Genomic DNA, 138,297 nt, shown 5'->3' on the forward strand with positions numbered 1-138,297 from the left:
ATCATGACACATTAGTATGATTCAAAGACACAATCATACAACTTCAGTTATTGCAAATATTCCAAAAGGAAATAGCTTTGCTTTACATTCTTTTGCCTTGCTTGACTAATTGCCAGTTTTGTAGCAGCTAGTAACTGCTGTCCAAATCATCACAAGATACAACAGTTTCTTTTACTCTGTTGGCAGATCTGACAACTGTCTATAGTATAGATGGAAAGCACCTGAAGAAGGCTCCACAGCAGAAACGCTGTGTTTCATTCCTTCTCTTTTCAGCATGGAATAAACCTATTACTTGTTCCTTTGCAGCCTATGCATGCTGACGCAGCTACCTACTTGAACTACTTCATATTAGATAGTTTGCCAATGGAAAGAACTTCAAACAAAGATGTCTATTATAAATGTAAAACATTATACCCTTGTCATTAGAGGAATTGCATTCTATTTTCATCATCACTTGATATTACTGTACAGTATGTATAAGATAATGTGAGAGGGTAGTGGAGTACCCAAAAGGAAGAACAAAGACAGAGATGAAAGCTGCACTGCTTTACATACAGTTGACTGGTAGGCCTGGGTACATTGTTAACACATCAGTACAATTCTGAGGTTGACAAACTGGTAATCAAATTTGCAGTTTCAGATTTTACAATGCACACATTGCTAACATTTATTCCTCATCGCATCTGTCCTGGCACAGAGAGATCATGCCTAATTTTTCAGCAGTTGATATTGCTAATATTTTAATAGTTAGGATGGGAGACTGCTTGAATTCTTTTAGGCAGGAAAATCAAAGACCTACAGTAAAGAGAAAAAATGATGAGCTATGAAATTCAAGGTCCCGAGTTATTTACAGCTAGATGTCAGTTTCATGTGATTTCCTTTGTTGTTAAGATGAATATATTCTTACAATTAGGAAATTCAAAACATTCAAGTCATTATTAGTGTTTCAATGTGTATCAGACTGACAGGCATCAGACACTGCATTCGCAGCACTGTGTGAAATTACTGTCCCATCACTTTTACAGTCCCCAGACTATTTATAGTCCACATATTAAGTATTCAAGACAGTATTCACATCCTCCTCCACACACAGCACACATACACACAGTGTTCTGTCCCTGACCTAATTCAGGAAGTCTGATTTCCCTAAACTGTATGTTGATCACCTAATCAAGAGGTTATACGTGTCATTTTAATGAAGTTTTTGTATATAAAATGTGCAGGGACAACTGATTAGACGTCACAGGATTGCTAATGTGCTATAGGTCATTCTACAGGAGCTGCTGCTGCTCTACAAATCATGACATTAGCCTTTACGTTTAGATGCAATACAAAAATGTGAACAATAATGCAGTTGGGTTGTTTTATTTATTTTATTTGCTCTTTGATTTCATGTTCTATTTATAAATGTTTTCTCAATAACTTCAAAGCAAAAAGCTTTGTAACAGATTGACAGAAAATGAATAGAATCTGAATAACCTGACAAAGACTGGCCCCTTAATAATGATTGATTGCATGGTAATTAACTCATGTCAGATCACTCTAATATCTACATTTCTGTTAATGGTTATGTCGGTGTTACTGCATTTTAGAATGCATGATGCAAGTGAAAGAGCACAAGTGCATTCAGGAATGCAAGTGAAATAGCCCAGGTACAATCAGAACTAGAATGCTCATGGACAATGTGGTACTCTCAATCCGTGCAGTTCTTGCACATTGACATTTGAATTTGACACATTAAGTGCAAGTTTTTTTTTAAATAGGTATGCCAGTGAGTGGCCCAAGGCTTTGTAATATTTAGGATATATGTATGGGACTGGCAACTGTCTGTCTCGGTATCATTTCCTGCCATAAGTGAGGAAGATGAATTGCCACCATTTTGTAAAATGACCCTTTTGAAACACAAAGGTGCAGTAAATAGCACTTCTAACATTATAGCTGCAGTTTCTTTGTTCTTGTGTATATTCTCAGATTGGAAAATTGCCTTTGAATAATGTCAAAAATATTAGATTCTATAGTACATAGTGCAAATTTCAAGAGCGTAAGCAAAATAGCTTGAAGCATGAGCCAGTTACTGTACATCCACTCTGGACTCTTACATGTGACTGGTACCTCTGACACATTCCTCAGAGGCCAGAAAGGAAAAAGAACACAACAACATGGACTCTTAATGTACCGAGAAATGTTTTTATGTAAGGTCATTTAAAATTAACAATGACATTTACAATTTTGTGAAAACGCACATTCAAGAACTTTACCATGGTTGCTGTCCAAAATCCAGACCATGAAACCCTTTTTGTTCTTTTGTCACTGTAATTGTAAACAGGTCAATCGAGTCAGGAAGTACACGTCTGTCATTCCTTGCCTTACACAGTTTTACCTCAATAAACAGAATACAATAAAGCAGTGACAAACCAGAACAATTCTTAGGCTAAATGGATCCATAGTTGTTTTCACATGTTCCCAAAGGGCTTTGCATTTTGGAGGGGACCCACTTTATCCCCCAATGAAGTTCACCTCTCACCTACACCACAGATCACATTAAGAACATTAGCTTTTGAACAATATAAATACATATTAGTAGTAGTAGCAGTAGTATTACTATTAGTATTATTATCTAACTTAGACACATTGTAGTATACGCTTACTGTAGTTACTTTTCTAACAGGTTGCTTATCTCTTACATTTACACCAAGTTATTGCTCTTAATAGCATCAATATTCCATTATATTTCATTTGCATGTAGAACTGTCAATGTTTTCTGCAAATTAAAGTGATATACAAGAGTTGAAGTATTCGTGTTATTCTACTATAGTACGAAAACCTTTATTAGGTACTGTACATCAGAGCCATGTATTTTGGTGAGGAGTGGAGTGGCTAAAAGATGTGTAAAAAATAGGTTTGGGAGACAAACAGTTGTTCCAACCTAATAGAAGACACTTGCGAAGGGTTAATCCTTGGAGATTTAAAATGCTGAAGAAACTGACGTCATGGAAACCACTGAGCAGAATGATAGAATTTTCAAATGCTATTCCATTGATTGAACCAACACATTCTTGTAAGACAGCATGTTATTGTCAAGGCCATGTTGCAGAAATTGGTGTGAGCCGTTCTTGTGCCTAATGGACCGAGGAAAATAAAGTAATGAGTTCTTTTTTTCAGACATATGACCACATGACCAATATTCTCCAGCAGTTTATGAGCTCCAAGTAATTCCTTATTGTGGGAAACACACTCATCCAGCTGCTTGTCCCTGAAGGAGCTTTTTATTCCTTTCAAAAAATAGAACCGGAACTGTGAGAGCTGGAATGCTGCTGAAAAATTAATGCACCAGATTTCTTGACTAATTTATTATTGTTGTATGATATCTTCAGCAGAGATCAAAGGGACCAATGACTAAAATCCTGCCAGATCTCAATTGGTACTCTTTTTGAAAAACTTCCTGGGATTTTTAAGGACCACAGGGAAGCAAGATCTCTGTTTTATGTCTTATCCGAAGGATGATGCCTTTTTTACAGTATAGTTGCCCCATCACTATACTGGGACATTAGGAGCCACACAGGGCCCCCTACCAGTCCCACTATTACCTCTTCCAGTAGCAACCTTAGCTTTCCCAGGAGGACTCCCATCCAGGTACTGGCCAGGCTCACATCTGCTGAGCTTCAGTGGGTTGCCAGTTGTGATATAGCTGCTGCCGTAAGTTGGATAGCTAGTATAAGTTAGATAACTAGAATCCTGTAACTTTTAATATTTTAAAATATTTAAGCAGCATGTTATCAAAATCAAGGCAATACCGATAAAGCAACTCATTCAGTTTTATCAGTTTATACGGTATAATCGTGTTGTCATTGACTTTGTTATTTTCCCTGTTATTAACAATAAATGACCAAAAAAGTTAACAAAAGTATTAAGAGATGGTGAGTGGTTTTGGATGGCACACAAAAAGCCTTGCAGTCGATGAAGGTTAGCTGACTGTGTATAAAGTCTAAACCTCAACATGCCGTCCTCAGCGTCGAAAAAGAGCTTGGTTCCTGGACATCCAAAAAGAGAGCAGCTTGATTTAGATGCCAAGTCATGCACCTTAAAAAAAATTGCAAGCTTGCTTGAAAAGCCAAAGCTTTCTTTGTCTGTTGGGGTGAAGTATTGTTTGTCAGCTTTGCCACTGTCCTATCTTAGGCTTACGGTTATTTTAAGGCAATACCACTTTGGATGTGTGTAAGCAATGAAGTCATCTTTCCAGAATTTACTGCATCTCCTTTATATAAAAATAAAAACGTCAAGCATCCATTACAGAGATCGGAAAAGGAATCTGCAATGATTGGTTCAAAAATACATGGCACCATGGTCTGGAGAGCCTTTGTGACACAAACACTTTGCCAGGATAAAGTGAGCTGCTATGACAGAGAAGGTGGCAACCGCTGTACCAGATAGACTTTAGCAGCTTGATTGGCAGCACTCTCCATAACACTCTAACACTCGCCTTGCAAATAAAATCAAGTCTTGCTATCTAGACTTAGACACCACATTGAACAGTACAATTCCACATTCATAAAAGCTATTCAGGACCAGAGAATGGAGCAGTTAAAGATAAGAGCCAGTGAACAAAACCCAAGCTGCAAAACATGATACCATTGTCAGCTGAACCCTTGGTATGGTTAAGCCAAAAATACATAACCAGTCCATTGTTAGTCTTTTTTTCTCATGCAGTGGTAGACTTTGCCTGTTCACGGGTGAAAACATTTTTGATTTGCTGCTGTGAAACCAACCCCTTTAAATATTACTGTATTGACATAACACCGGAGTTCTTACCTGAAGTTCATGAAGGACAATAATAGACAAAGCCAATTTCATTACAGACTTTCGCTATACTTTATGTACTGTATACAGTATATATATATATCTTTCACACACCTCTTCTTGCATTTGTGTTGTATTTGTCACATCTCCATCTTTGCAACCACCCCTTGGTTAACTCCTCTCTCTGAATGGGTTCAAGGCCCCCCTTAATCATGCAAGTTAAGTCAAAACTTACTATAATTACAGTCGGTACTTAATAAGCATTCACAACACATCTGATTCTTGGATGTTGATATTTCTCATGAAATACATTTGGATTTCATTCTGCAAATGCATTGTTCATCTTTATATAAGACACCTGTTTAGGAAGTAATGTTTCTCATTAACGCTATTGTTTTTCTTCATAAAACACAGTTTTAAGGCCCACAAACTGTAGTTGGTGTTTTGGCACAGACACATGTGCATTTCTTTTGAATTGAACTCAAATTGTGCCACTCTTTTCGCTGTTAGATACCACCACAAGTAACACCATACATCACATGACACCAGTGAAGCATCTTTGTAAGGCCTTGGCTTAAAAACCAAGTGCCAAACAGACCAGCAGTTTTCTGACAATAACTGCCATGCTTTTACATACTATCCTAACATTCAAGGAGAAACTTGTACAAATACAGAGGGCATCTGTACCAACCTTTTATTTGTTTTGCTTGCTGTGCAAAGCGATGTGCAAAACAGCATATTTTTCATGTCAATATTAATCCAAAATAAGAACTGTAGCCTCCCATAATCCAGTCAACTTTTGTTAGCATCTGTTTATTGTTTTTTTTAAATATTCAGTAATTTCCCATGACATTCCTGTAACACATACAGTATAAGACACGGACATCTCTCAACATGTCTTTTGGTGACATTTTTTTCTGTTGGGTAAAATGGAAATAAGCAAAAAAACAAATTCCTGGTATATGGGAATTAGGGTTTAATGTTATTAACCTTTTGGATAAAGTACTTTTTTTAAACTGAAAGGCCCTTTCTTCCTGTTATTGTTTATAGAGCTCCTGCTATGGATGTCCTGCAGTTCCTCGAGATAAATGATTTGAGAGTATTTTGTAAATGTCTCCTCAAAGCTACTGCATCTCAGCATTTTTAAATTATTGCTTTTCTGTACTAGGATTTGGATTCCTAAATTATTCCAATTTTAAACACATACATTTTTTCAGTCTGTGAGGTCACCCTGGACTAACCAGAGCAATAATTTCCCAAACAAGAGAAAGGAACATTCTGTTTATTGCTTTTCATTATTACATTTCTGCACATTCGCTTTTCAGCAGATAGTGTGTAATCACGGCTCTGATGTTATTCAGACGTCACAGAAACGTTCACCATGCACAGGTGTGATTCTATTTTATGATCAGCTCTACAGGTCAGACAATGGATGCAATCTGGGTGGGAAATGTAAAAACAAGAATGAGAAAAGATTTCAAATTTAGTCTCAAAGCTTTGTGGAAAAGAAAGGTGATCAAGTCTGTAAAGTGTCAGTACTAGCATTTCACTCGTAGCTTGTGATATCATCAGTGCTGTGCACAGACTACCATTTCGGCTAATCTTTGTTCAACGTGTTGTTCATTTTTCTAACACTTCCCATTAATCACCTATTTACTAAGTTTGTTGACAGTTTGTTTTCATTCTAGATACTAGTACATAAAACAACCAAAAAACTGAATTGTGTCAGTCTTATATTAGGGGTCTAATTAAGGCCTGTGGAGAAAATTAGTTTTTATTATATAATGCACATGATTACATCTTGTCTTCTTAAGTTTTTCCATTCACCCTTCCTTTCTGCCATGTTTTATACTATAGAGAAATTGAGGCTTTACTGTAGTCATTTCATAAAGCTACACGAAGCTGGTACTTACTGGAAATGGAATGTAAGTGTACATGTTGCATAAGTAAAATGAAACAGAGCTATTACAGAGTATGATATATTATAATTGAGAGCTATAATGTATTGGTTTGCGATTTTTTGTGAAGCATGAAGAGAAGCAAATTGTTTCTGTTGAAGAATTTAGGTGGATGACTAACAGAAAAAATATTTTGATAGGTCAGCGATAGAAGAAAATACACTTTTCTATGCTGTGTAATTAACTCATTAATTTCACCCATAACAGTGGGCATTTTTATTGTTGTTTTGTTATTTCTTATCTTCAATTCTGTTGATTGGATCACTCCATATCAGCTAAAGCCACATTTTGGAGCACTCAGCACTGTGTGAGAATGCTAATTGCATAGCCAAATGTGTTCAACCAAAAAATGTGGAAAGAAAAATGACCGTTCTGTTGCTGGAGTGACATTTGCTTTTGAAGTTGTTATCAATTTCTAAGTTTTTGAACTTTTCTTTTCTGAAATTACACTTCTAATATTGAAATCACTTCCTAAAAGACAAAAATTCCAACTTCCTCAACTTGATATCTACTGTACGAAACAACTTCCTTTTTTTAACATGTTCTACAGAATGAAGTAAACTCTCTCCTTTTAGAAAAACAGCATGCTTAGCGAGCTTTGCCATTAAATTCAGTGAATGTAGCCTATTACAAAATCAGTACTGGCACTGCCTTTAGGCAATAGGATTGTTTTTATGTTTCTACAACAAAGAAAGTATAACAAGACCCCTAAGCGTACACATACAAGTTAAAAAATGCTTTGCATATGAATGAAATTCTGAAGAATATGCCATCACCCCAGACAGCCAGTGAGTTGTCTGGCAGTGAAAAGTAGAAATACAAATCCTTGCAGTATTTTTTATTAATGAAAGTAAGTTGTTTGCCAGTTAATTAATAACTTTAAAAAGTCACTCTATCAGAAATACGATTTAATCTGTGTTCATGTCAAGGGAGTCTAATGCTATTTCTGTCACTTATGGATTAAACAGGCTGATCTAAATTCTCCAATCTGTTCCTAAACAGCTCCTTTCAGAAGCTCTGTTCAATCTGGAAGAAGAGACAGTGTGTTTAATCAGAGATACTGTTTACCATAAATAGATAACTGAGGAAAACAATATTTATATGCACATTATTTTAGTGTTTGTAAGACCCAAGGGACATGATGTGACCATATTTCAAGTATTTTAATTAATTTAATCCGAGCCAACACAGCTGATAAAAAGGAGAACACCTGGAAACTTTCACAGCTCCACTACAAGACAAGAAAAGTAACTTAAATGACAGCTGTTGCTGTCAGAAGGACAACTACAAAACAGAACAACAGCCTGAGTTATTAGTACCATGACCACACACTCAATTGACTCAGGTTCTGTATATCATCTTCTGAATTTTCAAGCTTCTTTGATGCTTTGTTTGAAAAAAAAAAGAAAATCTGTTTCCATTATAGTTCCTGTGATCAAGTTGAAAGAAATGAAACAGTACATGAACTCCTTTGTTCCAATAATCTCACAGTACAGCAAGGCTAGGTCCATAATTTACACACCCACCATGTGCCAAGAGTGTCTTAACGATATTTTTTTTAAATGAAAAAGAAACACATTAATCCTTTCAAAAGGGGAGAAGAAAGGTGGATGAGTGATATTTAAATACTTAAGTGCACTTCAAAACAAGAAACACAGTATAAATGAATCTGAATGACTTTAAACATGGAGGTTAGAGTGCTGTCTTTTTTTATTTCTTGGAGTTCTTTTAGAGGTTTGAGTACGAAAAGTAGATCAGAATGAAACACAAGTTACTTCAACCCATTTTGCAAAAGCAGTGATACACAGTGATCTTGGTCATTTCATGACATACAAAAACAGAGGTGCTTTTCTGGTCTTGTTCTGCTGTAAAAACCATAACAGGAGCAGTTTTTAACTGTTGACTTAATTTTGTTATGTGAGAAGAAGCCATTGGAATTTTCTATAAGTCAGAACTTAAGAACATAAGAGAGTTTGCAAATAAGCAGAGGCTATTAGCCCATCCATCTCATTTGATTTTGAGTAGCTATTTGAAAGAAGCCAGTGTATCAGCTTCAACAACACGGCTACGTAGCTTGTTCCAAACTCCCACTACCTTTTGTGTTAATTAGTCCCCCTTATACCTAATTTTAAATGCACTTCCCCTTAGTTTCTATTTTGTTCTTTGGTTTGTGTTTCACTGTTGATTCTGGTGGGGGGATTAGAGAGTTAACTTTGCAAGTCTTTGAGGACTATTCTCTGAACTTCAGTTCAGTTTATTCAATTCATTTAGCCTGTCAGAGTACCAGTTGCTCTTCTCTGTGCTTTTAACTACAGTATACTGTATATCCTCACATTGTCTAGATACAAGATGAAAGTGCTGTGTCAATAAAGGCAAATATTTTCATAAATAGGTTCTTAAAAATGAAGCATCTCTAAGAGAAGACAAATAGTTCCTTGTGATACATTTACACTTGCAACAAACACAAAGGATTCAGGGTTTTATGATTCAGTGTCCATGCTTTCTTCATTCACATCTTCAGCCCTATTATTATTACTGAAGCAAGTGTGCTACCTGCACAGTAATCAAATTTGTTGAATGTTTTTTTTAGTGATTCTTCATCATAATGAGCCATTGTCAGTAAAGAGTGCAGGCTTATAGTAAATAACATATCATTTACAGTACAGTATGTCTTCTAGACCACTGGTTCTCAAAGTTCTATGGTCCGCGGACCACTTACACCAAGTCACAGATGCGGTGGACCACCTGTGCCTACTGTGTGTCCACCCTGTTCTTACCCTGTAAAAATCATCACCTATTAAAGTACTAAAATTAATATTGAATTTAATATACTAATATTTGTATGAACAAAATGCCTTATTTTGCAAATGCTTTTATTAATTAAAAAGTTAATGTGAAGAATGAAGCTGCTTAGACTTGCTTTAAGAGAGATGACTAGGACAGTACGCGGACCACCTGGCACACGCTTGCGGACCACCAGTGGCTCGTGGACCACACTGCTTTAGACAACATGGGGAAGCAAAAAAAAAGGCAAACAAAATGTCAGGATATACGATTAGAAGTGGAAAAGTTAAATTGAGGGATCTTATGTTACTGAACCTTTTTAGTCTTGAACAGGGAAAATTACAAAGGAACCTGATACATATATACAATATATACATCGTATATATGTGTGATATAATTGATATAGCTTTTTTGGTTGTGATTTAATGCGAGCCTGTTTTTCCTGTGATCTAGTCAAATCTTTTTTATCCTTGTTGAAAATATAGCTCCGGTGTACTTCACTTGATACTTCGTCTGGTCAAATCTTAGATGAACATTTATCAAACCCAAATGTTTAGTGCTAAAAACAACAGGAGAGAAATGGGTGATGTTGGCTACAGTGTGGATTTGCAACTCCTTAAGAAAAAGAGGGTAGTATTTGTATAAAAGTTCTCTGTGAAATGCTTAGATGTATCCTTATGATTTATTTTCCCACACATGTCTTCAAAGTAATGAGCTTCAGGTATTTTGACTGAACGCTTGGCAGAACTCAGGAAGCACAGTTTCATTGCCACTTTATTTCAAAGCTGAAAGTTAACAGATATTTAATTTCTCTGTCAACTATTGACCTTCACTTCCTCCACATATTTTGTGATGATTTCGTCCCATTAATATTTTCTGTATTTTCATTATGGGGTCCTGTTGTTTTTACACTTTCACTTAACTATGAATTTTCAGCTTATATTATAGAGTTAAAATGCGGCTTGCTCACCCAGACTTCGGGAGATTATAGCTGACATGTTGGATGGTCTTGAGAATATTCTGCATTAGTCATCTCTATGATCTGTTTCCAAGGCCTTGATTCACACCCACGTACCTAATGTAAGCTGGCCAATGGGTGCCTTCAGACATGCTTTAGGTTATACTCCAGGATCCATCAGGATGATTTATTTATACTGGAAGTTTAATGTGGAAATGCACATCCTGTAAAAAGAGACAAGAGCATATACCCCACAAGCTAAAAGTACTCACAAAAACAGTGGTCTATTTGCAGCATATTAGCATAGAAACTCCTAAGCATGCAAAGCATTGCATTTACAGTATGCACTATATAATGACATATTCATGAATTTAAAATGCATATACCAAACAATGTGGGTTTTAGGAAAAGGTGATTTTTTTATGTGTGCAGTAAACACAGCATCTGTGGTAGAGCAGCATAGAAATGCATCATAAAAAACAGAATTTCACTTCTCCTTCCTGCAACGAACATCCACAGGTCTCTTTAAAACAAAAATGACAATTCTGAAATTTATCTGACAATATTCTTGCCAGCTGACACTTTACCATGAAAAATCCGATCATTCAGTTCAATGCAAAAGCCCTGCCACATTGCTACTGCTAGCAACAGTCTTAGAAATAATAATTAGAAAATCTATTTTTTAAGAAAAGGCTAGGCTGCACACAACATTGCGTCAAATGGAAAGAGAGACGTGATACTTTCTATTAATGGCACATCAAATATGTTTGCAAATGTTTGCGTCTCAAAAAATACTGGGAATATTTGAAAGTTTCAGCTTCCTGTTGTACTTTAACATGACTATCTCAATTCCCTTGCAAATCAGTGTGTTAAAATTGTGTTATTTTTACATTATTTGTCATTGAAATGCGTAATTTAAATTGATGAGACCTTTTGCGTCCCACAATCAAGCCTCCCACAAGAGAAACTGATTAATATAGCATTCAAATTTGAATTCAGCATCACACACTGAAAGGAATGTAGATTACACTGTATTCTTTATTGTACAGCAGCATCCCACAATAAAAAATGCCACTCAGAATGAAAGGATAATATTACCAATTTTTTTGTGAATGCATCTGAAGAATTGGAGTTTAAAAAGTGGCTTATGAAACAAAAAATCTTTAATGATAATCAACTGCAGTAAGATTTTGAGTGTTAGTCCATGGTGCTTCTTAATCAATGGAAGAGGATGGAGTGTAATGTTGCAACATAGATCAACACTACATGTAACATCAAGTAGTTCTTGCTGGTACTCACAAGACTAAGAGGAATAACAGGCCAATCTCATTAAATTCCCTACCTCTCTGGTACACTTTAAGAACTCCAGTTCAAAGATGACTGTTTAATGTCCACCAGTACTGCATTTTCACTTTATAAATGTTTTATTAATGTTTTTAATGTTTTAAATCCTTTATTGAATGACCTTTTGTATAAAAATATATACAGATTTATTTCTTACATGTCCTTTTTTGTGGGAGTTTAATATTAAATAGAAGACTCTGTAATGTAAGGAAAAAGAAGAGATATTTGTAGCCTGCAGTTGCTCACAATGAAGTGTAGACACAGAGGGCTGATAAACATTTGTAACAGTTGCTACACTTTTTTTGCTACACTGTGGCCTTGACGTTCCACATTGTCAGGGAGAGCAGAGGGAGAATTAAGGAAAATAAGGACATCTTAATGTAGCAGTAAAGTATATGTCTTCAATTCATAGTCACAACATTCTGACTTAATCGGTATTATAGTCAACTATAATACAGCACTTGCTGTACTTGTAAGTTTAAAATAAATAAAGAAGATGACTCTTTACAGAATGCTAACAGCAATTTAAAGTTCTGGTGTGGTTCAAAAGGACACAAAACACTCAATTGGAAGATTAGGAAACATTTAATTACAGGTACAACCTGAGGATAATCCAGGCAAGTGCAATACCTTAACATTATATAAAAATTGAACAGATAATTTCTTTCCTTTCTCAGGAAATGAACATGTGCATTTGGTCAAGCATGTCAGAAACATAATCTGCAAGACTGCGCAACATATCCCATTAGCATACTTCTGGGTTTTTTTTCTTTGTTTTGCTTAACGTTTTTGGTAAAAACATATTACATTCATTCCATACAAAATACATTCAATGAAATACCCCCCAGTATAGTACCAAGCCAAGATCAGTGGTAGCATGACACATTCAAAAGTAGCCCATGTCAAAAAAATAAGTTACAACTCTGAAAATCCCCATTTATTTTGGTTCTATAAATCTTTTTAAATCCTTTATTGAATGATCCGTAAAAAAATATATACAGATTTATTTTTTATTTTATATGTCCTTTTTTGTTGGAGTGTAATATTAAATGGAAGGCTCTGTAATGTAAGGACGAAGAAGACATATTTGTAGCCTGCAGTTGCTCACAATGAAATGCCTTCTGTGACATAAGTGCAGACACAGAGGGCTGATCAACATTCGCAACAGTTGCTAAACGTATAGTATACGGGAAAGCCTCATCCAACTTCATTTATGCATCTGAAGGTAATTTGGGGGGTTTCTGTTCTCACTGAATTTCGATAATCCCATATAGATTGGATTATGCAAACATAGTTGTCAACGCAGTGTATTGTGTAACCCACAGATAGAAGGATATGAGAAGAGAAATGGTGACCACATCCGTGATCACAAAATGTGACACATGACATGTCACTTCATTCTATTTAAGCAAGCAGGGTGCATGTACAACCAAGCCATATCTAAAGAATCTCAAATTGTGAAAATATCAGAGTCGATTATTAGGGAAGCTTGTGTTTAATGATAGGGAGGTATTTTATGCAAATATAAAACCAGTTTCATCAAAACTGCAAGAGAAGAGTTGTTTTTTTCTGTTACCATAGCTGTGGTATCTGAAGTGAGGGATACAGATGTTCCTTTCTAAGATTCATAAACATAATAAAATTGCAATGCATGGATCGATTTATCTTTTTTAGTGTTATACTTTACTGAGAGAAGCTGACTTACTGCAATAAACCAATGAGAGATACAGGTAGATGTAGGTAGAGACTCAAAATACAGATTTTAGAATATGCTGCATCCTTCTCACTGCGGTCATTTAAGCGGGTATTTTTGATTTAACAGGAAATTTGTAAAGAAAAAGTACCGTAATTTCACTTTGTTTTTATATAATCAAGAATTAATAGTTTAAACATTGAGCTGCCATATTACATCTGACAGAAACCCTGGCTAGTCTTGAAAAACGGTAGTAAAGAACATGCAAGTAAGAACATAAACATTAATATAGTAGCTCAAACAGCTTGTTTGGGTTTTAGTAGCGAGTTGATGAGAGAAGCTCACACTTCATGAAATAAGCCAGGCTATTGGTTTCAACAGCATGGCTGGTTTGCTGCTTCCACCCAACCCCACAAAAGGTTTGAATATACAGTACAGTGCATTCTCAGCACCGTAGTGCATAGAGCCAAAAAAAAAAGAAAGAATATCAGATGCCAATTTTGTCCAAGCCCTCAAACATTTTGAGAATAACAGGATCTGTTGTTGGTAACAAAAGCTAATTTTAACTAAAGCGACATAAAAAACCAACATAACCTGTTATATGAGTCAGGACTACTGAAAGGAACACAATTCTTCAAGTAAAGAAACTGTCCAGACAATAGTGACAAACTGTATCAGCTCAACATACTGTATGAATAGTCCCAACAGTGTGTGTTTATTTGAGTTTTTTTGTCACTATTTTCAGTATAAAAGATTACCCGAGAGGTTACTCAGCTCCGGTCATGAGGATGGAGAGCAATTTGTCACCATTACTGTCTTTGTGGATGTATGAGGCTAAGCAAGTACATCCCTGTAAAAAAAAACCCATCTCTTAGCAACTGTGACCTCTGCAGAGCTGGTTGTTAAAATTCAATATTAACAAATTAGCAACTCTCCACCAGTTATTTTTAATTCCACTTACTTTACCTCAGAAAGAAATATGAGTAAAGCACAAAGAATAGGGAATGTTGCTAGACCTTCAGTGACGCCCTCAAATTCTACACCAGATGAATTACTCTTTGATTTGTATCATGCCAGAAATACCTAAGGTCTAATTCAAAATCCAGAACCTTCTTTTTCTGTAGGCTCACAAGACTCATTGCTCAGAGGGGAATCAACCAGAGATTTATTTTCTCCCTTTGGGAGTTTTTCTCTTTCTCGTTTCCATGCCCACTGGCCTACTTTACCTGTACCTGTGTTGCAACTTGTCGCAAAAGCACCTACTTTACATGCTATTAGAAAGAGATTGATACAGCAGAAGTATTATCCAGTGTCTCCTTGAGTCACAGGTTCTTTTCTGGTTTTCTGGTTAGAAGGGTATAAATATTGGAGCAAAGGCTACATGGATCGAGTTTTTATGTTGAATAACATTTTAGGAGTGACACGAACTGAAGCACTTTCAGAAGCAAAAACAAAACACGGGTATTTTTTTTTTCTGTGTGGAAAAGGGAATCTCTTGAAAGCACTACTGGGAATTGTATCTCCTTATCTAGTAAAATGGATTCTCAATTCAAGTGCTATGAGCTGTGCTAGGGTAACCGCTGGGACTGCTGGTGTGCATTTTACTGCTGTTGTACCTAAACTGTTTTATCACGTACTGCAGGTCAGCTCACAACACGTCTCACCACAGTGAGGTTTTGGCAGATTTCTATAAAGGCCATCTAAAATAAACTGGGGTTCAGCTGTGAGATCCTGGGTCGTGTTTTTGTACTTTTAATCTTTTACAATTCTTCTATATTTTTTTTTCAATTAAAAAAATGAAATCTTACACAACTCAAGTTCAAGAAGGTACCAAAAAGGAAGCCATAAGGGAAACACTTTGTATTTTGTTTTTAGTTCGACTGCTGGAGTGTGCTGGGCTGCATTGTAATAATGAAATGTTGAGCTCATCCAATGTTACCCCCTCTTATTCAGCTTCGCCAGTTTTCAGTTTAAGATTAAACTCAGGTCAAAGTATCATTTTTTAACATGATTGTTTTATCTGATTCTCTCTATTCCTCCTGGCAGTACCTGAATACATGGCTATTTAAATTTCTTACAAACATAAAATAACTTCAAATTAGAGTTTTGGTACTAATGGAAAGTACCTAAAATATATTCTGCACGAGGCACTAAAATTTGCAGAAACATGAACCTAATGACAAATTGCTATTTAATTCTAGAGACAAAGAGGTCTAAAATTGTGAAAATATCTGCATAATTGCTGGGTAATTGCACAATCAATTCAACATACACTCTGCAAGTCAATACAGTTGGCAAGCTGGGGCCTTAATTACTCTGTCAGATGTTAAGGAAACTGTCTGAAGAAGATTAGATAAATCAATAAAATGATACTTATGTAACACAAACCAAAACATAATTTTAGTTTTCAAATGTCATCACAACAACGTGTTTTCTTTTTGTTGCAGTATCACATTGATTGAATTTTTTATGTTAAAACTATCTAAACCAGCCCAAGAATACTCCGTCTGACAATGACATTCATTACTATAAGAATAATAATTTCTTGCATTTATGTAGCACCTTTTGTCCTAAAAAATTTCAATTCACTTTGGCATGTGCCAGTCAAGTGGAAAAGTATCTACTTCAAAAATTGGGTTTTCAGCAGCTGGATTGGATCCTAATGAACACAAGACAAGAGGGCATTTAGGCAACTCACCTAGCTGAGGGAATTGCTACTGTAGCCACAATCTCCCCCTCACTGTTGCAAAACTGATCTAGGGAGCAGCTACTAGGCTGCAGATGGTGTAGTGTGAGATGTGTGAAGGGAAGTCTCGTGTGTAAGATAAATACATATATGTAGAAGAGAGGAAGTTGACAAAAATTAGGATCGAACCTTCAAACCAAACTTCTGTTATGAATTCTATATGGGAAAATTTGAGGAAAGCCAGATTGTATAAGCCTGGAGTAGAATTCAACCAGGACACACCTGTTAACACTTCTGCTCTTAGGTCTTATCCAAGGGACAGCTACTAAGGACAGCACAAAATATATGTGCAAAAATGAAGGGGTATTGTGCAATTACAGGGGCTTAGGGGAATGGGAGGAGTGGTGGCTCTGTGGCTAAGGATCTGTGTCTACGGCTGGAAGGTTGCCGGTTCAAATCCCGCAGCCGGCAGAGGAATCCTACTCCGTTGGGCTCCTGAGCAAGGCCCTTAACCCCAACTGCTCCAGGGGTGGTGTACAATGGATGACCCTGCGCTCTGACCCCAAGCTTCTCTCTCCCTGTCTGTGTGTCTCATGGAGAGCAAGCTGGGGTATGCGAAAAGACAAATTCTTAATGCAAGAAATTGTAAAGGGTTAATAAAGTGATGTTATAATTGTGGGGGACTAAATATACAGGTTCAAGTGGATTCCTATAGGTGAGAAAAGGATCTGTCCCCTCTGATGTCCTCATTAGTCACTCTGCAAGCACCTCAAAGGAGAGTTGGCAACAACTGGAGGGGTGATGCATCTCTCACTGTTGTCACTGCAACCCTGCAGGTTCCCAACAAGTTGCAGGAATAGCCATTGTATCGAGAACTACGTAAGTGGAACCTGACCAACTTGGCTAAACTCATGTCCATTGAAGCACAGTTGGAATTCCAGTCACAGTATGCTAGTGACGTGACTCAGGCTCAGGCTAGCTACGTTTGAGCCATAGGGCTTGAACTGTCATCTGTACAAGTACTATTACTAATTGAGCCAATCTGGAGCCCCATTCACTTTTTTTTCCTCCTGCAGTTCCACTGCAATGCTCATACTTGTGAATACAAAGTAAAATTCCGCAGTGCAGACATAGAGGCAACACAGTAATTTGTAGTGTGGAAGAAGAATGCAGTACAAAGGTTTTCTAGTTTTCAGTTCCTCATTTTTGTTCCGGCGTTCATATGGGACTTGCCGTATTGCACTCCACAGGAAATTGCTTTTTGCGTTGTCCCCAGTTTTTGGAATTTACTAGTTTTCAATGAAATAAGCAATATCAAGGTTATGGGGTCTTGTGTCAGTGAGGGAGTCCTGAGACTTGCCAGGTACTGAGCTTAAAGTGATGTCAGTGGGAACTGCATCTCACTCACAACTGGGGCAGCTCAATAGTGGGCACATCACATGACAGTGTGCAGACAATATACAATAGATGTTTATCAACTGGAAATTTACCATCACTAATAAATATGGATCTATCTGGCCAAAGCTTTTAAGCAAAAAACTCACAGAAGTATCTATTATATCTGTTATTAGTCATCTAAGATATCTAATTTTCCCCTCAGTCAACCACTAATCACTGCTCTGAGCTGCCCACCATTGGGTGGGGATAAAACAATAATAATAAAATTATATATTTTTAAAAACATACATGAGTATGATCTAAACCCATGAAAAAGCTGGCATTTAAAATATTGCTTTATGAAAAACAAGAAGTTTCCTGCTGGAGAGTAAAAATGAATATTAAGAATTAATGTGCAGCTCCATCCTGTGGGTTTTAATTTATGAAATAAAAAACGTAACACATAAGTGCTGTTGTAAGATCAGCCCTTCAGATTACATTACCACACCACAAAAGTCAGGGAAAAGTGACCTAAGGAAGCCTTTGGTTGAAAACTGAGCATCTTCCACTACAATATTAACAAGGAAACATAACCTGACAACACATAATGCCCCAGAAGAATTCAGAAATCAATAATCTTTTCTATTGCAGCAGGATAGTGACATCCAGATTATAAATTTCTAACAGGGAATTAGAAAGATAAGGAATTAAGAATGGAAGAAGAGGAACTAAGAACAGAATGCCTGTAGAAACCTACAGAAGTTCTAATAAAGTGGATACATTGGTATAAAAATGGTGATGAGAGAGTGGGATGTATTGTGATGTAATCACTGTTATAGAAGTAAAAGCAATAGTGGAAAAAGTATTTTTTCTTAGCGAACTGTTTGCTGATCTTACTGTTCTTTGAAAGAGAAGGAAGCAGAGCAGAAATGTGTCACTATGTGTCAGCTGAGTCACCCACTCAGCTGTCCAGAAAAAGTCTTGCTTCATACCTTTCTCTTAGTCATAGTCTGTACCTTAGTCACAGACTGGTAATGGGTCTAATTGAAAGTGAGCTACTGATACTGAAAGAAACATACAAGAAGTATATTTGGGAAAGTACCATTTTTACCATGAATTTGACCAAATTTAACAGTGTATCATTGCCTGATCTATTTCATAAGACATGTACAGTATGTTGAATTTTGCCATCGGAAAGCGTAGAGTAAATGGTCTGTGTACATACTTTAGTTTGTATTCAGAATATTTTAAATATATATTTAGAAAAGAGCAAATATGTTCTATGTATGGGTTATAGCAGCACAGAAACATATATATATATATTCAAATAACTTTTTTTCTATTTTCCACCCACTGAGCGGAAAAAAAACTTCAGCTGGAATTAAATCAGCCATAAATTGTTATGTGGACATACTTCCGAATACTGATACTTTAATAACATTAGAGTAGTTACAGATTTCTAATACTTAAGGCATGATCTTAACACAACCTGACACTCTGAGGAGGAGTTAAATGTTGACGTTACATCCTTTGTGCAACATTGTGAGATCATTTAACTGATGGGTATGGAGTCCTTTAAGGACACGGCTGCACAGTGGGATATAGGAAGCTTTAATCAATGCTATAATCGATATCAATATATCAATGCTACAGTAAGGGATTAAAATAAATTGTTTGATTGGGATTCTTGGATCATTAGATCCAGGTGCTAGACTTGTCAAAAACCAGTTCTTCTCATTTTTTTTCTTCTATATATTTTTGTATCCAAAATTATAACAGTCAGTGTGCTGGAATTATGCGTCATAGTGTAACACTGTTACACTGGGCAACAACATGACAATTTTGAGAAACACCATCACATGACAATATTGAAAAATGCTATTCCAGAGAAATAGTCATTTCATCCCACCTATCTCTACCTACAGCACTTCTCTATCTTGAGCCCAAGTGACCATTGTATTTATGATCTTCATTTTCGAATGTACTCAATAATTCAAAATGTTGTTTAGTTTTTTATTTATCCTCTGCACTGCTTATCAATTCTAAATTGTTACGTGGAGTAGGCTGGGTGTCTGCTCTTGACAAAAAGCACTGAGAAGTAGTTTGAAAGGGAAATATAAGCAGAATATGGTCGCAAGGCCTAAAGCATGCAAGCAGCTTGTCCTGTGCTATAAGTGAGCCTCAAGGACCTAACATGAGAAAAAGTGCATCCTGTTCTTAACCATCATTTCCCCTTCATAGAGCATGGTGTTAGCTGCATGTTACTGGTATTGCAAACTTGTAACAACAGTTCATTATTAGCGTATCAGTATTTTGAAGTGTGTCCACCTATTAAGCTTTCTTCGTGAAGAAGTCGGGTGGAGAGCGATAAACGGAGCTGTATCATCTCGGGCGGTATTCCTCCGGCACTCCGGGCAGCCGCCTCTCCTTCAGGGCCGCATCGACAGTCTTGATGAAACCGTTGATCAGGTTCTTCATCTCTGGGGTGTAGGGGTCGTACTCCAGCTTGCGTAGCCCCGAGCGCTTGAAGTTGCCATCTTTCTGTCCTTCCACACATAGCAGCCGGTCCTCAGACACCTCCAGTCCCAGGAAAGTCACCATCCCCTTCAGCTGGTTGAAGAGGGCCTTCTTGAGGTCTTCAAAGTGGACCACGTGCACGTTTTTCCCATACTTCAACCAATCCAAAGTGTGGGAAGCCCACCATGGGGCATAATTTTTCACAAATTCTGGCCACTCTAGGGAAAAACAAACAAAAAATATATACTGAGTTGAACATGGCACTGTACATGATATTTTAGATATCTTCTGTATACTGTAGGTACAGTTGATTGTACATGCATCTGAGAGAGTTACAGTAGTGATTGTTATATTTGGAAGGCAGTGATCTGTCAGTCCCCCTGTGTGCCGTGACGCAGTATCCCCACATTAGCATGACAGTGTCGCATGAACGCTAACCCTGGGTGCCAGCATAACAGTGATTCCACCCTCACGTGAAATCTAGACTGTGTAAAACTCTGCCCCGGCAGAGGATGATCTTTCAAAGTGGGGGAGTGCCTTCTCGGAGACTACTGGAGTCCATGATCGGGTCTGGGGCAGGGGCAGAGGAGAGCTGTAGATGTCAGTGCATTGTCAGTAGATACCTTGCTTGGGCAAAAAATCTAAAGATGAACACCACTAAAGAATAAAATTAACATACCTGTATATTTCATATTCTGATCTTTCCTGTTAATCCTTTGATGTATCATATCTTTGAGAAATATTTCACTTATAAGTGGCTCATATAATGTACAATATTGTTTTTAATTCATGCATTTCTTGTATGTCATATTCTTTTTCACCTGTGCCATAGAGTACAGTAAATATTGAATTTATGTGTTTTCCTTTTGGTGTGCTGCAGGCTGACAAATGTAACCAGTCAGGCCCCATTTGGCATCACTGAGGGAACAATACTTTATCCAGGTTGAATTTCACAGATCCTTTGTTTGAATATTATTGAAAAGACTACATTCCCAAAACAGTTCTAGGTAGCATGTTCTGAACTCCCACAGCCCCCTTCTTAAAGTTCACCGGGAATGCCAACGCCCAAGATCGAAGCGTAATGAACTATTATGGAGAGGATATTTGGCTTAACCTGCTTGGCTGAGGGCCAACCTCCTTGCCATAGGACGAGGAGGCCAGGACCCCCACACAGGGTAACCAAGGGGTAGCTGCAGAGCTGAAGTTGGGGTGGAGGTGGGATGCAAAAGTCGCACACGAGGGAGAGAGAGATCACATTTGGTATTTATAGTGTTTGATGGAGGAAGGATTAAAGGAGTGATTGCTTATTACTGACGGCTGGGAACGATTGAGCGTGGTTGTTGTCATCCCTCCCGAACTTCCGTTATATAAACTCCATGAGTGGACGTTTTAAATGCACTTTCACATAGTAGAAGCAAGCAGCTGCTGTCTTTGAAATACTACGTGGCCATTTTCCTGAAATTCGAGCATTTGCCAAAAAATAGAACTTTGTCCTATGACCTTCAACTTAAAACATACTATTTTCAAAACTTTCCAAAAGTAAAGTCACTGAGATCCGTGAAGTGCAGCAAGCAGGAAACAATTACTGCAGACCACATATCTTCTCCTGGCAAACAAACTATTATGCTATGCACAGCTGGCAAATTTTGAAACCTAAACTGACTCTGTAAACAACAAAGTGCTCATTCAGATATTAGAATTTCAATCAATTTTGTGATTATATTGCTCCTTGCCTAAAAGAGGCTCCATTTATTTGTTCATCTCTAGCATCTCAGTAATGGTAACAGCTCTGGCTCTAACTACAGTAGGTGATCACAAGCAGAAAACAGTTTGAAGACACTTTTACACATCAGACACTTTAGTAAAAAAAAAGGCATCTGTTATTACCAATTTGAAGGAGAAAATAAATAATAAATACAGTTAAAAAAAAACAGAAGAGAACACGAGACCTGCTGTTTGCTGCAGTCTGACTAATATCAATCCTACCTGACTTCCTCATCAGGTCTCTGTGTGGTGGCCCGATCACCGGGTCATGTGTAAAACTAGTCAAATCCCCGAAGAATCATCAAGCACTGAATTTATTTCGTTAAACAGATACTACACAAATCACCTAATGTAATCACAGCACATAAAGCTTAACTTTGAAACGGCCCAACAGAGATTAAATTAATGACGTGGAACAAAGTATTTTTTAAGAGATACCTTAAGCATGAATTAACACAAAATTTATTGCAGGGGACCGGGATAGTTCGAGGGTCTCTAGGCTTTTTTATCCCTTTGATTTTGCACTTATTAAGATGCTGAGTACATGAAGATAAATAATCATTTCAATTTTTTTTAGTTACGGGACCATTGATATACAGGTATGCCCTGTAACATGCATATGTGTAGGATTCTGTTAAGGTTAGAAAGGTTACAGTTAAAAAGAAAAAATTAAACTTAAAGAGAAATTGCTGCCGGTATGTTCACACTGGTTAATGCACATATTTGCATGTGGTAGATGCTTCAAATTGGTTGAAGGAGGCTCACATTTGGAATCGTCCAGTTAACGTTAATTTCTTGGCTAGTGTTTCCGGTAAGTTTATAGTTAAGATCAGTCTCTCTGTTGCAAGCTATTTTAGATGGGTAGGTTTTGACTTAGAAAGATTTCAAATTCCCTTAGGAACCAGTGAAGCTGAAGGCTGGGAATCCAGTCCTGGAGCAGCAAAGGCCCAGAAAAATCCAGTTGCAAGTCGGCTACAAAAAGACATTTTCAAACTTGCGTAGCTACAAAACATCAAGTTTTGTGTTGTGAGTCACAGATAGAAGGTGGCCATGGCTCTCACAGTGGTAACAAGTGGAGACTGTTAAACTACCACATTACTTCTTCTCAATGGTAAATCCTCCAGGGAACAATCATTCTTGATGGAAACCACAACATTCTGCCCTGCAACACTTGATTCTGGTGACCACCCCTGATGAAAAGTCCTCACCACAACAATTCGTCACTGGGGTGAACACCACACGCTGATAAACTAGAGACCGATATCTTTTTAAGTGTTTCACAAATACTTAACTTCTCTTCTAGCCCCTAATAAACTGCAATGGATAACTTGCCTGCTTTTGTTGGCATGTAAAATAGCATGTGTTCAGATGTTGGAGCCCACAGTAAAAGGTTTGTCAACTCGTGAAGTTTGTTTAATTCCATGCATTATTAATTTTGTTTACTCAGTGTTAATTTAATGTATACATGTGCTATACAGGGCTACTGTATATAGGGCTGGCAGCACTGTGAGGATTATGTTTTTTGACGTCTCCAGTGCTTTTAGCACTTTTAACACTATCCAGCCCTTATTGCTAGGAAGGAAGCTGGAAGAGACACAAGTGGGTGCCTCCATGATCCCACGGATCACTGACTATCTGACGGGCAGACCACAGTTTGTGAGACTGCAGAACTGTTTGTCTGAACAGGTGGTGAGTGATACAGGGGCTCCTCAGGGGACGGTTCTACTCCGTTCCTCTTCACCCTCTATACTTTGTATTTTAAGTTCAACTCGAAGTCGTGCCACCTGCAGAAGTTCTTAAATGACTCTGCGACTGTGGGATGTATTGAGGGTGGGCAGGAGGCAGAATACTGTACAGAGGACTAGGTAACAGCTTTGTGGAGTGGTGTGAAGAGAACCACCTGCAAATTAACGTGGCAAAGACCAAGGAAATGGTGGTGGTCATCAGGAGGAAGAGGGTCAAACCTACTCCTGTCTGTATACATGGGAGTACCTGGGCGTTCACATACAGTAGATGATAGATTGGAATGGACTAACAATACTGAGGCCATCTACTGTACATGAAGGGACAGAGCCAACTATTTCTTGAGGAGGCTCAGGTTTTTTTTAATGTGTGTTTTCAGGCTTTGCTGCAGTTGCAAAGAAGCATCAGATAAGTGCAAAAGTATAGAAAATGGAATACTTGTTATTTCTAATTTTATCTCTATCAGAAAACCCATGCCTCCCACCACAACACCTGTAAGAATAAATAAAATGTGCAGTCATAATAACAAATTCTAGTTGAAAAGAGCTCAACAATATCATTTAATTAACTCTACTATATATATAGACTTTAATCATAACTGATAAAATACCATTACACAAACAGTTAATATTAGTAGTCATAAAATCTGTACAGTAGCTTGCATTTCACATCTTATTTCACTATTTACAGCCTGGAAATAAAAGGGTACAAACTGAGATGCTTGTCTACATTGTGATTAAAACAGCTGGTAACACAGAGGATCAAATAGAATTTTCTAAATTACTCCAATGCATTAAGTTCTTGGTTAATTGTAAGTATTAATCAATCCTGGAACACAGCATAGAAAGACAGTGGACGGGATAGGAGATGGGATAGGAAGTGAAAGAAGACAGGCGCAACAGGAAGACATATAGAAACAGACCAAAGAGACACTTTCACCTGTCTCTTGCTCCGAGTTTGCGCCAGGTGAGAGAACTTTTGTCTGGTCAGTCTTGGAGAACACTTACTGTTTAAGTTATTTGAACCTTCTGTATAGAGCTCATTGTCTTTTCATTTAAGGAAATTCTGATTTCCATTAAGGTGGAATCCTCTAGGCTAAAAACTTTCTCTCCTATTTTAGGATAGGGGGATACATTCCCATTCACTCTTGGCCATTCAGCATCCAGGTTATAGGAATGGAGATTTAGCACTGGGTTATATTCCTTTATTTAGGACACAAGGATTTGTTCTCTTGTTGACCTATCAAGCCTTTGTATATTGTTTCACGTTATAGAGTTAACATTCTGGGTTTTCTGGGTCTGTATGATGGACAATGTCCCCTTTTTCTGCTTTTTGGGATGATTCTATCATCATGAGTACTTTTGACATGTTCTGGTAATTTTGTTAAGAATGAAGTTACAATAATACCTCTTATTGCAACTTCATTACACTATTGTAGAACTTTAAGAAAACCCATTGTGGGGCCTCATTGTTCATTGGGAACTTTGAAATAAAAAAGTTCCAAGGTGTGAATGCATATGTGCTACAAATCAACAGTTTCGCAAGCTTCTTTTTCAAGATATCAGTTCAGCATTGAAGAACTGGCCTCTATTAGGTGGGGAACATTTAAGATGAGTCTGCTGTCATAGCTACTAAAAGATAAGCCAGTTTATGAAGAAAAGAAATACAAAAATAAACATGGTTTATCATCTGTAGCTAATAATGTAATGCCTGTCTACTGTTTAGTATATGTTAAATAAAATGATTCAAAATGCTTACTTATTTTGTAAATATTGCAAGAGGAAAGCATTCGTTTTAAAGCACCTTCATGCATAGAAGCTTAAACCTCAGAATCAATACCTGCAGTACTGTAAGTTGTTGTCCCAGTGTTGCTATATTTACCACCCAGACATTAGTGCTGTTCAATTACTGTACTGTATGTAGCATATTAGGTGAAAGATAAGCCACTCAGGATATGTGCTTATTATTTACTTAACCAACTTGTTTAGCATTCACTAGAAAAAGATATACTGTTGAAAGGGAATAACATACAAAGCTAAGAAGAAAAAAAATAAAAATGGCATTAAATCCTCATTAGGCAGGCTGCTCTAATGATCGGACCAGATGTGACAAGTGTTTAAGTAAGACCCTGAGCAAACAAATTCAAGTTTTCAACAAGACACCCATAAGCCTTAGTCACAATGCATCAGCTACAGTCCTGTGAGCGTGCATATGTGTGTGCTTGCAGCACTAGTGTGCGTGCTTTACATTAGTTTCTGTATCAATCAGATTTCTACTTTCCAATTCATCAGATTTAAAAAAGTGGACACATATGGCAGGCACAACCACATCCCAGAGCAATGCTCATGTAGGTCCTTTTCCCTGGAGGTTTTGCACAGCTTTGCAAAACAAGACAAAAACTGTGCACGGCACAGTGCATTATAGTGTCCTATAAAATTGACATGAAAAAGCAAAGTATTCCCAGTGCGTTAGTGTGTGGGTGATCTGACAAAATCGGCTCTTGGATCCTGTTTCTGAGTCACAAAACCGATAGCTGAAAAACATCTGGTGCAGCAACGTGTTGTGCATTCCACAAGGGCATCTACCCGATTGATGGATTTTTTTTTATCATAATACTCTTGAACGCCTTCCAAAGGCATAGATCACAGACATTCTGCTGATTGTTTGACAAATCACAAACTGGCACTCGCAAACACGAGTTTTCACCTTATAACCCCTGGGCCACTCGCTCGGAGTTGATTTGCGTTGGGAGAGCAGTAGACTGTATATTCACAAGCACGCGAGCATAGTGAATCAAGAAAACATTTTAATTGATCGTTCTAAACTAGCACTGCGAAGGGGATCTTCAGAATGAATCAGAATGAAGGGTAAAAAGATATGACGTACTGTATAAGACAGCCCTGTACTGTAAATTCATTGAAATCAAAGATGGAAGAAGCATGTCTAAAACAGTGTGTATGCCTCAGTCATCCATGTGTTTTGTTTCCATGTCTTGGTCTCAAACAATCACACAGGAGACACAAGCAGAGATCAGAAAGTCAGTATCTTGCACAGATCACATTGACCACATTATTAACATTAACGTAAAACCAAGAGGCACCTGCACTTCAAAGATGATATCACAATACTGTGTACTATTTGTTGTAGCTGCGTAAGATGGTTAGGATAAGTCAGAGGTGTGTGACTATAACCTACAGTATATGTCCTGCTGTGTAATCATTACATATGGACAGCACAGAACAAGCCAAATTACTGATGTTGTGATTGGCATTTTAAGTCCTCAGAAATGCACTGATGTTGTTTCTATGACAGCAGATGCAGTTTGCAACGGTTTGTTGCAGCAGTCCACTTCAAACTATACTGTATATCAATATTATCTGAACATTTTTTTCATGACTTATACTGTATGGCCCTATACAGTGCATTGTCCTGAAGGGGAATTTTGTCTAATTTGCCCTAAAATCAAAAGTTTGGAAGAAATTGATGACACTAATCAGAGCTCTAGCATTTTGTATCAAATGTACAGGTATTGTTTAGAAATGAAACCATAATTTATTAGGTATTCCTGCCTTTTACCATAGCTAAACCTGATACCAGGCTCAGTGAGAACACCATTCAACACAAAAGTTCCGATTAACAGTATACTTGTCCATAAACAAAATTCTGCCATTTTTGATATGTTCTCTTCAGTTTGGCTTGGATGCTTGGTCACTTTAGGTTTATGTTTTCATGCAGTGAAGTATATTTTGTGCTTAAATGAGTGGAAGACTGTGGATCCTCTCAAGAACGTTTGAACCCTAACCCTAACTCAAATCCTCAGCTAGGGTTAGGGTTAGGAATCCACAAAACATAGATTGTTTTTGATGGTATTGCTGTGCTTTAGGACAGTAATGATATTTAGGAATGGTGTTATATCAATGTTATCTGAACATTTTCCTGACATATACTGTATGGCCCTATACAGTGCATTGTCCTGAAGGGAAATTTTGTCTAATTTGCCCTAAAATCAAAAGTTTGGAAGAAATTGATGACACTAATCAGAGCTCTAGCATTTTGTATTAAATGTACAGGTATTTTTTAGAAATTAAACCATAATTTATTAGGTATTCCTGCCTTTTACCGTAGCTAAACCTGATACCAGGCTCAGTGAGAACACCATTCAACACAAAAGTTCCGATTAACAGTACAGTATCTGAAACTTGATTATTTCATCACTGGGCAATCAAACTGTCCCATACAAAGCGCTTTCTTGAATATTTTGTTGTTCAACTTGTACAAAAATACAAAAACTGAATAATGTGTTCATCACAAATCAGCTAAATGTTTTCTGGCTGCTTTTTGGTGCAGAATATAAGCTATCTGACTCTTGATATTTTAAAGCAAATGAAGCAAAGTTTTATGTGAACTCTTGCAGTCTCTATCTTTCAAAATCATGCATGCTTAGTAAACTCTGTATTAAAAAACCTCAGCTTCCTTTTGTGATAGTGTTTTTACACAGCTAGACCAAACCCATGTGTTTTATAGCTGATTGGTACTTTCAACCACAAACTTCAACATTACCTCTTGCAGAGAAAAGCCAAGCTAGTGCACAGTATGCTGGTAAAAGCAGCTCTAGCATGAAAAATATCCGACCAAAAAACAGCTTATCTGACCACCAGGTTCTAGTACAATATTATGTAACTGGTGAGGTTAAATCCGACAGCACAGTAATTACAATGTGATGTACACATATCCTGAGAGACATTAGAAATGCAACAAAAATTGCATTTCAAGGTGGTTCTGAATCTCATCTGTTGTGTTTCATTGCCTCTCAGTACATGATACAAGCGGCAAAAACCAGTTGTGAAGGATTCCTCTGCACTGGCTTTGAAAACATGACTTGACCAAATATCCCCACGTTTGTAAAAACAAAACAAGCAAGTAAATAAATAATTAGCTATTATAAAAGCTCAGTGGCATACCAAGCGCAGACAGGTATGGTTGAGCATGAAACAAACCAAAGAAAAACATCACAGAAGCTGTGGGCAACTTACTGTAATTATTCTACTTTCACAGTCACCAACTTATCACAGGCTCAATAAATAACAAACGCCCTTATATCATTATAGTAGCTTTAATCTGCTTTTACTGGAAAAGGTCCAGTCAGAATGATCAAATTAAATTTCACTTTTATATATAGATAAAGTACATGTGTGGTATTGAATAAAGTGCTATTGAATTTACATCCATGTATCAATAAGAACCCTTACATAATCATGCAGACCAAGTAAGAAGTAAGGATGCTGTGGCACAAAGGCCAAGTGTCTTCTCTTTTTTGTTCCAACCTCAGTAGTCAATTAAACAATTAACCTAATTGTTTTCTAAATCTAAATTCTTTTTTTATTCTTAGCTGTTTAATACATAACACATTCACTTTATTAAAGATGCAGTACCCTATCGATCATCCCAGAGCCTGGTTAGACCTATTACAATTATGCAGCTAATTAAATAATTACACCAAGTATGTGTAATCACATCACTAATATGATGGCACAGCAGACTCAGACCAGATGGCAGCCCTTGTCTGCGGTCCATTCCCCAGAAAGCTCCATGGTCATCTGACCAGTTACTGAAAGACAATTGGTCAGGTGACCATTTAAAATGCAGCAAGTCAGTGTTTGTTTTTTTTGGCCTGTTGGGTAACTGATGTTAGGAGGACAAAGGGCAGAGTCTTTGCAGTGCCAAAAAACAAAATCAGTAGAGAACTGGGAGTAGGAAGTGACTGAGTGAGGGACAAAGAAATTTTTGAGAGAAACTAGCCTTTTGAGAAGAGTAAGCAGCCAGCTGCATGGCAATATTGGCAGAGAGGGACTTTCTGAAGAAGTCAAGGTAGCAGCTCATAAAAGAGCTAGGCTTTTTTTTTTGGTTTGTATTTTTCTGCACTGAATGTTATTTTTTTTGTACCTTATGGTTGTTTTTGTCCATTTCCTGAGCTCATCTAAGTAAAAGATTGGTTTACTATATGGCAAGCCAACCCCTAGTGTGTTTCACAAGTTATAAATGGAAAACGGGCAAAGACCAGCAATCGCCCTTTCACATCCTTCTTAATCCAGGTTCCTGTGACCCCACTGTCTGCTGATTTTTGTTTTTTTTGCTGATTTTTTTTGTCTAGGTGAAATGTATCAGTATTGAGTTAAAGCCCTGATTTAATTAACTTACCAAGTAGATCAAATTAGTTGTTTTCAGTCCTTGGACTGTCAGCCTACAAAAACCATAACTTGAGAGCTTCATTTTCTCTAGTGAAGTGGAAAAGAATGAAAAAAGTCTCAATTTGATCTAATTAAGAACACAAGGGCATAATAAATTTCCCTGATGGGAGGGGTCCATCTAGCTCAGGGGTCTCCAACCTTGGTCCTGAAAAGGCCTAATCCTGCAGGTTTTATTGGTCATCATTAAATCTTCAATTTCTACAAATCTTTAACAATTCTATTACAGTCATATAAAGAGGTGATTTGTTCAATTAAGTAACACTGGACTAAAATCTAAGTACCCTTCAGCCCTCAAGAACCAGACTTCTCTTCTGCTCTCTGAACAGATTATTGCTTGATTCATCAATAACACACAGGAGTCACCAATCTTTAAAAACGGGTGACCTATAAGACTAAAGAGACTGGGGCTTTGGGGTTTTCCAGGAGTAGGGTCGGAGACCCCTAATCTCATCTAACTCATTTGGTTTTTGGTAGCTAATTGAAGATATCCCCAAACCCTATTTTGAAAATAAGAATAGTGATCAACAGCATTGGTAGTGTAGTAGCTTGTTCCATACTCCCATAATTCTTTGCATTATCTAGCACCTCCTGTTCTCTGTTTAAAGGTACTTTGCCTCCATTTCTATTTGTGTCCCCTTGTTGGTGTCTCACTGTTGATTAAAGTTCATGGCGCATGTACTGTAGCTCCCATTCATTAAATTAAGGGTTCTGTTATATACAGTAGTTGGACTGAAAACCAGATAACTTTGGGATCACCAGGATTAGGAAGCTTCACAGCTCCCTATCAGAAGCATCAACAGCTATGTGTAGGGAGGGCAGGGGTTTCTATAGACTGCCATTTCACAAAGCAGGCACTCAATCTGTATATATTGTACCTAATAAAATATGTGCGTTTTGCACATATTTTATTGTTTTACAGTGACTATGAGCATATTTTGCACACCTAACTCTATATATTTATTTTGTATTGCTGTACTTATTTTGATATTTTGTCTATTCTAATGTCTGTTTTTGCTTGTCTTGGGCTGGGCTGCTGTAACACCTCAATTTCCCTTTAGGATCAGTAAAGTCTGATCTACTGTATATTGTCACATCCATCTGAAGCAATTGGAGCAGTACTGTCCAGCTGAGATTCATTCTTAAAAGAAAAAACTGCAAGGTGTGCTACCAGTACGTTCTTAAGCGAACAACACCTCTGAGGTTTCCCGATGTTTGTTCCCAACTCCGAGAGAGCTGGAAAAGAGAGATCTTGACTTGCTCGTACCTTTCCCTTTCCAGTGGGCCTGGGAGGCAAATCCAATATGGCCGCCATATTTCCGGTTGAACTCCGCCATCAGCGCTTTGTAAGGGTTGCGTATCATCAGGATGCTGGAGTCAAAGGCTTCGATTTCCTTCTGGCCACTCTCATGGGTTTTAATGCAGATCGTCCTTCCACTCCTCCAGTGATCTCGTTCCCCCTTAAAACCTAGTTTTCAAAAAGGAACAATGCATCTGAAGGAGCTGACAAGTGTAAGAGCAAACGGGCAGTTCACTTGAATTCTTTAATTTGCCAGGATTGTAAAGGCTGATGGTTGTGGACACCTGGTGTTCCTTCACTACATTCCTACAGCTCTGACTATATATTATTTACATATTTACTCTGGATGGAAGTTATTTTGTTTTAAGCCACATTGATTAAAGAATTTAAAGAGTTTTGCTGCCATCCATTATTATTATCTGACTTCAAACAGCAGGCCGGAAAACAGTCTTCATTAAATTAATCACTGAGGTTCACTTTGGATAACAATCACAGAAAAATGTGTGTATTTGGAAATACAATAAGTGTGTATTTTTAATGCAAAAGAATATGAGGTAATGCATCCCACAGAAATAATATGAAAAGCACTCTAAGTCAGGGTGAATTCATGGATTCATCTGTTTTTGTGCAATCTTAATGACTTAATCATGAACAGATGCTTATCCTGATTGATACTGTATAGCTAGCAAAAATATGTTGATGTAAGTCTCACTGTCACAGAAATATGACCAAATTCTGATATAAAAAACTGCATATGAATATGAATTCCTATATTTTATTTGTCAATAACATCATTACTGTACTGTACATCAAAGACCCAAGAGTCAGAAACTGAAGATAATGAATTGAGTTTTTTAAACTGTAGTGACTAAAAAGTGAGACAGTTCCAAAACATGAATTCTCACATCTTGCAACTAGTTCTATACTGTACAGTATATGTAGAATGCGGAAGTTTCAGCATACAAGAGTTTCACATGTTGCATTTTACTTTAGTTTACATCACTCTTTCTTTATCTGCAAGACATGAGGTACAATTGTACCAATCAGGAGAGATGCCCATTATGCATTACATTGTACATTCCTGGCAAGAAAACAGAAACCCAAATTTTCACAGGTCTCTTTGAAAATGGAGAGTAAAAAAATAAAATTGAACGTATTTACCTATAAATAAACAACTTCAAGATGATAGTAACATTTTGCTGTGTGATCATACCAAATATAACAGCAGTACTGAAGTTTTCTTGTTTCTAAATAATCTTAGCTCAGTGGCAAAAAACCACAATGACCTCAGAATGTTCCACATACCCTACCTTGTTCTTTCCCACATTCATAAGCTGTGTTTCCAGCCTGTCATTTAACTGGAAACATAACATTGAGACTCTAGTTCATTAACTTGGTAATGCATTTTACCACCTTTTCTGATGAAGTGCTGAACAGTTTTGTGCCACATAAACAGCAGCTACATTATACATGAACGATTTGCATATTTTTGAGACTCTGTTAATATAAGCTTTAATGTGTGGCACTTAATAACCTGTGAATCACAACAATACCTCTCTAACGTAAAGTTTAGGAAGGTTAATAGAATGTAAACAAGAATCAACCATACATATTGAAAAAGACTTAATGTCTCAAAATGTTTACAGCCTTTAACAGCTTAGTCCACTCCACCCGAAGTCATCAGTGAATCTCTGCAAGGCTGTGACGCTTATAGGTCCTGTTGTTAACAAAAGGTTAGGGTTAGGGTCAGTTAAACTCTTCTGCCAGAACCGTCCCTAGTGAGGAGTGAGGAAGTTGTGTAGAGTTGATCTGGGATTTAGCTCGTCTCTGAACTGTGTGAGAAAGACCTTCTCACCTTTGTTGTAGAGGGACCCATCAAAGTAGTAGCTCCCAGTGTAGAAACCAGTGGCCAGCTCTATCAGGTGTCTGGCCCAGGTGTTGCCTGCTCCAGGGAAACTAGCCAGAGCGATGAGCTGCTTGGATCGGGTGGGCAGGAAGCGTCTGTCCATGCACCGGTTATCTAGACAGGAGAGGGGAATGTTAGAGAAAGTAAATCAAGCAGGACCCAGTGTCTGCAAGCTCATTTTTATTCATGAGCAAAGACCCCTAGACTTCGGTTTTCAACCCCTCAATTAAAGCGGCTGATTTCCAATCTCACCAGGGGCTCTCCGAATTTAAATAATAATGAGCGATAACCTGTCACTTACACTGACATCTTTGTAGTCATCAACAAATGACAAGTACGACAAGAGCTTTCATCTTTTTAATAAAACGACTGTAGTTGCATCTCGAAAACCCAGAGAATGAAAAAAGCATTGTTAAACAGCTGTTTTTGTTAATATCGGGTAAGAGGTGAAGTTTTCCGATTTATCATGTTAAGAACACATGAGCATTGGAAGGTTGCAAGAAACTGTAGGAATAGAAATATGACCAAAAATGTGAAGTGCACTCACACTCATTCACTCACACTAGGGTCAATTTTCCCAGAAGCCAATTAATCTACCAGTATGTCTTTGGACTGTTGGAGGAAACCCATACAAACTTGAGGAGAACATACAAGCCCCATGCAGATAGCAGATAGTCCAGGGCCTCAGCACTCAAGGCAGCTGTACTAATCACTCCGCTGCCTTTCCAAAAACATACATGCAGAGATGGAGTGATGAGTTTCTCTTGATGCTTAATATTGCGGGTTTTTTTTCAAATCACAATGTTTTTAAAGTGATCATATAGCTTTTTAAAGAATTCTTACTGGGAACGTGTAATGTGTATTCAGTACTCCACATGTGCTCTGCACAGAAGCCACCCCATTTCCAAAAAAATACAATATCAAAATGCCATTTTATTGTGTGGGAGAGGATATTTATTTAATTGAACCGAAGCTTTTTGTACAGTTTCATGTTAAAAAGAAGAATTTAAAGAACCTTACTGCAGTAAATCCAGCCATTAACAGAGCAGAAAACAGCTATAAATCTTTTAGAAAGGTAGGTCTAGCGACAAGCTGCAACACTTGCACAGGTTAATCCACTCTAGCAAGGACAGATTCAAATCTGGCTCTGTAAGCACTCCATGTAATGCTAAAAAGGGAGAAAAACGTAGGGAAGTTAATGAGTAAGTCTGATTAATGGCAACTTGAACATGTGGTGGCCCCTTGTGATCTGCTTCTGAATTGCATTTTAGGAAGTGAAAGGACTGAGTCAATTCACTTAGAGGCTCTAGTAAAGATTGCTTTTCACAGGCTGTCTGAAGGACCCACTGCTTCCTAGTTACAAGAGCTTTTGATTGCTTATGTAAATACAAAGAGACTGCAGAGCAATGTTGACACTTTAATGATTGGCTTCCTTCATCCCAGTTAGAAACAGAAGGTACTATTCAAGACAGGCCTTTGACCAAAATGGAGAAAGCAGCAGCATACCAGAACATAAAAAAAACACCTGGTAAGTACAGTAGGTTTAAACCTTTAGAAATGATCTATCCCGGAGAATTATATTTATTCTTTTTTAGATTACTCAAATTGGAATATCTATTTATTCCAGCACCACTACTGCAGCATTATACTGTTTATAAAGAGAGCAAACTAACGTCCTTTAGGAAATTAGATTGCTCTTCTTATCCTCCATCCTGGACAGCCACAATACATCAAGGTTTATAGCTCACTTCTAATTGTCAATGGACAAAAAGACTTGGGTTCAATAAATTATTTTACTTGTTTGGGTAATTTAATAAAATTAGATTTGGCCAGCTCTTGGGCAGCTGCAGAGTGCTGGTGATTTTCTGGCAAAGTGAAATCATTCCATGTCGATAAATTACAGACTTAGAGATGATTATAAAATCTACTAAATTATGACTCTCTAGAAAACATGTACTAAATTGTGACTCTCTAATGTATCACCAAGCTTTCCACTTTTATACTCTGATCCTAGAACATGGCTTCACTGCTTTAATGGAAAACACAGAAAAGACATTGCTCTTCCTGATAGCATTCAGTGCTGTAGGTACACAGCCAGCACCACCATGATGGTGTGTGCTAGGTCAAGATTCAAAAAAAGCATTTTTTTTGTAAAATAGTCTAAAATCTTAATTTAAACTAATATTCTGGGTTTCACCATTATTTCCTCTTCCTGTTTCATTTAATAAGATCTGAAAGGAGTGCCACAGTGTTAAAAAAGCCACTCATGCTGCACAGCAGCTATTTGTACGAAGATTCGCAGGACATTACCTCTCCTCTTCATCTCTGCAAATGTGCATGAAATTCAGGTGGACCTCATACTGTAGCTCGAAAGTTTTTTTTATGAATACTGTGTGCGTGTCGTCTCGATCTTTGTTTGAATATATTAGAATGTCTTTAGCATATTCAACATGGAATACAGAATATCATTATGTGCCCCTAATCTTTGGCTTATACACTTTTTTGCGAACGAGGTCCTAAGCGTCTAAATTAAGTGTTTGAGGTTACAGTGAAGAGGCATGTGTAGGATTGGTCTTACAAGTCTTACAAGAACAAGTTTTGGAGGAAGCACGACAAATGTTAAAACCTCTCCAGGGCATGTCAACGTGCAGACGGAAGGCGTACATCAGAAGCCGCCGTGATTTTGGCTTCTGTCAAGGTTTTGTTATGTAAAAATACATTTGCACTAAAAAGTGACTTTGAATAGAAAAATTAGACGTGTTACAGTGCTTGGCTGGAAGCAGTCACAGAAGACTGATCTGTCTGAAGGGGCAGAGGAAGCAGGATCGATAATGATGAAGAGACGCAGATGTATGCTTAGATAATACACCGGATTGGAGAATGGAGAATGGTGATGACTGCCAAGTTGGACATCAGGAGGGGGTGTGAAGCACCGAGTATAACAATCCTACGTCTTGTGGAGCGCGAATGAGCTCTCGGACGGCTTACCTTGGGCCTGCGTCTGATACACCACGAAATAGTCCTCGGTGCCACAGCCCTCGAACTCCTCCCCCGCGCAGCGGCGCAGGCAGAGCTCCTCGTCCTCGCGCTCGTGGAGCGAGAAGAGAGGCGTGGGGAAGCCGCAGCGGCAGCTCTGGCCCGCCAGCACCGCCAGCGAGTACTCCTGAGGACGAGAGGGGAGGGGGGAGGAGAGGTGCTTCAGCACGCGGGGAGCTGTCTCCTCAAGGGCCGGCCCTCGACGAGAGCTCCTCCAACCTGCACCCACTTACAGATCATCTCTTGCACAAGTGCTCCCAAAGCTTTGATGCTCTTCATCCTGCTTCACCCTGAATTTGCCCACAGTAATTACTAGCCGTTCCACAAACGCTCACACATGTTAATTAAGGATGACGGCTCCAATTTCTTGGAGGTTGAGGTGGATTCAAGCTTTCATTTCACCTCAGATCTTAATTACTCCACTGGATTAATTATTTAAATTACACAGTTAAATTAATCAGTTTTTGCTCATATTAAGCAGCTCATAATTGAAATATACCTAGAAAACCAACAGGAGTACAGGTTCTGAGGTCTGGATGTCCAGATAAGAGAGAGGCCTTTTGCAATAGAAAGATACAGGGAAAGAGAACAAAAAGGCAATACTGCAGTAAGGGTATGACACAATGTACTAGATTGTACTATTTACCAGGTTTTCAAGAAACACATGTTTAACTGAGATATATTTCTTCTTAATAACGGAAAAATAACAAAATACAAGTTATTCATCATTTGAAAAGAAATGGTGTCAAATATATTGAGTATCTCCTTCAAAATGTAGCACAAAACCAGATTCTGAGAGAGTCAGAGGTCTGAAGTGAAATGTGGATCTCTGAAGACTGCCAAGGACATTTGCAGCTAATGATATTTCTTGAAAAAAAATCAGCACAAACATCTTCTATTCAATGAGAATTAAACCCCCAAAGGTTGATTTGTTAAACTGATATCCAGCATTTCAAAAGCTTCTGTGCACTGCATCTCAAATGTATAGTCTAAGAAAAAGATCAATAGAGTCCAAGGGCAGTATTGACATAGAAGCTGCTATTTTAACAACTAGACTAAAACATACTGTAAACAGCATATACTGCATTTTTGAGTCTTGAGCATGTTTTTCCTGAATACGTGAAGTGTAGATTTTGCCCACTGTTGTCACCATGTCTGCACATTCACTCTACTTTACTACCAACCCACCTGTCAGCTTTAACAAGAGTGAGTGTGTTTCTGCAGTTCTCAAAGGTCTGAATGGGGCAAAAAGAGTGTTTCTGGTTAGGGTTTTAAAAGCTGAGAAAAACTGGTGATTCTAAATATCAATTGAAAAGAAAAACAGGCTGAAAGCATTTCTCACCTTTTCGGTACAGAAGTCCACACATTTATCCACTGACATGTTCAGTATGACTGCATGGACTGGTAAGGCGAAGGAGACGTTTTCTGGTTTCCTGAAACACCCCTTAAAGATTGCACTTCCATCTGAAGAACAAACATACAACACAGGAAAAAAAAAAGTGGAGTTCTTGAACAGTGTTCATTGCTCATTGCAATGAAGTTGAGCAGACGTATTGGATCTACAAGACACACGGAGCCAAGCTTTGTTAATAAATAAGAATTTCAAAGGCATCTTTGTGCCATGAGCCAAAATTCTGTGGCAGCCTCTTAGAACTTTCATGCAGGAGATGTACTAGGAATAGGGAAGAGCCAGCCCTACAAAAGGAAGATATGAATGAAGAGAATACTCATCTAATTGCACACTCATCCTAATGCTAATTAGAATCTAAGTACAGATGGCACGGTTGAAAAGTGGATGGAATTAGTCATCATGAGTGGGCTGGCGGTGATGCCTTTGGAAGTGACAGAAACAGCCATTAGATGGTCTATTTATACAGTATCAGACGGAACTTGGAAAAAAACCTCCTTTGGTAGTGCTCACCCCACAACCCTTCACATTGATAGCGTGCTCTCTTGACAATGAAATTCTTTGTCACAGCACGCTCTTCTTGTGCCTCCCTGGGTTTCTCACTTTGTAATCTGGCCACCATGGTTCCCTTCCCCTGAGTGAATGTGCTTTTAAGTCTATTCATTCTATCGCATGTCTAGCTCACACACACACACAAACCATTTATGTGATTCGGTCAGAAAAGTGCATTTGTACTTTTCTGAAAAATAACAGCCAGGACTGAAAAGCAGTGCCTATAAGCTGAGTGAGTCAGCAAATGTTACTCTTCCCCTAGGATGTAACCAGCTTTTAATAGGTCACAAATGTCAGGCAAAAGCAAAGGCTAGACATGTCTATCCCTTTTCTCTTCCTGGTGTAATGACCATTGACCAGACATGCACTTAGAGAATTGCCACTGGTCAACCCCTGAACATTTTTTTTTTAAATGACCAGTAACACTAAATGAGACGATACCTGACCATAGCGCGCCAGTTGCTAGATAAAATTTATGTGCTTTTGCTTTGCAGTCTTTGAGGTGTTTTGAGTACTGCTCTAGAGTCTGGGAACAGTCACATTTTCAGTAATTTACATGCTGATCATCAGCTTGTGTGTTTTGACCTGTGTCTGCTAACATTGCTTGAACTACAAATATCTATTCTAAATATATCAGAAGTTAATTATACCAATCAATGAACATGATTACAAATCAAGTGTCGGCTACCACGAGATAAAACTGCATATTAATTCCTTTTATTATAAGCTGCTTGCTTGATCCAGACCTTGCATATTGGGTACGCCACCTATAAAAGCGTTTAGCCAGCTTTATAAATTCATGAAGAAGGTCTATGCATTGGAATTTCAAAAAACACATTTCACAAAATCAGTTATCAGGCTGCTGCTGCTGAAATAAGTACTGTACATGCACTGAAATGAAAGGTAAGGAAGTGAATCTTGCTTCTCAGTTGGTGCCCTATTGCCAAAGTCTTTTTAAGTTTAAAGTTTTTTTGAGAGTTACCAGTCAGTTTCAGAGGTGTTTAAAGGCTTGACATGTGGTCAATGCCTACTAAAAGCAGATGCCAGCTGTGATTTATCCAGGAAACAATAGTTTTTAGAAATGTGCAGATGATACCAGGAAGTCCTGCAAAGTCCAGGTGATATCTCTCTAACATTGCTATGTTATACTCATATTGCATAGCCCTATACCATATGGGAAAAAAAATATAATACAAAGGGTCTGATGTAGGTGTGCACCTTGTAATTTGTAAAGTCATGTGAAAGGTCCTGAATTCTGTTTAATTGCAGGTTTTTAAAGTGCACATCATTACATTTTGGCAGTAAATTCATGACTCAAAACTCTTTCTAAAAATTATTAATTGTGCTGGAAGACAGGTTTGTAATTATAGTTCTTGGGCAAAGTTCAGCAATCTAAGTGCTTCCTTGTTACTTTGAAACACTTAATTCATCAAATTCCTACGTGAATCCAGTCGATCCTTTAACAATTAAGTAATGACAGTCCTGGTAGGCATAAAAGACTGAATCGAAAGACACAAATTTGCCACTCTCTAGTGGAATGTCACAAGGAATTAGCAATGATCCTACAAGAATCTAGTGGAATTAACTGCAAGTCTCCAGTCACCAGTAACAAACACCCTGGGATATGCAGACAGATTAAGATGTACAGTATGAGGAATACCAATATTTCTCACTGTCATTCACATCACGTGTAAAAATATGTTTTTAGCTAGAGTTTATCCTCTAAATTTCAAGGCCTGCTACTTTACGGCACACTTTCATTAGGATCTAATTCTGGACATGTATCATAAGAACATAAGAAAGGTTCCAAACAAGAGATGACTATTTGGTCCATCTATCCTGTTTGGTAGTTAGTAGTTAATTGATCCAAGGATCTCATCTAGCTATTTCTTGAAAGAAACCAGGCTATCAACCTCAACAAAATTGCTAGCATGTCAACTATTTTGTGAGAACAAAATAAAATTCCTCCTTCTCTAGAACTCAGGAGGAGATAGGAGACAGCAGAAAGAGATTCCTTAATCAGAGCACAGCCTAGACCCTGGAGTTTATCGTATCTAATTTATCTCACAGGAGACAATGAGGGATTGGACCCTAAGCACAGACATCATTAGCTGTTAATGGGCTGGCTGCACAGTTGTGGCACCAAGGACAATGGGGAACGCAATTAGTAGAGCTGCATGTCTGAAACCCTTAAAGTCATTGGTGCTGACTGAGATTCACAGCAGTCAATCACACCAGCAATTAATTTCCCTCTAAATATGGGTCAAAAGCACCATAAATATTGATTGGCACACTTTTCTGCAAAGACTAGGGACTGTGTTTGTTTTGTCACTAATTTCATTTAGACAGAAAAAAACGACCTCTGGAAGCCAAATGAGAAGAAGCCAAAAGCAGAATATCAATCCATGAAACTAAATGAGCTCATTATTTCAGCGCTAAATTAATTGTCTTAATTTCCCTGTTCGGTTTAAACATACAAAAACAAAAACAGAGCCTTGGTTTCAATAATGGTCTTTTTGGTTGGATTTTCTGCTAAATAAATCTGCAGTGATGCTGTGTTGGGGGTTACATTTCAAAGAACTTGTTGCAGACAACAAAATGGCAAAACCACGAAACAAACAACCTATTAATGGTACCACAACTTAAAAAGTTTGTAATTAGTGTTTCTATAATCCAAAAAACAAAAGTGTGATATCTCCCTCAGCTGACCTGGTTTTCAGACAAGGGCATATTGCTTGCACCCACCATATTCACTTTGGGTGTGACAATCCAACTTAGAAAACATAGTCCACAGCTACAGGTAGGTAAAGTGATGCTTATACTGTACACGTCTGTGTACTTTTAATATAAAAACCCATTTCAAACATGCATAAATGGGTCATTATGCAGTATAATGCATCCTGTGGGCTGCTCTGCTCACAAATGTAGTCTCCAACAGCTGAGACAGATGGAGAGGGCCTGAGCTCAGCCTTGTGGGCACAATGTGCAACTGTAACCTCATGATTCAGGAGCAAGAGTGTAACATCTTCAGCCTCCATCACAGCGTGTTGTCAGTTTTGAAGCTTTACAGACAGAAGCTCCATTTTACACTGAAAAGACATTTGTGTTTAGACATGCAATTTCATTTTAAAAATGCATTCTTTTGTGATAAGGCACTTGCAGGCAAAAAGGGCAAAATGTCCCTTCTTGAGTTCTAATATGGAAGCAGATCTATAATCGAAGTCGCAAATTGAGAATGACTAACCTTGCTTTCTTAGCTTTTATTTTCATTTTCTTTTTCTCACTTTCAGTTTTCCAGCTAGCTAGTGCCTTGGGTTTCAGTTGAACTCCCATTAGGGTTTTGTATCTGAACCAGCCATTGTAAACAGCAGCTCAATAATTTATGGCTAATTTGCGTCACAAGTTAATGCACCTTACAAAGGTTGCATTGTTCACCTCAACACAGATATTACTTCATTGGCGAAGCAATATTTAAGGCCAGCTGACAACATTTTAAGGATTTTTCTCTTTATAATAGTCCTGCATTTCAAACAAGAGACACTGTATGTTATAGAAACATTAATTATACTGTAGATAAGATGTTTATACAGTATTATTTTGGGCATAATTTAAGCTAACCTACAGTGTCTAAAATGGAATAAAACCTTAAGAATAAATGTTTTTCTATCTTTGATTTCTAGACACCATATTTTTTAATTTTCTTTCTAACAAAAGGGCCTGCGTTTTCATACAGTACTTATTTTTAGCAGTTAGATTTTCATATAACAAAGGCGAGACCGTCATAGCAGAAGAGAATACACCATTCTAGTAGGATGACCTCCCACAACACAGCTGCTCTGTGCATGTCTTTAAAAAATTTTCTTGTCAATTTAACTCGTTAACTTCCACACTAGAGTAATCAGGGTACTTAATCATAACCAAGTACCAGTGTTCTTGCTTTGATGATTTAGGGCTCTGTTTGGGTAAAAAATGGTCAGACTTGGTAATTTCCTACACCTTAGGAACAAATCAGAAGGTTTCAAATGTAAATTAATGAAAATTTAATTTTACCTTAAGAAAAGGATTTTCAAATAACAAGAATTTTAAGGATTTAATTTTTACATAGAAAGATGGGTGTATTTTAACAAAAAAATAGCACCTTAACTTAGGTACAAAAAAAGCAGCATTATTTATTTTTTTACTTAAAAGCTGATCTTGTCAACATTAGCCAACAAGTGCGAATGTACTCACACCGCCGGGCCGACTCCTGGCTCAGCTCCAGCCTGTAGATGGAGAGACGGTTCGCCCCTCCACAGGTGTTGGTCTTCTCGCCCTTACACTCCATGTTACAATCGCTTTCGCTGGCGTTGGGCGCCTGGATCTTGTGCCCACAATAACACTCGGCCCCAAACTCCAACCCAGCGTACATGTAGCCTCTGTTACGGGGCATGAAGGGGAGACAACAACAGCGGAAGAGAAACAATCTGGTGATTGCGGCTACCACATGCATGCGGTAATTTCATATTCTGCACACATTCTGTACAAGTACATTGTGTTTCTTTTTGCGGCCCCGGACTTATCCTTGAGAGTCTAGCAACAGAGGTTGCGCACCATCTCTCAAACTGTGTGCTGAAATGCTGAGACACATGTGCCTCTCCTCACTCCCATTCCCCCAGATAACAGAACTTGTTTTGGAAAAAGCAGCCTATCTGCTGAAAAAAGCTCTGCCTTGGAACGTCATAATTCCGATGTCAGCATTTCCCAAGCTGACAAATGTTACCACCCTCGCGATTAATTTTATCGGAGCTTTCTAAAACCTGTTTTTGCTTCCTCTGGTGGCAAGCCATACAGGACCAGAAGGCAGCCTTTTCCTGGTCGGTTTCACCCATAGCCTGTCCCAGATGTTTAGGAAGCAAGGCACGACTACAGCCTCGATGCCACAGTGAGACCATTTAAGGACACATTCAAAGAGACAAGGACAATTTAGGGAAATCGCTAGTCTGCAGTTCTTTGGAAGGTTTGAGGAAAACTCACAGCTCCTGCAGAAAACCAGAACAAACTCAGAGATACAAAATCCATGGAGAAGGCATTGCAATCCAGAATCAAATCCAGCATCCATGAAATGTGAGATAGCAGCGCTTAGCACCATGACACCACCTCCCCCCATGGTGTTGCCTGATGTTAAAGAAGAATCACCCAGACATACCCACGGGCTGCTTTTGAATTTTGCATTTCACAGAGGATACAACAAAGCTAATATGTAAGTGTTACAGAAGAGGGAACAAGCGAGTGCTCAAAGGTATTATACTTTTACTACTTTGTAATAAAATCGGGCTTTAAAAAGGTTTAAGGGCTCCCATATGGCTCGTGTGCACAGTTTTTTACCTCTGCTTTCCAGACATTGGCAATTCAGGCCTTAACTGCTGTATGTCAATAGGTGACTGTAACTGGAGCCCTGGTCTGTAGGGCAGAATTGGTAGGATGGATAGGCTTGAGCTGGCCAGGTCATCCTGGACTTTGCCCACAGTAATGAGCCCGGTGACTCGCCGGGTGCCTGCAGTTTGCAGTGCTTTCAATGAGAGTGGATTCAGTGGATGCTAACTCTCCTGCTGGCACTGTGGTTCTCAGAACATGGTGAGGTGGAGGTGAAGTCAGAGGAATGCATCATCCTCATCACACTGATAGGAGGTACATTCCTAGCAGATGCCCTAAAAGACAATTGGCAGTTCCAATTTGGGGATGGAGAAGCATTTAACAAGAAAACAATTGGTGATCCCAAATTGAAAAACTCAAGAATCACATAATATGGTTGAATTTCTTGGGTTTTTTTTCACAATCCAGACGTGAGTGTAAGCTTAGAAAGCTGAGATAAGCCTAGAAAAAGCTTTGGAAAAATGAAGGCATACGTGTTAAAAAATGTAGAGAGCAAAATTCTCTATTGTACATTGTCAATTGATTTCACTGATATTATTTTGCCTCTACAAGGTATAAAACATCCTGCACAGGAACAAAAATACTACATGGATAGTCTGAAAGTAGGAGAGGGGGTTTGCTTACATATATGGCTTATTTGGCTGGAGAAAGCTCCAGGATGCTGCAGTCTAAGAAAGAAGAAATAACAAGAATGTTGTGGATCTTTTCTTTTTGTTTTAGTAGTCTTTCATTGTTATCCTTGTGTAGATGCAGCAGTATAAGCAATGGAGCGAGAGGGAAAACCAAAAAATGTGTTCAATGTCTGAGAATAGGTTTACTAGCTACACAAACATAAAGCAGGCAATTCATATTCCACGTGCTGTTCTATAATGAGGTATGGTCACAGTCTCCGAATTACTGCAGGAGGCCACTTAACAAATGCCTTTGTCATTGTTACAGAAAACTAAAATCACGGTTTTAAATGCAGCCTCGAATTATTATGTTACTAGTCAACTGAGGAAACTGTACCTTTGTACTACTGTGAAAACCAAGAAAAACATGCTGATAACTAGTGATGGTTACACTTTACATTTCAAAATGAGAAATGTTACTTTTACTTCTGACTTTTTCATTTTTACTGGCATGATCCTGACAAACAGAAATGGCTGTGTGTCAGTTTTTCTGCTTTTGCAACAGAAAATGTAAAATCTCTTTAGGGTAGTTTCTGAAGTCACTCGTTTCCAAAACAAGCCAGCTAACCTCAAGCAGTAGCAGTATTTTAAAGTAATTGTGAAAAAATAACAGTAAATAGTAAACACTTTAAATTAAGTCTTCAGAGGCCTACCTTTCAGCACAGTTGTCCTGGCAACGAAAAACCGTCATTTTCCTGTAGTCAAAAAAAGAAGCTCCCCTGAGTGCTCTCTTCTGCGTATCATCAGTATAACAGCCAATATATTTTGCTGTGGAAACACAAAAACAAGAATTTAGTATGTACAATTGTAAGAATGCCTGAGTGCTTTCACCATACTTGCTTGGAGCTGAGTGAAGTCACAGCCATAGCTAGTTCACAGATTATAAGACTGCACAATTTGCAACGGACACTTTTATAGGCTTACTAGTCAGTTTATTGATTATGGGCTGTACAAAATTCCCAACATAAAACAAAAATGTCAGTTCATCAGGTATGAAATTCCTCATTTTAGAAATTTTTAGAAATTTCAGTTAAAAAAAATGACACAGCATCATATTATTTGATAAAGTAAGAGTATTTATACAGTAATTCAGGAGAGATGCAATAAAACATTCGATTACTTCCAAAATCATTGTTCTCATCCAAACACATTGAGAAAGAATTTATATTAAAAAGCATTTATCTCAGCACCGCAAATGTATTAGCACCTACCCAAGACGCTCTTAAAATAAAAAAAGTTCACTACTCATACTGCAGAAAATGTGTTTCTTTCAACTGAGTGCAAATATTTTCAGAAGTAAGATGAAAATTAGATTGTGAAGATGCCTAAATGTACAGCAGCTCTAGAGGGCTTTGTGTGTTGTGGCATTCTAAGTAATCGTTTATAAAATATCTATGCAGTGTTAAATTGAAAGCCAGTTTGTTCTACAAACAATAGGATGGTTTTTCTATTTAGAATAACACTCACACAGTGTGCTGCTGTTATTGCTGATACAGCTTTAGTGCCATATCTACAGTGCAGACACACACCAGCACAGAACAACTCTGGACCTGGTGGCTGAATACTGTAGCCTTGAAGGATTCGCCAGCCAAATGCTCATTGTCTTCTTAAGTGGTGGGTCAGCAACCTTGAACGAAAGCACTGTGCGTGCTGATCATCTCTTTTTGTAGATGGTTTTCTGAACACAAGCTGACAATTACCAAGAACTATAGTGCAAGTGCTTCAGTTACTAAGCTGATGGTGACTGATTCCCTGGTCAATGTCATGGGGTGGGAATTCATATAACAACACAACCAGAATGCAGTGTGCCAGCATATTTGATATGAAAAGTAAATATTTTTTCTTGCACTGTTAAGACACAAAATATCATTGTCTAGGCTAACAGTAGGGGGCTTACAAAATACATTTCATGTTTACTTCATTGCTCTGGACCCTTTTTTTGTAATATGTAAATGAACCTGTCCAGGAAAAACATTATTGCAGAGTATTGCAGTAAGCAAAGCTGATGCGACAATTTTAGAGCGACTCTGAAATTTGCAGTACAAATTTGATCAATTTGAAATATTACTTTGAAAACAGTTTTCTACAGTTACAGCTGGAACGCTATTTTGTAGCAGCACAATTACTTTAGACAATTAAAAATTGCCAGACTTTAGTGTTTCCCAGATGGCAAAATAAAGTTCATGTGATAACGTATTATTAACAAATATTTTTCTCTCTTATTTTATTAATACATGTACTAAACATTGTTTTAACATATTCAAATGAGATCTACTGTACAGTTCACACTGTATGCGGGTATAAACAGACCTACAGAACACAGTAGTTAAGAGTGCAAAAGACATGGTCTGTTAAGCCACATTTTAAAGCAGAACTAGTCAACTCAAAGTATTGTAGAACACATGGTATAGAGTACAGCATATGAAACAGATAAAAAAATAAAGAAAATAGAACAGAATAGAACAAGCATACAGTAAATGTCTCCTATCATTTAAGTTCAATTCAATGTAATAAACTTGTCAAAAGTACTCAGCAGATGTGATTTTACAGTTTTCAGTTCTTTTGCTAATTCTAAAGCAGCCTGTAAACAAGTTCATACTACCTTCTGGTGGTCTTGTGTTGTAACAGCAGTTTTTTTTCTTTAGTTTCATAAAGTAAATGGCAACAAATAGTCTCCAAGCTGGCCACTTAGTTGATTAATTTCATCCATTTTAATCAATCTTCCCATGTTGTCTGGTCCATATTATACCTTAAACTTTCTTTGCGACTGACCTTCATGTAATCAATACATCACATATTGTGCTTCAATGTTTTCATTAAAATCTTGTAGAGACCTTTATTTCAAAATGTGGTTAAAACTATAGTTACGTAGTAAGTGTTCACCACTACACAAGCCTGAGGTGACTTTTATTCAGAGACATTTAACTTGCTTTGCCAGAAAGTAGGGTGCAGATTTAAAAAGGTTTAGCTCTAACACAAAGGATTCTTCAGGTTTTCCAGAACTCCCTGCTGCTTTCAGAACCTCAGACTGATAAACTGCGAGATTACCCTGGATCTCTTCCTTTCTCTCGCCCCAAAAAATGCCAGCAATGACAAAAGAAAAATCAAAGCCCATATTCTCTCTTGCCAGAGCTTTTTCCTTTAAGCAGAATCCCTGAAGAACACTTGGAATATTATAAAATAACTTCAGAGGTGTGATATTACTGTACATCGTGGCTGTACTGGAGGTAATGTGCTAGCAATGTCAACAAAAGTGTTTTGATCAAGACTTCTCACATGATAAATAATCCTTAGCTCTGCATATTTCTTACAGTGACTGTAATCTTTCAAATGTTTAGTGGTCCTAAAGACTCAGACCATCCCTGTTTGCCAGAAGATCCCATGTACAGTACCATTTGATGGCTTAAGGCCTCCTAATCTTTCTGTCTCACATTTGTTTTGCAAGAGTGAAAAAGACAGCATTGCTTTATTTTTTACATAGTAGAATCTGCTGCACTCAGACTAACCCCTGTTATATTTCACAACAACATAACTCCATTCGTATTAAATTCTCATGATTTGCAATATCAAGCAAACTTAGTTATTTTTTATTCCATTTTTGGTCAATACAGAAAGAAAACAGGCTCAGCTCAGCTGAATGAACTGAACAAAACCATAGAATTGGAAACTATGACAAATGATCATTAAGTAAAACAGCATAATGTACATCAAAATAAACATCAATATGATTGCAAAAGTACTGCAAACAAGCCGGATAATAAAAGCAAGGGGGCACTGATATTCAAAGTTTTGAAAAGAAAAGAGTGCCAAGAATTGCAGTCAAGGATCTCAGCAGCTGTCTGGAAGGTCTGGAAAAGTCAAGTGCAGTAGCTAAGCCTGCTGCTTTCTATAAACCTCCAGAGTCTTAATCCTGCTCAGTCTTGCATACACCAATACAGAGGGCAAAACATATGATGAGGGTTCATTACAGATGCTTCGCTCTGCGCAATGTTTCAGCACAATCTACTACTCATTGTTCAAAGTCACAGAAAATCTCTTCTAAATGGATTATTACAAGACTCAAGACTGTGCTCTTCAGATTTTTGGCTGTCACCGGAACTCTTCATTGAGTAACCTCAAAGCTGCTAAAATACTGCAGACTTCCAATCCCCCCCCCCCTTAAGAAATATCCTGGCTTCATCATACAATTGATTCACTCTCCTTCTCTGTCACTCTCTCAGAAAGGGAAAGATCCCTTGTAGTGTTGACTGTATTACTTTGTGTGTTGTTAGATATTGCATGCTTTTGTATCAATCTGCACCAAGAAAGATTAAGCAGGAGTGAACAGGTTTTCTACAGTGTATGTATGTATGTACTATATATGATTAGCCAGCTGTGAATTTGCTATCTGGATTTTGAATCACCAGTTCTGTGGTTTTATGTTTCTGGTTACAGCTATGAACTTCACCGCACGTGAGGGAGAAAGAGGAAGCCTGGACAGACTTTCTGATCCAGCCAGCTTTCAGTCACTGTATTTTCCAACATGCCACAGCCAACAGAACTCCATATGGGAGGTTCACTGCTGACTGCAAAAGAGGCACATTCCTCACTGACAGCAATGTAAACCTGCAGATGAGTAAGGAGCTACTGTACAGTGGTCACTGTATTGCTTGGAGCCAAGAGAGCCCTGGCTGACTACCCAACAGAAGTCTTCGCAGTGCACCATCACAGCTGATATGATGTGGTGGCATGATCCAGGCTCGAACCTGTGATGTCAGGTTCATAGAGCTCAACCTTGACTCAGACAGGCATCTTGACTGGTCAAGACAATTAGAATGCCCCTCTAATTTCCTAATAAATGCATTATATTTTAACAAAGACACAAATGCCTTCAGTCCCAGATTTAAAAGCTTCTCTTCGTCTCCCACTAGTTGCAAGACGGGGAGTGATCACGGAACCACAAGCACTATAAAAGAAATTATCACTTCTGTACGTGCCACATATTCTCCACAACCCCTGGGCATAATCTCATGGGTATGCATTTGACAGAGTGTAAAATGTGAGAGAAACATTATCGAGTACATAGCGACTCAGAAAGCTGATGGTCCAAGTGCAAAATCCCCGCTGGGTGGGAAGCACGTGCTCACTCTCTTGTTACAAAGAGCAGATGACGATGCGAAAAGGCTGTAGGTCCCAAGGTGCCCCACAAAGGCTCCTGTCGAAGACTATGGAAGACCCCTGTTTTTGATGAGAAGACGATTCAACACATGAATAGAGCAACACTTCCAGCAAAGGAGAGAGCGCGGGTTCCGAAGTCTAAATTTCTGCACATCCCGTCGTCTGCCAGAGTGGCAAGAGACCAACCGGGGGAGAGGCAGATAGAAAGAACGAAACCCCAGCATGAGAAGTTCAAGAGCATCAGCGCTTGGCATCACTGCCAGGGGAGCTGAAGGCAAATCTGAAAATGAATGCGCTGATAAAGCTCTGGAACACCGCGCAATCAAGTACGAAACGCTCCTACCAGATATGAGCCTTGTGATTTACCATCTTATCAAATACAGGTTGTGTTAACATGTTTACACAGCAATGCACTCGGGAAGCAGCTGCAGTTTCTCCGATGCTCCAGTTACACCCTCGACTTGCAAAACATTCCCCACAGATCTGACATTTTTAGACCTATCATTTTAGCATTAACACTTCATAAACGTCCGCTGATCTGCCTGTAATCTACCTGTGTACAATAGCTGTGTTTGCAGCTGTGCCTAAATGCAGAATGTAAAGAAAAGAGATCTGCATGCCAAATAGTACTACTTGCAGGAAACAACAGTCTGAGTGAACAGGGACTGAAGTGAACTTACAGTAGCTGACCCTATTATGATTCAAACGAATCAGACTGTCAGGTAAAAAGCGATGCTCTAAATGGACTCAATCTGAAAGGTCAAATTTCAAGACATTTAAAAAAAAAAGAAAAAAAAACAAACTGAAAAATCAGACACACTCATACAAATACAACAAGGATTTTAAAATGTGTACCTGGATCTGGACTCTAGTGCAGATGTACAAACTAGCCTTCTTGGATTATGAGTGATGAGTAGCAATAATGTTGAAGGTTACGAGTTGATGGTCTGGATTATGGCATGTGAATTATTTTATGGGCGGCACATTTATGGCACAGTGGTTAGCACTGCTGCCTTGCAGAGCTGGGACGCTGGGTTCAATTCCTGACCTGGGGTGCTATGTGGGTGGAGTTTATACGTTCTCCCCGTGTTCACGTGAGTTTCCTCTGGAAGCTCTGCTTTCCTCCCACAGGCCAAAAACATACTAGTTGGTTAGTTGACTTCTGGGAAAATTGGCCCTGGCGTGAGTGTGTATATGTCTGTGTTTGTCTGTATGTGCCCTGTGAGATAGACTGGTGTCCGGGCCAGGGTGTACCCCACCTTGAGCCTGTCACTTGCCCCTTGTGACCCTGAATTAGATGAAGTGGTTAGAAAATGGATGGACGTTTTCTCAATATGTGCAATGAAGTGATTTCAGACCTATGTACCAGTACAAATGACTGACCATGACATACCAGTACTAACTACTATAAATAATATATTTAATGACTTCTCTTTCCTATTTGCCTAGTTTATTTTTAAACTGTTGGATCATTCCTAAATGATTAAAATGATTTTTTCCAAGGTCCTAAGAATCAGTGTTATCTTTAATGCATTTTTGCCAGATAATAGAAATAAATTCCCCTCAAACAATCACCCATGACTTTCAACATGTTCACTGGAAATATATGTCATAAATGGTTGGTTTCAAAGATATAGTAAACTAATCTGATTTTCCTTGAGGCAGAGCTAGACATAAATATAGTTTTTGTCTCTGACTTCCCAGTTAGATTTTATTTTATATAGGAAATATAATTATGTTCTGGGGACGAAGCATCAGACAGTACAGTGCAGAGACAGGCTACTTAGTAACTGTAGTTTTACTGTGGGACTTTGACCTATCAAGTACTCTACCTTAACACGTCCTTAATTACAGTACATAATTGACTATGCCACTGAGGATTAGTAAAATAATTAAGGTAGAGCTGGGACAAAGGCTTGCAATGGAGCTGAATTTAAGTAGCAAGATTGCTTTTCTCTGATCTAGAGTATCCCTCCAATCAGAAGACAAACATTCCAGCTAACATCTTTACCTGCTGTAGGTTAATGTACTGTAATCCTTGCCACAGCATCTCCTGAGGGTATCATTGTACTAGCAAGGGTTTGTACTAGAGCTCTATCTGTCTTTTCAGTCTTTGAAAAGACCTTAAGGTTTTTCTCTGGTTCCATTGCACCAGGGTGGACTATGTGAATGAGTTTGATTGAGACTCCCAAGGGCTTTAACACTAAAAAAATGAGTTTTGGGACTAGCTGGTTCTTCAGGAACAATAATGCCTGGATAATCTCCCAATGACAAAATTAATTTCTGTCACTTAGAGGACGAAGCTGTTTTGTCAGAGGTTAATTGCTCTGGACACATTACATGTAGACCAGAAAAGAGGTGCTGTGTGGTTTTACAGTGACTCGAAATTTACACTTCGAAACCATCTGCTAGGAGTTCTTAAAATGTCAGTTCTGATTAGCCTAATGAACAGAGAGTGATAGAATCTTCAAATTCCTTTTTTTTTCTATTAATGGGTCCTTCCTTTATTTGCCAGACAGCACTGAATATGAAGGCCCTGTACGTGATTATGAGTGGACTGCAAGCCAGGTATTCACAGAGGTTATTAAAACACTCCCAATATCTTAAATGGAAAAAATTGAACATGGGGATTACCAGAATTTAAGCACAGTAAAGGCAACACAATGCTGTAGAATGTGGTCCTGAGTTATAGTTTAAAACCAGGTTACATCAAAATCTAGACACAACAATCAGTCGCATCTCACAAACCCAGTGCTTGATGCTTGATGCAGCACTCCTGCTTGTGACGAACTTGGTTTTACCCATTGGAACCTCACCATTATGTAACTGACTTGTATTCTGAGATTACTTGAGTATTAAATGTAACAAATGCTGTTATCAACAAAATGTGGCACCTGTGTGATAAGCCTTACAGTACTGAAAAAATGATAACCAAATGTTTGATATATGATCTAGGCGGTGACATATACACCAAGTTGGTACAATATAACACATCCACTTATTACATACAGTACTGTGCACAGTATGCACAGCTCAAATGTGCTGTTACAGCAATATAATGCAGAACCATTGCAGTGACTCATACAGCAACTGTGATGTGCATATTTGATAATGCAAAAAGTTTGAGGAATATTAGGGAGTGTATTTCAAACAAAAGTGAAAAAAGAAACTCGTGCACAACAATAGTTGAGGCGCTGTCCAATACACCTCAGTAAAGACAGCCAATTAAGCCTGCACACTTTCTCTTTTTTTATTAGAACTCATCGATGTTTTGGTACAGTATACCGCACACAAACCTTCATCAGGACACACGTTTCCAGTGTGTGAAAGCTTATCTCACCGTCAGCAGGGAGAGGATTCAGCAAGAGTACAACATTCTTATGGATAAGTGATTTGAGGTTTAGAGAGGTATGTTTAAAAAAATGTGAATTTGCTTAATGCCCAGGAAGCTGGGGGGCTTCTACTAGTCCAGCAGTAATGAGATCTGAATAGAAAAGGGCAAATGACACTAATGCAATAAAAGAAAAAAAAACGAAAACCTGACAAACTGCAAAGGACAATTACTGCAGTTTGAAGCCAAAACCTGTTGTGTGAGAACCTCTGTGCTCTTTTCTTATTCAAAGTTATTCAAAGGTTTGGTAAAGTGTAGCCGAGCAAATACAGTATGCTAGACCTTACACAATACTGCCATTAGATAAATGATAATACAGCAGCAATTTCCCTAAATACCAATGCCATCCATTATGCTGCTGTCACAAATTCAATGTACTATATCAGTATGTGACTGTACTGTGCCTCTTGTCACTGACCCACTTTATTAATGACAACAAATTGCAACCACATGCATGGTCCCATGAGGAAAGAAGAGAACAAGCTGTTTCAAAGAGCTGTGAACTGTGGCAATCTGCTCACTATATTCTTATAATGCATATTGATTCACATCAAAAACGTCTGCCTTCAATGATGATAAATAGCTCTGGAAGCAGCCTGATGTTTACCTGGGATCTGGGAATAATTTTGAGGTCCAGCCTTTCCAATGAGAGATAGTAACAAAATCTGAGATTGCTGCTACTACTAGCCAGTGAAGTGACAGTAAAAAAACATTGAGTTCATGCATCGCAGGTAAAGGATATAGTAAAGGCATTTGCCTCTATAAGAAAAGGAGCTTTTAAAATGCATCCAATGAAGAATTATGTCCGTTTCGCCACTATGAGAACCAGTTATTGCTTATAAATTTAAATATTCCTGTAATTCACAGGAAAGTCATTGAGTGTGCTTACTGACTCTCCGGTTAGCTCCAAAAGCTTTTAAAATACATGCAGGCAATAGGTTTATGTAGGTTTAGGAGAGATGTTGTAATCTCTTATCAGTGACTTCTCCTGACTGTTACCTTGATTTACACTAACACAGAGTCACTAAGAACAGAAAATGTACAGTATTAGGATCCCTGTATTTCCAGCACAGGCTGCACTGTGGCACAATGTTAAGCATTGCTGCCTTGCAGATTTGGCTTCAGGGTTAATTTCCAGGCCGGAGGTGCTACCTGTGTGTTTTTGTGTTCTAGTGTTCACGTGGGTTTCCTCGGGGTGCTCTGGGAAAATGGCCCTAAGTGTGAGTGGGTGCACGTTTGTGTCTGTGTGCCCTGCAAAGGACTGGTATCCCACCCAGGGGGTACCCTGCCCTTTCCCCATTGTTTGCTGGGTTAGACTCTGGCTCCCCCGCGACCCCCACTCCCTGGCAACCCTAAAGTGAAAGAAGGAGTTAGAAAATGGATGGATGGATATCTCCGATATATTGCAGAAGAAGAGACGTTGTCAGACATCAATGCAAACTCAACTACTCGGGTGAACTTAATTCTCTCACACAGTTTTTAAGTTCATCCCTACACATTGCAGTTCAGTTTGAACGGGGGATACACTTGATAAACTTCATAAGTTTTTTTTTTTTTAGTTTGGAAGAATGCTGGCGTCGTCTCAGCTGTTACCGAAAGGTGGATAACCTGCATCGAGTGACAAACTAAACGACTCCACCTGTGTGAAGTACTCCTCATTAGCACTCAGTAGTTCGCTTGAATTTGTGGGCACTGCTGAAGGGGAAAATGGTCAAAACTGATAAAGCCTCCTGTAGCACCACAGACAGCGACGTCGTAATAACGTTCCTGATTTTCTCCTCATAGGCTCTGGCTGCCAATGCTTTCATTCTTATCTTCACGGACACCTTTAGCTCATACAATAAAAAAGCTGAAGTTAATGTTTCAGTGCTGTGCAGTGTGGCTTTATCTTTTAAAAATGTCATTAGATCCTTTTGTTCCATTTCTTTTTTTATTTTGCAAGGGGTATGGGCTGGAGAATTCCCAGTAGACTAAAAGTTACTCCAAAGGGACTTTCTGATAAAAGTGTTGTTTGCCTGATAAATAAAAAACATCAGGGAATGGTTTGAAAAGTCAAGGTGTTACTTACCTCTGCTTTCCTCCAGATCCTTCGTATTCCTTCCTTTGAGTGCCCGATTCCACCTGTTGGCATAGTCCCCTCCTCTCCCTCTTTCTGGAGCATCCAGGGAAGCTGGCTTCAACCAGGGTGGGCTATACCGCCTTGGCGGCCTCTGGGTCTCCTTGAAGACCCTACCAATGAGGCCCAGGTTCTGTGCATCAGGTCCGTTTGCTGTCTCTCCAGCCGCTGGCCCCTTACTGGCCTCGGCAGTCTCCCCAGCAAAGCCAGAGTGCAGGAACACGAGGCTGCCCGCCGTCAAGTACAGAATGATGAAGGAGAAGAAGCGTACCGGCTTCCTTCGGAAGTAGCGCTGGAGCTTCAGCAGTAACCTAGCCATCCTTTGCCCCTCTGCCCCTCAAACTCTGGACGCTGGGACCAAACATAAAGCAGTCAGTCTAGTAAAAAGGTACTTGTCGCCCAGTTAAAAGGATAGTCCCCACAAAACAAACAAACAAAAGAAGGTAAAACTCAAAGAGCTCGGCGGAAACTCTGTGCACTTGATATTCCGCTTTAGGAGAAAAAAAAAAGAAAATTCTGTTGACATCAAAAGATGACCACTTTCTCCTGTGTTGTTCTGCGGTTTGCATAGTATCTGTTTCCCATGGTTAAATGTATCCTGTGTCGCTCCGTCTGAAAACCACCCCCCCTATTTAAGTTCCTGCAGAAAGCCCAGGAGACAGGGCTGATGGAGGGTTCATGTCGTGAAAATTGAGCGCTCGCCGGTGGTTTGAAAGATGATCAGTTGATGCAGCTCCTGCTCTGTTATCAAGGCAGGGACACAGCTTCTTTGGAGCATTTTTTCCCTCCTTCTAATGAGAATGGCTTTGTCTGCACTCCTCTGCCAGCGCACCCGGATGCTGATTCCCATGTACAAAGTGCTGACTGATATCCTTTAGTTTTAATAAGACGCCATTCAGGATGCCTCAGCCAGGGGGGATGAGTTCAGCATCTGCAGGCAAAATCAGATCTGTCAGTTTGTTTTGTCCCCCATGTGATTGCTTTACTTTACCTGATCTGTGTTCCTCTCTGGATCTGGGGGAAAAGATCTTATTCAGAAGCCACAACAAAAAAGTAAACAAAAGATGTTAAGGAATGACACTGACACCTTTGTTTTGCCTACAGTTTTCAAGAGAGTCCATTCTTGGTTGAATGGTATTATGATTCGATCACCCTAACAAATCTTTATTTGTGGAAGGGAAGAGGTGTCATGCGATACATGAGCTTTGAAAGATATAAAATATCCAGATAGCAATACTGACCACACAGAGGCATTTTGTTGATCTTGCTTTAATTGTCTTCGGCTGTAATTAATGAAGTCAAAGTAGAGTGTAATTAACAAAAACACTTTGTCTGAGTGTAACATAAAAAAACAAGTTAAGTGATTCACTTATACTGGTAGTTTGTCTTAAGTACAGTACCAAACTCTGAATTTTGAGTTTGAAAAACTTCAAATAAGCTTCCCTGGCTGTCACATTCTAGCACATGAAGGTACATTTTATTCTTGATTTTTAAATATGAGATTTCCACAGCACAGAACACAAACAGATTTTAAAGCAGAATTTTTCCTTTTGACTGAAAACCACAGGCTGTTCTCCCTTGCTATAACACAAACATCCTCCAGACCTTCACTGGTCGGAAATTTGGTACAACACACCTTCACCACCATAAAGACTACTAAACTATATTTCAGACTGCTAAGGCCCCTCATCTTCAGCTTTATTGCGTAATATACGCTATATAAATCCAATTGCTCAAATTAGTTATGAGAAAAGTGAGAATGTAAGGCTTCAGAAACTCTAGCAACAAATGAAATGAAGCCGCTAAGCTCCTGACTGTTTACCTGACTCCTAGTGCATAAATTATTCTCGAACTTAAGGTCAGAGTTTGGGGGTTAAGTTTAGGGCTTTGGATGTTCTAATGTTTTAAGTGCTTTTTGGGCTAGTACGTCCTCTGATCATAAAACATTTTTCCTACTAAATTTGGACTTTGAATAATAGGGTTTACTGTAAAAAGACATTTGCATTATTTCTCAGTGAGACTGTCCAGGTTGACATCTGCCTGGGTGTAAAGTCAAGTCTGCACCTTCACTTGAAAGTGATTTTCAGTTTTATTATCTTATGAATAGCAGACATGCTAAAAATAGCATGTCACTGAGCCCTTTTAACTATTAAAATACCTTCAATTTTCTTTACTATATTGTACATTTACATCAGAATATGTAACTTTTTAAGAGCACATCAGAATAAATCCACTGAAACACAATGTCATGTCAAGAGGACCTACAGTACACAACATTATGTTTTTACAAGAACTGTACTGTATCTCAAAGCCATTCAAGAATACATACTGTATAAATTATTTTTTTTAAGACTGATAATTGTTGTTGAATTGTAGCACACACCTTCAGAGTTCCCTATTTTTTATCCTTTCTGCAAGGGACAGAATGATGGTTGCTAGCCAACATACCACTGAGCCATGCCATAATTTGTCTGTCCTCTGCACTGTATACCATCTGTTTCAGGTGCTTTTTAACATGGCCAGCTTTTAATGCATTTTTGATGGCTGTTGTGTGATGGGTTTATTACAAGACGATTTGGATGTGATGTGCATCATCTTCTAATGAATGGCTTTCACAACAAAACTTGGAAGAAATTAGGACGTGTAACAGTCTAATAGACTTTACCTTGAAGCCCCAGATAATCTTGTCTCATTTTTGGTCTCGACACTAGAGCTCAATTGCTATAAAAAAAGCAGAGTGGTTTTGCTTTAGCCAACTCTATCTTGCTGCTCATCACATTCCAAACACTGTTGGCAGCTCACTGGGAAAGTCACACAGCCTTCTCCTCCTAAACATGATTTAAAATTTTGAAGTGGTGTTGTCAGGGTGAGAGTTCCCACAGGAATGGAACTTTCCAATTGGCTCATCAACACTGGCTGCTATTGCACACTGTTTGCTCCAGCACACCCAGCAGAGCACCTGTATTACCTGATACTATACTCCCCCAGTCTCATTGCCATGACTGCAAGGGAACCAAAAAGTCAGAACTCCTAGGGCTAGCATGTAACCTTTGAAGCGTTCAACCTTTGAAGATACGAGGTTGGTGTATGGATACCAGAACCCAGCTTTGATCTCTGGAGCCCATCACTGATGCCTGACACAGGCTTGAAAAGTTGAGTGAGTCTGGTGATCTTTGAAAGAAACATTAGAATCCTGAGCCATTATTACACAACCTACTGTAAGTGCTTTTTTTATAACAAACCCACACGTTTTTCTCAGATATTTTTCATTCCTACTGTCTTTTGTTCTTTCATTCATTTTTATAGTCTATCTTTGACATTGACATGCCACAGACGGTATGCAATTTGATTGCATGTTCATCCACACCACCGTTTTTCTGTATCAGGGTTGACCAACCCTGGTCACTGAGGGCTCCCGTGCCTGGTTTTAAAACAGCAGAGCTGCGAGAGATGGTTAAATTAGTCCAATTCAGCCAATTAGTGAGTTGATTGAGGTCATTAAGAGCTGAGCTGGAATGGAATGAATATCTGGAGACACATATCATCTCTCATGGATGAGGACTGCATAGCCCTTCTCTCTCAGTGTAGCAGCTTCTTTCAAAGGAAATTTCAAAAATAGCCCTCGTCCAACTCTTCTGAGAAACAACAGACATGTCTGTCAGGCTAGACATACCGTGTTATTATTATGTGATCAATTAGGAAATCATCCTATCAGTGAGAGCTTAAATAAATGTCATTCTTTTTTTTTCTGAATGTGTACGAAGTTATATAAATAATTTGCTTATCTTGTCATTATTTGTTTCCACACAAATCAAACCTACATCACTGGCAACGAAAGAAAGAGAAGCAAAATAGGTTGTTCAAGTTGAAATGATAAAAATCTTTTCATGAACATGACACATATTAGGGAAACATAACACCTTTGAGTCACAAATGAAACAAGTCAGCTTTATTTTCAACTCCGAGTTAGCCTGAATTGCCAATTCACAATGCTTCCAATGATGTGCTTGTAACAGTCCAAAATCCTTAACTATTGCAAGAAAGAAAGCCATTTAATTACTGGCAATCAAAACTGTGACAAAATTATTTGAATTGCACACCTGTTTCCTGTAAATATTATAGCATTCCAATTTCTAAAGGAAAGATTAAGAGACAGGAAGAATACCGTACACTATCAAAACTGCATCACAAGTAATAAAAGGTACCTTTTTAAAAAGTTATTAGGTGTAACTAATTAATTTTTCATACTTTAGATTTCATTAAAATTCACTACTGTGAGTTTTATATTTGATGCCAATCTTATTTCCTCCCATAAAAAAACATTGATCTAAGGCTTCCTGCTCAAAACAGCAAATGAACGTCCTGATTAACGTCCGGGAGTCAGGAGTCCTGTCATTGCTTTCCACCCAGCCACAGCTCTGTCTCAGGGAATCTTATCTTTGACAGATCAAACCATCCACAACCTCAATCACACGAAATGATAAAAAGTTGTGGCTGTCTAGGTGCAGTCTTTTAATCATCTCTCTGCTGACAAAACTCCTGTTCTGCCTCCCTCCCAGTGTTGACGGCATTTTTTATCTCGCCGGGGAAATTAAGTGGGACCATGGACTCACACCCCACACTCAAGATCAGAGAGTGCTTGTTGATGGAAGACATGTCAATATCCCAACATATTCCCAACAAAACTTCCTGCAGTATCCTGCAATAACACTATCATATTCTAGCAAAAGAGCACAAAGTTCCAAAAACCATGCATATGTGCAATATACTATATAAGGTTCATTTTTGTTCTTATATTCTTATCCTTTTGTTTTTATGTGAACACAACAGGAAGAATAAGACAGATGAGAACTATAAAATCATTTACTATCTAATAGAAGTAATGATAATAATAATAACTGCTTACACTTACATGCGCTTTTCTGGACACTCCACACAAAGTTCTTTACAGGTAATGGGGATCCCCTCCTCCACCACCAATGTGCAGCCCTAATCTAATAGAAGCATAGCCATTACAATCTTCACAAGCCTAGGACAGGGGGTGGGTGCTACAGTACGATGTTCAGACATCATATAGTTATTTTCCACTGATGATGGGATAGATATTAGCGCAGAAGGGGGCTGTAGAAATTCCCTGTTGATGGTAAAGCATTTTGGAGAGAGTAAGGGGGGGATAAACCAACTCACTGGTGTGTACATGAATGAAAATACATTCCAGAATTTGTTCTGGAAGAAGAAAAGACTTTACTGCTTGGGATCATCATTTTCAGAGCCGTTCTGTTAACAAGTAGTAGTGTTTTTATTTCTTGAAAAAAAATCCAGCAGGATTTATTCGTTGCAGACCTTTGTATCTGGATTGCTTTCATACAGTGCATTACCACATTCAGGGTTCAAGTTTAATAAAAAGAAGACATAAAAACACAAAAAGTGATTATTCTGCATAGCCTGTTCTAGATTATTTTTTCTTGCCCGTGCTACTAACACATTTTTGTCTTTCCATGCAGACAAAATACAATATTTTCTTATTACCTGACAAGTCTATGTCGCCTTCAGGCATGCACTTCTTACAGACGCTCAATAAGATTTAAGTCCAAAGGCCATTAAGGCAGTGTTGGAGGTTGTTTTGAGGCTGTGCAGACATCTCGCATGATGGATAGGAGTCTTGTCACCTCTGAAAATTGCCATCTCACATCCATAGGCAGTGTAGCACGATGAACAAGGAGCAGAGCTTTTATTCTCTAGTGTGAAACATTACATAAACAGTACACATACTGTATTGTCCAGTTTGTACTGCATGTGTGCATAAGTTTCACTATCCACTGAGCTTAGAAAAAGACAGACATAGAATCTCCAAGGGTGTGCAATGTGCTTTAAATCTATTTTTCGAATTCACTGATTTCATTGGCAGATGGTACAGTACATGACCTGTAGAAAACTATTTACATTCTGGACAAGATATCAAAAACCTTAGGATGCTTTCTAGGCACAGTATTCTGCCTGCCTGGCTCACTCACTGACAAACATGGCAATGCCACTTTTACAAGAGTGTTTAGACATACAAGTAGATCAAAGGAATGAAGGGGCATTGTTTAACACGCTCACAGTAAAAAAATCAATTCTGTAATATAGCTACTGTGTTAATACAAAAACACTTTCACGCCAATTAAATAAAATTAATTGAATGCTAGCTGGTGCTCTGATATGAACAAGCGTTTTCGTACGTGTGCGTGTCTTATGTTTGAAACCTAAAAGAGATTTCAAACTAACCCAATGGCCACCTTTTGAAATTGACAATATTCTCTCTCACAGCTGAATTAATGTGTGCATGTAAAAAAAAAAACTGTTTTACCTGCTCCTCCTGCTGGAGCTCCATGACTTCACAGCTCGAATGTATTTTTTGGGAAACAAGTGGAAAACACCAACATGACAGAAACACCTACAGTAGGGATTAGAGAGTTGTGAAAATGCTAGCCATTCCTAAAAATGCTGTACTTCTGTGAAATGCCTGGAACAGACCTGATGAGCATTTAAAAACCTTGATTTTAATTTTGGTTTGAAAACAACGTCCTTTTGAATTTATATTTGAGCTGCAAGACCTCTTTCAAACATCTCTGGATTCCTAGACTGATGTACAGTAGGAAGAAACCACAAAAAAGATGCTTCTGATTTGTTTATTGCTCAAATTCTATTTACCAGCTGCACAGTTAGTCATAAATGACTCAAACCTGGCTTGTTAAGAAGCCTATAGTACCATAAACTGCCTCTTAATAAAAAAACAGTTGAACTCTGAGCTTGTTGTACCCCTTGAGTGAGAATTTAAAGCTCTTCAAAAACATTAAAAACAAGTTTGAAAGTAAAGAAGGTGAAAGGATTTTAGCAGCCAAGTCACGGCAAAGCCATCAGTCTACAACCACAGGCAGAAACCTCCGATTGGTCATTAATTCAGATTCATAATAAATGAGCCAGCAAATATTTAATCAAAGTGGATTTTCGGGAGAAAATGTCAGAGTTAATCATCGCACACAGTCCGTGAGATCGTGCGCAAAATGAAGACAGGAACTCTATAAATATACTTTTATCTGTCACAAGGCACTTGAGTTTAGTGACAATCCACTCTCCACAGAAAAACAAAACTGGAAGTTTTTTTTTACTCTTCCTTCAAGACAAATCGAATTAATCAAGACTCTTGAAAAACCATCAGCTGTACGAAATCTAGCATGCCTCTCTTTTTCCATCTGAAGTTAGTCGAAGCAAAATGTATTTAGGTGGCAATACATCAGGGTTGGTGGTGAGTTCACATCATCAAAATGAATACAGCTCTGTGTGCACTTGTGCGTTTTCCAAAAAGCAAAACTTGAAACCACGATCATTTGTCACAAAGAACATATAGCCAGAATGCTTGCACATAGCAGTGATTTCTAAGCCTTCCCAAAGGCAGAATCAGATTATGATTCAGGGATATAAACTTCAAGATTAAACTTCCTGGACTGCTTCTTTTATTGTTTCTTTTCACAAAATCAGCTCTCCTCCTCACAGTGTCCACAGGGCTGTTCTCATGGCTGGCTGAGATATGACTGATCACTAATGTTAACAGCAGGAGATTCAAGATGAAAAATGTTAGAAAGGTTTAAGTAGTTTCAAAAGATGTTCCGCTCTTTTGGTTAATATTTTTTTGAAAATTGAGTTTTATATTGTATCTAATTATGGATATTCTCTTTGTTTCTTAATTTACCTTTCTCTTATATTATTCTACCTCATTCGATGCCCAATAACAATATACAATTATATGCTTACAATGTCCTATAAGCATGTGATTAGCTTTGTATCAAGAAAGAGGTGATAAAATAAGCGAATGTTTGAGACAAAAGCTACTTATTGAATGGTTAAGCACTGAGAAATGTGACCAAACCACCCCACCTCTTACAAAAACAATGTCTTGCTGGTAATGAAACCCAGCAAGGACTTTAATTAGGAAGCTCACAATAGGTCTACAAAGGAAACCCAACTGAGTTCATGTTCAGTGCAGGATTTGCCTTACTGTTTTGTTCTTTACTTATTTTCAAAAATCCTTCCTGCTTTGGATCCCTGCTAACAAGAGCAAGAGGTGTTCAGCCTGAAGAAAGGCACAGAGTTTTTAAAAAGGTCTTCTAGTGAGGTAAAAAATGAAATTATAGTAGCATGTTGTTTGGGAAGCATGAGGCTAAAGAGCAGCCTCAGAGAAAGGGTTATAGGTTTCACATTTCTTTCAAATGGCCCTACTGGGTCCCATTCTTCACATTACATGAAAAGGGCATATTAAGAGTTCAAGAGGGAGATTGTGGGGAAGACTTGAGGTGGGTAACTTATAAGAGAATATGCATTTCACCATTGAGGGCTGCGATTTCAATGAACCTATCATTCATGGGGTTTAACGCTTAAGACTATGAGATATTCACAAAATAGATATAGTGCCATGAACTCTGTGCTGTATATACAGTATATGTGAATTTATGTGTATATGATGATTTTAGCTCACTTCTTAGGTTTCTACCATAAATCAATTAAAAAGTTCGGTTTTGTGTGATTCCAACCACATGAATTATTTATGACTACACTATTTAATCCATGAGTTTTTAATTGTATTTCTTCTGAGTCTGCTTAATCCATGAATTGCATTGATTGCAGAATATTGCAGAATATAGAGTACAGCATTCATTATATTACAAAATGTTTCCATGTCAGGTGAGAATGGCATAAGTCTGTATGAGATTATACCCAAGACAAGGTTTCAGACTGGTATATTTGACGCAAAATTTTCCAGCCTCCCAGGACATCTAACCCTCAAGTTTAATGCTGATGGTTGAGACAACTTGTGACCTTGCAGAAAACTGACCATTCTCAGGCAAATTAACAAAACAGCTATGCTGAAGAAAAAGGGAACTTTGTCCCCTGATTTCCTTGATGTTAATCTTTTTCCCCAACAAACAAGCATATGTAAGTTGTATAAGCCTCAGTCCCTGGCTGAGTAACCAAATCTGAACTATCCAGGTGGAGACAAGTGGCTATTCTAGAGACCAACATGGGCCAGGTGTAGTTTGAGTAGATCACTTACACAGGCTAACATAATTTAAGAAGCTTCACAATATACTGTAGGTCAATCAGCTTTTGGAAAAGTTAGTACAGATCAGGAACTTAATAAGTAAGTTTGGGTACTGACTATGACAGTATTCCCATTAAACACTGTGGTATTAGCCAACCTGTATACACACAGCCTTAAAGATTAATGATAGGGCTTCAAATGCCTGTCAAAGAACAGACACTTTTATTCTTTACCTATTAGCCCTTTAGCGTAGGTCGGTTTATCTTGAGTGACCTTCAAATGCCACAGAGTGACTTATAATAGGATGTTGGCATTACATCTTATTCAAAAACCAAAGATCGTTTTTTTGCTAATATTCATAGTAAAATAAATCACATGACACAGACAATCTATATAGCTAATCTGTTTCTAAAGGAATGTATACAGTACGTTATCATTAGATACAATGCTTTGTTAAAGATATCCAAGACAATGTTCTCAGAATGCACCTAAGTGGGATCAGTTCATAAAAATGTAAAATGTCCCGCATTACAGACAAAAAGCAATAAAGAAGAAAAGTCTTGTAGAGCCCAGTAACAACATTAAGCAATACCTGCTCCACAACAGACATTATGAAAGCAAACAATTGGATTTTACCATTGTAACCCATCTCAATCGGATGTCAGCACTTTTTCTGCCAGAAGCACACCCTGACTTTCAATAATGGTTTGCTTTCTGCTTGAGGAGACCTCTTTGACCTAATGTAGTATTTAAATTACAGGTTTGCTGCCACTTTTGTAACCATCACGTCAAATTACTGCATTTAAAAAGATTTCAGCTCGCACTGATCTGAATGATGATATGTTTACATTACCACGCTGCAAGTTACAGTAATTGTCACCCTCGAGCCCTTTCCCCATTGCACAATTGCTCCTTTAAATCACATGAAGCATGTTCAACATATTTATTCTCAGGGAGATCCCACCAGCAGTTAAGAGACAAAGCTCTTGGAGACTGTGTCATGAAATAATGGCCTACTTTAAAGTATAGTCTTCCATTGAGCCTGGCGCCCATCCACAACACATCATGATTACAATGAGATCATTTGTTTCCTGTGCAAGAGAGGTAACATATGCAAAAAAAGCACATTGTACTGTAAGTGCAGGCAATAAAGACCCACAGAAGATGAGAACAGATTGGCATTATCAGCCCAACAGAATAGCATTGCACCATTTCATTCTGCCAAAGTATACAGTATTTTATTAATAGCAGCCTTTCCCACCTGTTGGCATCCCTCATGCCGAAAACCCCCTGAAGGCTTTTCGTCTACTTACTCATTAAGCTTCAACAACAAAAATGTTTCAGATCCATTCTGGCAGAATAATCTGCATTTCAGCCATACTGGATCCTCAAATACATGTGGATTCTCATATTCCTCACACAGCCTTTCTCTCTATTATGTTACAACCAGATTGAATCAGACTTATAACTTGAAAACAGAGATGATCCTGGGAATTGAATCTGTATTTTCCTTAATTTCCTGTAATAAGCAGTGAGCAAGTGAGCTCTCAGACACATTGCTCCAATATGCCTGTCTGTCAGAGCCATTTGTCATCTGAGACCCTGTGAGCTCCACAGACTCATACGCGAGAGCTAACACTGACTGGAGGAGCCATGTCGCAGTGATTGTACTACATGCTTGCAGGAGACTCACAATGCACAGCAGCCTAACCCACTGAAGAAAGATCTAGTGTACAAAGCTGAAGGCAGTATGTCATGTTTGCGTCCTTGTTTTTTAATCTGCACAACGCGAGTAGTAGTATTTTTAATTGATCTATTAGCCGTTTGGGCTCATCTGCTGCAGCTGTAACAAGATGCTCGATTTGAGAGGTCCCACAAATTGCTGGTGTAGAAAAGGGGACTCTAACCACCTGATTCCCATGTCCCCTTGATGAGTCTCAAGTCACAGTCGGCTCACGCCATGACATAGGTCTGCGACACTGGCAATACACTGATTGGAGTTAAAACTAGTTAAAGCTATTTGAATGAGGGGGGCAGATCGTACTGGCAAACTGACAGAAGTTAGTCTTGTGCTGCTGCAAGTACAGCCAAACCCTGGCAGCATTCTCAATTATTTGTACTCACCTGAGGAATCATGGTTACAATTAAGCTAATAATACGGAACAAAATTTAGCAATTTCTGAATTACGGGACACAACCTTTGCTCTGAACAAGCCCCCCTACTGCTCAGACACGCAGGAGTAACTATTTTGTGGCACATTTTATTAAAACTGAAAATAATACGGTTGACATACGTGACGGCACAAATACTAAGAAGTTTCACGTTTACAAATTTTGATAACGGGATCTGTGGGGCTTTGGAAAGCAAAAGCACAACTCTGTGCTGTGCCTGGCAACAGGACTCCCTGCACAATGGTTCTTGCACCTCCGCCAACCATTTTAATTAGGAAAATTTCTGATTGTATCGTATGTAGTGTCCAGTGCCAAGTACAATTAATTACTGGCCCTAATTCAATGAGTTTGGCAACGTGTTCCAATTGACATTGCCAACTTTGCAATCTCAGAAAAGTTCAGAAGTCTCCTGGGTAGAGTTTCCACATTTTTAGCTTTTTCTGATGATAACAAGTTTTCTTGATCTTTCCATAATATACATTGTAGTACATATGCAATATTCAATTCTAGGTTGACTTTTGAATCTCATGTGCAGAAACACATTGTTTTTTTCACCTGAGGAATGCTGTCAGGCTGCTTCCTACGCTGTCTGCAGCTGACAAATTGATTCATGTTTTTGTTTTTCTGGGATTTATTATTGTAACACTCTACTTGTAAAAATCAATCAAATTACATTTATGAAGTTACACCATGTTCAAATTCAGCATCAAAAGTCCTGATGAGATCATGCACAAGCGATCATAGGCTTGAGCTGCAATGTCCATGCACTGTCTAGCAGTTCATGCATTGGCTACCTATCACATTTTACTGATATACAAAATCTCCTTCTTCTGTGGGTCAGAGATCTGTGGCAGTCGAGCGGTAGAGTATTTTATTTACCGATGAATGCTGATTTGCCCATGACAGATCTAATACAAGACAATGTGTGGAGGCATCATGATGTGCATTCACAGAGTAGTGGCTCTGTGGCTTAGGATCTGGGCCCGTGATTGGAAGGTTACCAGTTCAAATCCCGTGGCTGGCAGTGGAATCCTACTCTGTTGGGCCCCTGAGCAAGGACCTTAACCCCGACTGCTCCAGGGGTGCTGTACAATGGCTGACCCTGTGCTCTGACCCCAAGCTTCTCTCCCTGTATGTGTCTCCTGGAGAGCAAGTTGGGGTTTGTGAAAAGATTAATTCCTTATGTAAGAAATTGTATATGGCTAATAAACTGATCTTATCTCTTACTGTTGACTTGTTCAATCAAACCAGTAAAATGGTATAAGTGGGATGAGATATGAAGGAATCTGCTTTAACACAAGAATGCCTTTTGTTCATACCTGTACATTTCATTGAATCTTTTCCCTTGAAACAACAACTTTTCCATTCCTGCAAGCGAATCCATGAGAGTGAATTTTCCAACAGGACAGTGCAAAATACACAGGATTACAATGACACAACTTCAGGAAAACAATGTTGACGTTTTACTGCTTGTGGACAGCTGTTTTTCTGTACCTATGTTTGAAATATTGAATTAAATGCATTGAAGCCTGCATTTCTTTTGTGAATCAGTACAGTATGTTTTGGTGTTTCGCGGTCTTTTATGCTAATAGGTCTTACCTCATTTACAGTTTATTTCTTACTGAGATGAGTAAAGAGGGATTTGCTTTGAAACAAACATACGGGAAGCAATTGCAGAAGTGAATAAAAGAGGATCTTTTACCCCCAGAGACCTGCCAGTGCTTCCGAACAACTGAGATTCATCTTGATCTGGTAAAATAAAATTTAGAATTAGAATAAAATTAGACCAAGCTAAACCCAGCCTTAGTAACACAATTTCCTTTTCTTGTGCTCTTGAAGAAATGTATGAACACATAGCTGAAATATTTGCTTCGGAAACACATTTATAACAAGAAAAACTTTTCACTTCCTAATTATCAGTCATGTTTGTTTTATGCAGTTACTCTGAGTTAATTAATAATGCACACGCACTTTTCCATAATCCCTCTTACAAACCTAACATTAAGACAATTTCATTTATTTCCAAAGTGCTCTGAGCTATCAAAGGAACATTGGACAGAGATACTGCATTAACTAGAAGAAAAAGAAGAAAGCAGGCATGCATTATTCTGTAGTTATTCAGTATCCACAAATCTTCAGGGTATAATCTAGAGAGAGATTAGGAAGTATAAAGTGATTTATATATTCTAATAGGACACTAAATGCCAATTGTGGAGAGTATTTTTTCTCTTTCAAGTGATGTAAAAGCACATTTTCAGTGGAGGTAACGATAATGATCACTCCTAACTGATAAGACTTTTCTTAGGAGGAACTGGGCCACCAGATGTAGATAAGCAGATTTTATCATCTTGATTTGGCCAAAGGCGCCAACAGGAAAAAAGGTGGACAAAGAGAAAAAACATCAAAGACAGGTGCTCTTATCCTCTACCTTTTGCCTCACAGCATCCCAGACTTCCTGAAAATGGAGAATTATCTGGCAAACACTAGCCATCATCTATTTAAAAGGTGAAAAAATGCATCCCCACTTTAACTCACATTATGTGTATGGTACAAAATACAAAACACTCACCTCGACTCACAACTGCGGAAAAAGCAAATTGCTGTTTTACCCTTAGTTGCTGTAGTCAGTAATGCAGCAAACTAAATTGGTTCCAAAAAGCAGAATTTCTCACTTTTGATCTACCATACCGATTTTTTACATAGCCTTCTTCAATACTTAGTCTCATGACACAAACCCCTATTTTTGGCGCATTTATTTAAAAGCTCAAAATTAAGTCTGGGATGGTTCAATGTAATCCTTATAATAGATTAACCTAAAATCCCCACTTACTTTTGAAATATTGGAGTTGCACAGCACAATATAGTGTAAAAATATTACTGAGGCCTTTTAAGAGATTGAATTGATTTCAATGGACCCATTAGTGCCACTGGGTGCTCTGAGATAAAACAAAGCAGCCTTCATACCTACAGTATAATCCTCCATTAGAAATATGGCGCAAACCGAAATAGGAATGTGGGATACACTAAAGGTTTGTACTGTAGGTCCTCTGAAGTCATAAAGAAGTAAGACTGAAAATATAGGGCAGTCAAATGCAATTAAATCAATTGAAAAATTCAATACCTCTTTACCAAATAAATTGAAGTGTTTTTTTTTTTTTTAGGAAAACCTATTAAACCCAGAGTGGCATCAGCCTTCATGATGCAAAGGTCACAAAATATATTACTCTTTCTGTAAAACCTTTCTGTACCCCGGAGCTTTTTCAGATGACAAAGGAAATAATCTGTGCTTATGCAAAACCCTTCACGTGAATCCAAATCGCAGACTAAATGTCCTTCTGAACCTTGTCAAGAGGGTCTTTTCAGTCTACAGTCTTGTAAACCTTCTCTCAGACTCCTAGAATCTAGCCTTTTCTTCACACTGCTTGCCATTCTCCAATAATCTAATAATTGACAGAAATTTAAAACAATCACAGTATCAACCCAGTTTAATGATTTCCTCAAAGAGGTAATTATCTGCAAAGCCTTTGAATTTGAAAGTCTGTCAGTGCAAGATCAAATAAGGCTTAACACTGTCTGGCAAGAACAAAGCATGTTATTTAAGTCCAACAGAACAACTGTATCTGCAAAGAGATGAGCCTGGGCACACCCTCTTTGATCTTTGATTAAAAACATATATTCTACATTTTATGCATTAGTATATGTAATTAGCTCATAGATCATTGCATATTGTGAAACTATCAACCACCTTTCCAGCCATTATCAGAGAAACGCTTATCCTGGTACAGGCAGTGGTGCTCCAAACCCACCTAAACACAGGGAGAAACGTGAAAATACCAGCTACATAAAATGAGAAATAATTGGAGAATGTTTAACTGGACAGTATGCAAGAACGTTGCAGGAAACACTGAAGGTCGAGTGAACTAACCTTAAACATTGAGACATTTTAATAAAATAACGATAAATTATATTAATCTCAAAATGTAGCATAGATAGCTTTCTAACAGTAGAGAGAAATGGCCAACACTGCCACTTTGGAAAAATTGCTATATTATCCTTAGATCAACAAATAAGAGGAAGAATCTAAAAATAAAGAGAAGAATCTGTTTAGTGTATACCAGAGTTCATAAAGGCATACTGTACCTATAGAAACAATGAGAAAGCTGAATGAGCAAACATAGTTCTCCAAAATCTGTTCACTGAGTCATTTTGCTTTCTCATACATCAGAACAGTAACAAGTCCATAGAAGCTGAACATGAGAACCCTCTTCAGGCTTCACATAAGACAAGGGCTGTTATTTGAGATTCAAAATCCATCAGCCCAGCTTTTTAAATGAATGCAGAATTCTTTGTCTGGTTAACTCCATTTTGACTCAGAACTCCTTTAATAATTTTGCAAACCAAAGAATGATATAATTGCATAATTAAATATACAATTAAGTTTTCCATTCAAACAGACTTCCTGGTGAAGTGAATGCATCATTCATTTATTTAAAATATAATGCTGGTATATGTCTGGGAAGCCATTTTGAAAAGATAATAAAAAAGACTTTAGGAAAAATCTGAAAGCATTTCATTGCTTTAGAAAGCAAACATTAAATTACATACTTGAGAATACTTTTGAGTAATAACCAATAATAATTTGCACTGCCTAGCAGGTCTGTGAATTATGCTCACAATGAGTATCTTAATTTAGAATTAAATTTAAGAAATCTTTAGGTGGTTAACACCTTGTATTCCTTTTACATTCCTAAATATTGGAATCAAACTCAAACAATTTCAGACACATTTCTATACTGTTAATTCCAAGGCTATCAATTGGTAATTATAGGTCATATATGGGATTACAGTAGCTTTTTCAAACAACGTAGCAACAGCATGAACATCTAGCTATGACCATAAGGATAATATTGGCTATAATTAGCACAGCTCAATTACTTGGGGACAAAGCTGTCGGCGTATAACAGGGCTAAGTATGGAAGAGCCATTTACAGAAGATGACAATACCACCCTTTAACACCTAGACTTAGAAATCCTGCCAGTTATATTCCAGAGGAGCCCTCAGTTACAAAATTGAACCCTTAATAGACTTCAAGATGGGATCAATATGAACTGTTTTTAGCTCTTGGACCTGCATTTAACTATTGCATTGTCTAAGAAGCATATAATTCCAGCCTTCTGAGTTGAAAAAAACACTTGCAAATGTTGCAATCAAGCAACTTATTAGTTCAATTAAGACTTCAATTACTCAATTTAATTCAGCCAGAATTAAAAAACAGCAGGTGCATGAGCCTCCAGAACCAGAAATGGGCACCCCTGGACAAATTCTTTACATCACTACATATCTTAGTATGTTGCTCCAGATGCTACCGGTCACAAGCTCCTTGCTAAGACCTGTGGCACAGATCACACAGTAACCTGCCTAGTGTTTTGCCAAAACAGATTTATTTACTATTGTGCTGCTCTTTTCATAAGCTTGTTTCTCTTGGCACACAGGCCACAATGTGCAGTTGAGACTGGGTGCAACTCAACTGCGAATTCTGGTATTGTTGGCACTGCATTTGCTCTTTATTCCTATATCTGGGGTTAAGTCATATCATCCTCCAAAACTGTGGCTGTGCAGTTCATTCTGTCTACTGACTGTGTTGAAAAAATGCTTGTTGTGCTTGCCAAGTTAGTTTGCTAAACCACAAGCCAGCTTAAGTTTTTTCAGTGGAAAACATCTTTCAGAGTCCCCGTTAGTTTTTGGTTCCTGAAGCCTGGAATTAACTGAGCATTCAGCCTACCAAACAAATGCAGAATTCAAAACATGTCACTTGATAGCAACTGATTGTTAAAGGCTTCTTGTGCCTGCCTGAAAAGGACAGCTGCCATCAAGCACTGGAACTGCTGGGTGTCCAGGGGCTTTGACTTAATCTGATTATAAAAGAGAAGAGATTATGTTCCTCTATCCTCATTATTTACAGAGCAAGTGCTGGATTTCTCCATTTCAATTTTGAAAATTATCATCCATGTCCCTTCTATTCCATTGAGGTCCAAAACATTGACATCCTCCAACACAAATAATAAATAATAATAATATTTTACAATTACAATTATTATAAATATTAAATATTAATTGAAAATAAATTTTACAAATAAAAATAAATTCACTACACTGGATGGGTCTTGCTCACCTAGAAAATAGACTTGAGCAGAAAGGAATTAACTTAAGCAAGACTATTACCTGTGAATATCGTTTTGCCCTTCCTGATGGAATAATGATACTCCAATGCTGTATCATAAAATACATTTTTTAGCCCCCTTGAGATATGGTAATCTTTTTGCTAATCCTCTGGTAAAAGTTTAGTAATAATTAAATAATTCAGAGTTTAATAAGTGACACATGAATAGCCAAATAATAGTGCCTTCTTTGCTGTGCATTCTGTTCTATACAATGTCTTTGTGTGCAAAGACAAATCAGCCTTTGTTAAGGTAATGGGTCTAAAAAAATTGTGTTATTCTATATCCTGAACTGAATTTCCCAAAAGCTCAGCATGTTTGCTTCTTCTATTACAGAATAATGAAGAGATTCTGGAGGAATTTGTTGTCTGCAACAATGAATCAACGATGAGGAAAAGGCCTAAGATCTCTTGATGGTGTGTCTGTACATCTGGAATATAAATGTGCACAATGTTTCAATAAAAGACGCAACATGGCTAATATTTTCAAAGGTCAAAAAATACCAGTCTAAATGTGGCTTGGATGTGTCTGAAAAATATGTGAGTTATATTTATATTGTTTCTAAGTGGTGGCATCAGAATTTCCCTCAAACAATGTTGCCATGAATTTATTGCACATTTTACAGAAGATTAAAAGTTTAAATGTATTCTTGTATTGATTTAATTGCTATACACCTATTGAAAAACAAATTCTGGTGACATTCTGTGTGCTATCACATTATACAGCTACCTTTAATTTGGTAAGCAAACAATAACTGATGTTGCTGTAACTACAATGTGATACTATCTGCCAGAAAACAAATATCTCTGTTTTTGGTCATCATGGTGTCTTAAGACACATTACAGGACGCCACCATTCCCTTTTAACAACAACATCACTTTATCAGCCCTATACAATTTCTTGCATTAGGAATTCATCTTTTTACATACCCCAGCATGCTTTCCATGAGACACAGACACACAGACAGGGAGAGAAGCTTGGGGTCAGAGCACAGGGTCAGCCATTGTACAGCACCCCTGGAGCAGCTGGGGTTAAGGGCCCAACAGGGATTCCTCTGCCTGCTGCAGGATTTAAACCGGCAACCTTCCACCCACAGGCGCAGATCCTTAGCCACAGTGCCACTGCTCCATGGTGCAGTGATGGTTATTCATCAGTCAAAATGCTCCTAAGGAGAGGTGAAGTTCAAATCAGACTCTGTACTTAAATCAGAGGGTTGTGATTATAGAGACAATCAGCACTGTTGACTGTCACCCAGAGTGAAGGAACTGTTCATTTATAAGCACCAAAACATCACTGTGCTACAAATTTAAAACAAGTATGACCTGTGCCTTTTAAATAATTAATCAGGACACAAGCTAACCTGGATTTGTAGTTTATAACCTCCCTATTCTTCTCGAATGTTATTTTGTACATAATCTTTTTTACTCTTGACATTTACTTCTTTTACATGAAATTAATGTTTCAGGATCGTTGTTTTTTTTTAAATGTCCCCTGAGGTACTAGAAGTTGATTTCTCCATATCCTCTTGATCAACAAGCACATCTATCAAGCTGACATACAGAACAGTGTCAGAAAAATGTTGATGTTTTTACTGCGTTTTTTTTTCTCTGAATGGCAACAGGATACAGAAGATAGCAGATTTCTGGGCACACACAGCCACTGCCTGGATTGAAAAGCAGCTTTAACTTTTTCATTTAAACTCCAGCTCCTCTGTCAGTCATGCAGTTAGAAGGGAGAAGAACCAGTCTCTCCTCATTATCCACATTCTAGCCGTTAAAGGTACAACATGTGGCTTGCCGCCAGTGAAATGTCTTCAATAAATTCTATTTTTTTTTGCAAAAAACTCCTTACTCTTACATACTGTAGGTGCTTACATTAATGTATGCCCATGATGATGTACAGTACGTATTCTTTGTAGATTAAAATGAAGGTAAAGCAGTCACATATTTAGCAGTTCAGCAGTAAAGCAGTGAAATATTTAATGTTACTCAAAATGAGAGGTGTTCCTTAGAGGGACGTAATAGCACATGGAACTCTGAACATAAGTTATGCGGTAGAGAACCACTAACTACTAAGATCTGGACAACTCTTCTTTTCTTAAACCAGGCCCCTCCTATAAACTGCTGTTTTCTCTCACACGGCAATCAAAACGTTTCTAATGTGTTGCAAGCTGCAAACCAAATATGTTTGACTCAAATTTTACACTGTGTTAATTAACTTAATTACCTTTTAAGTAGACGGCTTGTTGGTTGATGTTTTTTTTTTCAGAGGACTGTCAAGAGGTGTAAATAAGCCTGTGATGATTTAGCAAAGGTTCAGAATTGCCCGTGTTGACATGTAGTACTGATTGTAAAACATAAGGAGCTTTTGCACCAATGTCCCCATCTGATCAACTCAACAGAGACCCAACACTGGCTAAGGCTAAGGAGAACGGGGATTAGTTGGTGTTTTAAGGTTAAATCCCTAAACCTTCATTCAGTGGAGGAAATCTTCTAATTCTGCTCACATTTCCAAGCACAGGCCAAGAGTCACAACATGACATCATAACTAAAAAGGTCCACATTAATGAGAAATGCGAAATTGGAGAGAATTTCTGGCAGATGCCAATTTTCTGGAATCTGGTTCTTTCCAGGATGACTTTCCAGGGTCAGTAGCTCAGGAGTATTTTTTTTTTACCATCTTGAGTGTTCAGCAAAAAAATGTACAGGATCTGATCAGCTGCCATACAAAAATTACTCTTTTAGAAATAACTAAAAGCATTTCCCCTTTTTTGTTCCTTGAAACGTTCAGCTGAAGCACAATGCTGTCTTACTCTTTGGAGGGTTTTTTTTTCCTGTTACCTAGCAACCGGTAAAACCGCAGGAAAAAAAAGTGGCATTTGCCAAGACACACAAAAATAAAGCGATCATTACTTTCACCCGTATAAAATGTTTTTTCACACCTCCACGGATGTTACGAATAGAACTTCCCCCTTGCGGCTGTTCTAGAGAACAGTCTTGACCCTCCTGGTACTCGTGCTTTTTGCTGAATGAATCACGTAAATGTCCCCCTGATACAGAGAACATAACACATTAACACCAATGTGTTTATTGTTTTCGTTCTAAAACAAGTACCTGCCTACACTGGGAATCATACACATAAAAGGCTTAGGTGATGGCAGCAGTACAGGCCCAGAAGATTTTTTGGTGATCAGGTCTGAACGCGCTCCTTCCTGAAATGTCTATATTGTGAACATTTTTTTATTAGCTTCTAGTGGGCAGCATGGCCTGGTGGGGCTGTGTTTGCCACTATTACCTTGCGGTGCTGGAGTTCTGGGTTCAGTTCCGGACATGTGTGGTATCTGTGTGGCGTTTTTATATTCTCATGTTCACATGGGTTTCATTAAGGTTCTCCGCTTTCCTTCCACCATCTAAAGACACAATGGTGAGTTAATTGGTTTCTGGGAAAATTGGCACTGGTGTGAGTGTGTCTGCCCTGCAGTGGACTAGTGTCCTGTCCAGGGTGTACTGGTGCTTGCTGGGATATGCTCCTGTGATCCTGACTTGGATGAACTGGTTAGAAAATGGATGGATGGAATGATGAATGAACCTACAGTCCCAAAACATGTCAACTTTAAGAAATCCAGTGCTCCCTCCCTTTTTCCAACACTAGTAGACAAATTTGTTTGTGACTGGGTAAATGAATGCCATCTATAACTCTGGGATGGAATAACAAACCACCACCACCAAAGAAAAATAATTTTTGTAAGGACACGTGGTGGAAAACTTTATTTAAAATGCGAGATGACATTTGTCATGTTTTCTCGATTAAAACCAATAAAACGTCTGTTAGTGCCATGTTATTTCTTATTCAGAATATATAAAAGTATAAGTAAGGTTATAGACAAGAGGAGCCCATTAAGCCTATCTAGCTTGTTTGGTTTGCTAGTACCTATTTGATGCAGGATCTCATCTAACTGTATCGTGATGTCAGCTTCAACAACATGGCTGGGTAGCTTGTTCCAGACCCCCACAATCCTTTGTGTAAAACACTTCCTCCTGATCTCAATTTTAATTGCACTTCCACATACTGTAGCTTTTATTTGTGTCCCCATTTCACAGATGCTTCTGAAGTCTGAAGTCCTCAGTTGACAAATGCTGGCAAATCAACTTCAAATGTAGTGTCACTCAAAAAGTGCGAACAACATTTACAGATACTGTAGAGGTTGAATTGAAACTTCGATCTCAGAAATCAGCTAAGCCTTTTTTCACTTGCGACTCTCATGTTGTTGCAATAATTTTTGCTCCAAACACCAGATTTCAACTGCTTTGAAAAATTGTTTCACAAGCAGTGTTCAAGGACTTTTTGGTCAATTAACTGCAAACATGATAGACATCCTTCTAGTGATAATACTAAAGAGAAAATCTAGACTGTAATAGACTGTTATGGCTCCCCAACCACCATTGTATTCTCAAACATTAAAATACTGCAGTCTCAAGAGCAAATAAATGAGAGTTATGAATTCAATGACATTGCATTAAAGTATCAGACTTGCACCTCACATATTACAGCGCCACTTTTACACTCACAGTGGGTCATCACCTCTTTTGCACAATATGATCTGTGCCAGTTATTCAGAAACACGATGGTGAATGAGCTCCAAACTTGGTAGGTTTCATAATGCCATTTAAATATTGCCAAATGATGTTCCCAGACAGCATTCTCACTACCACTGTTTTGTGGAAATCTAAGCTACTTTAGTCTTAGGAACCACTGCTCCAGTTGACTTGAATCAGATTTGTACCTGATACATTGCAGGAATACATTCTATACCCATTCATCCCCTACTTAAAGGAACAGTCTGTAAGAAAAACTGGGCCAACTATTTGGGAAAGAAATATTGTCTCCCCAATTAACCCCAAACTCAGTAGGCTGGGGCATGCTTGGAAACTCTCCGAACTGCTGGCAGATTTCTACCTGTACTGTGCAGGCACTCCTTATTTTAAAATACGAACAGCTGCTTGGGCTTCTGCAAGGTTTCCTGCTGCGGTGGCAGTAGTTGATTCATTTAATTGAACTGACAGATGCATGTAAATGAGCCCATTCGGAATGTTAATATTTTCCTTGGTATCATGAAACAAAACCAAATAGCATTTTTAAAAGAGAAGGTTTATTTCCCATTTCTAAGGCTTTTCACAGTAATTCTCAGTGCATTACCTAAACGACCCCACAGTTAACAAGATTTTGCGTACTGCAGGAACTTGAATCTGAATTGGCTCGAAGAGATTTGTATTTTGGGGAAAAAAAATAGCCTCCAAAGTCCTCTTGGGAAGATAAAAGAAATATCACTTTCTAAAAACACAAAAGATGATTCCAGTACTCCAGTAAATGGCATGTTACTCCATTGGTCATAAGGCATAAACTGAGATACAAGGTTTTTTAATTATTATAGATATTTTCTGTAATTATGTATGTACAGCTCTTTTAGGTTGACGACATTTGAAAACCATTTACACAAGTGTCGAGAAAGGGTTCTCCAGGGCAAAGCACACAGTGTAGTCACTGGATCACTGTGCCACTGGCCACTGTATCCCATTTGATTCCAAAGCTCTGGATGCTTGTCAGGAATCCCAATGGAAGATTCATTCGCTTGGTTAATTCTCAGCAAGGTATCCTTCTTCCCAAAAATACCGAATGCAGCAAATCAGCATTTCACATCTTCAAGGATTATAGTGTTAATGCAGGTGTAAACTTAAATAGCATGCAACCAACTCCAATTCTCTGTGTGAGCACAGAATAGCTCCTTAGGAACACTAACCAACAGAATAAGCCCGGCAGTTTGTGTTGTGGGTTTTATTTTGAGTGCACGAAGCTGAAACTCAAATAAGGTTCAATAAAATCTTTTTTTCCTTTTATGTAGGAACAGAAGGGAGTAAAGTCTTACAGAGTCTGACAATAATAGAGCAAAAAGCAAAAAATCCCTCTTCATAACGTGTGATTGTACCTCGTCCAGCCTCATGGCTGCCAAGAGTTTTGGTTTACATTGCTGAAAGAGTCTGCTCTTCAAGTTCACAAAATGAATAAAATATGAACTTCAGGTACAGTGGTTGTCCCAGCTGCATCAGAATATGAAGAAAGACACTGAAGCAAATTCTGCAACTGCACAGCTACCTGAATCAACTGTAGACCTGTGTAATAAACCACACGTTATGCCAATTGCTTCTACGAAGAGCTTTCAGCAGGTTCATAGATAAATATGTAGAAAAAGTCAGAGTCAAAACAATATAAAATCTGATCGTGATGATGTAAAAGGCTTTTAAACTACAAATGTCTTGATGCTTTTTCATAGTCGGATGAGGAATCGTATGTCTGCCAATGTGTTTTTCCCCAATCCCCAGCAACCTGCTTTGAAATTAATGCAGGGTTCTTCTTTCTACAGTGTAAATTATCCTAGTTGTGCCTTGGTCAGCCTCAGTTTGAATAGCAGGTTTGAACGAAAAACAGCTGTTATGAACATTATTTTCCCCCGCAAAAAATAAAAGCAAACTTAATAATTCAATTTCTAAAAATGTACATATTACTCCAGCTCTGTCTACATTCATTTTTACCGTCATGGTATCTTCACCGCATTGCCAAAGAGATGACCTTGCTTTTTTTGAACTTCGAAGTGGGTAAAAAGTGTCATCAGCAAATGTACTAGAGTACAAATAGTATTACAGGAACAAGATAAGAGGTTTGCTTAAAGCTTCTTTTTATAGACATCAAAGCCTACAATGACTATGTATTTTTTTCTATTCCCCTACCAGACTCCTTCAAGGCTTAATGGTAGCTCATAAATTATTACTTTTCTTTACCCATATGAAATCCTACTATCATCCTTTTGCATATCCTAAAGGGAAAGAAATCCCTAAAAACCTTTAATATGATTGTAGGGAACTAAGCGAAAGCTGGCTCTAAAAGCCTTAGTCCTCACGAAAGCGTCGCATGCACAATCCATTTTACAACATCTAGCAGATATGCATGACTTCAATGAAAGGACAATGTACAGAGTTCCTTCAGAGATTGAATATTGGGGATTTAATATCCAGATTTTCCTTCCCCAAGAGGCATGGGCTGGCTACTGGAGATAATGAAGAGGAATGTTATCCTATCGGATGACTCCAAGGTTTTGAAATACAGATCCATAAGTACTGTCGACATCTTCCCTGCAAAATCAAGCTTGACACCCAATATTACATAGGATTAACAATACAGTGAGGACACACAGGGCAGATAAATATTCCTCGACTGACTCTCCATATATTCTCATAAAACAGAGAGAGACTAATCTTTGGATTCATGCTGCCCCAGCCGATAGGAAAAAAAATTACTGCTGATTAGAAAACTCGTCTTAAATCTTTCTTAATTCAAGTGAATCCTATTTCATGGTCTGCTTTTGAAGGGTGCTTTCCATGTTCTGGGCCCCTGTGTTACAGAAATCTGTAATTACAGAATCCAGACAGCAGGGAGACCAGCTTTCAAATTCCCAACCCGCTGATTAAACAAGCAAGTCTCTGCAAGACTTAGGCCTGCTTTCAAACCTCTTGTATGGAACTGTAGCAGTGCAATCCAATAATTACCTTTCTGCTCTAGGAATCTGTACTCTTTGTAGCCCCACATGAAACCTCCTTTGAATGCACTGGTGATAGTAGGTCTGTCGATAATGGAGGGAGAAATGAATGCACTAGTTCACTCTTTGTTCAGAGAAAGATTGAGTCCGATTCAACAAAATTCAACAGGCACTGTTACAAAATGTATGACATGCTTTTAAAACAAAAATCAAGATCTTAGTAAGTCAGTAGTCTAGTGATTAGGGGCTCTAGACCTTTCCCCTGAAGTGAGTGCTCTACGAGTGCTTCTCCACCCTTAAGATAGATAGATAGATACTTTATTGATCCCGTGAGGGAAATTGCAATTTAATTCAAAATTAACTCAACTTTAACAGCATCAGAGACAGAAGTTAATAAAAAAAGCACTTTATCTACACTTAAATGGTATATTTAAAACTTTGCTTCCTTTCCTTCTACTGTTTCTAGTTCCTAGTCCTTAAACTTATCTATTATATCTCTAGAACGTAGCTTTAAAGAGGCCTAATGGAAAACGAAGCCACAGGACCTGAAATTGAGCTATCTCGCCTCGCCAAGCCTAGTTGCTAACTTACTCAAAGCACTCCAATAGTGATATATTGTAATACAAGAAGCTGTATGACACTGCCAAAGCTTAGAAGGTTACCGGTGACAAAAACATTATTTAAGAATTTATTGTTCTGCTCATATTTCACCTGTTGTTTTGTTAATTAGAAAACACAACAATTCATTTTTTACAGTGCCACTTAAATATTTCAGCATGCCAATTTAACTGTCCCTGCTTATTTGTTAAATTATTACATCACATTAAAAGATTTCCCTTTGTAAAAAGAGGCACAGCTTCTAGTGCATTGCAGATACAGTCTAAAAACTAACCCAGGTCCATGAAATAGCAGTGGCTCAAGATATGGGGGAAGACCAGATGCCTGAATTGACAGTATTGGCCAGCAGGCAACAGAAACAAACGCCGTGCTATATTTAAAAAACTAAAGGAAAGCTATCGATTCTGGAGAATAACACTGTATCTATTGTACAGGAAAGTCTGGAACTGATAAGTAGTTAAAAGTAACCTCTGTTTGTCTTGTTTTTTTTTCCTTTTCAAATTATGAGCTGCCCGCCTTTTCAAAAGACATTAACTGGGGAATTCATTTGTGAAATTAAACATGAAAGAATAAATACGGGAATGCTCCTTGGAGCTACAACACCGATATAAAACAGGGTTTTCATCTGTGACCCATGATGACTTCAGATATGGACAAGGCTCAAAGATGAATGCCATCCATGGAGAGAAACACAAATGTTGTTTTGTACAGTTCTCTGGTAACTTCATCGTTCAGTCGCCAGCAGTGTAAACAGAACCCATGGGTAATATTTTCCAAGATGGAAAAAAAAAACATGGCCAGCCTTCGTGAATGAACAATGCTCGTTCAGTTTGATATTAAAATTCCAGCTTTAAGATAGCAAGCCTTTCAGTGCTCTTTTCCAAGTGCAACCCCAGGCTGGTTGAGAACAGTCTGCTATTCTAGGTAAGTGATTACTAATCTCAAGTCACTGATAAGTTTAATCCTCATTAATGGCCTTATCTTTAAGCAGACTTAAAAAAAAACATTTGCAGGGCAATTAATAGGGCTAGCCACCTTTTTCTTTGTGCAGCCCAAAGTCAAGTGGTCTCCCTTTGCCTGTGTTTTTGGACTGGGAGGTCTACACAGTTGTGGGAGTCAGAATCTTACTACAGTGTGTCACATAATGCTGTACCACTGCATTTTCAGGCAACAAGGAGACATGAAAGTCATAAATCACAACAGTTCTGGAGTTCTGTATTAGTCTGCATTAATGACTCCCCAATATGCACTGTCACCCTATCAATAGTGATTCACCAATAGCCTGCTGTGAAGTGGGCGATACAGGTTGCTGAACTACTCAGGCAGCCTAATACAGCTCACCAGTGCATAACTGTCTCATTAAATTTCATCTGCAATATCTGCTCAATGTGGTTCTCTTGCATAAGCAGCTTATAGGTAGCTATTGTTGAAAAATGAATGTACCTCAAGCCCATTATAATGCAGATGGACTATGAGAGTGGCAGTGTGTGGATTATATTAATATAAACGCCTTGAAGCCAACAGTAGGACATTGCTATGAAGGGTAATTGTCGGGCCATAGCAGGCTAATTGGAAAACAGACGTTATCAAAATCCATGTGTCTTTGAACGTTGGGGTAAAGGCTGTTGATGAACTATGACACTCACAGTTGCTGTTTCAATTACATTCAAAATCCACTCCAGAGGCAGTGTACAGGAACGCAGAACTGTTGCACCTGATAAAACAATAGAAATAGAATATAAATAAGAAATTGAGATAGGTAAATTAGAGAGGACTAAACAATTCAAAAGTGAACAATATACTGTATATCCCTATGCATGGCATGGGAGTGCCATAACAGCCTATTATCGAGCACTTACTTTCAAACTATATCACAATTTTCCTCTACGTTTAAGGGCCTAAAGCACTTAACAGGTGACCCGTAAACCAAATGTTACCCACCAGGGCTTTCTGTGTGTCCTGTCAGCTCAAAAATGTCATTTCAAATATTTAGGATTAAATTTACAAACAATGATACACTACTTGTGTTTTGCCTATGGATTCCTTGGTACTTCACTTGTTAATTCTTCCAACAGCCACCAGCTCTGATGAGCAACCCATTTTTGCAATTGTGATGGAAATAGGTAGTAACGAGTGCAGCAAAGTCAACAACAAAAACTGAGCTTTTGACTCATACTGGACAGCAGCTTTTTTTATATTAAACCACTTCATTTAAATGCAAAATTATTGTGTTTAATTTACCAAGCCACTGTATGCATCGCTACGGCAGTAAATATAAATGTTAAGGCACTACTTCAAATTTCACTCTCACAACATCAGCAACTGTACAGGAGAAAGCCATAGTGGCTTCTCTTTGAGTAAGGTAAGCACTGGCTAAAAAACAGAAGCCTTTCCTGGACAATGATCTTGTAAAGTAGTGTATGTTGGAAAATGCTAGAGGAGTTTTTTTTTTCTGCAGATAAAAACAAAGATGACATTGTGAACCATGCAGAGCAAGTTCTCCTGTCTGGCTACATGGCAATATGAAATCAGGGGTAATTCTACAAGGATTGTCTGTCAGCACTGCTTTCCGATTTAAGAAACACCAAGCATACCGTATGCCTGTTGCAGTTGGCAAATCATGAGATACTGTATATGTGATGCTGCCCAGCAACTGCTGCACATTTTCAGTGGGGTTTTTTTCGTGTTTAATACCATTAGAAGTGTATATCAAGGTAGAGGTCGTTATTGCAAAGATAAAAGGATTTTTTTAATTAAAAGGTTCTAATCCACAGAATGTAAACTTGCTTGGAAAAGAGAAGAGGTTCATCAATAACAGGGAAGGGATATGTTTCAAGGAACATTTTTCTTTTTTTTTAGTCAATTAATCAGGTTTAGGTTCAGCTAGGATATATATTATATTATAATGCTCCAGAAGTCAGATGTCCTGAAATCACAATTCCGAGAAAAGGGAATTTCTGATATCTGGACTCCCTGTGTAAATTGATTTCAGCATTGCAAAAATATTGTCATTGTCATTCAACAATGTTCAGTTCAATGTACCTCTGTGCATGAACATTATAAAAGCCAACAGCCCTACGACTTGACACTAGAGAATCCTTAGCATAACTTGAACCTTGCCCTGGCCTACTCTGCAAAAGTTTGCCAAAGATGTGCCACAAACGCAGGTTAAAACTCTGCTAAAAGACAGAAACACAAATGTTACAATAATGGTCTTTATATATTGATAGCTGATTTATTATGTCAGCCTTCTGTGCAGATGGCCCACCTCCTGAGATAAAATTCTTCAATCAAACCACGAACAGATCTAACCAAGTTACATCAACAATTGTTACAGCAACACCCTGTAAAAATAGCAGGAACAAAAGAAAAACTGTTACAAAGAAGAACAGAAACATCCTCCGTGTCATGTGGTATCTGAATATAGCCATTTTTTTCCAGTATTCCCCCTTCCCTCTCTTCAACAACTGTTCTTAATTAAAAAAGCAATTAGTATCACAAAAAGAGTAAACAAATCTAGCATAACAATACAAAAAGAAATTCCCACGCACTCCAGCACTGCTAGTACTAATACCGTTATTACTGACAATTAGAATAAGGACAATAACCACAAAAAGAAACCTATGGCTCACTTGTGTCTCTCCAAGGCATTAATCCCAGTAGGCAGCTTGCTCACAGCTGATCCATCATCTCTGCAGCAACAAGTCACTAATGGGTTAGTACTGCCTGAGATGTTGACAAAGCGAAGTGACAGCCTTCACGGCACAGAAGCCACTTTATAATTCACTACAGCTGTGCTCAGTAAACCAAAACCACTGTGCTGCCTCAGTGAAGTAGATCCCTTGCCTTCCCCAGTGAATGCAAACACAGAGAAAGTGCCTCCAAATTGACTAGAAGCAAGCACCACTGTGCAAAGATGCCATATTTGCATTTCCAGAGCACATGCCAGCAGCGAAGCAGGTGTTATTTAGAATATCCAGACCTTTTCACATTCCTTAACAAGGATATGCTGATGAAAGAGTAAAACAGTAGGCACCGCTTTCAAAGCACTTAAATAAAACATAATTAGCATAATTACATGGCAAGAAAAAAAACGAGTGAAAGGAAAAGGTCTAGGGGCAGCTTGTAATTGTGTTCCCGGGTTATTTATTTTGAAAAGACAAAAAAAAAAGATTTTGCTATTTCATCACTAGATTTATTTTTTATCTCTCCACTCAGTTTGGAATGACTGATCGTTACCCAGCACGGCCTTAATGCTTCAGACCTTGTACTAGCACACGGGGGAGAAGGACGGAGCACACTGTTGTCAGGGGTATCAGCCATCTTTGTCACAACGCAATCCCACAGTGCCTCTAACTGAGATCTTGCTTCTATTTCAAGGTTGATGCGTTCTTTACTGACAACAGGTCAGCGACACTGTAACAGGTGCCCAGCAAATTACTGAAGTCGCTGTTTAGCAGCGAGCCAAGGATAGGGGCAGTCCAGCCTGCCTCATCAGCACTTCAGCATTTGTACACCTCAGCTCGGTGAATCTTAGGCACACTCAGCTAATGACATAGCCCTGGCTCAATCAGCAATATGAGGCTCGACGTGCACTCTCAAAGAGTGCCCTTAGTAGCTGTGACACTCAGGACCCCTCGTTATTTCATTTTTTAACGGTAAGCGATAGCTGCAATAATGCAATACAGTAACGCTGGCTGTAAATATCTCACTGAACAAGCTCGCTGTAAAACAGACCTCTTCTTTTGGCACGAGGTTGCCTGTCTGCTTCCTAGTGGGCTGAGAACTCCAGAACTTCACATAGCAGATAACAGCTTTCACTTCATAATAAGTGATCTAAAAAGTACAATAAAAAATAAGACTAAAAATAAACAAGAACATACAGGATACAATACAGGGCAATCAGACAAGCCTTATAGGTGTGTTTTGAGTTGAAATGTTAATACAGTCAAAGAATTTGTCTCTTGCAGAGTCAGAAAAAGGGCATTCCAATCTAATAAATAACAAAGCAGCAGCAGCGGAAAAGACAGGGTCAACAAAAGTTCGAGATTTAGTCCTGGGTATAATGAGCAAAAGGCAAGCCTCAACTAAATGGAGCCTACAGGAGGGACTTTAAGCATTTAAAGACTGGCAAAACACCAAGGAAGCACAGAAGGGGCTCAAACAATTCTTCACAGGTACCACTGCATTTATAGTTAACTGTTTGTCAATCTTATGTTCCTGCCCATTTTATAGGCTTCCAGTAAAACAAAGCCATCTGTCTGGACCACAATAGCTTTAGTATTACACACTGGAAACTGCTCATTGTCTTAGATTACACTGCCTGACGGAAAGCATGTACATACACCTAAAACAGGGTTATAAATAATGCCATGCAGTGATTTAAAAACATTAGCAAAATAAACATACATTTTAACACCATGACATAATATATCATTAATAGCCTATAATATAGCATTATAGCCAATGCAGCAATTTACATTTCAAACACCAGTTTTCCAAAGGAAATTTAAGCTATGCTACATAGTATTTATTATTCTAAAGCACATAACAAAGACACACTAATCAGATAGACAGCAATAAAATAAGAATGACAGTACAGGATGAGTAAGTCCCATCTATACAGTCCTTATTGCTATGCCTACATGTAAAATGCCCTGTAATCATAACCAAGCATCATGGATTTACTGTACAGTATATACTGTACTGTGACAGTTACAACTCTTAAAATGCTAATATATAAGGAACCATTACACACTGCCTTTTTGTAAATAATATTGATTCTCAATAGATACTAATGATATAACTTAAGACAGACTGTACACAAACATTGTCTTAACATATTTTTCAGATGGAGGTGGCTGAAGGCACAACTCTCATGACATTCTGGACAGATTCAGATTCTCTAACACATTCCAAAATAATTTGTATAGTCACTGATTCCACTGGCCTGTGGAATGATACCAAAATCAGTTCTCAACCTCCTAAAGAGTTTCAAAACAGGTTTAATGAACCTGAACTGAATTTGTGGAAGTATTAAAAGAAGCTCTGAGAAAGTATATTGAGTGTGATGTTTATTCTGCATGCATAAAGAATAAAGGTACAAAAAGGTGTTTTTTTTGCAACACCTTTCAGTCCTTTAAAAAATTAACAAAAGCATAACCATCCATCCTCTAACCTCTAACCGGCAGCACAAGGCAGGATACTCCCTGGGCAAGACACCAGTCCATCACAGAGCACACACAGACACTGACATGCACACACTCAGTCCAGGGCCAGGTTTTTCAGAAGCCAATTATCTTACCAGTATGTCTTTGGTCTCTGAGTGGAAACCAGAGCACCCAGGGGAAACCTACTGTATGCAAACATGTGGAAAACATACAAACACAGACAGCATCCCCAGTCTGGAATTGAACCCAGGGCTGCAGTGTTGCAAGGCACTTATGCCAACCATTGCGCCACTGTGCCACCCACAACAATCTATCACAGATTTTAATTATTTCTGGAAGCCGATTTAGAATTGTATTCATGGATAAATGCACAGCTTGCTTTCATTTTTATATCTGTTTGACAAGTTTTGTGCCTAAGCTGGGTTTTTTTTTGCATTGCCTGCCTACCACTTTACTTTGTGAGGCTATTCAGACAAAATGCCTAGCCCCCTTTCCTGACTCCATGAGCAAACATCATTTAATATATGCAGCACTGAGCACCCAAGCCTCAGTCAAATGCTCCTGACCTGCAGCCTGACAGCAAATTGCCTGGCTAACAGTCTTGCTCTCTGACTACTTAACTGCTTCCACAAGCCTTCCGCTGTTTAATGTTTTAGCTAGTCTGGGTTGTAAATCGTGGCTTCAAAATATCAGAAGGCAAGCGTTTCATTGGTGGGCAAACAACATTTAGTGGATTGAAAAGCAGTATTATTTCTTTCATTTTTTTCATTTATTCTATTCTCTCATCAGTTTATACTCCAGTAACTACAACTGAGCTCTCCCTTTAAAGTGCTGAAGTTCAAATATGTCTCCTAGTAGCTGTCTTTTCAATGCTGTCTTCCAGTTAGATATGATCTCTGCAGCATTACTTTAATAAAGAAACACTAAATTGATGTATGATCTGACTCCTTTGTAGCTTTAAAGAAATGTTTTAAATACCAGGCAGTGTAATAACACACTGCCACAAACCCCTGTTTCTACTAAAATCTAACACAATTTTACTTCTCCTATCTACTTTTTTACAGTGAAATGGCTCCAGTACTGTTTAATGCTATGCAGTTTATGGATTCACTTTGCAACATGTAACATAAATCATTAAAATGCACTGCAGTTTCCTTGCGGCGACTGTGATAACTAATTTCGTCAAGTTGTTGGTCTGCTGTGCCTTTTCATAATGTGGCTTATTAAGCATTTCAGTGTTGTTGTGGCAAAACAGCTCCACAGATTCTGTTTCTGGAAAGGGAATTAGAGTTATTGTTTCAAGGAGTTATTGTTTCAATGGCAAACAAGATGCCACCGGTAGACACCAAACACCCTTCCTTGCCCTGTCAGGTTCAGTTAAAATACCAAAAAAAAAGGATGTTTTAGATTAGTGGCTTTCTTCACAAAAACTATTTTAGTCAAAGCTGACCAGTATTGCGTCAGGATCCAACTAAATGTCCAAACACAGGAACTTGCTATCACGAGTGCGTGGGCACATATTTATTTATTTTTAAATAAATATGTGGCTTGTGGCTTATATCCTACTTGAGGAATATTGTCATCATACATTTTAGTTTGCAGGTCTATTAATAAGGCAACAGTCATAAAAATCTTTCCCCACTGAAAGTCCTAATAAAACCCTCTCCCACTGCAAGTCATAAAAGTAAAATACTATTCATTATGCTGAACAAAACAGACAGTATTAACACTTTTTCATATGTAAAAAAATATTACTTGCAGCTGTTTCTTTTACAATAGGTTATTGCTTATTGTTCTGTAAATATACAGTATGGATATAAGCACATTAATAGAAATATAGAATAATAAAAATACAAAGCTATCCATACAATTGAGTGTAAATTGTTTCCAGGATGTTAATGAAATAATCTAACTAATGTCCATGATGAGGATACGCTTACTGTATGACCATTAAATATAACCGAGTGCATTGTTTTCTTTATGGGGTTTTGTTTTCTTACATTTCGTGTTTTGGTTTAACATTCCATACCAGTGTCAGGAAACTGTTAGTCTGGACTTCAGGAAGAGTCCTGAGGAGGTTACAGTCAACGTCACAAAGGGGTCGGGAGCATGACAACATGTCTCGATTTCCTTTACAGCTTCTGAGAAAAAGAAAAGGTGCTGAGCAAGTTTGCTTACTTTTTACTGCATCTGATAGTTCAGCTTTCCCAGGCACTCAGTGCATAATATGCACAGGCTCAAAAACATTCTTGTTTACAAGCTCTTTTACCATGTTTTTCCCTGTACAGCAAATATGAGAAAAAAAACATATATCTTTCATATTGCTCAGTAAAATTCCCTGCAATCTGGTATCTGCCTTTTTTTGAGAGTAAGGGGAAGACTACTGTGTTTAGGAAACAATGTCTTGATTTCCAACAGTTATGTTTAGAACTACACAAATATCTCCATAATATCTCCAGATATTTTTCCTTTTATCTGACCACATGCATATTTCTTGTACTGATTGAATAGTGCAGCAATATCAAAACTAACATGCCCACTGAATCATACAGAATGCTTTCCTGCTACTGTCATTCCCATTGCCTTTTTGAAAATTCTTCCTAAAGCAAAAAGCAGTATTATCTACTGTTGTGAATGCAGAAGGTCTTGGCATGGCCACCACCAGAACTAGTCCAAAGCCTGTCAGATCCGCTCTCTTGCTCAGCCTTCACTGAAGGAACATGCAGACATTATCCTTTACTGAACCGTCATTGTACACGGCCGTCAGCTGCTTAATGATTTAATTTGTCAAAGTGAATGACGGTTAATTCATGCGACTCACCTCTTTCACACATAAGCTAAGAAATTTGTTGGACACCAAAAGAAACGTGTTTTTTTTTTCCTCAAGTGCTTTTCAATGTCCGAATATATCAAGCATTCAGAAAACCCTGCCTTTATGTAGGGGACAGTGCACAAGTCTGCTCACACTTGCAACATCTCAGTAGAATCAAAGCAATATCGTTCCCCCGAACAACACAGGAGTCAGATTTTAGGATCTTGGGATTCCAGAGAATGCTAGAGAGTGACACAGGACTTTTTTTAAGAGGACGTGCAAGATAATAAAAATGGATTTCTGCACAGGTAAGCTGAGTTCCCCAGATAAAACTCAAATGGACGTGGCAGGCAGATAGAGTCCTGAATAACTCCACTCACCATCTCCCCAAGGTGTGTTAACCTCAGCTGTATGTCCATTTTACAGCTTTGCCTGTCTATCAAAAGAAGCCCTCTGGACAGATCTCTATACAAAGTGCCAACCTGCAGTGTCATTTGGACAGAACTCACATTGGGGATTGCGTCTTACTGCCAAGGGCAAGCACCCTACATGTTGATAAACCACTCACAGGAAGTGTCTAATTAGAAAGCAGCAATGTAGGGAAAGCAGAAGTTAATTGGAAGAAGTGATGATTCCCAGAGTTACCTTTTATTTTGACACCATTAAAAACACGTCAGCAAAGACAATATTTCATCCTAGACCACAAGTACTGTTTAATCTGGAATTGCCTAAATAAATTCATCGTTGAATATACGTATTTATATTAATAAAAGGAATGACACTAGACGTGTCATGAAGATATGGACTGTTGTCTGCAATGCAAAAATAAAATAACCACAATAAAATAGGCACTACTTTAAAATAGCCACATCCTGTAATAATATGCTTTCTGCAGAACATGTTTTGTTCACGATCACTAATTCTGTATTTCAGTTGTAAGCACGTACGGTAGTAAGAACGTGGTGTGGCTACTGCAAAGTCTCTCCTTCTCAACTGAAATCAAACAAATGAGATAAATGTGTTGTTGTTTGGTTGTTGTGTTGGTTTGAATCTCATATAAAATGCAAGTCGCCCCTTCTTTTCACGTTTTGTTATTTACTTGTTACTTACGAAAGATCTTTAGCTTTCAACCTTTACTTATTTACCCTGCACCTTTCGGGTGACCACACAATCAATTCATTTGACGCAGAAATCGTTGAACACTAACATAATTTCAATAACCCCTACGGCGCATGAAAGGAACATTTTATAAAGTATTAACATATTGGTGTCTGTCATTATCCTTCTCTTCAGCTACTCAGGTGACTACAGAAAGTAACTTCTTATGGTGAATTAAGGATTAATTAGAGTGAAGTATTGCCGATAGTCTATCCTATTACATCTAGTTTTAATCAGCTAGTTTACAGTTAAAGCTAATTTATACACCCTGTGGCTTAGAAGAAGCGCAAATTGTTACGACCGTTTAGAGAATGCAGAGAAAAAAAACAATAATGTTTTAATGTGAGGCTTTTTACTGTACGTACTGTTTGATTTATAACTGACGTTTTAGACCAGAATCCTGGAATATAAGCAAATTAACCACAAAACCCAAACAAGCCAACTTTATAACACATTTGTCAATTACAAAAGACTAGACTAACACATTGGGGGTGGCAAAAAGATTTCCACCGAATGTAACAGATAAAGTCACAGAATATTCAACATGGAGAACAGCCTATATGCATGTACCCAACCGCCTAGAATTTCCGCAATTGGAAGAGAATACAATATTTATGGAGAGTGCTTAATTTTGCTTTTCAGCCTCCTCTCATTTGCCACGAATATTTTCACTAATTTCCAGACGTGGACCTGTGTCAAATATTCCAAATTCCAGCTCCAATTCCAATTGCATGTATTTTCTGCTGAAAGAATTAGACTTCACACTTAAGAAGAGGGATCAATGCTATAATTCATTTTAGAAGTGAAAAAAAAAGAATTAGCTATTGCGGATCCCCGAGGATAGCACAGAAGAGTGATTCTCCTTTAAATCAGTATTTCACAAGAAATGCCAATGGAGTGGTTAGAATACATTCAAATCCGGAAATATCACTCAAAGTATCGGTGTTGCTCCACATACTATAGATATAACAGTCTGGAGAACACCAGCCGGTTATTAAAGTTAAACCAAATCAATGTGACCCAATACATTTTAGCAACTGACACAAGCAAAAATCACCATGTGTTAAATTAACACTTTAAGTGATGAACACAGCTCCTTGAGTTTCAGAATTGAAGAGGAGCGCGTTACAACCGCACCTGTAAAATGGTTAAGTCTATTGGCAGAGGTTTAGGTTTTGAGATAGTGACCAAGATATTTTTTTCTATAAATGGGACGCCGCTACTGTCCTTGTGTACAGTACATCGTTTTAACGTCTCTCTTATTAGCATTTTCATTACATACCTCTTTAAAGACAGGGCTCCGTTTTTCTAACGGGAACACTGAGCAGAACTCCAGTCACCAAATGCTGGTCCGCTTCTCCTCAATGCTGTCAAAACATTTCTCCGGCAGCGAACACTTCAGTGAGAAAGGCTGTGCAGTACTAACTCGGGAACCTTGAAGCGGACAAAGCTTACAGGCATCAGTTTGAAAATGCCCTTCCGTCTTACTGTCTTTCCTGTAATCTTGGTGCTTTCTTTCTTCATGTGAGAACAACGATGAGACGCTTCTCAGATCCCCGACTCCCGTTCACATTCTCACATCGCGGTTAATTCTACTTCTTTGCACATCAGAGACTGCTTTCTCGCACAGCGCTGTTCAATCCCGGTGAGCAGTACTGTACGCTCCCCTTTCTGCTCTGCTTTAATACAGCGATGACTGGGTGCTGCAGAGACACACCGGCAATACGAAAAATTCTTTTTTTCTTTTTTTTTATAAAGACCCTCACTCACTGTCCTGCCTGGAAAAAAATATTGGGGCTGTGGGGGGGTAAAGTCTTTAAAAAACCATCTCGACAAGGGATCCTACAAACTAATCAGGTCAGATGCGATCTCCACACTTCTGATGTAGCCGGTCTTGGTAAAAGATCTGTCTCTTTCTCGGGATCCTAAGTGCATGCTAGACAACCCCGTAGCTGCCTGCACACATCCACATCCACATCACTGAGAAGACAGAACTGGGAGCGCTCTACACAGGCCCACAGCACTGCCTACAGTATTTAAAGAGATACAGCATTAGGATTTAGGCTGGCCAAAATAAAATAAAAAAAAACGACCAAGTGTCTGAATTTCTAAAAATAAAATCTACCTGGATTTCGTAAGTATGAGAAACGCATCCTCGCTTTCTTTCAAATGTCTTTTCTCACGCACGATTGCATAACTTTAATTCAATAGTCTTACTTATTAATGAACTAAACTCATTTAATAAGTCAGTCTTCAAGGAAGCTTGTGGGTACTCCGGTTAGAATCATTTTTATGAAAACAGGAGGCGAAACTCCCCTCATTTTCATTTTCTTTTACAGCATTGAGCTGTAAAAATAAGAATACGATTTAATATGGCCTGTAAGAATAACTGAGTAACTATTTTCATGTTCATATAAATTTGTCAGTTTTTTAACTGGTTCGGGTTCTGACAGTTTCTGTTGAAAGTGCTGTTAGAAGGGGAGAATATAATTTACAGCAACGCTGAAAATAAGTTTATTTTTTAGAAACTGATCTTACTGAACTATTTCAAAATTAGATGCAAATCAAATCTTCTCACCTGCGTATAGTTTCTCAATAACTACAAATTTCGGTCTAAGTGAGCCATAATTCGGCTGCAGTCGGCTTTTCATTCTGCCAACTCACATAAATGTAAAGTGACATAATTAAGTAGAATATGCTGTAAGTATGGAATTAACTCGTCCTCACTGGGTGAAACTGAAGACCTCCACACTAACAGTCATGGAGGACAAATATTGTTTTTCCTACTCGGAAGCATTGTCTTTGGTTACATGAATGATACGCAACCCATAAACCATAGACTATAATAGAATAGACTATTCCTGGTCATGCCATAGAAATCAACAGTGATTCCATGACTTTACATTTTTCTTTTGTACGCACATACAGTACATCTCAAAGTACAGTATGCATTGTTTTTAGATCTCAGCTTAAGATTACAGTCTACTGGCTGGTTTTCGTTTTGCCCATTGTGTGCTATCAAAAGATAATGCAGTGGTTAAAAGACCATGGAGGTCTGGAATCCCTTATTTTACATTTCACCATCGAAACAACTCCAGATGGGTTGAGGTGTTAAACTGGTCCAGTTAAGCCAATAATAAGCTTGATTAAGGTAGCTCAGGTATAAGAAGGACAAGCAGATACTGAAGGCCTATAGGACTTCTTATTTATCTGGAGAGTAGTTTTTAAAGGGCAGCACAATTGCACAGTGGTCAGTGTTTCTACAATGGGCAGACTAGCATTGCTGGGGCACAGGGTTGAGTTCCAGACCTGGGGTGCTGTCTGTGTGGAGTTCTTCCTGAGTTTGTGTGGGTTTCCTCCAGGTGCTCTGGTTTCCTCCCACAGTCCAAAAACATGCTGATAGGTTAATTGGTTGAGATTGGATGGATGGGTTCGTTTTTGAAATAAATATATACTGTGCATCTGAATGTTACCAATTACTGTACACTCCTAATCCAAATGAAATCCGATAGTTTTGAAATTGTTTGATTCAATGACTATTCCATATAAGTAACTGTTCCGCCATTGTGGACATGCAGCTGAGGGTCCCCTGTTCTGAATTTCTTGTTCTTTGCGGCAATATTTTCCTACTGGAGACTGACACTCTACCTTTGAAGGCTTGGTTGTGATGCATGACGTTTCATCTGGCTGCTACATCAAAGATGGAGCCTATCAGATTCTTAGCATCGTGTCTGAGCGCTCCCAAATAACCTTCTAGCAAAGAAAATTAAAATACTAAATTAAAGCATGGTGAAGTCCTTTAGGGAAATATGAAAAGCAGCTGAAGTACTTTATCTGTTTGAGTATTTCGTCTGCAAGAATAGGAATATGTAAATGTAGCTAAAAGGAATGCTAGCAGAACTGCATAAAAGGTGCTTTTTGAATACAATGTACTAAACAAGTAACACAATGCAAATGTCTTTTTTATTCAGCAACAAAAGGATTTTTTTCTCATCAGCCCAAGGATAGGACTTCTTGTTGTACAATTAGTAAAGAGATGATCATTCTAGTAGAAAAGTTAATTGAGAACATTTTCAGTCTCCTACGAATTTCAATTACAGTTTCCCCAGGAAAAAAAGAGAACTACGTAGTAACACATTAAGAATAAACCTATTTTAAAATTTCGTTTTAATGTACGTCTATTAAACATATTTTTCATTATACGTTGTTCTATTGAACTATCAAAAGATTTTGTTCTTCCTAATACATGTTTCCCTGTTTTGCAGATGGGGTGAAAAACCTTTTAAGCTACATGTTTGTGATAAAAAGGACACTACTCACAAGTCGGTGTTTATTTTATCTATATTTGTATTTTATCTATACGTATCTTTATTTGTGTATTTTATCAGTGTAACCCATGACAGAAAGACAGTCAATAGTTTAATCTGTCCTTGGCAATTATAAGATGCCAAGGCAATGCAAAAAACAACATTGTACAGTACCTCACATATCTTTCTTCAACCTCAGATACAGTACCTCATACACTGTTGTCTGTTTCTTGTAATAAAGATTACCCATATTTGCAGTCTGCAGAATCATTTTGGCAGAGAAGGCAAAATTAAATTGATGCGATCAACCACAGAAATCTTCATAGATAAAAAATGATTTTCTAATATGCAGTCCTGGACCTATAAATAATAGAAATGAGTAGAAGGCGATATGTTGTGGGGATACCCCCCCTCTTTTTCCTCAACTCAGACTCCTGTTTTAAAAGCATTAAGCAGCCCTCTCATTGAAAATATGTAACAGAATATAATCAGAGGTTTGCCCTCTGCAATAAATTTCCCACTGTTTCAGACTGACAGGAGAAAGTTTATTATAATATTTAATATTTAGACATTGATATCAAGACAGTTATTGGCTACAGTATCTTAAACCAATGGATTTTTGTTAGTGTTTGAAAAAAAAGGAGAAAATAAGGCTCTAACACATCATTATGTCGTTGAAAATATATATATTTTTTAGAACCCGTGTGCATGTCTTATGTGCCTATTTAAAGTCTGCATTGTTTTTAAACTAATAAGCTCGAACCTTTGTAAATACAAGATATGTCTGACAGTAGTAACAGTTTTGAATGAAGATGATGGTATATTTATAATACACAGTCACAGAAAATTGCAAATACGTTATAATTATGTGCTGCTTTGTGAAGGATTATGTAACAATTTAAAGGAGAAGCTTTATTTCTGTTTACTCTCTCCTTCTGTAGATGCGGCTCAGAAATGTAACGTCTGCCGATTTTCTGAAGAAAAAACAAATACATTTACCCACACTGAACATTGGACACCCATAGCAACTTCCAACAGCTAAATAATCCAATAGATATCATATGGACATTATCTGATCTTTGGCATACTACTGTTGAAGTAGAATACATGTAAATGTGAATAAATGTAACTCTCCCAGAATTATCACTCATGTCATAATAAAACAGTTCAGCATCTAACAAATAATTTTGTAAGGACAACGTTATCCTATTCCAGTACGTGTGTTGGCTCTGTTGGGCCTTTGCATTGAGGTTATTCAGACAGGTGTCCTTTTTACATAGCTACAACTAAGCAAGAGTATCATCTAGCATGATCTTACAAAGGGCTCCATTCACTTCACTGCCAGCCAAGGAACTGCTTTAAAGTAATTGGCAGCAATGCAGTGGCTGGTGTCACAGAGGTTCATTTGTGAATACAGCTGTTTTTAATGCAGATGTAAGGCAATTGTTATTCAGGTGATGCACTACACTAACTAGGTGGCTTTCCCCAAAATGTTCTGCAAAGTATCATTTACTCATTTTCTATATAATAGTATTAACGCAATTCCCAAGTAGCTCAGCAATTGATTGTGCTCATTCTAATGGAGCCTTACAGTCCTGAAATCACTGATTCCGTTTTGGGCTACATTATTAGCAGACTGTGTAGTCCCCAGCACTAGCAGGAAGGTCATGAAAGCTGGACACTGCGTTTATTAGTGAGAGCCACACCTGTCCTCCATCTGATGCTCATCCAGCTGTTTGCTCTGCGCGACCCAGTGTAAAAATGGGGCAGATCACTGGACAGCACTAATTTCCTTGCTGGTAGGAGGGCCGTACAAGTGAAATGTGTTTGGTTGACAGCCAGCTAATCCACATCAAGGAGTATGGAAAAAATAATTGTTCATTTCAATTTCTTTAATTCCAGCATTGTCCATGTTGAATAAAAGAACTAATACTGTAAATTCCATGGCCTTCAGAGTAAGTAGTAATCAGAACTGTAGCAGAAAGTTCTTAGGAGTCACCTTGTTCCCTTGTTTAAGCATATCTGATTTCTTGTGTTCCTAAGAATTCTGATTAAACTGTCAGCCGCAGAGGAAATGTTTGTAAGTGCAGCGCTTGCAATGTTACACTTAATAAACAGCTGCTATCCTTGTGCAAATCTTGGCTGAGGTACAGGTTTTTTTTTTGCTTTACATAATTAACATAATTCCGTGTTGTGAAAAGAAATTATTTTTAAGCAAAGCATGTGAAGCAAATAATGCTGCAATAAGGACAGTGAAACTGTTTAACCTTAAAATAGGTTTGTCTAGTTGTACTTTTGCATAGCTCAATACACTGTCCCATGTACAGTCTAAGGAAATAGCAGTCATATACAGTATGGTGTGTTTCCCCAGGCTTGACGCTGTCTCACCACAGGTTTCTACTGCTTTTTTAGTTGCTGTCAGCCAGAAGCACTGACTCCCTGCAATTCTTCAAAAAAGGGGAAAATGCTGTAATGATGTAGGCCCACTCAGATTAGCAGGGGCGTTGGTAAAATAGAAAAATGCAATGAAAAGTAACATATACAGTATTCCCTTCCTCATCCCTGCACAGAAAACAAACATTAAAAGCTGTCCCAGTCCTTCCTTATCCTGAAATAACTTGTTTTTTGTGTTTTATCTAAAACGTTTACTAATTATTCAGGTATGTCACCTGTTCTCAATAAAGTCTCAGATTATTTATTTGCACTTTATTTAATTCTGAACCATAACAGGAAGGTATTTCTTGATTATGTGGATGACCTAGTGAAAGAATGGTTATTATTTCCTGTTGTATTGGGACTCATCAAACTGTCAAAAAACAGTAATGCGTCCTATTCCCTCTCAATTCAGGGTTCACTTGATTCACTGGGTTAATGTGGCATGAGGATGTGTTAGCTGAAAAACAAAAGCTGACAAAATCAGATTTATGCGTATTACAGTACATACAGAAGGATAAAGGTTTCACTGACGTAACCAGTTGAGGGATTCACATGCAGAAAAAAGGAATTGTTTTGAAAATGCTGAACTACTGATTTGAGACATTGCACCTTATGAAGATGTACTGGCTGATGTTTGCCTAATGCAGACATGCCTGTATCTTGTTTCATTATTTTCTATATATACACACATTACATTTGATTATATTACTGTTACTTTCGTGGTTCTGTATAAACACATTTGATTATTTTCACTGCTGCGAGAATTTTTCAGCTTTATGAATTATTAGCACTCTACATCTTGATACGAAAAGAGGCATATTTCATAGCACATTGCTTTGTACACAATTTGCTGTGGTAACCGTTGCCTGTGTTATGAAAAGGAGTTATTATTTAAGCTTTCGTTCTTTCACAAACAACACACCACTGAGAAGATAAATTGCATTCTTTCATTTTTTTTCTGCACTGTTCGGCTCAAATACTTATATATTCATTTTTCTGTAGAAATATATTTGCAGTGCTCTTTTGAGAATAGTATTTGTTTTTTACTTTTTTTCCAAACATTTGGAATTAAATACAGACACATCTCGTGTTGCGAAGATGTCATTCTCTCCATGTTTTGTGCTTTTGGTACTGTAGGTATGGTCAGAACAGAGGTGGTTTATATGGTTGCCTCACAGGTCCTGGGTCCAGGGTTTGATCGCAACCTTCTGTGAGGGGTTTGCATGTTTGCCCCCAGGCAAACCTAAAAAGGGTTTCTACTTTCTCAAGTGTTGTAGGTTTACTTGCTCTGTTTTAATGAGGACTCTTGAGCTATATCCAGTCTGTGTATCGCATGTTGTTGTTCTAGCTATTTTCTGTTCTGGGAGATGGAACTGCTTACTTTACTGGGTTTGAACTTAGTGCGCTGGTTTCCTCTCATACTTGATGGACATTCCAGGTTAAGTGGCATCTCTAAACCATTCAAGTAGGTAGCTGCATCAGTATGCGTAGGCTGCAAAGGAACAGGTAATGGGTTTTATTCCATTCTGAAAAGAAAGGAAACACAACACAAACACAAACTTTTTGTCTATTTCGGCCGAAACGTCGTTTCCTTTCTTTTCTCTTCGGCGCGGAATAAACCCGTTACCTGTTCCTTTGCATCTCTAAACCATGATGGTCATGTGGGGGAAATACTTGAGTCCACCTGCGTGTGCCCTACATTGACCTGGCATCCTGCCCAAGCTGATTGTGCCCAGTCTGACAGGTTAGCCTCTACCTCACCTCGAGCCTGTTCTGGACCTGCTCTTACTGAAAAAGGATAAGTGATGGATGTTAGGTATGGACAGCTCAAAACTCAATGACAAAGACCTGATGAACACAACTATAAAAATAAGACTCCACAGAATATTACAAGCATGTATTTATAGACAACAATACAGATTTGAATCATTTCTAAAACCGGTGATCATATAACACGCACACCCAAGAGTTTATCCTGAGTTTCTGGTGAGCTTTCCCAAATAAACAGAAGTAAGGTTTACTGCTTCAGGCTTCTATTTCTCGACACTGGAATCTGAAATGCTGCACTATAATAAAGCGCTTCTATTTTCTCATGTGCTGTAGGTTTGCTTGTTCTGTTTTAATGATGTAAAAAGATCATTAAAACTGATATCGTAGATCATCTTGAACTGATATCATAGCTATATCCAGTCTGTGCATCACATGTTGTTGTTCTTGCTAGGAGATGGAACTGCTTTCTAAAGTTCTACTACATTCTTGGGCTTTCACCACTTTTGTGTGTTTTGTTCTTCTCAAAATCCTTTGCATTCCTCAGATCATTCCCTGCTAAGCCAGGACGGCAAGTACTGAAGAAGGAAATCAGTCTTCAGGCTGAGCATCTTGAGAATTCTTAGCACATATGCACCACAGCGTAGCTTGCATTAACCTTGCATAAACAAGGCATTGCAGTGGCTTTGAAATTCACGCTGATGTAATTGTAAAGGAAAATTTTCCTCTGAATGTCTTTCTCATTTATTGGATTGAATCTGCTCCCTGAGCAAACTCATCTAATTAGGTGAAAATTCAGCCTCACGGTATGGAAGAGGCCATTTCTATTAAATGAATATGCAAATATGATTTAGTGGCGATACTGTATACTGGTGTTGAAGAATCCAAGGGAGAATACGGGGTCTGAAACAGTTTCTGTGCTGTCTGACCCACATCTTTTTACAAGCTTCTACATCCTGAAGCTTCTGACACACTAATAGAATACATTTTCAAGATACATTGTGCCTTAAAAAACAGACCTATTTAAGCAAACACAGTTTGTAATGTTTCTAACAATTTGGTTTCCAGAATTATTTTTGGCTGATGATGTATTAGGTAATTATATATTCCAGTCCCTTCTTCCTTCCTTGAGAATAGGGAAGATTCAATAGTTGATGAGTAAATCGTGTGTGGGTGAATGGTTTTATTTATTCTCACGAGTTCTTGTTTTAGAGCCTTTCTCTTCCTTGTGGTACAGGAATATTATACCATATCAGGAATTAAAAGCTTTCTGGCAGTGGATGGAACAGTGGATTTGTTGCTTACAAGCCACTGTTTCACTTTGTATCGATGTCAGTAGATAAATCTGATTTTTAGGAGTGAAGATAGTATTTTAGGTTTAGAAAAGCTAAAAAGGTCATTCATAATCACATTGTAAGTATACATTGTAAAGCATGTTATCTGAAAAAGATTCTGGGATCGAACTCCGGCATCCTAGCAGAAGCCAGCAACATACTGTAGCTAGCAACATAGGACTAAATAAACTACTGATACACACCAAACTCACAGTGATAAATTCATTCTGCAGCCATTTTCTCACACAAGGATGAGACATAGCACATTTTAAAAGGGTCTTCTTTCTGTGCTTGGTATCCTGCATTGTCACCTCCAATCAATCATCTCTTTAGCACGGTAAATGCACTCAATAAGCAGAAAAGAGCCACAGTGTTGTAAGATCTCTCCAGTGGCACAGGCAATCCAAACAGAAATCCATCAGGATTTTCATCCAGTACACAGCAGCATGCCTGTTTCTCAGTCCCAGATTTGGGCTATAAGGTATAAGTTGTGGTGCTTGGTAGGCAAGGAGTGCTATTGAGTGAACACTGATGCTCTGATCTTGGGTATTGCCCTTCTCTGACCTAGAGCTGAGGATTTACATGAAACACAACCCCAGTTTTGGGTTTTCTATCCCACAGACTTGGGAATCTATACTGATAAATGTCTCAGGGAGAACAAGCATTCAGTGTTCAGAAGCTGAGCAACACCGGTGCAGCTCATAATTAACGTAATACACAATACTGCATTGAATTTTCCACTAGGCAATTGTTTATTCATTTGATCTCTGAAACTGGAAAAAACAGTACATAAATGCACACTCTGTATCTGGGCTGCTAACAGATTTTATGTTGCGTGCCCTGCGTATCTTATTTTAATGAGCTCAGATTGAAATCCTTTCCATAGCTGCGATTCTGTTGAATTAATTGATTTACTTATTTATTTGTCCTTCGTGGTTTCATTGCCTTGTCCTCTCCGGTGCAATGTCAAAGGAAGTTAGGTGGTTTGGATTTGGGGTGCAGTGGGAGTGTTTTATTTGCCATTTTGGCATTGAAAATCAGTTAATAAACCTGGCAAAAAAAAATTCACATCATCTGTCTATAAGTATTCTGTCTCTTAAAGAGAGATTGCAAAACTTTTGTTCCTCTTCTTTGTAAAGGAGAAAGGAGTGTGTACCTTTTTGTTACTCCTGTACTAAAGGTATAGAAAGCATTAAGCATTATTTAAATCGAAGCTTTTATTACAGCACAAAGGACAGTAATCGCCTCTTTGGCTATTGTAAGTACAGCATAAGGATTATTGTATTAAGAAAACAGATTAGATCAGTTTTCGCCCTTTGGCAAGGTTGCAGCACTCTTCCGAGAGCTTCAGTCCCAGTAGGGAATACAATATTATTGTAATTAACACCAGGGAAATATCAGTAATAAGTAATGGTCACCCCACAGGTGCAAAACAATGCTTTTCTTTTCCATTTGGCACCAATGATTTTTGTAGGGAGACATGAGCGAGAAGTTCTCGCAGATTGATATTTATTTGAAGGGCTGCGTCACTTGACTTGAGGAGAAAACAAGCCATTTTGTAATAAATAACTCCCATAGGGATTTGTATCCGCTATTATTACCAAGTCAAGATAATTATTACCATCATTATGCCTTTATCCAAAGTGACTTATGTTCATAACAAGAATTTTAATAACTGTAATTCCTGTACAATCATTGAATTAAAAGTATAAAGTAATCTTAGTGTGTCCACACAAACAATAGGCTGACATTATCTTCATTATAAGATGTGTTGGTTTTATGAGTGCTTTTTTTTTAAATACACATAACTGCCAATTATTTATTTTGGAAACAAAACAAACATTAAATGAACATACGAACAACAACACAATTCCTCCCATAACTTCCTCCCCCCCCCCTCACCCCAACCCTTGGAATAAACCCCTTTTCCATCTTCCTTAAAATCCTCTCTACTGCCGATGGCAAGTCCCAGGGATTACATGAATCCCACCCAGCAACTAGGGAATGCTAAAGAGACCAACGATGCTTTCAATTGTTTTCAATACTTTTCTCCTAGAGACCTAGAATTTCTTCCCCAGCACCAGGGACTGAGCAAGAGACCCATGCAACAAGAAACAAGGACCCACTGTGGCGGCTGCCAATGACACACAAATAATTGCCAATTATTTTTATGTTGTACTCATTCAATTTGGCACAGCCAGTTGTGTGTTTTTCATGTCTCAGCTGTCAGCTACAAACCTCGTGACCACACACGGGCTAGAATTAGGAAGTGAAGAGCAGGCAGACTCTTCTAACATCTAACCCCAACCTTAAACCACCTTCAAGCGATTGTGACTTGTACTGTATGTCACAGCCAGCACAGCCTCGTACCTGAAGTTCAGCGCCGGTTAGAGGAGAGGCGCATCCCAAACCAGCAACCCAAGTGAGCGCCAAGGACCACGTGGGTCTCTGTGTCACTGGGAGCTGTCCAACCAATCCCACCCTCCCCCCCTGGCTCGCTCTTTCAGTTTTGCACCTCCATGTGGGGATCCCCAGTCACTGTCAGCTATTGACATGGCCCGGTCTCCAAACTGTAATCATTGAGCTTGACCAGTTCAGTCACTTCTTGGCTTCTTGATTGCTTTTAAGTAAGCGATATCGAATAAAGTTTAGAAGTACTGTAAAGTTCATTTATACTGCAGGAAGGGAGTGCTCACTGCAGTTACAGTACTGGCAGACATCCACAAGCCCCAGTTGCTTCCTTCTTTGTTAGCTGGAGGGACAGTATACATAAAACATTTCTTAATCTGCAGTAGTCATTGGCAAGCAACATACTGTAAGACAGAAATGTGGTAATGCAAATTAAGAGGGAATGTTGTCAAAAGATTCTTTACAATGCTGACGCAACCAAAATATAACTTCAGCAATTTTCACTTGTCACCTCAAGATTTTGTAACATTCTGACACCTCACCTAATCAGACATCTCACTGGCAATGTACAAAACAATGCCAAATGATGTCTCCTAGCATAATAATTCTAAATATTGTAAATCTGTCTGTAACACGTCTCTTACAACAATAAACATGAAAGTTCAGTACCAACACCCAGCGAACCTTCAGCACCATTTGGAAATGCTGTTATAACATATTGTGATAATTTGCAAGACACCTCAGTTTTGCACCCTTTCACAGCACATTGCGTTTAATATGAGGAGCACAGAGTGCCACGCAGTACAGCAGTGAAAATCTTAAAAAGGAATCGCTGGAGCAAATCACCCATTAACGTTGATGTCAGAAAGGGAAAAAACTGATGGCGCACACAGAGGTAATGTTCTTGATACAGGAGACAGATTCTAAACTTCAGCATTCTGAGCAAATTCCCCTCAAGGCATCAAGGTTTCTTATGTATTCCCTAATGTTGCACTGTGCCTCCTTTTAGAAGCGTTGTTGAACAGCAATGTTATGGCTTTGAGCTCATAAAATAAAAATGCCTCAATCTATTACACACTGAAAGCCAAAAACATTACAGCTTTCTTTCTACAGCTTCATAACAGAGAAGTAGTAAGATGTAGTGTAGATAAAATTTCACTGATTTGGCTGATAAGTTATCTTTTATAGATAGCTGTCGTAATGTGTCATGATAGAATGCTATAACAAAAAAAAAAAATCAGATATATTAATAAAGTTTACCAAACATCTACTATACAAAGAAGAAAAGAAAAAATGGCTCCGAGTGTGTCCTAGTTCGCGTCGACTGTCTTTAAAGATTTATTGGGCCTGATTTATCAACGGCCTTTTTCCAGCATTAAGCTGTAAAAAAACACAATCCGCTAAAACGAAGGTGAAAATTAGAGTAGAAATAGAGTAAAAAAATACACTGTGGTATGTGCTTTTCCTTTTCAATACGAAATGCTGAAAGAACCGGATAATTCATGGCCTGAATATTAGAACATAAGAAAGATACAAATGAGAGTTGGCCATCTAGGGTGTTTAGTTGCTAGTACTTGTCCAAGGATCTCATCCAGCTGTTTCGTGAAAGAGGCCAAGGTGAGAGCTTCCACACCATGGCTCGGTAGCTTGTTCCAGACTCCCACAGCCCTTTGTATAAAAAACTGACTGCGGTTCTCAAATTCCACATGAGCTCCCTTGTAGATTTCATGTGTCATGTTTCCTTGGTACTTCTGATGATATTGCCAAAACAGTGATATAAATTAGGAAGAGATCTGGACCTAACACAGGTCCATGTGATATTCCATGAATGACCGGACCTCAGTTTGAGCAGCTGACAGTTAATTCAACTCTGGTTCCTATCTTTTAAACAGGTCTTAGTCCAAACACATATAATACCTAAGTGTCTACTGCCTGTTAGCAAGAACTAATCTTAAGTAAGAAAGTCTGATAAAAAACCTTCTATAAATCTAAATATCATATGGTATGTTCTGTTTGTATCCGTTACAGTTGATGCTTGCTCAAAGAACAAATTAGTTAGAAACCTACCTTTTTTATCTATGCTGACTATCCCCTGGAATTAAGATAACATACAGATAATAACTCCAGCTACCATTATCATTTCCATAACCTTACACATAACACAGAGTAAGACTTATCAGTCTATAATTACCTTTCCTGAATGAGTGGCAGAAGAATTTATGAATATTTCTTATTTCCTAAAGTGCGAATTGTAGAATATCAATACCTTCAGGCCCAAGATATTTGTTTATTTTAATTGCTTCTAATACCCATAACACTTCTGCCTCTTCTGTGCTAATGCAATTTAATATAGAACTTTGTTTTTGCTCAGCCTTGAGCATGTTGTTAATTTCTTCCTCAGTAAACATCCGAGTGACATATTAATTGGATATACAGGTATCAGATCCCTCACTTTCATTGCCTAAATGTTGTCCATTATTATCTTCAATAATATTCCACAACATAATACATATTTCTCTAATACAACTCACAGAAAATCCCTTGAAAGTCAAGTCATCAATAATGTCCAAGTGTAATATTTTCCATAGAACCATTTTCTCTGCATGCTGATCTTGTTTCTTGGATAGTTCTCTCAAGTCCCCTTACTCCAGTTTCCAACAGCTCTTGTTAAAGGAGAGGGGACCCTTCAAGAGCTACTTGTCCTGCTGGCTTTTCATTTATTACTTTTCAGTCTTTCATCATTTTTTCTTTGCTGTCCAGATGATTTCACTTGGACAGCTGAAGTGATAGAACAGTGTGTTCCAAAGCACAAAGCTTCAGGCTCAGATACAGTACACTGTCATTAGAGATGCATTATTGATCTGGCACTCTGTTTTTGGCAATGGAGTGGGGGCTGTTCACCAAGTACTAGAAAGCCTGTGATAATGCTGCAATTATGTTTCATTACATATAAATGTATTTCACATTCAACCATAAAACTTCTGATTATTGGTTTTTGTCTGGGCTGAATTGATCTCAATATTTTATCAGAAGCTCTGACCAGAACTAGAGGAACAAAACAGAACAATCTTCAAAATGCCCCCTATTATCTGATCATAAAATACAGTATTTTATAGTATGTTTGCGTAAAAGCTACTCTTATCTCCACTTTGGAGGAAATTAAGAGTGTGTTTTAGACCTGCAGAAGTAATGCTTTAAAATACTAGTGCTAAGCTCTATAGATAAAGGGCATACAAAAGCATAATGAACCATATAGCATGAGTGGAAAAGGAAATCATTCATTTCTCTCCAGGTCTGCAAGAATCTTATGCATTCAAAGGATGATTTGCCCTCGATTACTCTTTCTTCTTTTTTTCCAACTTACCTTTGCAGACACTGAAAGATAGACACTGCTACTGTTCACATCTCCTACAGAGATTCCATCTTTTGAAAATGCCATTTTGAACCTGGCCCCGAATCTTGTTCAACAGGCAGAGCTCACCAGTAAGTTTTCACGTTAACATCTTTTTTTCTGATTGGAAGAAAGAAAGCTTTATGCAGAAGGCCTTAACCTCAAGCACTGTTCCAATCGAAACTGCATTGGTTTGTTCCTGAGCTGTGCTGGCTTTCGAATCCCAAGCCCAGATCAATCACTGTGCAGAGAGGAAGAGACATGCTGCGTCTTCATGAATGGAGCTCTATCTTGACATGATGGATGGCACAAGCTGCAGAGATGAGTACATCTCCTGTCTTCTCACAATGTGCACTCTCTCTCCTCAGGCATCAAGAGGCAAAGGCAGTTTTGTTTTTGCCCATTCACCATCGCTGCAATCACAGAATATTTTCCAGCATCGCTACTGCGGCTCGTGAATGCCCTGTTTGTATTAAATATGCCTTGTTTATACACTTAAGCAGGGAGCCAGCTTTTTTACCCCTACGCAATGGAGACATTTTGTACCCACATCATAATGAAATTGGAAAACATGTTGACCTTCCACTAGATGTAAGTAAACAAATTACACACATATCCAAAAAACTCAAATGAGCAGGGAAGAGGCACTCTGATGTATATTAATTGCTAAAGGCTTTGGCAGTCTTTCAGAAGAGTTCATTTTTTTTAGTTTTAAATTCACTCTGCCCAAAATCCTGGAATATTTACAAAATGTTTGTCCATGTTACCCATGAAGATCAACTCTTTGCTACTGTTTTGGTGGCTACCCTCTTTTCAGCTGTAATCAAAACTGTCTGCAAAGCAAAAGGCACAGCACCAAAATATTCTAGATCTCCTTCCAGTTGCTATACCTCTTAGTACATCATTCCTGTAAAATGCCAGAAAGCTTATGTTGTGAAGGCACAATGAGGCCAGTGAAAATAACATCACTCCTATTGGAGCTGTGAGACCTGCAGTGTGTAAAATGGCGACTGACTCTGACAAAGCTTGTTTCAGAGGAACATGTGCTGGTGTGCCAGTAAAAACGTCATGGGAAGCAAACGTTTTTAAATACAAATTATAGAGTAACACCGGAAAAATAATTGCTATTTCCAAATTTTAGGGGAAAAAAGAATACAAAAAATTTCAGACATCGCTCTCTAGAGTTTATTTTCTTTCTCAGGCATTCTCAGATGGTGCCACACTACAACTACAGTGGAGAATGTCATCAATCGTTTTTTCTGGAAATGAGATTTAATTAGAATTGTTTCTGTTATTCCCTGAGCATGGCAATGAAAATATCACTTGTCTCAACCAATTAACACGGAGGCTGTTAATAACAGGAACAGTATGTTCATATTCCAGAAATGCGAATGCAGACAATCTTATACTATACAAAACCATTTCAATTTAATATTCTCCGACATTGTGATAAATACTATCTATGACACAAAACAAGCAATTTATTTTTATGTTTGTATAATTTTGAGATTTCTTCCTTACCTAGACATTTGAATTTCAGATTTCCATTTGTTCGTTTTAAAACAAACCTGCCCGAATCTTTGCTAACTCATCATTCAATGAGCAGAATTCCCCAATATCTGAACCAGTGATTGATGAAACCATGATGCCGATCTGCTTGTTTGCATCACTACGGCTTCAGAAAATAAATAACACAAGTTGTGGATTGGGAAAGGCAGAGCTCTAAGCTTGCAGGTTATGTTTTCATTTAATATGTGCTGTTTCCATCTAATGAAAACATTCCATCATTCCACTCAGTGAGATTTCTCACTGCAAACTCTGGGCTATCAGCAGTGTGAGACTGACAGGGATTATTTATAACAGCTCTTCTCTGGCTCTGGGGACAATTTCCTAATGGATTCTAAAAAGACAGGAGATTTGATGGTGCTGGCCCAGTCTTGATTTGGAAGAATGGAAATATAAAATTGAAATTTGCCATCTCAAAGTTGTCACCTCTTAGTGTGATTCTGTTTTAATCTGGGATGACTATGAAATACTCTGAACACTCACCCTGGTGTCATTTTGTGTCATCTGGAAGTAAAATAAAGATCAAGAGTAAGTTCAGGATGCTCCTAATCCAACTGTTTAGTTTCTGAAGGCCAGATAAATGCAAATATTTCTAAATCTATCATGTTAGCCTACCCAGATGTTGGGCTCAGCTTCATTAGCAATAGGGTTACTGCTATGAGCCAGTGTTACATTCCTCATTGGAATTATTTTGACCCAAGTGCATTGATCCAGCACTATCAGATAACCATGAACATTAATTAAAATCCAGGCAATATTAAACTGGCATTTGCCCAGAGCTATTGTCTTACAGGACATACAACCTATTATGATTGTACTCTAACACAAAGTCTGTCTGCCAGCTTGAAACAGATTTTATTCCTAATGCTGGCCACCAGCTACAATCAACCACAAACAATACTGATAATATTATTCCAGTGATCACTGTCTTCCTGAGCTTGGCTTTGTGGTGGCCTTTGATATTTAACACACCATTAAATGTATCCATATTTTTTGCACTGAGGATATATCGTATAGGGTTCCTCTCTTTTTATATTAAATGAGCAACATTGTAATACCTCTGCCCTTTTCATACTGACCTTTTGTCTCAGTTTTCTATTATGGATATCCATGGATTTCCGTAGATAAGACAAACTACACTGTATCTTTAGCTTAAATGACTTAATATCCCTCCAACAGCAAACTGCCTGAATGTAATCATACAACTAACTCTGGATCCTACAATTACTGATTATCTAATACATAATTAAAGGGAACATTTGACTTTTTGTAATTGTTTAATACTAGTGTATCTGAGAAAATAGTCATATACACAATTAATTCACCATCTCTAACCATGAAAACACTTCAAGCTCTCATAGAGTTATGCTACTCAGTGTTCTATTTAGATTCTGGAATGTAAAATCTGTCTTGCGCACAAGTAATTGGAAACACTGCTGCTTGTTCCAAAGGTTCTCCCTCTGAGTAAGCTTTGTGCAAACCTGTTTTGGAATGTACAGTGCCTGGCTGAGCCTCCTCTCATGACAAAACATCATATTTAACGTTTGAAAGAAGTGGGCAGCAAACCTAAATTTAGCCAGCCCTTGGAGAATGACAAAGGACAGAGCATAGGTTTACATCATAGATGGAGAATAGCCATGGAAACTGAGCTTGATAAGATAAAACAGTCCCAGAGGGCTCAGGGATTTGCCTGCAGCCATACTATTTTGGTTCCCGATCGTTTCAGATACCAGAAACTACACAAAGTTGGACATAACCTGTACTTGGAAGGCACATTTCATGCACATAGTGGCAGAGCCAGGAGTAGCTCTGTCGGAGGATAAGCTGTGATACAATTTGAAGTATTCTGCTTCTCTGCTCTCTAATTACAAAGCTAATACCTGGATGTATCCAATAGTCTTTAAGGTATACTGTAGGCAGTGTTCGGCGGTTGTGCCTTATTGGTTTCGCTGGAATCAAAGCAAAAGCAAGACTCTTTTTTTCCCCTCTAAGTTTTCAAATAAAAATAATCATCATGTACTATCGTTCCCACTTGAGAAAGTCAGTGCTTTATACTTAAGCTTTTGGTGAGGGAAAAAGAACTCTTTCTGTACAATTCAAACATAGGAAAAGAGACAGTCTGGGGCATCCGGATAATACATCCATTGACAGCAGCACCTGGGGGCTTATGTCTTATATTTTAAGGGACATACTGTAAAACAAGGCATTTTCAATTAAAACAAAATTCATAAAGGTTTCATAAGTCCTTTTTATGTGTATTTATTAACAGCTGGATGACAAAACAAAATTTCCTGTTCTGGAAAAACAGTTGCTTGGTTCACCATCTTGAGATTAAAGTTTAACTCACTCCTAATGACAAAGCCCTGAAATTATGTTGCCAGAGTTTCCACATCACCATCATTTCCAACCTGCTTAATCTGTGTTGCTTTAGAGCGTAATCATGATTCATTCATTTATACATCACATCTGTGTTCTAGGCTATAGATGTACAACTCTCATTCCTGTCTTTATCAAGCACTTTGCAAAACATGATGAGTACACCTCGTTTATATGTAGTACAAAGTAATGACATTTGTACTGCCTTTATCACTGTTCAATTTCCCAGTACATAAACAGTGTGCTGTTTGACATCAACGCACATTATCACATTATCATGTAAGGTTGTGGCATGGCAGTTTTGTATTATTCTCCTTAATATTATAATTCGTTTTTTTTCTCACCATTTCCCTTGTTATTGGGTCAAAACCTCTATAACATCAAGTTCGAGGTTAGAGTAATTATCTGTTAGGTTGTTAAATGTAGACTCCCTGTGTTGTGTGTAACGAACAGTTCTTTCCGGACCCTATGCGGACGACACAATCTGAAGAAGTGGGGGAACACTAGGGAAACGTCATGCAGGAATACGGGGCTGAAGACAGGGGGGCGTGTCCAAGGTGCGCTGGTGCACGGGGGAGGTGTGGCCGAGGCGAACAATCCGAGAGAGTAGTCCTTAGGGATAATCCAAAACGCAAGGGTAAGTCCAAAACCAGGAGATCCATCAGAACAAGTTAAAAACCACGAAGGCCGGGTCGGAACCGGCGGACGGGGAACAGGAACGGGAACAGAGGTTAAAACCTTAACGGGACCAGGCGCTTCCAGGTCCCGGACTCGCACGATATGGAAATCAGATGCAGAGCCCGGAAGAGCGTCAGCGCCTGGCTTTTAAGGTGGGCTGGGAATGGGAAACAGGTGCAGAGAATAAAGTCTTGAGTGAAAGGGCTGGAGCACCCTTTAGGAGGGGGGACTATAATCGTGACATTGTGGTTAAAATGCCACAGAAATCCACTAGAGAGATGACAGATAGTCAGTTGAAAGCATTCTAGAAAGATAAGAGAGAGAAGGAATCTGGCCTTAAGAACCTCTGAATAATTGGCCAGAAATGGCCAAAACTCATAAAATTGGAACAGAAGCTTTCTCGATTATACCGTACGTACAGAAGCACACAGTATTATTTTTGGATTATTCCTTCTTATTATTTTATTATGTATCTTCTGTCCTTAATGAGCAAAATAATTCAAACATTGCATTTTAGTTTTCTCTGCGATCTGAACCAAAAGCCATGCAGGCATGGCTCCTGGCTTTAATTTGATTCTGCGTGGATTAGCTCTGCTCAAGGCATTGCTATGGAGTCAAGCTTCTGGCTTCACGCGGTGCAGGTAAATAAAAATCAATCATACTAATTATGCTAACCTTATCAGAAGGGGGTATGTTCACTTGAGCTACAGCTGAGTTAATGACTGTTAAGAGGAACTCCTAATGTCTGACGACAATTAGTTATTTTGGGGTGTTATTTTGTCTCACACTGATCAAATATACTGTATTCTGCATTTATGCACTGCAGTGCTATTCCTGTTTTTTTTTTAAATATGAATAAAGTACAGTGACGATCAAAAATATTTACCTCCCATTGAACTTTGTCACATTTTATTGGGTTACAATATGGAATCATAATGTATTTAATCAGGATTTCAAATAGATATCAAATCCTGAATATCAAATAGATAAATATGTATTTCTTCAGTATTCAGTGTATTTATATAGTACTTCAGGTGGGTAGCTGCGTCAGCATGCGTAGGCTGCAAAGGAACAAGTAATAGGTTTATTCCATGCTGAAAAAAAGAAGAAAGAGAACACAACGTTTCGGCCGTGGAGCCTTCTTCAGGTGTGAGAGAGACAGGGCACTCACACCTGAAGAAGGCTCCACGGCCGAAACGTTGTGTTCTCTTTCTTCTTTTTTTCAGCATGGAATAAACCTATTACTTGTTCCTTTATATAGTACTGTTGCCTATTGTTATTCAATTTAAATTGGAAATATCTTGGACAGATAAAGCTGCAGGGAGGCCATAAGAAATATTAAAAATAAAAATGAGGAGACCATTTGCTGTAGCCTGCTCCATGCTTCCACAACGTGGTGCAAGGAAACATCACTCATTCTTAGTATTAGATTCACTTTCACATAGTTTCCATTTGTGTCCTTTTTTCTCATGGTTCAACATGTGAATCCAATTCATTCTGTTGTTAGCAAAGACATTGACAATATCTGCTCAATCAAAGAAAGAGTCATTGTGCTCTTCTGGTTTCATAAACCCTCCATATCAGCATGAAAACTCAATTTCAAGAATACTTTAAATACACACCCAACTGCAATGTAATGGAATACTAGTTTCTGTGATTTTATTTTAATTAATATATTTTTCACCCTTAAAGTCATTATCACAGATTATCACAGATTCTATTGTTGTTTAAGTTTACTTCAAGTAGGAGTTACATGTTATGTAGCAATGTGTGTATTGTTAATTATCTGGCTGCAAAAGAGATAATCATATATATTGGAATCACAGCAGAGTGCATATGTACAAAATGCTTATTTTGGATTCTGGTCTTAATGTCTCTAGTGAGCAGTATTAGCTCTTTATATCTACAAATTGGAGTGCTGTTTTAAAATGTCTTCACACTGTACAGTATTCCTGGCAGCTCAAACACAAATTAGAATATCTTTGAATATTTCCACATTGTTTCATTCTAGTTGCAAAACTGCATTTTAATAACTGGCGCAGGCTCTTGATTGTAAAGCCTTTTGAAAGCTGCGTTCTGTCTAACAGAAAAAAGGTTTTCAGCAAGAGTCACTGCAAGGCTTGATTTCCAGGCATACTTTGAAAGGCATTTGAGGCAAATTTGAAAAATGACGTTAAGCTTTCTCATCCTCACTGCCAGTTCATTTGACAGCACGCAGGAGTGGTATCTAAACATAAATGAGCCCACAGTAAAATCGGCATTTGTATCTTTATGGAATTGGTGAAACTTTTTCACTCACTGCTGATTCCCTTCTCCAGCACATTCCTTATTAACATTCCTATAGATCCTGATACCTTAGGTCTATATTCACTGAGCACTTACAGCCAAAGGCAACATCTAACCTTCGTCTTGTTATATACAGCGCCTGCTGTTTTCTTTTAATTCTCTGACAGTAGAATCTTGCCTTACCTATACGTGCTTTCAGAACACATACAGTCTTCTCTTTTAACATCTAAGCGCCCAGCTTTGGCTTGTCCCAAGGGAGCAATCATACTGTGTGTCCTGAAATGAATAAATAAAATAAGAAGCACTACAAAACAGACTGAAAGGAAAGCCTCCTGGAAGAGGGACAATCAGATCTTTCTGAGAAGGTTAACCTTGACAAGGCATTGTCACCCTGCCTGCACGTCGCCTTTAACTTTGCGTATGGGAATCCACATGAGACAGGTCCCGGCGAGCAACGCTGTGGTCTGCCTGGAGAGATGCTGCTTGACAGCAGCTGTCACTTTGTACAGCACTCTGCCCCGCGAGTCCAGTGGAATTCACAGCTAATGAAACAGAACTAAGAGAGGTGGAGCTGCGGCAGCATCTTCATCTGAAGGGCACGGGGGGAAAGGGCCCAGGCAACTGATACTGCTATTTCTTTTTTTAAAAACGCAAAGCAAATGGTAAAGAAGACCCAAAACGATGCCAATAGCTGCCGTTATATTGTGATCACACCAGCTTCGAACGCACGTGTGAGAAGGGAAATTGTGCTCGGATTGGAACGAAGCTGAGGAATGAGTAGATCACAAGCATGAAGAGATTGAAAATGAACTGCAGGTGAGAATGGGGAGAGGAACGACGGGACAATTCAGAATTTGGCTCATCTGCACTTTTATTCAATCGAGTGAGATGAAGCCAGTGCTCAACATTTTTTTGTGGCTTCAGTTTTTGAAATAACAATAATGTGCAACAAGTACTTGAAGATATGGATATGCCACGAGATCCTTCTTGAAACAACTTTAAGGATTTTAAATTGCTTAAAGTTGTCTCACCAGAATTGTTTCTGTGAGTCACCCATGTCTGACAGCAATAAAGCTGCTTTTCAATCACATCTACTGAGTTCACTCTCTCTGCTCATTGAGATCCATTGGCAGGGCATGATCAGTGGAATATTTAGGTTATAAGGGATCGAGAGAACAGGAATGGTGACAAAAATTGGAGCCATCAGAGCAGTAAAGATTATTTTAAATTGCTCCTGTAGCTCTCAGTTGAAAATCGCAATGTCATGTCTATTGATTAGAGGGTGATTTATTGCATGTCTGGGGGACACAAGCCTCCAGGGACTCGATTTGTTTCTGTCAGGGAAACGTCCCGGACGACTGCTCAGCCCCGTTCTTTTCATCCACTCCATACACTGTGAGCTCCAGCCTCTCCTGATCGATATCACGTTACACAGTATTTTTTTGCAGATGGCCTCTGCTATTGGGGAGGAACGCTAAAGGCTGAGTGGCAACGTGCCACCGGAGATTAGCAGCCGGTGGGTCCACCTCCGGTTCTGTGTGCCAGCTCGACATTCATGGCCATATTTTGGGCTGCTGCGTGAGAAATGGCCTGGATATCCAGAACATACACGGACTTAAAAAAGGAAATGTACCCAAAGACAAAGAAAGCCATCACTTCAATTGCTAGAATTCCATATTGAAATGGTAATGATGTTAAAATATAATAATAATGATCATCATCATTATCATCATCATTATCCTAACACTTACATAGGGTGTTCCTGAGCACTACAATCAAAGAGTTTTACAGGTAGTGGGGACTCCCCTCTACCCCTCCTGGATGATGCAGGTCAAAGAATACCCGTACACTCACCACATATCTGCTATCAGTGGGTAGAAATCACTGCACCTGTAGAATCCACTGCACCTATAGAATCCACTGCACCTATAGAATTTATTGCACCTGTGCTGCCCAACCAGGGAGCTAGTGACTGATGCAATCATGTTTTGTGAAGTAAATAATGTTTATTATTGGTTTTATTTGCATTGATGGCTATTAAAACTGAAGCCCATCATCACTGCAGAGAGGTGGAAGAAACTAACCCAAGGCCTTATCACACGTTTTCATGTTAATTGCTCTGTAGTGACCTTTAAGCTTTTTTGCCTGCCCTGTGTCCAACTTCAGCTTGATTTTTTTCCATACATAAATTTGTCACAACATGGGTCCCTCTGTTTTTCTTCTTCAAGCACCATTTAACCACCACTGAATCATAATGAAGTGGACCTCCTAAAAATAAAACAGTTTTTCCTTCCTCGTTCAGTGGCCTGAAATTCTTCTAAATGACGCAGTTCCCCCTCAAGAGGAAGCAGCATGGGCCAACCAGCATAACATGCCCCTGTTTCGGTTCATGTTGGAAACAATAGCTTTAATGGACTGATAGCAAAAAGTCAAGTTAATGATTATATATATTTTCCTGTTGTACAATACTTCAGAGTTTCTCAGACTGAGCTCTAAAATCCTTCTGACAGAAGTGAAAGTAGAGTTTTAAATTGAGCATTTCAAAATACACTACCAGGATGCATTTCAATAAAACTGGTACTTTTGCTCATTGACTATACAGTTCTTTAACCCTGTGTCACTGGGAGTCTGGAAACAGCAGAAAGGGGCTCACACAGACTAAATAGAGAAGATATTCTTGTTTAATTATCTGATGTGGCATTCCTTCATGATTTATCAAGGAGAATACGCATTTCTAAACATTACATTAAACATCTTATTTCATCCGAGTGCTGTTCAGTGTAAATGCATTACCTCACAGACCATTTGCTGAACCCCTTTGGATTAGGTCCAATACATCAGTCTTACCAAACTTCAAAGCCAGAGCTACTGTGTATATTGCTGTGTATGTTGTGTCAACAATCATTAACCAAGGCTATTATTTTTGTCGGTATTCTGAGTAAAGAAAGTATGACAGAGATCCCTACCCATAATTATTTTCTGTCTTTATGAACCATATTGTATGCATTAATTAAATAAATAAAAAATTACACAACATTTGCTCTGGAACAAAAATGAAAAGATTAAAAATTGGACCCACGGCTCTCTCGCTGCCTTACTGTACATCTTTGGCTTTATTTTTATGTGATATTCATTGTATGCAGACTTTTAAAATAAGGGGCTAAGGAATAAGGACAACCTTGGCAAAATGTTTGTTAAACATCATTCTCCAAGAAGGTTTGTGCTGAAAAGCTCAACAGCCCAAGCAATGACCTTGCTCTTTTGATTGACAGACTTGCACATAACTCTTAAAGGTGCACAGAGCACCCCAGAGCAAGCGCTGGTCTGCCAGCTCTCCCTCACGGCTGGCAATATTAGCTTCGCAGCACACAGGAGTTTAATGTCATTATTTCACTGTCTCGGGTACACAAATCCTACAGCCGGTCATTTCCGCTCCAACATGCATCTTCTTGGAATGGGCTTTTTTAGTTTTATTTCTCAAGAGCTTCATTAAAAATTGCAATTTCCTGGTCTCCAGCTCAGTATTATAAATTGCTACCATGAAAAGGATGACATTTTTAAAGTTGTTTACAGTGTACTTGGATGCCGTGTTCTTGTGTGTTTTTATAGGTTTATATATCCAGTATTCAGAGTACACAGACCAATTCTTCGGGTTCAAAGGTGCCTGAGTGGTATGACGTGGCCAGCCAATGTTTGCCTGGAGTCCTGTCACTTCCTATCAGAGTGCAAGTGCTGCTGTAGTTGGGCTCTGCCTTGCAGGCCAGCATTAGAGACGGCAATATGACCTTTTGGTTCTGTCACTTAGGCTCATACATGGAAATTGTGATTTTCAAGTCATTTGTGGTGGTCTTCTTTCCTTAAAGTGAGGAAATAGACTTTGAAATAGCATTGCCAGATACAGTACGAAGGCTGGGCTTCTAATGCTCACATTAGTCACATTAATGCTAATAATGCCAGGTGCAGCAAAAGTTAAGTTGAAAGGAGAAAAAAGCCCTAATTCAACTTATAAAAAAAACAATAACTGAATTGTTTTTCATCCACTGCATAAATTAACTTATTCTGTTAATTTCAAGATAGTTCTCATTTTCCTTTTTATTTTAAAAGTAACAGCGTTTTCTTTAGGGCTGTCTTTATTTGCCACTGCAGTCCTAAGAGATTTGTGCTAATTAATTGAGGAACTATATTCTCTTATATTGTAATACTGAAAATTAAAACATTTATCACTTCAAAAAGGCTTTTGACCATTTTTTTTACCATGATAATATGGTAGTAAAAAGATAAAAGTGCAATGAGAGAAAATAACCAGGATTTTCTAGCAACACAAATACACTGTCTTTTGAGAAGCAGGCTATGTACAACATTTAGAAAGGTTTCCATTATCTAATTATAAAAACATTTTCCTTTAACACAGGGGTATTCATTTGCAATATTTGAAACCTTGGCTCTGAAAATCCGAAAGAAGTGACTTTTACTTTATTTCTTCCTCAGAGTTAGGGCAAAGGGTTTGGGTTTTGAGAAGCCCAAACTTGTCAGCTAAAGTTTGTAGTTTCGTCTGGCCCGTTTTCAGGAGAAAACTACATTTCCAGGTGGGCAAAGAGAGTGCTGATTAGTTTGTTTCCTAGGTGACAAGGCTCAGCTGTTAATGATTAGCTTGCCCCTCAGGGTATAAAAGGTGGATAGCAAACACATACCTTTGGTGGTTGTTTGGAAGGTCTGGTTGATGGTGTGTTTTTGTATATTGCATGAAGAGTGAAAGGAAGAAAATGCATAGCAAAGACATTTTGTGAGAGAGCAAGATAGAGGTATAGTGTACTGTGCTAAAAAGTGAAAAACTAAAGACTTAGCCAGCCTTTTTAGACTACTAGATAGTTTGAGAGTTTGTAAGTGTATCGAGGGTTCCAGAGATGGAGCTATGTTTTGTTTAGATTTGTTTGAGTCTGGTATTAGTCTAAAACATGACATGTGCTGGATGTGCATGGGAAAATAAACCATCAGGAAGAATCCATTCTTTTATTGAGGTTAGTTTTCCTGCCTTAGAGGATGCAGCTAAAAGAGTGGGAGATCAGAGGACTGTGCTGAAGCTGTTGTAGCACTGTTGATTCAGCTACCTTTCACAGAAATTAAATGAACAAGTAAAGAGACTCTTGTCCTTGCACTTATTTGCTTCTTCAGCTAAATTGGATTGCTAAAAAGTTGCAAAAAGAGGAAATTGGTTTGTCAAATCTGCTGCAGAGATAAAAAAAACTAACTTAAAAATGAGTGAGAGAATTAAAATTTCAGCAGTGGGGAGTAAAAAAAAATATATATATATGCCTGTGTGCTCTTAATAAGCTGCTGAGTCTACCTTGATGACAAGTCTACAGTGAAATTTGTGAAAGCTTGATGAGTCATCACAGCCTTTCTGCTGTGAGGCAAATAATTAAATCCCTCTTACAAAAATCCCTTCTTCCTTTCCCTAATGCCACTGCTTTAACCAAACAGACGGAGAGGCTATTATTAAGACATGCTTAGAACGTGCAGAAGACAGAGGTGCCTCAGACATTAAAGAATTGTCCTAATTACTTGGTCATTAAAGATCCTGTGGCAATGTCCATAAGAGTAGGCCATTAACCCAGGTGTCCAAGCTCAATTCCATTCAGGTTTGTTCAGTCAGGAATTTCCACCTTAATGCAAAAGTAATTTATTTCTTCTGCAATCTGGTTCTTTAGGGTGAAAAGTTCTATGCAAAAATGCAAAGGATTATTACAGGTATTAATTATCATCATTATCATCCATCCATCTATGCCATCGTCCATTTTGCAGAGCCCTGTGGTTTCTCTTTTTGTATGAGACCTGGGGATTCTGATACTGAATATTAAAAAACTGATCTGAGAAACTCTGTATAGCAGATGTAATATGGATAAGTAAATGGTAGCATTGGATTTATCAGAAAATGAGATTCTTAATCATGTTGGAGGGAATAAAAAGGAAGATTTACCCTTCTTGTTTTTTTCTATGAGTACCTCCAAACACAGATACTGATGCCTGACCTAATAAATGAAGATGATTAATGTTCTTATTGCTTTTAAACAGTCCAAACACATCTTTTAAGAGCAGCAAATGAAATGCATCAGAAACTCACACCCTTTTTTTAACATCTTGAGTTCTGCAATTAATCATTGCCTCTGACAGTGGCACTTGGTTGCTTTTCTGCATCTTCTGTGCATGTCCTGACAACTCTGATTAACATCTAAAGTAAAGCAAGATCAGAATTTAAAATTGTGTAGCATGACATCTCATTAAAGTGATTTAATCAACCTAATACATTTTATACTCTTCACTGTTCAGATTAGAGCTGCAAAACAAATCACAGCCCAAGTGCCTCTCAGCAAAGCTAAAGGGAGAACTGAAAGTCAGATTTTTACAGTTGTACTGATTTGGGCTTGATTTGGAGGTATTGGTAAATCCTACATTCATGGAGGTCTGTACCCCTCGTCTTCACAGCAACACAGAGAACTGATCCCAGATTGTCAACAGAAGAAAAATACTGCAGCCTTTCCTGACTACCCATCTATGACATGTCATCACCAAACAGAACCTGGACACAGCCAAAATATGGAATATGGAAGCTCAAGACTCCAGTTCACAGCACAGCATCATCAGAGACGGCGCAGAACACACTACATGTAAATAATGGGCACTTTGAAACCAGGGTATGTTCTGCACATATTAAATCATTAAACAAAGACCCAGTAATTAGGAATTATTGTAGTGATTACAATGAATCCTAGCAGAATGCAAAAAGATAAAAGGTGTGCCTTTCAGATTCTACAGTTTTTAATATTATACACCGACAACAATGGCTTCTTGAAAGCATTTTTCTATCTTTTGTTTTACTGGATTGTGTAGAATTATTACCGTTGATAGGGTCTCATGGAGATTATGGTGGATTACAGCCTAGTTTTACTCATCTGCAGTTTTTAGTGCCACACTATAGTATAATAAATAATGCATTATGATATCAACTCATTTTGCACAGAAAATCTGACCATCTGTGCATTCTGTTTTTTTTTCCAACAGTCATTTAGGAACCCCTTTCGTCAGTGGATAATTGTTTTTGTTTCATTTAGGTCGGGATATTCATATGACTCTTTTAAAAACACCCTCTTGATGTAAAGTCCGAAAATGGTTTTATAGAATGAGCTGTTAGCGGCAGCAGACATGCTTTCTACTACTCCTGCATTTTGGTAAAGCTGAATTCGTATATATAATTTATAAAAAAAACAAGAGCATTAAGGAGTGGAGGGAGCTCGATTCTCTCCAGTACACTCAAACCCGCAACAACCCTGTATTTAATCTGGCAATTTATTATATATCATGTTCCAAAGTTAAAGCTAGTTACTGTGATAAGCCCTGAAAGAAATGAAGAGCCTTAATATCTGAAAAATCAAACTGCCAGAATGAGAAGTCACAAATCACTTCTGTTTCTCCTAGTTTTGTGATTGTAAATGATCAATTAATATTCATACCCGTAAGTCAGTGCATGAGCCTGTACTGTGTGTGCTGCATAGACTGCAAAGGAACAAGTTAAGTTTATTCCGTGCTGAAAAAAAGAGAAGAAAAGAAACACAACAGTTCGGCTGTGGAGCCTTCTTCTGGTGTGGGTTAGGGTGAGGGGTTGACTGCTATGTGAAATCATTCCTTCGAGAGCCTACTGTTTTTTTTTTGCCTGTGACCATCACCGGGGCAAGCTGTCTGAAATGGATGGATGTTTGTTCTTTTGAAAGGAAAACCCAAATCAGTTTTAATTAATGCAAAGTCTGTGATCCCACTGTAAATGGTCCTTGGCCCAGCAGAAGTACAGCTTAAAGTAGGTGAAATGAAGAGGAAGAAAAATAGGATGTATATTCTGTTAAAAACCATTAACATTTCATATGTCCGATCCCTGACCTTAATAACATGTGTTTGCCTTATTACTGTCTATTCCCTTGTGAAATTATTTTGTTCTTTTCTGCCTTAATGTCAAACAGATTGCTGCTTCTCTTGTGGTGTCTTTGCTGTCCCAGCCACATTGCTGAAACCGGCAGCAACTGTCTGGACTGGCAGTCTGGACTGGACACTAAGGACTAAATGATCAATTAGCTACTTCTAGCAAAGGAGCTACAGTATATGGGATAAATAGCCTCCTTTTTTTCTGTAACTGCTCCTTTGCCAGGGCCCCTGTGATCAGGATTCAGTCTGGCTCCGGAGTGGTCATCTTCCATCCATCCATTTTCTATCCGGTTCATCCAATTCAGGGTCATGGGGGAGCTGGAGCCTATTCCGGCCAACACCAGGCAGGGTGCACGCAGGGCAAGCCTCCATTGCAAGGCACACACACACTCACACCAGGGCCAATTGTCCAGGAAGCCAAACCTACCAGTTTGTCTTTGGACCGTGAGAGAAAGCCCGAGCTCCTGGAGGAAACCTACAAGAACACAGGGAGAACATACAAACTCCACACAGATAGCACCCCAGGGCCCCAATGCTGTGCAATGCTAGCGCTGTGCCACTGTGCTGCCCATGCATTGTCATTTTGTCCCTTTAAACTTGACATGCAATTTCAAAGAGTGCAGTGCTACCGTCATTCTCACTTTAATTGACCAAGTGTCCTTCTCCTATTCCTTCAGGTGGAAGCTGCCTGCTCAAAGTGTTTTTTCCAATATGCAATTCTCAAGCCAGCGAGGTACAGCTTATTGAAGTTCTAGCTCAAGTGAAAGAGTCTGTCCCATGCTCGAACCCAGAAATCACTTATGACCTATATGCTATATGACCCTTAAATATAGCACAAATATACAGTATCTAATTTTATTTCACACCCATCAAAATAAAATCTTTGGCATAATAAAAGTTTGTGGCCAAGAAAATAGAAGGAGCAATAATTTCCAGGCTCAAGTCTACTGAGCTACAGTAAAAGAATGTACTGTGGGGACATTTGATCTGGTCTTTTTTCATGTGTGGGTGATAAATGAATTCTAAAATTTTCAGAAAAAGCACTTTGTTCTTGCAATGTGCTGTGTTAGAATATCAATTTAAAAATGTGGTTTAGATAAGAAGAATGAGGCTATATAAGAAAACAGGTTTACAAAAATCCTTTTACAGGTTATGATGTTAAAAAGAGTATAAATTAGGTGCATTTATTAGCCTCAATGAAAGCTGTTTGGATATATAATTCATTGCCCTCACTCAGAAAGCTACAAAAATAAGCTATAAATTATGAAACGCGCATGCAGATTTAATTAGCAGGAAAATGAATTAATAATTAGATTATCTTAAATGCTTGACTGTTATCAGTACTAGGGTTTCACTGTTCAGAAGACAGGTTAGATGTGCAGTTCCCTTAATGGCTAAGCCAAAATGAAATGTAAATTCAAGTCAATGATTTCCAATCAGAAAATGACACTTCGCAGACTCAAATGGACATTACATCTTTTGACTTTCAATTGGATCATGGTGAAAGGACCTAATTACTATTGTGTAAGCTATCTGAACATGTTTCTTTACTCAACACGAATCTCTGACTTTTAAGTATTATGCTAAGTAACCTTCTTATTATTTCTTTTACTTTCCCTGCTGAAATTACCAGGCCATTCACAGAGTAAAATGTTGCCATTCAAAGGTTAGCTTGCTTAAATCTAGCTTTGCATTCTGTTCTATTGAATATATGTTAATCAAATATTCATGATCAGGAGTTGTATGTACTGTAAGTGGTTTGAGCCAGATACGTCCTGTCATGTTCCCCTCTGATTTATGTATTTAATTGCAGACACTTTATCCCAATTGCATTACAGTTTCATGTATTTATAAAGTTTGCAATTTTATTGGACAATTTAGGTGACGTTACTTGCTTAGGGACACAACAGCAGTGTCTCACTTAACATTTGAACTCACAACTTTCCAATTACAAGTCCAGAATCCTAAACACTTGCTCCCTCCAAAAAATGGTTCATCATTTCAGAATATATGTCAAATATTTAAAGCAAAATCATTTCATCTAACTCTTGGCAAAGAAATCTATTCATAAGTCCATCCATCCATTTTCTGACCACTTTATCCAATACAGGGTCATGGTGCAGCCAGAGCCATTTTTTAACAACAAATAAAGCTTACTCCATTGCTGACAGAAATAAATGATTTCTCATCATAAAAAGTAAAGAACCGTTCTCTTCTCCCATCTATTCCGATATAAGCTTTCGCCTCTCATCCATGTTATAGTGAGGACTGGTTGAGTGTCATGTATGATCTCTCCAGCAGCTGTAGCACTCAGTGTTCAACAAACTGCCACTTAATTAGATTGATTTTCAATCACCCTTGCGAGACATCAAAGAACAACAACACCCCCCCCCCCCTTTTCAGCACCATTAACTATTAACAAAGACTTGGAAGGACTTCACAATAAAGGCTTGACTGAACCAGCAACAGAAGTGCACTTCAGCCACCTGCGAGATGGACATTATAAAGCTATTTTATGCCAGTCTAAGGCACTAAGTCACTTTTTGCTGCTTTGGATAGTTTATCAGGACAGTTCAATAACATGGAATTACATGCAAGTTAATATGTTTCCTAACATCATTTTTAATGTGTCTGCTGTTGTTGTTTTCATTGTTTTCTCTACATTTACCACTTTCCCAAAGCTCATTTGGTGACCTGCTTTGAGATTTTCATTTATTCGTGTGGTTGCCTCTCTCTCCCTTTAATGAAACTCACTGGGCATTGTATTGATTTGTCTAGCAATATTTAGAATAAATAACTGTGGGAAATCAATAGTTTAGAGAGAAGCTCTTTTACTGTACGATATCCACATCTTGCGCCTTTTAATCATGAAATCGTAAGTTGTTTTAAAAAAACGTTCCCCCTACCTCTGTTTCCTAATCACCATAAAGTTTCAATTGGCCTTTAGAAAGAATATTCATTCTCCTCAGAGACCACTCTAAGGCCTGACCTTTTCAAATCTAAGTAAATTCATGAACCTGCATTACTAACTGCTAACGCCCAGGAAGGAATATTATTGCTCACACAGAACATCAGCTTTCTGTCACTGAGTAGTCAGGATAGGAAGTTATTAATTATAGCCAAAGACTGCAAGCCAGAAAGCCAATTACAGTCCTTTCAGGAGCCTTGTTAAAAAGCAAGCCTTTCATCTGAGATCACCATGCCACACAGAACAATACAGTGGTACTGATGTTTTGCAAAAGTCTCCAAGGTTTAAAGAAAACTATCATAAAAAGACGTAATGGAGTCAGATATGTCTTGTTCAATACAATTAATCAATTTTACTTAGCGTGACCATATTAGATTTTTTTATGTACTACACCATGTGTCTGAGACCAGTCCAAATAAACAAACATAAAAAAGAGTTGAAATGAAACAAATAACAAATTGTTTCGGGTTAATATGGGCTATAGTGTGTATGAACACTTCCTGTTATAGTAATATGCAGGAAAGAATTAATAATGTAGCAAATAAGTATTGGAATCAATTGCATCTGTTATATTTTTAATGTCTCTCAGTATAAGTATACTGATCTGTTAATACACAGTAAAAACTGAAGCGAAGTTCAGGACCCTATGCAGACGGTATAATCAGGAAGTAAGTGGAGAAGGACATCAGGGGAAGGTACAGCAGAACGGGACGGGTTGACAGACAGGGGGCGTGACGACGGTGGCCCGGTGCTTGGGGGGGCATGGAGCTAGCAACCAAGTTCAGACAGTCCGAAAGGGGGAATCCGGGGCGCAGTCCAAAGTCCAAAACCAGGGGTATCCATCCAAGACGATACAAACAAGGTTAAAATCCGGGAACGGGATCCGGAACAGGGACAGGGAATAAGACCAAGGTAACAAGGCCAGGCGCTCCGAGCCCAGGACTCAGACGGTCAGGACGCCGTGGTGAAGCCGATGCCGTCGGGTCTCTCCTGGACCCGCTGGGCTTCCAGACGTCCGTCTTCCAATGCTTAAGAGGAGGGATCCCAATAGTGACAGGGTCTTTCTCTCCTGTTCATTAAACAGATTTAAGCTTGCCAGTTAACTTTGTGCCTCTCCTGTTGTTCTGTATTGTAAAGTTCTCTTCCAATTAGTTTTTTGCTATTCTTAGGGTCTTAAAGGATTTTTTATAACCACCATAGACAACTATTAAATCTTCACATTTCTGCTTGTGCATGCCAGTATACTGTAGGCATGCGTAAGAGCTGTGGCAGTTTAAGTCAATAAAACAGAAGAAGGAAACATCAACTCAAGCCAGAAAGATGGACAACAGCAATAGGAAATGTCAAAAACAGAATACAGTACGTGCCCTAGTCTGGTCCACTAATGATTAAAGAGCAGCTGTAAGTGTCAGTACTGCTGTCTTTTGAGAACATTGACTTGCTGATCATCTAATTAGGATCGCTTAATACAGGTTAATAAGCATAAAGAGGTTAAGAGGTCTTTGCAGGTCAGCCAAGGAATAGAGTGAGGAGACTGACTGTTCACAAGCTCATTAACACAATCCTGCTGGATCTGTTTCTCTGTTGTCAATTTCTTTTTTTAAAAATCAAAGAAGAAAAAGGTTATTGGCAGCATGAAATGGGCTGCATTTTATACTACTAGGAATGGCAGAAACACAGCACATTCTATGGCCTTAGCAAAACACTACAGGATTCTCTGTGCCCTCACAAAGTGCTTAGTGTGGGGCAGTGCAACAGGAGTTCATGTAGAGAAACCAACATTACAAGTCTAGCTTTGCATGAATGCTTGTCCTCATTTAGATTTTCCCTAAATGGATTTGCTCAGTCAAATACTACTGAGCACATACTACTCACCAGGATTGCTATCCCAGTAGGATCATTAGGAATGAACAAATGATTTAATTACCTACAACTAAATGAGAAAATACAGAAAACCATCTTCTAAAAATTATAACTAAGCCATACAGTGTGATAATCTACTTTAGTCTCACATTACCCAAGGAATGACAACTGGAGCAGAGAAATGGCTACACAAAGAAATGTATTGTTTTGCTTTTCAGAAATTCTTAAAAACAACAAAACAATGTTTTTCACTGACAGTTGTCAGTCACTTGGGTTCTGAGTTCTACTTTGAAGTGGGGCTCTTATTTTTCCTGTTATGAGCCGTATAAAAATAGTATAAAAAGAGCTTTAAACTGAAAGAAAAGGACAGTTTATTTTAAATGTTTATGTAGACAATTCAAACAAATAGCAAAGTGTTCATATGGATTAATTTTGAGATTTCCCTTTGGCTCAAGTGGCTGGGTCCCTGTTGAGTGACACTAGAGGCCTGGGTTCAAGTCCTGATGGTGGGGGGGCCGACCTGAGGTGGCAGAGGCAAGGGTGCATACCCATGTGAACCTGAGAGTGCTACATTGGTGTCAGAAGTGGTGTGGGATAGCCCTTTGCTGAGGATGGTGAATTAAGCGGGGGAGAGTATATTGCATATGGCCACCATTGGTTGTGAGAGCTGGCTTACCAGCGTGGTGATGTCACTGCCCTTCCATGTGAATAGCAGGGACCACAGCTGACGGGAGATTTCCCTTTAGCTCAAGTGGCTGGGTCCCTGTCGAGTGATGCCGGAGGCCTGGGTTTGAGTCCCTGATGGTGGGGGGCCGACCTGAGGCGGCAGAGGCGAGGGCTCATATCCATGTGAACCCGAGAGCTCTACAGCATATTATCTGAGTTCATTCAAAAAGATCTCATCTATGATTAATGCCTTTTCAAATTTATGTAAAAATTTCCATATTTTAAATTCCACAGGGATTTCGTGTAAGAATATATTAGTTCTGTCAAGTAATTTTAATAGATTTTACACTTTGCATTTTCTCACATAAGAATATGAACTCCCCAAACACATCAGAATGAAAATTTCAAAATGTTTTATTTAACAAGGGCTGAACCCTTAATATTCAGAACCAGAGAAAGCTCGAGTCTTATTCAATCCGAATGAAGTGCAATTACACAAGCAGTACTCTTTAGTAATCCTAAGTTACTTATAGTCCCCATAAGCCTATATTCCAGTCATCTGAGGCAATCTTTGCTCAGAAATCCAGCTCATTTGAAGCTTAGATAATTTGCTGTCATTGGCAAAGACCTGTGTCTTCTATTTCTTTTTCTGTTCCCATTCAGAACTTAGTAATGATCTAGAAACTCCTCTTTAAAAACACCTCGACTGTATTTTTTTTACTGGACATTTATACTAAGAATATTCATCCATATAATGATACGCTTCCATTTGTGACTGTTTTCCAGACATTTGACTTGACCAGAATGGAAAATGATTTACTTCTTTTGAGTTGTGCTTGATGGATTCATCTTACTTCCAAACCAAAAAAGCAGGTAACTCTTGAATCAGAATCAGGAAATCGTTATTGTTGTTCCAGTCCATTCCTGTTAACACCAGGCTTGAGATTTTTTTAAAACTGCTGCTTCTAAAATTCTCATTATTTTTGAATGCACCAATGCTGAATGAACTTAAAATATTTGGTACAGGGACCCAGAACTGAGAACACATGACTTTATACAACATATTGCTCAGGCCTGTAGCTACTAAAACATAATTTAACGATAAAGAAGAAAAATAAATAAATCAAAAGGGCCATTCTTGAAACATCAAACATTTTTGACATGATAAAAACTTCAAAGAAGGCTTCCGGAAGTTTCTCATGTACCTTTTTAACATGCCACCATAACGCACTGTAGTAGTTTTCACTATTATCATTTTTATTAAAAGTCTTTGCTAGGTACAGTATCATTTTCTGATTTACAAAAACACTTGAATGAATTTCAGGAAACAGAAGTTAAAATATCTGTCTTGACATAAACATTGGACACATCTGAAACTAACTCCCTCTAAATGTTGAAAACTCGTTGGAAAATGTTGAATTAATAAATGATAACTCATTCACTTGTTTGTGATTTGGGATCATTGGACTGTATTACAATGGGTATTAAAGATGTACCATCTTATTTTTCTTTGTTAATTTGGATGTCAAATGCCAAAATCACTTATGTTACACTGGCTTCCTGTTCTGTTTCACACAGATGTTCAGGTATTATCCATGACTTTGAGGACAGTGAAAGGAATCACCCCCTTAATGATTTTATCAACATGTGTGAGAGCATACTGATATATTTTGTTTGATTCTTTTGTTCAGATTTTGTTTTCACTGTAAAGATCTTTGAGATAATGCATCAAGAAAGGTACTCTGTAAATAAAATTTATTACTGAACATTACTGACACAAGGGCATTCTGGCAAAAGGAAAGCCAACTGTACCTCACTGTTGTTGTAGATCTTCTGATCACAATCGTATCTTTGAGTGAGATGACACTGAAGCAACGCTCCCAACTGGTGTGAATGATCATGTAAAATCAGAAGGTGGTGAAGGTGGCAGGAGAATTAAATAATCCAACAAAAGCAAAAAAGCGTTACAGGTACATTGCCATTAATTAGTATGTCAAACCGATTAAAAGATTACACGTCAATAACCAAAGCATTGATTGCTATTAAAAATTTAAATGTATTCTAGTGGGTGCTTTTGTGTTCATTGCATTAGTTCCAAAGTTAACAAGGCAATTTGTTAATTTAACAGCGTGATGCATTACAGAGGCCCTAAATAGAAGTCACTGGGGAAACAACTAATCCGGCTTGTTAAGGGTTGAAAAGGGGAAGGAGGAGGCACATTGTAATACCCATCCAGTATTTATCTAAATCTACGTAAACTCATATTATGATTACGAGACATTATTTCATCCAAAGGCTGGAAAAAGACTTAGTTGGTAGCAGCAAGAGATAGTTAAATTTGCCATTCCGGTGTTTTTGGCATAATGTGCTTCAGAAATTAAGGTGGAATAATATCAACAAAGCAAACCACACGAAGGCCATTGCACTTCATCCAGAATTATTGACGTCAGTCTTTCAAGGACCTCCCAGTGAGAGAAGTGAGGTCAGAGTCTATTGAATGGACTGAGGGTTCTGTATCTCAATATAATAAACCCTACTGCCTCTGTATTTCAGTCTGATGAAACCTAGTGCCTTGAGGTATTAGTTTCAATCTAAACATTGTTAATTGTAGACTTTAACTGGAAGGCCACGGGGGGCAATGAGTTGGCTACAGGGCTGGAGTTGGATCATTGATTTAAAACAACAACAGGTACCTGTTGGAATTGTCTGTGCAGGCACTAGTCGGGTGTGCCCTCCTGTTGGCACGTGGACTCTGCTGCTACTATGCTGGTACACACAGAGGAAAAAGGACACATAGATTATGAGCACACATAGCGTCAGTTTTCTTCAGTTTGCTATCATGAGCAGGATGACTTATTTTCTAAAAGAAAAAGCAAGTGCGAACTATATAGGGCCCAGGCTCAGTTCTTTTTTCTGCAATGAAAAAAACGACATCAAGACGATGCACAGCCTGCCATTGCTTGTATAATTGTAGCTGCTAATGCATTCATTTCTTGAAGGCATATATGCATACAAGACAAATACATGTGTGAAATAATTGCTGAATGATAAAAATCAGACAACATAATCTGTAACTTTCTTAACCTGATCAGGAAGCCAAAGGATTGCCTTGAAAAGATTTAAAAAATGGTGGAATTCTTTCACACCTCCAGCTATGTTCTAATTATCCACTAGAAATCTTGTTCAGCCTGTCTCACACCCCCTCTGTCAGTTCTTCCAAGACCCTGGTAAATTTGGGAAGGCCCCCTGTTGATCACCTCTCTCCACTGTCCTTGACACAAGCGAGCAATCTGATCCCAGTACTCCTCCAAAAAGGAAATGAACCCTCATTAATTTAAAAAAAAAGAAAGAGCACCGAGAACTGAGCTATCAAAAGCACACATCTACATATGAATAGATGTCTGCCCACCCTTATTAGCATTTTAATAGCAGTCTGAGAAAAAAAAACAGCTGGGCTCTTCTCAAATGTGTAGCAGCGAGACATTTATATTTCATCTGACGGACCGCTTCAGTCTCTCAGATTGTTTGAAACTACCCACGGTAAAGATGATGTAGACTGGTGTCAATAGAGCAGCATGCAGAAACACACAGAGACCCCTCTCTGCACACCTTCACCCTGGGGTTACTTTCTCTTAATGGAGTCTGAGAGTGCCAGTGCCTCAGCTACATTGTGTTTAACATCTTGCAATGATTATGAAGATGAAGTATTGAATCATGTTTTGTCAGCTTATCTTTCTGACACATTAAAGCATTTCTGAAAGTATTATTAATGTAACCATACCCATATCCTTGTTATTCTTATTCTCTTTTATCACTACATGGCTTAGAGGTTAGAAAGGCTGGGGACTGGAGATGATGCAAGTAACTGAGATGCACTTTAGTTCTACTTTATTTATGAATAGAGCTTTTATTTCTAATAACAAACCTAATAATCTATTTATATTTTACCAATGACTTTCAGAAGAGTATAAGTCTGCCTGCTACAAGATGTTTGCACGAAAGACCTTGAGGGCCAATATCTGTATATATTATATGTAGGAACAAATGGAGGTTAATTCCAATTGTCGTCTTTTCCTCAAACTTTTCAACATTGAATTAAATTGTACTTGTTCCTTTGCACTTTATGTCAACTCAGCTCTTCACAAGAAGATATACAGTATATACATTTTCTATTAATTATGGAATATATTAATATTAGCTGTGTCTCTTAATAGCTTTGACTGTATTCAAGAAAGAGTCTTGAAAGAGTCTATTTATTCTATATACTTTTATCTATGTTGAAGCCTCTGAATTACAGCATTTTATAACGAATGAGATGCTCTCACAGGACATGGTGGGATTATAGACTGCATTGAAATTGTGATAAATGAAAATGATCCAGTACGTTTTTACTGTACTTTCAACAGATATTCTGTCAACAGATAAGAGCATGAGAAAAGGCTCTTTATTTTTTCAAATCAAAATCACTTTCCTAACACTGTCCATTTCAAAACATTGGCCTGAGACCAGCATGCACCTTCATAGCCTCCAATTAAAGCCATTCCAGAATGAATTAAGAGCCTGTATAAGATGACTAGCTGCCTAATGTCCTTGCCAGTTATAAAAGCAAGTGTTTGAAAGCTGACTGCCTAGCCTTCCTATTACATGTGCGTATCTCCTGCAGGAAATCTGTTTTGAACAGGAAATACATACAGAAACCTATTGATTCCTGCCCTTGAACATCAGGTGTAAGTGAAGCACAGATTCTAGGTGACAAACACATTAACAAAATACCACATTTCAGTAGTTTGGATAAATCCTAATTCAAGCACAGCAGCTTTAGAGCACATTAAAAGTTTACTTGGCATGACTTGCCTGTCTGAGGGAAAGATAAGCCTCACTGGACTCCTCATCTCGTCACAAGGAATGAGCCAGGGAGCTGCTGCAGGAGTGAGGGTGGGTTGGGGGGAGGGTGCAAGAAGAATCATGAAGGGGGTGTTCAGCAGGAGATATATTTATACAGAAGAGAGCAGAAAGGGTGATATTAGGAGTCTCAATATCTCCCAAACTTCTGTTTTTACATAAAAATATTTGTAACGTGGGGGAAGGGCAGCATGCAAATCAAGTGCATCAAATTCATTACCACAGTAATTGGCTGGAAGACTTTATAAATAAAGAGTTCAATATCGTGCGGTTTCCATTCTCTAATTGCAATCTGTTCTAATTTGCCCAAATTCTGATTCAGTACACGGGAGGCAACCATAAAGTAAATTAAAACCTTTGAGTGCTGAGAATTTGCCTCCAATCAAGATCAAGTGGGACAGAGGCGGTGTATAAAAACAGCTCCTTTACATTCATCAACAATCACCGTAAAAGGATTAATCAAGCTGAATTACACCAAGGATTATTAAAGAAAACATCTTAAGCAACTATAAATCCTTTAGGTATTTCGCCGTTCCTTGAGGAAGTCACAAGAGAAGAAATTCAGTTGCCATTAATGTTGTTAATGTTTTTTGTGCATTTGGTATATACAGTACTGTTAGTGATCGAGACCACGGGTCAAAAACAGCATGCGCATGGCTGACCGGAAGTTATTTTATTTTGTAGCATCCTAAAGCACTTAGCAAAATTGTATGCTGCGTTGTAGCAATTTGGTCTTTAGAATGCATTTTCATATCTCTCGCTTTGATTCATCTGTACTTTGTTTCTATGTAAGAATATTTGGGAAACTTAAAAAGCATTACGCTGTCTTTGTATCAGCTATTTTAGGAAACATGGCAAGCACCGCTGAGCTCTGTCGTACAGCTGTCAGTGACTTTGATAAAATAGGGAATAAAAACTCTTCCTGCACTAGCTTGTCGTGAGGCTGCTGGCTTTTGGGTGACAGCCCAAGCACCTTTTGGTGAGCCATCCCAACAGCACAGCTCCTGGTCACCTTTAAATTTGTGACACCGGCTTGAGAGCACTAAAAAAAAATCGGAAATGTCAACAAAATCGGAGGAAAACTAAAACGGGATGGTTTCTAATATACGACAACAAAAACGAGAAAAAACATTTCCAGGATCACAACAGATCAGAACGCCTAAAGACAGGAAGTCCTAACGGAATCCTGGAGAAGTGCAGAGAGTAAAGATGATGCCTGATTGATTTACCACGATTAATCTTTATCTGGGGATGACCTGCAAGTTATAAGGGGCAATTCGGAGAAACAGGAATGTATGCAAAGTGTTTTAAAGGAAAAATGGGTCATACAGCCTTCCCCTGATAGATAGACCATGAGAATAAAAAGCAAGATATATCCTATGGTAAGAGTCTCTAATTGCCATTAGCTGTATACCAGAAAAACTAGTTCCTGTCAGATCAAGACTGATCCCAGAAATGTGCTCAGAAGGTGGAATGTAAGGTTACAAAGCTACAACGCTATGTATGGAAGCACTCCTGTGTTTTGACACCGCAGATATTGTTAGGCATTCTTTAACGAGAAAAGCTGTTGGATTCAAACCCTGAATCCAACAGGAGGGTAAATATCTGAACCAGAAAACTGAGAGACCTGTTCCCTCATACATTCTTTACAGAAATTATTTCTTCAGAATTATTTTATACTAAGTACGTATTACAATAAGTATTTCAGGTGGGTAGCTGCGTCAGCATGCGTAGGCTGCAAAGGAACAAGTAATAGGTTTATTCCATGCTGAAAAAAAGAAGAAAGAGAACACAACGTTTCGGCCGTGGAGCCTTCTTCAGGTGTGAGAGAGACAGGGCAGTAGGCAAAGGTAAAGTAGTCTCTCTCACACTTGAAGAAGGCTCCACGGCCGAAACGTTGTGTTCTCTTTCTTCTTTTTTTCAGCATGGAATAAACCTATTACTTGTTCCTTTACAATAAGTATGATTATTATATATTAAATTAATATTTTATAGTATTATTATTATCATCATCTTTGCACTTATATAGGGCTTTAATGTACGCTCCACTCCAGTAATGGGGGCTCCCCTCCAACACCACCATCATATAGCCCTCACCTGGAAGATGTGATGGCAGCCATAGAATACCAGTACACTCACAAAACACCAGCTCTCAGTGGGAAGGAGATCAGAGTCGTGAAGTCAGGTCATGGTTGGGGATTATTAGGAGGCCATGATTAGTAAAGGCCAGGGGAAGTTTGGCCAGGACACCTGTTCTTTCAAGACATGCCCTGGAAGTCCATAGAATGACCACAGATAGTCAGGAACTCACGTGTTTGACAAGGTCATGGGACCAACACTGACGTTTTCTATGAAAATGTAATGTATATGTGAGCAAGTACTATTTCACTCATGTTCCTGTTTCATGTCATTGCACCTGACTATCTTTGTAGAAATTGTGCTTGTTTTTTATGTGTACGTTTTGGCATTGTAACTTACCATTCCGTTGCACGTACACAGGTCTACATTTTGTGGACAAATTCCAAGAGGATAGGCTTTTTATTTTACTACATAGATTTTGATCACACTGTAAGTATACATTTTGTTCTGTAAAATTACATCCATTTGTTGAAATAACAGTGTTTCTTAAACTTCTTTTACTGGTTTTACTGATCTTATCTCAGATTCCTTTTGTTTGGTTATTTTAGGACCCAATTCTCAAAAGTGATTTTAAGAGTGTTTGTTTTAAAGATCTGTTTTCAGAGCATGTTAGTTTAGCAGCCTTTAAGAGAGGAGCTTTCAAAGCCTGATAAGTTTAAATTAATTATGTGTTCAAAATGGTTGCTTAAGCCAGGTCTAGGGATTCTCCAAACATTATGTTGGTAAATGTTTCTGTGACTAAACTGCCTGACAGAAATTTCAGGGCTGTTCACAACAGTCGTACAAATATAGGCAGGACACAAAAATAATGTGTAAAACCAGTGGCTTTTTATTTTTTGCTCCTATGCCAGGAAAAATATTTACAAAAGAAGAAGACAAAACATGTAACAAAAGTTACAAAATTGCAATTTCAGACAAACCAAGCTGTGTTGTAGCACATAGACCAGGTTACAGTCAAAGACTCACAATGCTTTGAATGCTCAAATAAATACCCTACACTCCACCCCTGGCAATACTGTGGATCCACAAAAGATAATTCAAAATTTAAAAAAAATTAATCTGTGAAAATCATAAATACTTACACAATAACAATAACGAAAATCCAAATATTGTATGTCCTTCCTCTACATATCCTGGAATGACAGTCGGAAACAGATAAGTGAATAGAGATTATGATCTCATTGGAGGTCAGGGTGTTCTATAGCCTTTCATTAACAGTTTCTCATTATCTTTATATATTTTGATTACCAATTTATTCCTGTGTAAGTGTTCATGATCACTGAGCAAAATTTATTTCAATGTAATTGTTAAAGCCCTGCAGAATCACAAGGAACATTAAAAAACACTAAAATCTTGAGCTTTGGAAATTAGTTTGTAGATGTATGACAGCTTAACAATCAATTAACAATCAACTGAAGCAACTGTGTGTTTCAGTTACCTTACTGTACCTCTGCTGATAACCATGCAGCTAATCATTGGTGGAGACCAGTTATACTCTGTTGAGTGTGGTTTATGGTTATAAAGATTTAATTTTCAGCTCCAGTTCGGAATTGTTACCAAAAAGTAGTCACTCTTTTGCTGTTGACCTTCTTTGGAAAGTGACTTTGTATTCTGATCTGTAACTGTAGACTTCACAATAGAAACTAGCTTTACTGTGCAGTAAACACCAGGATGTGTTCTTTACAGCTCCTAAAGTTTAAAATTGATTTCCAAGCTCTTTTGTTCACTTTCCAAGTCCTTGGGTCTTAGCTTTGTCCTCCCTAAAGAGTTGTGGTTTCTGTGTGCTGTTTTTAGACATGGCAAAACAGCTGATTACACTAGGGCTTCTGAAATGTCCATTTAGACAACAGCTGTGTTTCTCCATCGTTGCCTGAGATGTGGAACTCAACCACAGTAAAAGATCAGATTGTTTCTTGGATTATATTTCACAGCAAACTTGTTCAAATGGGTCATTTCACAGTGATGCGTGCAACTGGTCCCAAGACATGTTCTGCGTTGTGTGCATAACCCTGTGGAAGAGTCTGCTGCGTTGTATTAAAATGTTTTCTTCTTGCTGACATAACAGAATTCTAATTGGTTAAAGATGAGGAGGGAGTAAGTGATGCACAATGAGCTTCATCCCTAAAATGACCTCCCCGTTTCCTTCATTGAGCACAAGGCAAGCGCTATTTCACTTGTCTGATTCCTTGCAGCGAAGGACTTATTTAGCTGCCCGGTGTTAAACTCATCTGGGCCGTGCCCTGCAGCTTTTGTTTTTTTGTCTCCCTGTGCTGTTGATCTCCCATCCTTCATAAACGGCAAATCTCATCCGCAAAATAACAGAAGAAAAAAAGGGAATTTGACTGGTATCAAAGACCACTTCTGAGGGATGTCAGCATCGGATGTAATAATAGTGGAAGCAAGTGGCTACTTGCAATTTGCTTGATATAACCTCTCCACCAACTCCCTGTGTGTGCTTATTTAAAGCAACACTTGAGAGAGCAACAGCACCAGAGTGAATTCCAGAAGTCATTTGGAAACTACAGTACTTCCACCTCCCAAGTCATATAAATTGAATGGTTGGGGAGATGACATCTCCCAGCACAATACATAACAGGTCATCACGGAAGCCACATCAAGGCAGTGTCATAAACCCCAGCTTTTCATCGTCACCCAAAGATTCTGATTGTACAGAGATGTGGTTGCTTGGGGCTGGCTGACATTGCACTGTAGCCACATGTTACAGTATCTTGATATTTACAATGCCAAGTGTCTTTCACTGTATTGTCCTATAGGTGGCTGGTCAATATCACAGAATTGCCCTCTGGGCACCCAGGAACAGGAGCTCTGAAGAACTGAATCACGGTCACAGACTGCCCTGCACTGTCCCACTCGGTACAAAAGCAGAAGGAATGCCAGAGATCTATACTTCAAAATGAATGGATCACATGCCGTCCAAGCAGTACACTGGCTTAGGAATCAATTGAAATTGAGCTGCAGAACATAGAAAATGTAAAGGAATCACAGTACTGTATGTGAGAAAAAACAAGGGAACTGAGGCATCAAAACGAAGTGTTTTGTGTTGTTGTAGTTGTTTTTAGTGGTGGCGAAAGAGCTATAAAACTTTAACATATTGTAGGTGGAGAAGACACCATGGGTTTTATTATTACCTCTCTGGTAGAAAACATTTAGCTCTGCAGAGTTCAACTGTGTGATGTGCATAATCTAGTGTATGGTAACCTAAGGTTTTGCAGAAAAAAGTGTTTTTCATTGTCTGGAATTTTAGAAGTCATTCGGTTGCTGTTTTATTGCTTTACCCTCAACAGCTGAGGCTCAAAGCAGAATGACACTAGCCAGCTCATTACAGAACATCACTGTCACTCCTTCAGCCCGAGCTCATCACAGAGGTCCCAGCACCTTGTGTTCTCAGCTGACGTCTAACACAGATGAAAAGAAAGAGATGGTTTTTCATGGTGGCCTGTTCTGATTCTGCTTGTCTATGTTGTTTTACTGGCCTCACTGTGAAGAGTAAATCTCTATTGATTTTAAAGCAATGCTAGCTGTAAATTACTGCCCATGACACACTTTGTCATATTGGAACAGGGAAGTGTATTGATCTGAATACAGCCCTACTCGGGGGATCCAAAATCTAATTAGTGAACCAGGGGGGAAAAATCCATACAAAGCACAGGAGTAAAAAAGCAAAGACTATAGCTTAATACAAAGGAATTTGAACACTAATAGGTTTATTTTTAGCATCTATTTCATTTCATTTTAGTATTTTACAATACAACATTCCAGATAAAAAGTACAATATAAGTGGTATAGAAACTATAAAATCATCAGCAACCTTGAAAAATAGAGAAGATGTAAAAAATGAATTAAGAACTCAACACTTTAATTCAGAGGTAAAATGGACTTGATTTTGTGTTAATCACCATACTGTTGTGTAACCTGTGCATTTTAATGTTTTTGATAATGCAGTTGTTCTGAACAGACTAGCTCTTTTGAGAGCTCTGTCAATTTGAAAGCCTTTGCAACAGTGAGTCCATTTAAGCAGTGTCTCAGTCCCGAACATATAGCACTCAATCATTCTGTAATTGTATCATCTTATTATGTGCTGCACAGAATCATTATTGTGTGGTTAGTTAAATTATTGCTTGATGGATCGTCTGAATGGTACATTTTGTATCACACAACTGTTAATTGGCTGCAGGCCCCTGGGAATCACTCTGAATAAGACTGTAACAGGCTCTCTCATCGAGTGAGGTTATGAAATACTGAGTCACTGATATTTCACATGGACAGAGACCACGTTGACAGAATTCACAAGACAGTGGCAGAGTCCTGTTATTCTTCATATTGTTCTTTTTTCTTAAAACAGTTAAGGATCTCCAGTAATTATGGCATATATAGTATGATACTCCCTATCCACATACATACCTCCGATAGTCTGGAATTGCTCATTGTGAAACAGTGCAGATTTCTTATTACAGTCCAGCTTGAGGTGGATAATATCCATACCTACTTTCCTCTGAAACATGTACTGAGCCATCTCACGTTTACCTTATTTTAAGACCTTACACTCACGAGAGGGTTCTCACTAACAGCGTTGCCATCTCACTGGC

The 138,297-nt window shown here is 38.4% G+C and overlaps 1 protein-coding gene across 1 annotated transcript; it reads right to left on the reverse strand.

Annotated features, from left to right (window-relative positions):
- Positions 1-15,004: 15,004 nt before the first annotated feature.
- wscd2 (WSC domain sialate O sulfotransferase 2) lies at positions 15,005-92,614 on the reverse strand. The gene is made up of 9 exons (XM_088935988.1): positions 91,914-92,614; positions 54,768-55,746; positions 44,805-44,919; positions 42,299-42,483; positions 37,451-37,572; positions 36,061-36,235; positions 33,022-33,186; positions 31,134-31,334; positions 15,005-20,332 (listed from the first exon to the last, which is right to left on the reverse strand). The coding sequence occupies exons 2-9, from the start codon at positions 55,132-55,134 to the stop codon at positions 19,980-19,982; spliced, it is 1,683 nt and encodes a 560-aa protein (XP_088792114.1). The 5' UTR covers positions 55,135-55,746; positions 91,914-92,614; the 3' UTR covers positions 15,005-19,979.
- Positions 92,615-138,297: the final 45,683 nt, after the last annotated feature.

Source organism: Atractosteus spatula, chromosome 17 (genome assembly GCF_055471065.1).
Source record: "Atractosteus spatula isolate fAtrSpa1 chromosome 17, fAtrSpa1.hap1, whole genome shotgun sequence".
In the NCBI taxonomy this organism is placed as follows: domain Eukaryota; kingdom Metazoa; phylum Chordata; class Actinopteri; order Semionotiformes; family Lepisosteidae; genus Atractosteus; species Atractosteus spatula.

What these genes read in the sequence shown, in the direction of transcription:
- wscd2 (XM_088935988.1), bottom strand. Translation starts at nt 55,134, where the DNA reads ATGGCTAGGTTACTGCTGAAGCTCCAGCGCTACTTCCGAAGGAAGCCG. An exon ending in TGGGTCCCTCTACAACAAAG is followed by an intron (nt 31,335 to 33,021) that starts GTGAGAAGGTCT and finishes TTTGAAAACTAG; the next exon opens with GTTTTAAGGGGGAACGAGAT. An exon ending in GGCCCACTGGAAAGGGAAAG is followed by an intron (nt 20,333 to 31,133) that starts GTACGAGCAAGT and finishes GTTTTTCCCTAG; the next exon opens with AGTGGCCAGAATTTGTGAAA.